The sequence below is a fragment of the Cardiocondyla obscurior genome, linkage group LG22 (genome assembly GCF_019399895.1).
Source record: "Cardiocondyla obscurior isolate alpha-2009 linkage group LG22, Cobs3.1, whole genome shotgun sequence".
In the NCBI taxonomy this organism is placed as follows: Eukaryota; Metazoa; Arthropoda; class Insecta; order Hymenoptera; family Formicidae; genus Cardiocondyla; species Cardiocondyla obscurior.
This window is the reverse complement of record NC_091885.1, coordinates 2,970,395-3,091,044: the sequence shown is the minus strand read 5'-3', so window position 1 is coordinate 3,091,044 and position 120,650 is coordinate 2,970,395. Positions and strand designations below refer to the sequence as shown.

The 120,650-nt window shown below is 43.3% G+C and overlaps 7 protein-coding genes and 1 long non-coding RNA gene across 14 annotated transcripts; 3 read left to right on the top strand and 5 right to left on the bottom strand.

Moving 5' to 3' along the window:
* Window positions 1-5,942: 5,942 nt before the first annotated feature.
* LOC139110925 (uncharacterized) lies at window positions 5,943-14,867 on the bottom strand. The gene is given in 2 exon segments (XM_070670895.1): window positions 5,943-12,581; window positions 12,584-14,867. Coding segments are annotated over 2 exon segments (1,677 nt in total). The 5' UTR covers window positions 13,362-14,867; the 3' UTR covers window positions 5,943-11,682.
* A 4,138-nt stretch (window positions 14,868-19,005) lies between these two features.
* Window positions 19,006-33,879, bottom strand: LOC139110982 (uncharacterized). The gene is made up of 7 exons (XM_070670982.1): window positions 32,510-33,879; window positions 30,338-30,522; window positions 28,872-29,110; window positions 28,294-28,572; window positions 23,035-23,374; window positions 22,176-22,464; window positions 19,006-22,061 (listed from the first exon to the last, which is right to left on the bottom strand). Exons 1-7 carry the CDS (start codon window positions 32,705-32,707, stop codon window positions 21,840-21,842), a joined length of 1,752 nt encoding a protein of 583 aa, XP_070527083.1. The 5' UTR covers window positions 32,708-33,879; the 3' UTR covers window positions 19,006-21,839.
* A 3,920-nt stretch (window positions 33,880-37,799) lies between these two features.
* Window positions 37,800-44,770, top strand: LOC139111107 (uncharacterized). Its single transcript, XM_070671219.1, has 10 exons — window positions 37,800-38,076; window positions 40,286-40,601; window positions 40,765-40,942; window positions 41,017-41,761; window positions 41,826-42,082; window positions 42,459-42,640; window positions 42,878-43,103; window positions 43,193-43,352; window positions 43,610-43,844; window positions 44,083-44,770. The coding sequence occupies exons 1-10, from the start codon at window positions 37,950-37,952 to the stop codon at window positions 44,363-44,365; spliced, it is 2,709 nt and encodes a 902-aa protein (XP_070527320.1). The 5' UTR covers window positions 37,800-37,949; the 3' UTR covers window positions 44,366-44,770.
* On the bottom strand, window positions 44,469-47,039 carry LOC139111106 (MTRF1L release factor glutamine methyltransferase-like). Its single transcript, XM_070671218.1, has 5 exons — window positions 46,630-47,039; window positions 46,119-46,207; window positions 45,807-46,026; window positions 45,385-45,638; window positions 44,469-45,295 (listed from the first exon to the last, which is right to left on the bottom strand). Exons 1-5 carry the CDS (start codon window positions 46,876-46,878, stop codon window positions 45,052-45,054), a joined length of 1,056 nt encoding a protein of 351 aa, XP_070527319.1. The 5' UTR covers window positions 46,879-47,039; the 3' UTR covers window positions 44,469-45,051.
* Window positions 47,040-47,258: 219 nt separating this feature from the next.
* Window positions 47,259-49,012, bottom strand: Hemk1 (HemK methyltransferase 1). The gene is made up of 5 exons (XM_070671217.1): window positions 48,500-49,012; window positions 48,327-48,415; window positions 48,012-48,225; window positions 47,636-47,889; window positions 47,259-47,551 (listed from the first exon to the last, which is right to left on the bottom strand). Exons 1-5 carry the CDS (start codon window positions 48,758-48,760, stop codon window positions 47,308-47,310), a joined length of 1,062 nt encoding a protein of 353 aa, XP_070527318.1. The 5' UTR covers window positions 48,761-49,012; the 3' UTR covers window positions 47,259-47,307.
* Window positions 49,013-49,144: 132 nt separating this feature from the next.
* Window positions 49,145-93,360, top strand: LOC139111104 (unconventional myosin-XVIIIa). 5 transcript variants are annotated; one of them, XM_070671212.1, is made up of 27 exons: window positions 49,145-49,771; window positions 51,816-52,502; window positions 53,304-53,960; window positions 54,108-54,575; window positions 57,605-57,739; window positions 68,076-68,264; window positions 68,402-68,578; window positions 68,824-69,024; window positions 69,144-69,296; window positions 69,388-69,968; window positions 70,195-70,377; window positions 70,516-70,778; window positions 70,873-71,035; window positions 71,147-71,321; window positions 71,823-71,981; window positions 72,089-72,304; window positions 85,829-85,957; window positions 86,334-86,477; window positions 86,581-86,670; window positions 88,873-89,232; window positions 89,299-89,453; window positions 90,032-90,155; window positions 90,292-90,746; window positions 90,853-91,165; window positions 91,325-91,588; window positions 91,751-92,088; window positions 92,207-93,360. In XM_070671212.1, the coding sequence occupies exons 2-27, from the start codon at window positions 52,368-52,370 to the stop codon at window positions 92,211-92,213; spliced, it is 6,234 nt and encodes a 2,077-aa protein (XP_070527313.1). In that variant the 5' UTR covers window positions 49,145-49,771; window positions 51,816-52,367; the 3' UTR covers window positions 92,214-93,360. The 5 variants fall into 5 exon arrangements, with proteins under 5 accessions (XP_070527313.1, XP_070527312.1, XP_070527314.1 ...); XM_070671211.1 differs by having other exon boundaries at window positions 49,145-50,050; XM_070671213.1 differs by lacking the exons at window positions 49,145-49,771; window positions 51,816-52,502; window positions 53,304-53,960; window positions 54,108-54,575; window positions 57,605-57,739 and adding an exon at window positions 62,304-66,452.
* A 5,004-nt stretch (window positions 93,361-98,364) lies between these two features.
* LOC139110928 (facilitated trehalose transporter Tret1) lies at window positions 98,365-104,894 on the top strand. Of its 3 annotated transcripts, none has more exons than XM_070670898.1 (3): window positions 98,365-101,523; window positions 102,366-102,498; window positions 102,601-104,894. In XM_070670898.1, the coding sequence occupies exons 1-3, from the start codon at window positions 101,431-101,433 to the stop codon at window positions 104,025-104,027; spliced, it is 1,653 nt and encodes a 550-aa protein (XP_070526999.1). In that variant the 5' UTR covers window positions 98,365-101,430; the 3' UTR covers window positions 104,028-104,894. The 3 variants fall into 3 exon arrangements, with proteins under 3 accessions (XP_070526999.1, XP_070527000.1, XP_070527002.1); XM_070670899.1 differs by having other exon boundaries at window positions 98,367-100,666; XM_070670901.1 differs by having other exon boundaries at window positions 98,369-99,828.
* A 1,876-nt stretch (window positions 104,895-106,770) lies between these two features.
* On the bottom strand, window positions 106,771-109,541 carry LOC139110944 (uncharacterized). The gene is made up of 3 exons (XR_011547121.1): window positions 108,386-109,541; window positions 107,280-108,302; window positions 106,771-107,089 (listed from the first exon to the last, which is right to left on the bottom strand). It is a non-coding gene; the product is annotated as an uncharacterized lncRNA (long non-coding RNA).
* Between the last annotated feature and the right edge of the window lie 11,109 nt (window positions 109,542-120,650).

Sequence of the window (120,650 nt, the reverse complement as noted above, 5' to 3'; positions counted from 1 at the left end):
TATAATTACGATTCAGTCGAACGGCAATCGGTGGTATTTCGAACAAAAAGATCGGAGGCTGCGTTACGATAATTAGGAATCGCGCGGGGTGATTAACGCGGGGTGCTTTCAGCGGCGGGCGCGCAGGTCTGCGAGAAAACGGAAGTTTTCTCTCCGCGGTCTACTCGTCGCGAATAATCCCCCGGACATTTAATTTTTCCTCTGTACGGCACAAAATGCGTAATGCCGTTCATTACGTCGCGTGAGATCGCGAGAGGACTGCCTCCTTGCTCATCGCCTGAAGCCGGGCTCTGAATAATCACCACCGGTGAGCTTCGGTGACCCAGTTTCGGCTCGCACGCCATCGTAATCATCGCAGCAGCGCGAATCTATTTGATTGGCGTTGTTAACAGCCCGCGACTGCCCGCCGAGCTAAAGATATATATATAAAAAAAAAAAAAAAATTATACCGCGAGCGTTGCATGGACTCGTCCAAAAATTTTATATTCGCCAGCAATCGCTTTGGTCCCCGCATCCTCCGGCGAGATGCGTCCGTCCGCTCGTCTCGAGAGCGGCTCCTTGTTTTCATAACTGTCGATGCGACGCGTTTCGAGCAACGGTATTAAGGTCGGCGAACAGATTACGTGTCGGCGCGTCGTAGACGATAGCTGGTCAATATACGCGCTCGACTTCCCGTCGTTCGACTCGCAATTACCAGATTCACGGCTCGTTTCCCGCCGGCATTTTCTTTAATAGCCATACGATCGAACCGGCCGATAATCACATGCGCGAGACACACATTTCGGTGCACGGTCGCCTCGATCGCCGCGCGAATAATTTTCTTAGCGGTTTTATAAAGACCACGTTCGTCGCTCGCAGGAATTTTAGAAACTCAATAATTATCGAACACGGTTGGAAACTTCATTTACTCGAGAAACCCGTGCACATAACGGTTATTTATCGACGAAAAGTATCGACGATTAAATTCTAATAAAGAGCGAGGGCTATAATCGCGCCACGAGGCCCAAAATAGTTAATTAAAATTCGTTTATTCAAAGAAAATCTGTCGCGCAGCGCGCTATTCATAACGTTCAAAGTTACGGCCACCTTTTTTTTTCTTTTCTGTAATAAATTTCGCTTGACGTCGATAAAGCTCTGTCCGAACTTACCTGGCTCCTTGTACGTGCACCGCCGGGTGTGTCCCAAGATATGAAGCTCGGTCATTCGGCGTCGCCACCCCTGGCGCGGTTTCGATCGTCTTATCAACTCGCACTGTCATATCACCCCGAGATACGGAGATCCGTCGCGAGAAATCGGCGAGGTCGAGGGATAAATCACTTGCGGGACCACGCGCAACCGCGACGAGCCTCGCACGCGATCGCCCGGCGATTCATCTTCCTCGGCTGAGTTTCGGCGAAGGATCCTCCTCCTTGCGGCCGCCGACCTTGGCCGCGCGGCGAGTCGATTCGGATGACCGTCGACGTGAAACTGCCGGGGATGTTCCGCAGGAGAGGCACGAGTTCCTCTAGCTAGTGAGTCGGCGCCTCCGCACCGCGGAACGAACCGTGAGGAGAGGGCTGAAGATCGGCGGAGAGAGAAAGAAAGGAAGAGGGAACGATAGCGAAAAAGAGAGGCGAGATGCCTTCTCCCGATGCGCTCTCGGCCGTCGCGAGCATCGGCTACTCTCTCGCTGGACGTCCGGAAATCTCGCTCTAATGATACCGCGCTGATAAACTCGGCACGCCCACGATATTGTACTCTTGCCGCGTAAGACGCTTTCTTCCCTCGCATTCGCATCCGCTATTATCCGAAGAGGCGAGGCTTCACGGAGAAATTTCTGCCCGCCGCCGTATCAAAGTGTCGTGATTCATCTGATTGTTCCCCTCTCGCCTCGTTTATTTCGGAGTAATTAATGATATCAGTTAACAAAAGCTGTTATAATACTATCAGTTGATTACGCATTGATCGAAATTGCGATCTTGATATTTCCATATCTTATTCGCGTTTACGTGTACAAACAACCGATTTTCAAGCACTCTCCGCGTACATACAAGTTTTCTCGTATTATTATCTTTTCAAGATAAGTAGTCAGCCAACTCGCGCGTATTATGTTACATATCGCGCGCGTGTGCCCGAGCTGACCGATATATCCGACTGGTTTCGAGCCGGGTTAGGTCGAACGATGCCAAGAGGGACCGGTAAGGCGAGGAGCGAACAGCGAGAGAGAATTTCGCCGCGCGCGGACGGAAGAGAAAAGGATGATACCCGCGAAGACTGCGGTCGCCGAGGCAACCGGGTGGACCGTATGGCGTCGTTTTCCCTCGCCGTCTTCCCTCGTCGTCTTCCCTCGTCGTCCCGATCCTCTGATCATCGCCGACATTGGATTGGAAGCCGACGCGCGCTCGCGGTAAACGTCGTAACCGGTAACGGTACCGCGCCTCGGCGGTGTTCACCGGATGGTGGTACCAATGTAAGAGTACTGTTATTCCAACTATGCGGGCTCCCCTCGCACCATCTCCGTCTATTCCACGTCAGCCTTCTGCGTCGCCGTCTCGCTTTTTCATACAATTCCGCGACACGTCCGGCTTAGTATTACCGTTCACGTCCATCGATCCGGTTTCCTTCCTTTTCGCGGCGATAAATTTGCATCGAGATAACCGAACAGAGAGAAGATAACGGGCAGCCGAGGGGGAATTACAATTCTAGGGGTATTCATTCCGGCCTAAAATTTCTTTTCTTTCGTTTTTTAAACATTTTTTTAATTTACGTTACACTTTCGAAATAACGCCGCGGTCGTGTCATAACGGTATTGAAATGCCGAAATGTTATTATGAAAACGGTAAGCTCGCTGGCGACCGCGTGCTCCCGCGGTGGAGGATTGTAATCGTCGCAATCGTGCCGGGATAAAGTGACCGTGTCGCGCCGTGTGCGACGATAATTTCAGTCGCGGTTTACTTTCGTTTGCATATCCCACCGCTGTCGCAACGCTCGTGGATGAGCACATTGCTGGCATTAGCGCACGGCTAATGACGGGAAAGTCGAATTTTAAACATGCGCATTTAGGGCCGGGGTATTACCCATTTCTTTTTCTATTTACCCGCGCTACGAAATTGCAGGCTGAAGGCTATTTCCGCGATGATAATCACGCTTTTTAATGCGAGGTATATTGTTTCTGCGCTACGTATCCATCATCGCGCTGGAAGCCTCTGTTTAATGAGTTAATTGTACAAATATCATTAGCGAAACATTAACAACACTTCATTAATTGAAAATTGAATTGTTAATGTTACACGTCACGTTGGAATTATCAATCGTGATAGAACTATTTAATTTCGTTATATTTAACAATTTATATAATTTATCTAAAACGCAAAGTTGCCTTCCGGAAAAGTAACGCGCCAAATAAATTGCTCGGTGCCACGGTGTGGCTCGTTCGATGAAGACCCGTTATAGATAAAGTTAGCGTAATAACCGTTGGTTTTATGCATCGCGTGATTATGGCCCGAGTCTCCTAGGTATCGTTCGGCCAGCGGCAGGTGGTACGTAGCCTCTCGTAGCCGCAGAAGCGCCTCGCATTAGCGGGAGTAGCGCAGCGACTGCCAATTTCTTGCGAAGGCAATCCCGCATCTGTTATGTTCATCCTTTGAAAATCATCGCGAGCGCCACATCTAAGCCGGATACCTCCGATTAGGCGGCACGTTGCCGTACAGTGTCCGCTATTTCGCCGGGTCCAGTTCATCAAGCCGTCCATTCGTTCCGTATCTGCCTGTCGACGGCGCTTCATTCCGCGTTACGAATACGTGTATGCATGTCGTAAACTGGCACGCGGAATTGATTAAAGATTAAACGTTCGGCGAGAATCGTTAGAGCTGAGAGACGGCTTTGATTTATGAATCGTTTTAAAGACCGAATTATCAGCGGCTTATAATATTTACGATCGGTAACGTTTAAAAATTCGGATTTTTTAAAGCGAGTATCGGTGAGTTAGATAATTATTGTCGCGATATCGCAATGTTCTTTTTAGCGTTTAAATTTGTAATTTAGCGGAAGCGTCCGTGATTGCGCGAGCACGTAAAATCGCTTAGAGGGATTCACCCCAGGCGGAAGTATAGACGACTGTCGATTTGTCGCGCAGCCGCAGGCTTCGCAGCTGTTATCTCGTACCTTCTCAGCACGGAGTTCCGTGTTTAAATGCCGTTTCTCTATTAGCTAATTGCGGAACTTGCCATAAATCACAATTACAGGTTACCACTTTTATAATACACCGAAATTGCATTTGAAAAACATTCGCAAACAGGATACAGGCTCTCTTCGTTTGTTGTTAGAAATTAGGTGAGAACACACATGCTTCGAAAGCGTTAACTTATAAAGCATTGTTTCAAAAAAAAAAGAAAAAAAAAAAAATTTGTATGCGTAATTAAAAATAATCCACACACAAATTGGAATAATTAATAAAAATTACAACCGCGAAAGATAAAACGAAGACGGTGAATTTTGACAAGGTAAAATATATAACTTTCTAGATAATACACTTTACTAATCTATTGTTAAATTTTCCTTTTACGTTGATTTTCGTAAAATTCGATAGCAATGATCATGTCCGACAGATAGCCGGTTGCTATCAATCGTGCTCGCGGTACCACTCGTTAAAATTTCCTAATTAATATACCGTCTCTAAGTGGTATAACCGACGACATCTACCGGTCGACGTAATAAGATATACCTCTTCGTAGAAAGTAAATTAGGTCTCGAGCTGCTCGAACGTAGTCTCCAGACTTTTTTTTTTTTTTTTCTTCCCGAGAACACGGCTGGTATATTATTTTCATTGACCGTGTCATCAACGTACAATCGCCCTCGACGATCGACGGTAACCTGTATTCTTTTTTATCCGGCTACCCACCCTGAATTCCCTGTACTTACTTCGAATCCATCCCACCAGCAACACACCGACTTCACCCGCGCTCCTCTTACTCCAGATTCACGGCCAGAGTCACCGTGACGTGCGCGATGCAATTACACAGTCTGCTTCCTTCGAAAAGGAACGTTCAATGGACTCCATTGTCCTCGTCCAGGACAAGGAGAAATCATGAAAATTACGCGAAAATAACAAGCTGAATAGACACCGGATGAATTTTAAGTGAACGTAATAGAAAACGTTATAAGTTTCACTGTCGATTTTATTATTTATTTTTATTTATTAATTTTTTTTTCTTTTTTTTTTTAATAGCGAACTCTGCAGAATTATTTTTATTTACTCGAGATAGATTATTACGTTCGTTAAAACATTTCCTACGTCATTATATAAAATAAAAAAAATATAAAAAAAAATTAAAAAACCGAACGAGAGATATTACACGGCAGATGGTATTAGACATGACCGTTGTTGCAATTGATGTGCATATGCAAGTATCACGCCGGCTGCTTTGCGCGGTTAAACGATCGCCCGTTATACATATTGCCATCCGCACCGTTAGGAATTAATTTAACGCGAGACATTAGAGTGCAATAATCGTTCGACGGGGGTTGGACGAATCGCGCCGATTCGCGGCTCTCGGCGGATTATTAAAAACTAATTTCGTCTTTGACCCGATTTCTTTATGCCCGTACGCCCGTACGGAGCGCACGCGGCTAACTGTAAATCGCAGAGCCACCATCTAACTGTAATTCGAGCTTTTAGCTCGCGCGACTGACTACGTTACGTTATTGAAGGAATTCGAGAGCGTTAAGGTCGACGTCGCTTATCGGCGATCCATGAAGGCCATCGGGCGTGCCGCTCGATATTAAAATTTATATTACATATAAAATGAATGCCGAATTGCGAAACTACGGCGGTAAAGGAATGAGACGCTGCATTACTCGTCGCCAGCGCACTTTTCCATTTTGAAACTCGCATTACAAAGTGTAGTAATTTTTTTTTTTTTTTTGAAAAAGAAACGGAATGCACAAGCATCTCGACCAAGGGATTTATTAATTGTCACTTTATTAATTTCGCGATCTTTAGTTAATAATATTTATTTGCTGCGTGTATACGTTATATTCACATCGTTTATCTATTTATGATATTAACCTACGTGCGTACGTGCACGCGGAAGTTCAATCGGCGTCGCACTTTCGTCACGAAGGAAAAGCCCGCGGTTTGCGTAACGTCGCTTATTTTCTCTCCGGCGGAAGATAATTCCATCCTCATTTCTCGCCGTTTGCTGCGTTCCGCGTGTACGTACTGTATGTTATCTAAATATACATAAATATATATATATATATATATATATATATATATATTTATATTAATATGAAATTGTAAACGTAATGAGTCTTCTTTCGCATTCTCGAATGGCACATTCCTATCAGTGCTCGTCTCGGACGCGAGTGTTAACAATTAATGACCGCGTCTTACGCTCAACGCAATCATCTCTAAATAAACTCACGCGTCTGATCGCACGCACATACACGCATACACACACGCGCGCGCGCATGCATTCACATCAATTACATGGTATTATTGATTGTTACATTAAAGAAGGCGACCTGTGCCTTACCGCACGAAAGCAGCTACACGCAGGTTTCTCATTTCACTGCGGAAAGCTGCAAGGTCGTGCAGTAATGCGCCGGCATCCGGATGCCATTAGCGCATTCCTCCGAATGCATTTCGTCCCCTTCATCTTGCGCCGCTCTTCCGGCGGTTGTTTGCGTACTCGTTCGCCGGCTGCCAACTGGCGGAAGGGCGACAAGAGAGAAAAAAGAGGAGCGAGGCACTGGACACGCGTTTGTACCGCTATGCGTTGTCCTCTTATTACGCAATCGACTGGTAACGACTTATTGGTCACGCGCGCACTGTTTAAACCCTAAAAGACGATAAAATAAGATATAAAATAACGCGATTGCGAGCAACATCGTAGATAAACGGGTGGAAAGAACGGAAAAGAACGACGAAACGAATCGTTGGTTTTTTTTTTTTTTTTCTTCTTGCGGTTCGCCGCTGATGACGCGTCCATTTCTCATTCTGTCGTATTGATGACTCCCGCCGTGATTGCCGCGAGGCTCGCGAAATTAGCCGCTCGGTTACCGCAGCGGCGAAACGCAGATGAGCTTTAATATTATCCATTACGCGGATAGTACGTTCGTTACGTCGAGTTAATATATTTGGCGTACTAACGCATCCGGAGATGGAGAAATCAAATGGAAGACGGCGAATGATTTTTTTTTTTTTCCGAATGCGCGGAGCGATTAAATCGACGTGGAAGTTTACAGTTACAACGTCGGGGCTCTATAACTGTACACCGCTCGTCGCGTTTATGCTACAGGGCCGATTACGCTTCTATAATTACCGAGTTATAATCGCAAATTGTAAATCGCTAGCCGCGCCGTCTCGCGCGACATTTCATTATCCTACGTACGTGTAATACAATGGCTGCGCATCTCGGCGTGAAAACGCTGGAATAAACGAGCCTGGAAATCATTGGTGTACATCCAGCTCGAGAGAGAACGTTTGAAAGTATCAAGTATCTCCCCGTCTTATTTATCATCTTGTAGAAAAGAAGAAAAATTACACGATCTCTTCGGCATTCCCTACCCTTCGGCAATTGCAACAATAATTACGTTTCCTGTAACATCGAATGAAAGAGAAGGGAATCTGAAGAAGTATATATATATATTTTTTTTTTTTCCCGTTCTTATTTTCTCCTTTTTACAAGGTAAAACTTTTCATTTCGTGTCGAACATATTGTTCAACATTCTTTCACCGATACCGACATCGCGAGAGGAGAGGGTTTTTTTTCTTTTTCTTTTCCTTTTTTTTTCGGGAAATTCGTTATAGTCTAATAAATCGGCAATTTTTCTCTCGTACACATAAAGCATTTAGAGCGCAGACTTTCCTCGAGAATTCTTGAGACTTTACGTCCAGCTTTCGACTCGGTCGGAAGTAATGAGCTTCACTCAAAAAGCCCTTTTATTAAGAGAAGAGAAAGAACGCGCTCCACTTAAGCTACCGATCAAGGTAATTTGCATTCCGCCTGTTGTTTGTTGCAATTCTGAAACTAGAATATCGCGTACGACGGTTGGCGGTTAACCCTGAAAATTACACGGGAGAACGGAATGCGCCCGGCGTCGGCAAGGTTCGCGTGCACAGAGCATATAATGCACCGTAAGTGAAATAACGCGTCTCGCGTCCGAGCTACCGTGATGTTCGGGCATCGAAACCCGTCGCTTAAAACGTATCGGGCGAAACAGCCCGCGCCCCATCAGGCCATTTTGCCCAAGTGCAACACACTCCGGGGCGAAGTGTCCCCCGCGAAACGCCTCCAAATTCCAAACGCGAGTTAGAGTTCTGTTATGAGCACTGATTAGAATCAAGGGCACCCTCCGACGTGCCGGCGCGATTTAATGGCATGCTCGTTTAATTAACTTTGACTGGCTTATTTGATAAATACACACGCACATAGATATATCTCCCGTATTCGTACACAGTATATACTCGCACACGCACTTTCGTGGTCGACTCATAAATATTTTACACTCACTTTCTACTCCAGTAACGCTGCAACAGTAGCAGCAATATAACAATCTTCGTCGTAGTCGACGCATATATATATATATTTTTTTTTCTTCTTCTTCTTTCTTTTTTCTTCTGCCAGACATCGCGCGAAATTTCGTGCCTGAGAAAAAACGCAGTGCGAAAGAAAGAAGAGACAATTACGCGATCGCATTGTAACCTTGGCGTGAAAACAGCGTGGTAGCGATAAGTCGGTGACTATTAAAATGCGCATCCTACGTACGTACGATCGGTATGACCGATAATAAATAATCAATGGCGTAAAATTTCTTTTTTTTTTCTGTGCATTTGCATCTAATTTCTTTCTTTCTTTTCTTTTCTTTTTTTTTTTTTAATCAGATAATCGACTTCAGAGAGAATTTAATATAGTGATATTTATGTATCTTTGAATATGTATATTGACGATTGGACTTGCGGCTGAATCTCTTTCGTCGGAAAGATCTTAGGAAGAGATCACTTCAGAGAAAAAGATTCTACCTGTCGTTTCCTGATTTGCATAATACTTCCGCCGCGAACAAGTTACGCGGTGACGCATTAACGATGCCTACGTGTCGCCACGACTTTCTGCTCGAAGACACGCGTCGATTAAGCGGCGATATCGCCTTCTATAAACACGTCGCTGCTTATAATTCCGAGTTTATACATTGAGAATCGCTTTGCATATTATTTTCCCCGCGTGAATATTAATTTAGAACGAGAAAAAAGAAAGAAAAAAAAAACACGGCGATTATGTAACGCTCGTGTTGTAAGTTAATATACATAAGATTGTATTTATTTATTAACTTTTTTTTTTAATTATTTTGCGAAATCTCATGAATAATATTGAAGATACCTTTCAGAGAGTAATACTTTTTAAATGAAATCCGTCGAAGATTTGTTGAAAATGTCGAATAAATTTTTATTTTATTTTATTTCTTTTTTTTTTCCTGTTTGCGTATTCGTCATCGATCCTTTCGCGCGTAACACCTATCATTATAATACCGCCCGGAGAAATTCGTAGCGAAAGCCGAAGCTTTTTCTTTTATTGCTCATAATTGAGACGCGCCGATCGAAAGAGAAACGCACCTGTGCGGTATTTGAATGCTATGTCCCGGTTACGTAATGAGAAGTAATTGTTCTTACGTAGTTTCCCTAATCGCCGAATACTAAATACGTGCATGAATCATTTAGCCTCGCGGCATATTTTTACCGCGAGTGACATTCGAGACCGAAGCAAATTGAACCGCGGCGAGGAAAGAGATAACTTCGGGCGGGCTTTCGCGAATTCGCAGGCGACACATTTCGATCGCTTACGTAACCGCGCCGCAATGAAACAAGGCGAAAGTGTTAATTATAACGATCGAGCAATTAAAGTCTCCGACGCGATCGTTACCAACCGCTGACGTGCACGCGAAGGCATCTCGAAGCGTTAAGTATTTTTCATCGATAAAGGACACTGGCGTCATTATCATTTATAAGGAATTAACATCTTTTTTTTTTTTTTTTTTAATACGCAACGCATAATCACTCTCGCGTTTCTAAAAACATTCTCGCTGAATAATTTTCTTCAGCTATGCGATTAACTTTTTTTTTCTCTCGATAATAAAATGTAACTCTTATTCAACGACGCGATAATAAACGTCCGATATGTTCGCGCGCGACTTTTGGAGATCTTTCGAATGTAATACATCGGAAAAAAAAAAGAGCATGCGTTTCGACATCGAACGAGATCACAATTCTCTTCGCGTTCGAGCTTACGACACCGGTGCTAATGTGCTACGATAAAACTTCAACAAGCGCGTGGCCGCAAAACGTCACAACCAAGGACGCTTTTCTCGACCGAAGCAACGTACGCGACTCGCGTATTTTTCTCGCAAACAGCAAATATCGAGGGTCTCTGACCAGACTTCTTTTTTTTATCTGCGATTTACGCAACGCGTATCGTCTTGCCTCTTTCAACGGGGTTATATAAATAGCACAGATGTTACGTGCAGTTAATTAATTCCCAACCATGTCTCATTAACATACTTCGAAAAGAAAGGTATTCAGAGTCGATTGAAGTTCTGGTATTTTAAAATCGCACGTTATCTAGGCGTTCGAGAAAATAATCTTTCAACTTCTTTTCACAGAGGAAGAAGAAGAAAAAAAAAAAAAAACGTATATAGCACAGTTTCTTTTTCTCTCCTCTTTGCTTCACGCCAAATGAGCTTCAGATAGCAGAACTGTGTCCTCTTCATAAACCGGTAATAATTACTCTCTAATTAGTTCGTTCTGCGACATAAAGGTCGTTGCGTTTCTTGACAATGACGTTAATATGTTTGTCATGTATATCTATAATATTTCGTTAACTCTTTTTTTTTTTCCCTTTTCTTTTATTTTTTTTTTCTTTTTCTTTATATTAAACGCCTAATCGAGTGAGATAATTTTAGAGAATTCGATAGATAATTATGTTCAATCTAAGAATCTACTTGCTTTTAATATAAATACGAGTATCGACGATAATTAAGGTAATTTAAAATACGTCTGCCGCTGTATATTATACCGTTAGGCAAAACTTGCTATAGAGAATCGGAATTGCAACGTTTTGCAATGCAGCCTTTTTCCACGTGACATGACGACGGAACATGAAATCGCTCGTAACTGTAGCGCCGATGTCACGCTTGGAGAACCAAGCTGCAAGAAGATGTTTGTTAACCCAGACAAAGTCGCTATTGCATCAACGCGATCGACCGGAAAAAGTAAGATTCATTTTGAACAATCGCCTAGTAACATCGCCAAAGAAGAAACGATTTCGCCAAGAAATTTTTACGATCGAACGATAAATACTAATTGTCCGTTACAACTCGGTCGTTATTGACAGTCGGATTAACGCTCGAAATATGCCATACTTCTGTTAGCAATCTAATCTAGTGAGGGATATTAGGAAATAATTAATAGCCGACTAAATCTATAATCAAGATATTTCGTAAACGGCTGAAGAAAATGAATATATAATATATATATATATTCAATTTAACTAAAACTGCTTCGCTCTTTAAGGCATTTAAGGTATTTCCTTACAAAAATAGAAAGAAAAAAAAAGAAAAAAAAAAAAATTAGAAAAATTTTTGTATCGCCTAAAAACTTCGGACAGCATGACACTACGAGAAACTTTTTTTTTTTTCACGAGGAAGCTTCTAACGGGGTCTCGGCCTGGGCAATGGTTGTATCGGCTGCTGGTGATGATGATATCCTCCTCTCGAATTCACCGCCTGTGTCCGTTCTGGTCCATCGTTGAGATTCAATCCGGCAACCAGTTGAGCGATCTCGCGATCTTTTTTCTCCTCCTTTGGCAGCGCGTTACCGTTCTGCGCGCTGAAGCCCAAGGAGGCCAAACTGCCGTGGCTCCTGCTGCGATGTTCCGCCCGAATGCTGTAAGAAAAGGCTCTCTCGTTTAGATGACCTTTCCGCCGATATATGCCGGTACCGAAGCGGGACTCGTTTTCCGGACTGTCTGCCTGCCGGGCGACTTCCGGCGCGGTGAGGTCCGCGTGTGACGCGGCTAATCTTCTCGACGTGCCCAAGGTTGAATTATCTATCTCCGGGTGTCGTCTGCCTCTGTTCCCGGCGGTGCCGTACGCGGCTGGATAAATAGCCGTCGCCGGCGCCGCGGTCGGCGGTACCACCGGCAAAGGAGCGTAAACCGGGACTATCGGTGCCGCCGCCGGAATCGGCCTTAAACGCGGATGATGATGACTCTTTCGCGGCAAGGTGGCGGCTGGGACCAAAAGCACTGGCGCCGGTCTAGCTAAGGTACCGGCGACGGATCGGCTGCTGGGTGGCAGCGGGTGAGGATGATAGTGCTGCTGCCGGATGGGATGGCCCAGAGTATGATGTCCGTGACCATTGGCGTATACGCCTTGATGCAACTGATGGTGAAGAAGCTGTTGCTGCTGCTGCTGTAAGGCTTCCTCGTGCAACGAACGAGTCTTCATTTTCTTGAGTTTCTTATTAGCCTTCCGCCGTGCGGAAGAAGATTCCTCCAGCAACAATGGCTGGGCGGGAGGTGGCGGCGGCGGCGGGGGCGGCGGGGGGCAACCAACTGACGCGGCCTGGATCCCTTCGTGCTTCGTAGGGTGCCTTGTTCCTGATAAAGTCCGTCGACCTCGTCACGACCCCTGGCCCAAACCTTGTGATTTTCGTCGCCGTTATACAGACTGAGATCGTCGGTCGAAGCCGTGTCCAAACGGGTCGGTTGGGGGCTATCGAGAGTGGTGCTCGAGCCACCCAGAGTATGGTACAAGCTGTTATTCGACTGATGACCCGCCGTGACCCCGTTTGTCGTTGCCGACGATGGCTCCAAGCCTTTCGCATAGCTGCTGTCGGCATAAGCGTGGAAGCAACACCTTACCAGGGCGTTGGCCGCCATATCCCGTTTGCAAATAAACGCGTGACACTCGAGAACCTTGATGCCGGTCGTTCTTCGTAGCACCGCGGCGAACAGCGGTGGGTGATTCGCGCTGGGCGTCCGCGCGAACGGCGAGTCCAGCGGCAGGAAGCGCGTGCTGGACATATCGCCGTTTCCGCCTTTAACGTGTCTAACCGCGGCGCAATAATGAAGCGCCTCGATCGGGAAGAACCGCGTGATCTTCTTGCGATGCTCGTCGACATTCTCCAGAAGCAAACCGTTGCTCCAAACGCTTAGCCAGGAGTCGATTCCGCGCGCGCCCAACGCACCCTGCTCGGGATAGAGTTCTCTCAAAGGTTCTTGCACGCCCAGAAGTCCCTCTTTACTCGCGTGAGGTACCGAGCTACCCAAATAAAGTACTCTGCAGCGACAATAAGGCGTTGCCGTATCTTGATTAACGCCCCTCATTTTGTTTTGATTTAGCTCGACTAATTTATCGATTAAAAAAAAAAAAATAAAATAAAATAAAAAAAAAAATAAATAAAAAAAAATATTTAATCGACTAAAATTTTATGACACAATTTAGAAATTGCAAGTGCACGTGGTTAAATATTCAGTCATTGATATTCACTGAATTACGATTTTAATTGACTGATAAATTACCTGATTATCTTTAAATTTAAAAAAAAAATAAAAAATAAAAATAAAAAGTATATACGAGTCAGTCACACATTGTCGTACAAAGATAACACTTAAAAGTGACCCAGAACTGCTTTAAATGGAGAGATAGTTCGACGATTTCAACGCGTGGTGCGTAAGCTCCCACGATCGAGCGTCGATCGTTCGCGATCGACGGGGTACGACACTCGGGGGGGACGTGATAATCGTGAGCGTTATTAGCGAATCGTTTCCCATGCGATGTGGAGTTGCGGATGTGACTCAGAATCTCATTGAGCGATTACGCCGCGACTCCGCCCGGTAGCACTCGCGGGTTCGGTTACGCAGTCGCTGCTTTCCAAAGGCAAGGCGGGCGAGAGCAACGTGTACACAGGATGGCGCGTACACGTCGTCGCGGGCGCGCGTTGCAAAATACGTGCGCGCAGAAACGGCGAGAGGAACTCGGCAGATATTTCGCAGCAGCTGTAGCCGCTCGCTCGAGATCGCGTCAGGCCATTATGGCCGCCTTCTTGCGAATCCCCCTCCGTCGGCGTATCGGGCTCCGTTTTGCCCCCTGTCTCTCTCTCTTTCTCTTTTTTCCCTTCGCCGTCTCCTTTTCTCTCGGTCGTTTTCTTTCCCTTCGTACCTCTTCTCACTATCGCGGCCCCTTCCCGTGCTCCGTCTCCGTCGCTTCCTTTCAGTTCTCTCTAAGCTTCTCTATCCCCTTCTCCGTAACCAGACCTGGGGGCCCTCGCTGGTATGCGGCGCAATGGCGTAGCCGTCGTCGTGTCGTCCCTCTAACTAACGCACCTCCACGTGTAGTTGCTGTCACATGTATATATGCACACTGGGCACACGGTACACTCGCGGCCGCTGCAGATACCCTCGCGGAACGACAAGTGGAGAAAACTGCTCGGTCAATACCCGCCGGCGAAGACTCTAACGACTATTCCTGCGATGATGCTCGTGGAATCCAGAGGCGCGGCCGCAGGCGTCGGCCGCGCGGATCACTGTACCAGCACCGGTGGGCCTCATTGGGCCTCACGCGCGACGAGATGATGAAAATGGCGGATGTTGCTCCTGTTCGAATCGCCAGCTCGATGCCACCGAGCGAAAGGCGGCCAGCGGGCTCGGCGATGAGCGGCAAAAGGGTACCACGGTCCCTCGAGATCGTCACCGACACATCGGCGCTGCGAAAAAGTCCCGCTCTCGTGCCGTTCTGCGCCCTCACATGCACACCAGCCACGTCACACGCACACGCGCGCACGGACGGTCTCGGAGCGGAGCGGAGCGGCGTAAACCAGCCAGCTACGAGAACGTTCGTCTTCGGACTGAGAACCGAGAACCGGTGGAAGGCGTGAGACTTCGTGACTGAGGTCCCACTCCGCTTCACTACCAGACGCTCTCCCACTTTGCCTCTTTGCGCTTTTCATCGTCGGGTCACTCCCTGGACTCCGATCCCTGTCGCCGTATCTACCTCCTTCGGGTGGCGAACGCGCCGCCGTTCATAGAACGGCGGGAGCTACGCCGAGGGAAATGGACATTCCTCCGTCTTGATTTTATGTGGAAACGTTAATGGCGCTTCCCTTTCCTGCAAATGACGCAACGCGCTGCTTCGCTATTAATACTAGTTGGCACCTTGGCTCGCGATGTGACATTTTAACACGCAGGAATCTCGCACGCATCAGAATGCTTCTCCCCGAGAGAGCTGGGCTCTTGAACGCTGCCGATTTTAAGATATGTCAGACGATGCTAATTTACAGTTCAAGATGTCGACGCGGAAAATATATCGTAATAATGCGAGGTGTAAATCTGCATTTTGCATTTTGAATGCCGTATTTTATATCGAAAGTAATAATTTTACGGTACACATATTTTCTGTGGTTATTTATCGTTCGCTGAGCGATACACCCGGTGCTTGCCTGCCTGCTCAGGCATATTGCCCTTTATAGGTCAGAGATTGCACAGGTACTGCGAAGAAAAGACTCCTCCCCTCCCTCCCCCCCGCCGCGCGTTTTTCACACAGAAACTTGTCGGTGCCTGAGAAACGAACAATTGTCTTTTGACAAAAAGTAGGAGATTCGTGGTCTCTAGGTCGTTCTTCATATCGACGAAGCAGAACATGATCACGAAGGTGAAATCGCAAATTTGTTACGTAATAGGTAACGCGAACTGAGACACACTCGCCAGATTGAACGAATAAACACGCCCGAACATCCCGTAAACGGATTTAGTTTCACAACCAGTATCTATACGTTTGTATAATAAAAGATAATTTTTCTATTTCTTTTATTAAAAATTGCAATTATTTTTTTTTATTCACTATTTTAATATACTAAGTATATTTGTAATTAAATTAAAACACAGAGGTGAAAGTAATTTTTACGCACGGTAATTAAAGCTGAACGATTAATTATTAAGCAACGGTATATCTCTCTCGTCGCGGGAGAATTAAATAATTCTTTAACTCGATGCGCGTCATTCTTTTTTCGCAGATTTTTCGGATCGCAGCTAGTTTTGTCTCGGTGTGTGAATGGCAGCCTTTTTCCGCATATTTTTCTCCTCGGTTCCGTCGCGCGGAAATGAAATGCCGTCAATGCATTTTCCATGCAATTAAACCGCGAGCCGTGCGCGACAGGAAGACGAGAAAATCCGGTAGCGGGTTCGCGTCGCGAGCGTGAAATCGCGGGGACGCGGAATCAGGGTCGCGTGACCGGGACCCTGACCGTGGCCCAATGTCGGCGTTTTTCAGTGGGAATTCTCCTCGAATCCTTTCGCACAGCTGACATATTTAGTGGCAAGACGAATGTCAGAGTCATTTCCGTTCGACATGAAACGTACGAATTAGCCTGAGTACTGTTGCATGTAACTGTATCACAATTTTATGACGATAAAGACGCGGACTTGAGATCCAATTAAGAGTTCCTACTTTGCGCGTCTCAAGATTTACTTTTGAGAGGTCAGGAGGTCCCGCGCCGCGAGGTTCGAATTTAAAATCGAAAGATCATAGTTTAATTCGACCACGTTGTAATAACGAGGCGAGTGAGGATGCGTTGCGCGACGTATTAAAATTATTTCTTTATTCTTTTAGGTTTGTAGAATGTAAATGTACGTTTTATAATTCATTTATAGGCCTATTCACTTATTTTATCTCAAAACGGGATCTTCTTCGGCGTGATTACGAGCTTTTTTTTCGCGACGATTACCGTATCTCACAGTCGGACGAAGATGCGTTTTATTGCGAAGGCCAGCAACACAATATCTGTCATAATTCTTGGAAAATAGGTAGATACTTTCGAAATGGCCCGGAGTTAGGCTCATCATTATGCAAATTAATTGTTTCTTTATTGGAGAATCTCCGAAATGCTGACCTTCGATGCGTCTCGTATCCCGAAGGTGAGCACGATCGGTGAATATAGTTCTAAATTTGCGAGCCGCACAAAAATCGCGATGCTTTTCTTTAAATAAAAAAAAAAAAATTAAAAAAATAATTATAATAAAACTATTCTTAGCGAGTCCAAAACTTTTCGACGAATTTTAACAAGTTCGATACATTGAAAAGCGTTTGTTTCAAACGTGAATAAAAAGAAAAAGAGGAAATAAAAAAAATTGATCGTCCAGTGGGTCAGTGGGACGTCGTCACGTTAATTACAAAGACTCCAAAAGCCGCGTACAGTGCAATCACCTCTTGTCCAAGAATCCTCTCCAATCCCCTCTTTTACTCGTGACTGGTTCACTTATCGATGCTATCTTTCTTTTTTTCTTCCGCGATTATATTAGAAATAACCCAAATAAAATTATAAGAAAAATAATAGAACATTATAAAAATTGTTGTACTTAAGGTTTTTGTGTTATTATTTCTATGAGCAAAGAATTATTTTATTTAATTAAATTCTTTTTTTTTTTTTGCTCTTTTATAATGAAGATTCTTTAAAGTGAACAGGTATCGGGTAGCAAGTAGCAGCATTTTACTTTAAAATTAAGATAATTCGGTGCGGTTTACCAATGAGAAAGCATACCCTTGTATCAGTGAGTGTAATAGCTTTCTAACAGACAGGCAAACGAACAATTCGAAAGTTCTATGCAAATAGAAGCGATAGTCGAAGTCTCGTTGCAAGGACTTCTAAAGATCTGTGAAATGTGCAAGTTTGTCGACCCGGCATGAATATCCGTCGGTGCCATTTTTGTCGAGGCGCGGTACTTTCTTTCACATGCGACGGGTAATTGTTTTCCGCGTGCCTGAAACTTCCACGATGCGTAAATGACGGCGTTGGCGCGCGCGATTAGACCACGAGAAAGTTCGGTGAAACGTTAAGAAAAAGATGATTGTGCGTTGTAAGACCGCCTCAAAGACAATAATTAGTCATTATAATTTATTGCAAAAAAAAAAGAAAAAACTTCAAATATTTCTATTAAAAATGCATTTATGTCGGAAACGATCTACGTAAATATTTTAAAAAGAAAAATGAAAGATTTATAATTTATGATTATTAATTACTAATTTCAAGGAAAAGGGGAAAGAAAAAAAAAAATCTGAAATTATCTTTTCCTTAGAAAACAGATAATAATACGTAATATCTACGCATATCTTATATGAACCTAACAGATATTGAGAACTAAGTCGCATTGTCTTTCACAGTAAATTAGTTGCCAATTGCGAAGAACGCTATGATAATAGACTACGATTCGTTCTTTCCCTGCCATCCATGAACAGTTGTGTTTTAAGTATTCTTATGTCTATCAATCTCGTGCGCTCAATTGCGTTCATTCGTGCTGTCCAGTTGGCGATAGCGTGACTGGGCATCGAAGTCTCCGAGTTGAGTTAAATAACGGGAGACATAAACGTTAGAGGTATTTGCCGTTCGAGCATCGCGGCTGTAATAGCTAATGATAGCTCACTTTTACTGATTAAAATGGCAATTGAATTTGAATGTCGCAAATGTCCCGTGTCGTAAGTTACGTCTTATTATAGACGACATAATTCGGCAAAAATGTCAAATAATCAAAACTATAAAAAAAAAAAAGAATGTTAACGTTCAGCGTTATCCGCACGTTTCAATTAATAATGCAACTTCATTAAATACAGTTGTGAACGAAGAAAAACTTTTTTTTCTTTTTTTTTTTTAATTATTCCGACATAAACGTCGGAAGCAACATCACTTCCGAGTCTTCCGACACGTACATGGGTATTCGCATTCGCTTTTCCGTCACGTATTCCTGTGCCTTTAGAAAGACACGAGGTCATCATAGTTGATTAATTTATCACGATGACAATATCGTCGCGAAAGTTAAATGATTTCACGTATTTGACGTACATTAAAACACTCATTTAGTCTGTAATTATGTTCACCTGTTATTTATAAATTTATTTTTTTTAATTTAATAAATTTACGTTCAAAAAAAATTTTTTTAGTGATATTTAATTAAAAATATTCCACATTTGGCAATAATATTAATTATATTTATGATAATTTAGTTGTATAGAGACGTTAAGGCGTTTTGTAATTTTTTTTTTTTTTCGCGGCATGTGTGTGAATAAATGGTACGACGAAATCATGATGTAGTTCAGAGTGCGCAATACAACGTCTGGCATTTAACCAGGAACTATCGCGTGCGCGCGAGTATAAAAGCCCTGAGGCCCGTGAGACCCCTATAACAGGTCACTGCCATCGAGAGAAGCGAGCAGGTTTAAGACGTTGAATCCCTTTACAGAAGAAGGGAAGCCTGTTTATTCGTGCTGCATTTCACACGCACATACTGACACGCACCATGTGAATTGTACATATGTGAGTCGAGCAGCCTCGCGAAGAAATAGCGCTCTCGTTGCGCGAAATCATTAAAAAAAAAAAAAAGAAAAAAAAAAAAAAAAGAAAAAAATATACGAGGCAAGTAATCGATTTGCACAGTTTTTTTTTTAATTCTTTTGACATTGAAAATGTCGTCAAAGATATATGACGAAAGATCGCGTCGGACTTTTGTATTCAAAGGATGCGAAAACGATGCCCCGTGTCTCTGGGAATTTGAGCGCGGCGAGCGCGGCAGCGCAACGGTAATCGAATTTCTGAATTACATTAGGCGGCGTGCGAATTACGTTATGAGAGAGCGACACGACCATTCCGCTCGGTACCGTTCTTAATAACGGTCATCCGGTATAACGCTCTGCTCGAGAATGGAGCAATGTTCCGCGCGATTGCGGGTCTCATCAGCGGGGGGAAAAAAAAGCGGAGACAGTGACAATTCCACGCGTCCTATAATCTCGGCCTTACCTTTGCGAAATTACAGCCGGGATATTACTGAGATTATGGTTTACGAAAGCTCCTCATAAATCGTTTTTTTTTTTTCGAAGCGGAGTCGCGCGCGCTTCCACTTATGCAAATTAAATGCAGAACGAGCGAGAGAGGGGGTGTGAGTGAAAACGAGACGTATGAATAAATCGTGGATATTGATATATGCCCAATGAATTATTATGTCTTAAGGCGAGGAGACTTTCACGAAATTATAATATATTACACTTAGGCGCTTGTTGTACTTTCCTGATCGCGTAAACCGCGATATAGATCAATTTTTGTACGGAATTATTTCGCATTGCGTTTAAGCAATTTCTCCTCTTAATGCGAAAGCTGATATACGGGGTCTCCAGCTGATAATATATTATTAGTATATTTTTTTCTTTATCTATAACATGTGTATATTGCACCACGTATCGAGAAAGATATTATTTAATTTTTATTTATTTTATAAAATAATATTTCGCAATTATCAAAGCTGTAAAGTTAAAGCTAAATGTATCTGAATTATTTTATTAGACAGGTAACATTTAACTGTTGAAATCAAAATCAGCATTCCGCAAATTTCTAATTAGAGTCTCGGCGTATCAGCATCTTCCACGTGTGCTTTTCGTATCGCTGTTACACGTGTAGAACCCATTGCACTCGGAGCATTGGGTTCGGCGAAATGTAACATAGCCCCAGAGGCGACGTCTTCCTGGAAATCGGAGAGATCACATACGTTGCGCCACTCTCGTGCTCGATTTTCATCTCTGTATTACGTATGTGAATACGAAATAAATAAGTGCATGCGAGTGTCGCTGCAAAAAATTCTCTGAATTCATTTTATTACAGCAGAATATCTCTTTTTACGTAACAGTTGATGTTACTGGGATATGATCGCGAAACGAACGAAGATTCACGGTGTGTTATACACGCTACCTTCTAGAAATCCCATTATGCAACGAGAAATTGGGATGTATTATCTTAATTCAGGATAGAAACTTACCATTATGTAATACGTTTAATGAGAGAAATATTTACTTAATTATTATTTTTCTTTTTTTTCTTTTTGTGCACAAGGCACAAAATATTTCGTAATTCGTAATAAATATCTTATTCAACAAGTAAATATGTCTTTACGATAAAGACGGATTTATTGGCGACTTTTTGTTGTTAAAGGAGATATTCTTTTTTACGTAATAACTAGCTTTATCGATAAATATGTTTGGACATTTTTATATAATTAATTTTCGAGCATGATCGATGCCCCGATGTGTTAATTTTCGGTGCATCGAAGGTGGAAATAAGTAATACAAAAGATTTTTGTTACAATTATTATTGGTACTGTTATTATCAGTATTATGATGTTGTTACTGTTATTATTATATTGTTAGTGTTTGCATCTGACGCATAACAATATGGTACGAACACGGGATCGTATTAGAATTCGTTCCTTTAATCGGGACCATTCTATCAACGAAATCCTAGATTCGTACTCGATAACAACGATACACGAAAATTAATTTATCAAAAATGTAATACATACACAAGCTACTTTAACTCTCGTTACATACATATACAATCTCCAATCGGCGTTGACTGTTCAGTGGCACGATACATGAGCAAGTCGTCGACGTCTGCAACGTCGTTTAAATTTAACACTAACAGTTTTATATAAATTCCGTCATTAAATTGTTTATTAAATAAATGACTTATATGTTATACGTATAATTAAAGTTACCGATAAAATCGTTAATATTTTGAAGAATAATTGAAGAATAATATTGATATTTATTAACGTTCCTTATTAACGTCCTAGACTTAAAAAAAAAAAGAAAAAAAAATTTATATCGCAATTCTCGATCTCGTTTTTCCTTTCTCATCTTATTGCAAAGGCGGGATAAAGGCCAATAGCCATGAACACACTGAACGGTCAAGGCTTAGTGCATGAATAATAACGATAGCGCGATATGTCGGTTAATTCATTAAATAATTCACCAATTAAAATGATTCTAGGGCATCAATAAGGATGGAGTGCGGCTAGACCCAATCTCGGCGGCTCGGCGTAGCTGTGACGGTATCTACCGGACGTCGGTATCATCTCCAAAGGCGGTCTGGCACTTTCGCGATCGAGTCCAGGATATCTTTCGTGCTCCGACAACTCCTGGTAAGTCGAACCTCTCGTCCGCAATTTGTCGCGTAGCTCTCGCGAATGCTGCGCGCGTTCCCGAAATTCTCGCATCTGTTTTATGAAGAGATATTTTAGAATCTTTGAATTACGTTAGAATTTTAGAATTAGGTTTAGAGTAAGCCTAGCGTTAAATAATCGATTACAAATCGCGAAGACAGAACTTACGTCTCTCTGATCGACGAGATTCCTCTGATCTCTGAACTCTCTACCGACCGATGAATTATCGTAGAAGCTCCTCGGCCGCGGTCTCGAAGCTTCCGGCTCAGGTGGACGCTCGGTCGCATAATGATGAGTCCTGGGTCGCGGTCTACTCTTGTAAGACATAATATTTTCGCGATCGAGCACATCTGGCTGACTCCGTCTGATTCCATGCTCGTGCGAGGACATAGAGTTCAAACTCGCCGGATATTGCCGACTAGATCGGTCCTCGTGAACTTGTCTCGCCGACTGGACTCTGTTAAAATAAATTCTTATGATTTTATTAGTTAACAAAAAATAATAAATTCTACCGCCAATCGATAGTTACTATCAAAATTGTTCTGAAGTTTTATTTAAAATATTAAAAATTATTAGAAATGTGGTTATGCTGAATACCGATGTTGACTGCAATTTCTAACATTCCTCAACGCATAGAGATATATATCTGTATCTTCATAAATCTCTCTTGCAAGAACACGGTTCAATCGGTGAAAATGTTTGTCGAAACCCGTTCGAGCATGGAAAGCTGGACAAGACCGTATATGTGCAAAACGAAAAGCGTGACAGCGATCGATGTCGCGCTCAGATCTCTGAACTGATACTCTCGACATTACATTCTGACTTTTACTTACGATCGAATTGCGCGTTTCACAAACTAGAATACCCATTCGCGTTGAATAAACGTGGCGTACAATTTTTTAAAAATAATCTAATTTTTTAACTAAATTTTATTTCATTAATAAATTTTATTCTTTATTTAATTAAAAAAAAAAAAAATAAATAAAAAAATAAAAAAAAAATAAAAAAATTATATCTTAAAGCGTACCGGTGTACAGGATGATGTTCGATATCTCTTTGCCTGGAGAGAATAGGCCTGGCGATGGCCTCCCTCTCCATCGCCCTAAACATTTCCTTGGCATCTTGAAACCTTTCTCTGGGGCTGGTCACCTCGTTGGGATTGACCCTGGGCTGATATTGAGGACTCGGTGATCGCTGTCTAAATTCCGCCGCGCGTCGATTCCTGTTGCAGCCCGGCGAGACTCCCCTGCTCACTTGACTGGGCAGCCTCTCGGGGCTTCGCGGTAGCCGCGGCAACGTCAGACTCGCAGCTGTCTCCACTTCGGGTAGATAATCGTTATCCTCGTTCGGCACACCCCAATCGTCGTCTACAAAGGATCGTTACATAGATTAAAACTACCGCTATAATTTACCTCCTTACACGGAACGTGTCTCTCTCGCGCCAAAAAATTCCTCGCAACTGTGTGCTAATTATAACAAGCTCGAACCGTAGCGACGTGCAGAGATACGGTTTAATATCTCAAACAATAAACGTCCTCATAATTTCAGTCCGTGAAAAATCAGCCTGTGATCATTTCCGCGAGATCTAGCATCTCGGTGAGGTCGAGGAAGGTTCAAAGAATGGTAGCGGGTTAAAGAGACGCAAAGAGAGAGAAGGCGGGAGCACCGATGAGACACGAGGAGGTTGAGAGGTGCCTCGGGCTGTGGGCCGAGAATGCGGAACTTTATTCCGTACGTACAACGGCCTCCCACGAGGTCGACTCGTGCACGAATTTATGCGCTGTTGGCCGTCGTCGTCGTCGTCGTCGTCGTCGTCAAGACAACGTCTCATCATCATCATCATCAGCATAACTGTCATTACCCGTTGCCGTAAACAACGACGACACGCAGCGGCGCTCTCGGGTCCCCGCCTTCTCTCAACCGCGCGTGGAAACGCGCCTCTTCGCAGAAGGACTCTTTTGCGCAACGATACGCAGTAAAAGACCGAGGTGGAGTGCTGTTACCGTATTAGGTAAGAATCGGAGGGTGAAATTCCGTTCCGAGTGCTCTCCCGGACGGTCTAACAACGACGGGCCGCGGCGGCACGGTAACGTTGGCGCATAGAAAAGAATTCGCGGCCGCGCGTGTCGCTCCTTTGTCCGTCGCGCGGAGTAATATCGGCTTTGACGGCGGGCAATTTTGATTCATCGTAATATCGGCGACTTTCGAAACGGTATACGCACCTAACGGTATATAACGAGACGTGTTAAAAATTCGCCCGCACAATAAGACGTCGACGAGAGGGTAATTGATTAGCATCGCCGCGAAGCGATAAGCCGACGTCTAATCTCCGGCTCGGATCTGAGCGGTAGAATAGTTTCGCGGTGCGAAATGCGGCGCTACGTCACGCGAGACGCGATGCAGAGGCTGCAGTCGTGACTATACGACGTGCAGAAGGCGGTTTAAGTGTGCCATGTCGCTTTAAAACCGCAAGGATTTCTGGTAGGAGCAAACGAGGCGCCGTTCACACGGTGGGACGACAGCGGGAGAAAAAAAAAAAAGAAAGACAGAAAAAAATCGCGCGATCAGATGTTGATCATCGCGGTCCAGCATCTGTCGCGTCCTCTCTAATCATGCGAAACGCAAACGTGACGGAAGGAGAATGCATATCCGCGTGTCGCATCACTCGATTATCCCGTCGCGAAATAAATCAATATTTTCGAGTTAATTTACTCAATGTTAAATCAACAAATAGCGTTCTTCTCTCTCGCGAAATTCGCGCAGCGTCACGTTACTTCCGTGAATATTAACTTCTATAGAATTTTTTTTTTTTTTTTTTTAATCTCCGGTCGGTGCTCCTAAAATTCGAATTAGGACGCGTCTGTTATTTCGACGAGTTGGAAGGTAAGGAGATCTCGTTCGCATTAAACGAATGGATCTTCACAAGCGGCCGGTGTAACTTCAACGTCCGTGCGGTAGCTTCGAAATTGAACGCCTGGCTCGAACCTGCCCGGCGTAGCTCCCCATCTAGGGAGGTTCACCAGTGCGTTTCGTCGAATAACGTAAACAATATTCTCCTTTCCACTTTACTATCCGTGCTCTGTCACGGCGGCTGACCCGGCTTAACGCACGCCGGACGTGCTCGGGAAGAAAACGCTCGCCGTAAAACTTGGCGGGTCAGTTACGAAGCCTGGGGACACGATCGGAGAGGAGAAGAGAATTTGAAATTAGAAAAATCACACGTAATTCGAGTTGAATCATCCCGCGCGAGCGATTTCAAGCTCCATTGTTTTGGTATCGCTTGCTAATTACTCGTCATAATGTGGGAATCAGCGGTTGTTAACGGTACATAATTACGTAGGACATTTAATTTTTCTTTTTTTTTTTCCTATTCACCCGGTCTATTAAAACCGCTCTTGCGCAAAGTCCATCAATATCGGCGATCAAAGGGGGGGTTTATTATTTTTTCTTTTTTTTTTTCCTCTCACGGGCGAACGTAGCCCTGGAGCCAGCCGAGATATATACGCCCGTCGTGGTACCTGCCGCTGACACGACGACGTCCTAACGGTATTCCTCTTCCACTGTAACAGGTGCTCAATACAATCTCTCTCGCGTAGCGAGAGCTTAACGCCGAGGCCGAGCGTATCTGCCGGTGCATACTGTGCGACGGGGTATAGGACTCGTCGCTTTTTTATTTTTTTATTTTTTTTCCTTTTTTTTCCCTCTCGCCGTCCTTCTCATCTTGAAATTTATTCAGCGACGTTATATGGGTCAGTCGTCCGTTAAAAACACGTTTCCTCGCGAGTTCGGCACGCCCCAGAGGACAGGCGCGATATGCCTTGATAGTACGAAGCGTCGCGTGCATCTCGGGTATAAGCACCGCTGCAATATCGGAACTTGGCTTTGTGCAAAGGATAAAGCAGATAGAATGGGCTCTCGTACGGCGCGCGCGACTTTGACTCGAGTACCAATAAAGAAGCATTTATGCTAAACATCAACCGTTATTCTTCTCTCTGTCGCGTTCCCATTCTCAAGATATTCTCGAGAGTTACACTCTCCCCCTTTTCCCTCCGTCTCTCGGAGAGAGACATTGCGGACGAAATAAATTTCTCTTAATCGAATCGTGAGTATTTAGCGGCCCTTTCCTCACCGGTCGCCGGTCGGTAGTCGGATCCCGTCGGTCTGCGGTCGGGCCCGTTTATCTTCAAAGATTTAACCGCAGAAAATTTCGGTCGCGCGGGTCGTTAAGCGGCTTACGAGATTCACCGTGAAGAGAAAACGCCATTGGTTCGCGAAGCGTAATTCTCTCCCCTGCCAACTTTCCCGAATTCGATGAATTTTCATCGAGCCTAGATCGGCCTTTTTTTTTTTTCTCTCTCTTTTTATAATGAAATTTAACGTGCGAACTCGCAATATTTTTTTCCCCTCACCGAAGCGCGACGCGTTATAGAAGTGCCCTGAATGCAAGTTTTTTCGGCTGCGTTTCGATCGCGCCCGGTGAAAGTGGATGGCTTTTTATTGTTAGAATGATGGCAAAACCAGGCCGAACCCGATTCCGCATTCAGTCCCAGAGGTCTCGATGGACGGAACAGCCGGAAAAAGGAGAGAGGAAAACGCGGACGTGCCTTCGGAGACGAGAAACGATTTTCGTAACTATTGGCAAACTGGGTTACGAGGTCGCACACACGGTTCGCCACTGCCCAGTTTTCTACGAGAGCCGATAAGATTTGAGCCGGCACGCACGGGGCATATGTCCAGCGAGTAGAAAGCGCCGAAATTTTTGTCGTTGCCAGCCGAGTACGAGTACGAATCTCCGATCGTGGATATCATTTCCGCTTTCATGCGCATGAGACGTGTGGCTCGCGAGAGAATGGGAGAGAGAGCGAGAAAATAGCATTGAAATAAAAAAGAAAAGAAAAAAAAAAGGGGGGGGAAAGAGATAAAGAAATTCAATCGGCTGAATTATCTTTTTTGTAATTCCACGACGACTGACGGCGACAAACGCAGTCCTATTTCATCCGATTTTCGTCAGCGAGGTTTTTCGAGATCAATCATTTCATTTTCTACGTTTATTGCCGCGCGTAAAGGTGATTTCGTCGATCTCGGTGATTCTCCTCGCTTTGAGAAAAATGATTATTGGGTGCGCGATCATTTCCTGAGACGGGTCGCGAAAAGAAGAAGCGAAGACTTTCACTTTCGTACGGCGCCCAGCATCGGGGCTTGCGTCGTCCGTTTAACCGGCGTAATGATGCGTCCACTCAACGGCACCGAGATTATTCTAAAAACTTTCCATTTTGCAATTAGCCGCAAATTACGCAACGATGCAGTTCCCTTCCCTGCCCCTCCTCCCCCCCGCGCCTTTTTTTTCCCTTTTGCCCGCACGCCCGCCAAACGGCGGAGTTTACATAACTTTTAATCTTCCTCTCCCGCGATCGCGATCTCACGATCGTGTCGTCGACTTTCATTATTTTACGACGCAGTTTACAGATCTTAGAATATAAATAAATCCAATAAGTTGTACAACTTTCGTGATCGCAGTTATCGCTGCCGCGTTTGAGGCTGCGATAAATTTAATTGCCGGAGTTGACACGGTATAAATTTCTCATTAAGTATGCCAAATAAGAAGGTAATTGCGTTGAAATAGCTGCTCCGAGGTAAACTCCGTGTGTTTACGTCCTGAAAACCTATTTTCGCGACCGTGCAACGTACCCACGCAACGATACTCTCGGAGGTATTGGCCAATGATGCGGAATTTTCTAGGAACTGGGCGAGCGTAATATTCACGGCAAGTTTCACACTCGCTGGATGCAATTGTCACGCTCGCGGGCAATTTTACGCACGCTCCCTCGGCGCAGGCTTTCTTGACTGAAATGGGATGTTGCATCGTAACTTGACGCAACGGCCGAGTCGCGAAAATACCTCTCAGACATCGCGTTGCAACGACCTACTTGCTAACTAATTTCATACATGTGCTTCTTCATATCAGTACAAGCTTTAATTTGTCGGAAAAGTGCGCTGGTCGTAAATTGTCAAATAAAAATGAGAAAAATATACGAAATGGAAGGTCTGCGGAATATTAAATTAATCTGCTTATAATATCGAACATTTACGTTGTGAAATAGAAAGTTACTAAGCCGCCGAGGAGAAAATAATTTCAAAAATCTGGAAGATGAATTATTTACAACGGATAAAAAAAAAATATACATATAAAAAAGAATAAAATAAAATTAATGTTTCGAAAATCCGAGAGAACTCGTTCTCCAATTGATTCATCTCCCAGATCTTTGTTACGACGATAATCACTCACCGGAAGAGGAATCTCTGGACGGTCTGGACGGTCTCTGGCCGAGGGGATGATGCGTTTGATAAGGCGGTGGCGTTGCCGCGCTATCGGATCCTATGCCGCTGCTGGCCGCGCTTCTCGTGCCACCTCTATCAACGGCCGTGCTACCACCCACGATGGTCTGGTTCAGGCAACGTCTGAACTCGATGCCGGCCAAGTTACCGCGGTGCCTGTGCACGGTATCGTAGTCGCGCGGCGGTAATAATATCGGGCCGACGTCATTGTCGCCGGAATTGCCTCTGCCTGAAAACGATTATCTGCTTCGTACCGACGTTACCTTGACACGCATGCCGCGGCGGAACATTCGTTCTTTAGCGCGCGGCCGATATCGGTTGACTGCGAAAGCAGCGTTTCATATAAATGGTAATGAGAGAAACGAACGAAACTCTCGGGCAGCCCGAAAAAAAAAAAAAAATTACATTGAGTTATATCCTTACGTTTTTAATCGTTCGCTTATTTATTTTTCGAAATGCCTCTCTGCCTCCCGACGTAGGCATGGGATTTTCTACAAAATCGTCAAGCGACGACTCGTTGATATTCACCTAATTTCGCCCGCAACTCGGCGGCCAAAGATTCGTAAATGGTCGTGGTTTGGACCGGATCGTGTCTGAGCTCACCGCTACCTTCGGACGATTCGGACTCTCTGGTACTTCGGCCGTCGCTGCCTAGATTGCTGCGAATTCTGCCTTCGCTCGCCGTGACCCTGGCCAAATTATCGGTGTGTGACGCTAGCGCTTTCAGCTGGCCACCTAACAGTTCGGCAGTCTCGACCGAGTCGCACCTGGAATCGCGAAAAAAGCAAGGCGAAAGATAAAACGAAGCTCCACCGTTCGGGTGACCGGAGAAGAAACGGGAGACAGATGTAATCTTATCCCGCTGGCTCTACAGCGATACTCCGGAGTTGTAATTTGCCCGTCTTCCTTTATGTAACGTCGCACGCAAATGCTATACCGAGTGTCTTCAAACGATCGAGACGAAAGAAAAAGGATCACGTAGAGACGCGGCGCAAAACTTTCATGCAAGATAAGTGTGAGATTTAACTGATCTGTTTATAAAAAGTACACGAAAGAAAAAAAAAAAAGAAAAATGCGCATCTTATTACGTGTAGATGTAAGTTCGCGATAGGTGCAATCGCCGTTCCCGGTGGGAAAAAAGATCGGCTACTTTTTCTCATCTAGGTCGTCGGTTATATAAAGTACACAATACGTACATACATGGCGAGATATATAGGTAATATCTTATCCGAGCTTCTCTATAGAGTAAAATGTTCTTTAACGGGACTTTCATTGAGCATACCAAAGAGATCGCGCGCCATCGCGCGTTAACTTCGATCGAACAATCGGCATCGATTCTCATGGAATGACATTTATGGTTCTGTTACTGTCCCCGTCGCGCGCGAGATAGAACACGGCCGATAACCACCTTTGAACGCCGAACAATTACTTTAGAACGCGCGCTAATTATCACACCGCTGCGAAGGAGATCGTTGAACTAATAGCCCTGATAATTTGCAATTTAATGGCAAGGTTGCTCCGAATGCTTCCACTCGTTCGCGACTTCGCGGCGGCGACGCGACCCGAGCTACGTGCGAACGCCGGTGGATTATGAAAATCATTAACGATCCGTTAGAATTACGAAAGTCGTTAATTAAAGAACGGAACGCGGCTCGTTACGAGCGAGATTAAAGCGATGAACCGACTGGCCTCTGTTCAGCCGCGAATTCCCTGGACTTGATGGATATAAACCGCGGTGGTATCTCAAGTTCCCATATTGCGCCTGCATTTCTAATAAAATCCGCGTTTGCACTCGTGTAAAAATTTGCATTTCTGTTCTAATTAACGAATGAGTGACTCGAGTCTACGTCTAACCGACTAATATTTTAATGTATTTAAAAGAAAGAAAGAAAAAAAAAAATTAAAGCTTTCACAGATTAGTCTATAAATTAAAACTTGATTACTGTCACGTTAATTAAACCTTTGCCGACTGATATAATAAATGGCGTAGTAACCTGTACGCGTGCACGTGCACGGGATTGTTCGTCGCTGGATTCGGCAGGAGCAGAGTCGCGGCCACGACGTCCTCACGCTGCACGGCTGCCAGTACCGCGTGGCCTGGCACTAGGTGTTTCACTGCCGACCTCGTCGAACCGCCAGGGTGAACAGTTTGTATAATCTTCAGACCTTTGTTGCTCACCTACCGAACACAAAATCCATGCATGCCACGTGGCTAATTCCCAAGTCCGCTCGCGCGGCAATTTTTTTTTTTTTTTTTTTTTTTTTTCTTCTTCTCCCGCGAATCACGACACTTTGTTCCGCATGACGGTCGTAGTTTAAATGGATAATTAACGACGCAGATATAGTTAACGACGAGGAAAAGGAATATATCCCGGAGTGAAACTTCGGTTCTTTGAGTTTCCGACACGATGACAGAGCTTCTCGCATAAATTAGTGATCGGTTCTTAAGTAGCTCCTCGCATCGTACAACTTCTAGCTCTCTCCCAATCGCCTTGTTCCTCATCGCGCGTCCCGCGCAAACGTTCGTCCTTGTACTTAAAGTGAATCACGCGAGAGTAGATATGCGAGGAGGCGTGTGCCGCGTAATTCTCTCCCCCGTACAATGTGTTCCACATCGCGAAAGCACTTAATTACCGCGCTGTCGATCATCGCGACGATTCCGATTGCTGAAACGCTCGCGAGACCGGTTATGGATATCCACCACCCACGGATACCTCGTAGACTTTCCCTGCGCATCGCTACGCTGACAATTAAACAGCTTGCACAACGATTAGATCTCGTTTCGTAACGCGTTTTTCTTTATCTCCAAAACGTACGCACGTGCGTGCCTCGTGCGTCGGGCGAATTAAAAAAAAAATCTTACATCGCATAAAAAAATTTATACAAATGTTATATAAATGTATAATTAATCATGTTAATTAAAAAAAAATTCTTTTAACTCTAATTGCGCACGGAGCGAAACAATTACCTAAAAAACTTCGCGATAACGTGCGTACGCAGCTGGAGATAAAATTTGATCGGTTATTCAACCACCTAAAGAACCGATTCCGTAACTTTTAACGACAGTTTCGCCGTCGTTATCGCGGCGTTTCAAAATTATATCTGCACGATGTGAACGCATAAATTTTCTATCGCGCCACCGTTCGCGGGCAATAATCTCCTTTTGATTTGGCGCGTCTGGTGAACCTTAATGCGGCGTGGAATAAGGAGTTCGTTTACAAAGAAAAAAAAAAAAAAAACCCCCCGGTTGCCTCCGTTTCTGACCGTTAATACGAGCGGCTAAATCATGTTTCGCGCCGTGCAGATTCGAAAACCGCGGAGCGAGATTTATTGCATCACGTATCGGCGGTAAACGCGATTTCTAAACGAGCAAGCGTATCCTTCTACAGACGCCACTTGATATTCGCCGTGGAAGCACATGGCCACGCGTCCACGTTTAACGGTCGCGGAACAGTTTTGGCGCTCGTACGTTTAATTTCTCTTTTCCCCATCGAAGTAGCGTATATTAGCGTTGCACTCGTTTCTCGTAAGATTCGGGTCAGTGAATTTATTATTACATTTACCCGTGCCGGCGAGCGCGTAACGTTACAAATACATAATATCAAAGTCGGCTTTAGGAAACGGACGCGTGTTGTAACATACGAGGAACAACGCGCGGTTCGTTTTCGCGGCAACCGGGAGATCTTTCGACACAAACCATCGAATTCGTGCTGCGCGGATGACTTCGTTTCTTCTCCGCGTTGACGCGTAATGCGAGATCGCGTCCCAACGGGGTTATTGCATCTCACCTCAGCTGTTCGCCGAAAATTCCCACGTTCCTGAAGTTGCGCCAAAGCGTCGTCAAACCGCGTCGGAACTCGTTCGTTCCGCCGCGAACGACGGGGAAAAGCCCATCGCGCAAACTTGCGGCTCGCGGGATAAAGTCATAAATTTCGCTCGATTTCGCGCCTGTCGGGGATTGCTTTTGCTGTCGCGCGTACGAGCACGTGGAACAAGAAAAAAAAAAAAAAAAAAATCAGAAAGGGTGAAAGGTAAAACGATAAGTATGTTAACGTGAGCCCCGGCCGGTTAAGCGCGCGGATCGTCGCCGGCCGATTCGTTTCCGCGGCGATATTTTCGGTGCTTGCCGCGCCGCCGAAACCGGATTTCAGAATGGTACCGCTCACCTGCAGTGTGACCTTGAAAGGTTCCTGAAGTCGTTCCCGCTCCAGCAGGTAAGCTATGGCACCGGGCATCGCGTCCACCCCCTTGGCCTCTCTCGCGCCGAGGTACCAGACATAATAGAAGCTCTTCTTGACATCCTTGCTACCTCTCAGGCGCAGGGCCATCACTCGCTGTTCGCGGAAATAAACGGATTTCATCATTTTGTCCTCCACGGCTCGGGGAGACTCGTTATTCAGGAAACGGATTGATACGGTGAACGCGCTGGATAGTGGACAGGCCCGTTATTATGGGCGTATTCGACACTTAATCGACTCGTCGGATGACTGCTGTCGATTTACTTGATTTGAAAGAAAAGCGCCGCAAGATCGCATATCTTGAATTTCGCCGGCGATTTCTCTGATTCATTATTAAAACTTTAACTCGTGTCCCTTTTTTTTTTTTTTTTTTTTTAATTAAATATAAATAAATTACACACCGCTGAAATAAGTCAAAAGACGCGCGGTCAATAAATTCTTCGACACCAAGTGGACTCCACCGGTTCGTCCTTGACGGTCGCGATGAGCAATCTTTTAATATTGCTTTGGAAAGTTCCGATAATAGAATTGAGAATCACGGGCTGGGATGTCGTAATATGACGATGAAACGAATAAATCTTGTATGATGGATAACGAGGATGAATCCTTGCGACGGACATTAGCGTACCTTCGGAAGTGCTCGCCGCGAAAATTGTGAATATAATCTCGCGATCGCGTGGTACGTAAACGAACACTATTTCCCGCATAATTTTTCTTTAATTATACGCCACGGCCTTTCCGATCGACGGAAAAACGTCAATTTTCCACGAGCCGGGGCTTTTACCTGCCGGCCGCGCGCGAGGAGCGAGCCTGTCGGTTCATCCACTTCCTCAATTACTTTCACGCTTAAACCCGTTTCCACGTTATCCATCTCGCGGCGAATCGTTTCCCGCTGATCCTCGACGACGACGATAATTTATAACGAAAATACTTTGCAAGATGAAAGTGTTGCCGATGGACGAGATCGACGAAGATGGGGCCCGTTGAAGAAGACTCGCGCGCTCCGAACGTGAAATTCCTCTCGACGTGTATCGACGCTCCGCTACGTCGTTGCCGTGATTTTACGCAAAATATTTTACGCCGCGACGAGAATATCTTAAGCCGCGACGAGTCGTATTCGTCTCTTTCTTCGTTTTGATCCTTAAATGAACATTCCACGGCTACTTAAGCGTGCGTCGCACGTCTATTGATGTACCCGCGTGCGCCGAATTTTAAATACTTTGATTGTACCGCCGCATGAATGGGTGCATTGCCTCACGAAACTATCGAGGGTTTAATAACTTGGCGAACACGCGCGTTGATAAAAACAATAAAAAATAATTAGTAAATAAAAATGTAATTAATTTCGCTATTCGCTCGATTTAAATTATATATGAAAAGGAAAGACAGAAGTGGAAGTAGGATCGTTAAAAAAAAAAAAGTTTAGAGTACTCTTATCGGAATACCAAGCTCGGTGGTTCCACACCGAAGAACTTCTGTCCCTACGGCGGAGTGGTATGTACTCAGGGCCCTATGCTAACACACTACCGTAGGTCGCCACTTGCCTGTGTATATGTCGGAGGTCTTCGCCTCGCGTTTCGCAGCTATCCGAAGGTAAATTCCGCGAAATCCGCGTGCGATCGATCGGGTCCTGCGTAACGAGACACAGGCGCGTCCCGCCACTCGTCGCATGCACACGACCGTAGGCGCACGAACGCGATATGCACACCTGTAACTCGCGGCCTCGTCTGACAGCTGCGGGAACCTAACCACTTTTCCACGGGGCACGGGGCCGTAAGGCCGCTCCGTTCTGCCGAGTGACGCTCGCCGATCTGAACGGCGGGAACGGAACGGAACAGAACTGGGGGGGAAAAACCAGCGGCGAGCTGGCCCCCTCGCGAAGAAGCGAAATCGGCCTTCTTCGAGGCCCCTCGGCTTGGCTCGCCGACCTGTTGCGGGCCCCCTGATCGCGGTCGCGCCGAAACTCATTTCGGGGATTATCGGTACGTTAAAATTTCGCGGAGGATAACGGAGAAATTTCACGTGCGAGCGAAAAAGAAAGAAAAAGAAAAAAAAAAAAAGGGGGAAAGCTGTAGAACGACGAAGAGAAGAAACGATCATCAGAGATTTGGCCGCGGGGACTTTACGCCCGGCCCTATGGCGACCTCTCACGCTCGCTCCGAAGGTCTCTGACGTCTTCTGATCTTCTCTGCCCTTTCTCTCGTCTCTCCTATCCCCTCGCTCTCTCTATCTGACCGCCACACCTTCCTCGAAGATCGGCCTGGGATCGGCCGCGACGGTAAAGCGCTCCGCTCTCGGAAAGAGAAAGAGAGAGGCCAGCGACTTCTAGCCAGGCGCTGCCGGACAGATTCCGTCCTGAATTCGTGTCTCGGGCACCCCTCGCCTGTCTTCGTAGAAAGAAAGAGAGAGGAACGGGTCTTATCCCCTTTCCCCTCTCGGCATCGTCATTCTTATCTCTCTTTCTTGCGCCTCGTCCAACCGCGTCTCCCTCTCTTCGTCTCGCGGGTTATCTACCTGTTCGCGTCCACCTTTTATACCGTCCGTGTTCCTTCCTTCTACCTGCCTCTTTTTAGACTTTTATCGCCCTGATCGAACGCAGGGCTAAAGGGCCAGCTTTGTAGACGAAAATAGAAAAAAAAAAGTAATATTCATTTTTCTTTTTAAACTCACTTCTCCCAGCCAGATATAATATTCTAACAGTTTCGTCTTTCGGGATCTCTCTTCTCGCCGTCGTTTTACCGCCGAAAATTTGCGCAGAGAAGAAAAGGAGAAGAAAAAAAAAAAAAGGAGGAAGGAATGGAACCTTTCGACCGCGAGACGCTTCTCCTTTCTTTCCGTCCGCATATAGACATTACAAACTCGTTTCATCAGGCGTCAGGCGTTTCAAAATGCGCGGCCGGTGATCGATGACTTTAAGTGGATTATAGTTGCCTCATATCGACGGCAATAACGACCGACGCAGGACAATCGGCGGACGGGTTCGCTCAGATTAACAACGATATTTATTGCGCAATCGTTTAATTGCAGCCTTAATCGGCCCGGTGAGTCAGTAATGTTCAAGGTTTCGATCCAACGATTTAACAAATATTTGCGGCGTCGAATCACGGTGTAAATATTCCCTCGTTATTCGATCGCGCGCGGCATTTCCTTTTTTAGCAAATCATACATAATTCATAAACGGCGTAAACTCCCATACCTATCTTTCCCCGTAACGATCATTTGTAGAATATACTTTCCCGTCGCAATCTCTCTTACACTCACGTGGACGGACCCCACGTGCACTTAACGTCATCGAGAAGATTTGCGTAAGTGTCGGAATTCGTCCGATTGAAGCGCTCATTACGATCCGGAAGATCCGAGAGATTCTTAAGGGAACGAAGAGTCGTGTAAAAAAAAAGGAAAAAAAAAAGAACCTATTCGGCGGATCTCGCGAGAAAATAAGAAACGATTGTAAAACGGGTTTGTTCTCTTGGAACAGGAAGCTTGTTATTTTACAGCGGTGTATGCATCACGAGGGAAGGTTCAATCTAATCAAAGTAACGGCTCGTAGCGATTGCCGTGCTATGAACCTTCTCGTGGAAACGCGTTTACATAACTTAACATATGCGCGAGGTGTCTGGGCGGTCTCTAATCGCGAACGAAGATACGGAAAGACCGGAAAGGGACTTCGGGTGAAGTGCGGCTGAAATCAAACTCATTGAGAAAGTGCACGCGGTCGATAATGGAACTAGCGCGTGGCTCGTGCGAAGCAGCTGCCGGCAAATTGCGGAGCTTTTCTTACAAGTGAGAAAGTCTCGATATTTAAAACCTGGCGAAATTAATAATTAAATCGTCTCCGAATTGATTTGAATAGGGCTGCGCTTTTTAGTCTACGGTGCTCGTGCCGCCTGCGGGAAAGTAAAATCGCCGCTGTCCCGCGTTTGAGACGAAGAGGAATGGCGTAAGATTAAATTTTTGTCGCAATATGTATTTGAAAGATTAAAGACACTTGTGAGAACAGCGGAAATAATATACCGTTGCCAAACAATAAAATTACCTCGTACGAATGCCGGCGTCGTTCCGTCAGTATTTGCGTGCGGAGCGGAACGCAATTTTTTAATCTCGACTCGAGCAGTTTTGTTACCACGAATCAGGACTTAAGAATTTTATGTTAAACTTCTGTGTCAATAAAATATAGATATTTTATATATATTTAATACGCATGCAAAGTGTAGTAACAGAAACGCAAATTGTTCGTCATCGACTTAAGTTAGCTAGACGTAAGAAGGATTTCTAAGGGACATTAAGATTTACTCGCAGCCCTGACATTTCGCCGATCGCATGAGGTCATGCGATTTAATTTGCATTATTCCTGTTAGTACACCTTGATAGTTCCTGATTTTCACTTTCTCTCTGCATAGCACTCCTCAAATAACTTGTACACGTGAACTTCCGCAGTTTGCGTTTATAATAAGACGCGCAGCACCAATCGTTGATTGCGAGAACATTGAAACTTCGAATAAATAATGAAAAAGAAAAAAAAGAAAAGAAAAAAAAGGGGAGAAAATTGATATTATAGAAAAATGTACATTTTAGAAAACTGTAACATGTAAAAATTACTTTCTTGAGTTGAAAGTGTAATATTACATAATGTTAAAAATAATTATTATTATGTATAAATCATAATTTTGTAGATATTTAGTAGGCTGATTGCTGTAAACTACACGTTAGCTCAAGTAATATAAAACCGTGTAACTTCGACAGTTGAGTAATAGATTGCAGCACCGTGTAGTAACTTTATGAAAGTCCAAGAAATGTAATTTTAATTTAATACCGTGTTGCAATACAGAATTACTCTAGAATGACTCTTACAACAATGCCAATTTTATTATTCCAGGTTATCGAAAGTAAAGGTACATTTCGTTATGAATTTTTAACATTAGTATTATCAACACCAAATCCACGAATCAAAAAAAAAAAAAAACAAATTGAATTACGATCGAAATTTGTGCAAAGTATAACGAATAAAAATATTATTTATTACAAGCGATACGTCGTTAGTAAATCGATACACGTAGCGACGGCAGGTAAAAAGGGATTGCAAGCGAATTGCATTGAAGTATGAATGCAGAATTTCACGAAGAGTGTGTACAAGAATTACGTATAAAATTAAACAATCAGCAGAAAGAAAAAAAAATAAAGTAAAAATAATCAGAATAAAATTGTCAAAGACTTTTTTTTTTCTTTGATAATCTCATTCACTTGTCATTAATACACCTGTCGTTCTTTCACCCACGCAACCTGTGCGCAGGCTCTACTCGCTATCACCCAACCGTGAGAAACACCCCGTAGTATCGCCGAATCAGTATAGCGGAAAGCGCTTAACGCGATGCTACTATGCAGTATATTGCGTGGAGTGCTATCCGCGTCTTTCGGCACCGTCGTGCAGATTACGATCTTCTTGCTGCAGAACTCCAACATATCGAGGGTGCTCGCGTCCATGCCACCAGGTGCCGGTTAGTGAGATACATATTTAGAATTAATTCACGACAGAGAAATTTACATATAAAAAGTAGTGACAAAAACAGACCGATTCACACCGTCCAAGGCCTGCTTTCGAACACTCTGTTCTGCATTAAAGTTAGCTTTAAAAATCGCGCTTGCTTAATTTACTTTTAATTCAACCAAACGCCTTCGCGCTTACTCCTACTCTGCGATCTCTCCCTCGAAGTGTCAGAAGCTCTTTGGAATTATTTATTATGAGGAATTTATACTTATTCAATTTCGCGGCATTTAGATTTCCCATCAGGGCTGCTTGTAACGCGCTGAAATTATTACGAAAACGAGCCTGCGTTCCCGCGCGAGTTGGATTTATCCTCCCTAGTGCTGCTGCCCGGAATTAAATTTTACGCAAGTGGCGTGTGCGAGTCGGCCAGCGGTAGACCGCGTATAAACCGTAGGTTCCACGTGCTCGATCGATTCGAAACGTTCTTTCACATCGTAATACACGTGCACGTGAAAACACAAGCGGTGCGCTAGGTGTCCCGTGATCTCATTTCCGCGCGGAGTATAATTCTTCCATGACCTTGTGGTGAATGGGGCCTTGCCGGTTCGCGTTACTCGAAATTAAACTAGTTTGACTGGACGCCAGTCTAGAAGACAGCTTAAGTAATTCAGTGCTTTTATGCAGGTGTGCGCCAAGCAATCGATACTTTTATCAACATGCTCATATACTATACGTACGCGTATATGCTACTGCCTTTGTAATTATAGTAAAACATTAATATCTGCTTCGTAAATTCGATCACAATTAATAAATATATATTTTTAATTATATTTATGAAATATTTATAAAATGTGCAAAGTGTAATAAATGAACCTTTCTTAAAGCAAATTGTATCGGAAACAGACGTTAGGATACCATGTGCTACCGTGAAACCGTTAATGTAATATTCTCGTTCATTTACGGGAATGCGAACGGAAAATGCGATGGAATGAGCAGTGCGGCGTACGGGGATTAATAGCGATCAATTCGCTTCATTCTCACCATAGGAACTCCGTTTTCTATTGATTTAACACTACCATCACGTACTAAAAATACTTAAGGCATGCCGCGTGACTATGAGCCCTGCAAATATATATATATATATAAAATGATTGAATGAAGTTCCGCAACGACAGGAAAAGAATATGTATATTAATGCAGCACGTGCTGCATTCAGATACGAGGGCTATTGGGATCTTTCAATTATAGAGAATGTTGATAGGTTCGGAGACGAGAATGAATTACTACTCATTCGTAAATGCACGAAGTTGCGAAACTGCGAACGATCGGATATGTGGAACTTGAACAATATTTCCGTACCGGAAAGCCAAGCGAAGCGTGAAACCAGGTCGTCGTAACAATGTGAAAAAAAAAAAAAAAAAATTTCGCGAGGAGAATTGATCACGAACGCGTTCCACGTAGTGTCATAATTGATGATTTGCATGATGCCCAGTTGCAAATAATTTACAATCATCTAATCAGGCCAGCGCGCAGACAATTTGTCGCTTCCGAAAATTGTACTTTAGCAAAAATGCAAACCTGCTCGTCGATTTAAATTCTTCTCCCACAATTGCGGCCTGCGATCGCAATAGAAGCGTCGTAATATATTTTTCAGATCTAGAGTGCATTACCCTCGAATCGTCAGAGTTCTCAGAGTGACGTAATAATAAATAAAACACTAGAGATTATGATTTTGATTCGTAGTACCGAGAAAAATAATTTCGCTCACGAACGTGAATGAATTGTGCAACTTTTATAATCTGCAATCACGTGATCGCGTGATAAGGATCTCTATCTTAGCCCTTCCGTCTTTATTGTCGCATCTGTTATTATATCGGCTCATCCTTAGCGGTGTCGTGACATCGCGGATAAGTCGCATGACGGCCGGTCGTTGGCCTCATCGTCGGAGTATCTCATGGTAGCGTTTCCGCGTACAAACGCCCGTGTTTTCTCGGCCCTCTTTGTTTAACATGAGCTTTCATCGATAGAACACGATACCCTTACGTTTTACAACTCACGGAAATTATTAATATTCCATTCTAATCGTAGAGGATTAAAAATACTTTGCTGAAGACAGAAATTGCGGCGTAATAATGAATATTATATTATGTGAACAAAAGTCGTCTCTCGTCGCGTTTCACGTAACACAAGCCAAGAAATCGATTTCCGTTAATGTGCAGAAGACGAAATTATCGTGATCGAACATTTGCCGGGGCGGCGGGTGCACCTACAGGATTTCTTTTGGACCGGCCTGGAAGACGCGCCGCCATGGATGGATCCCAATCAGGGTTTAACTTTTTACGAGACAAAAACGATCGTTCACACTGTCACAGTTTATACCCCAACCGACGAAAAGGGCCCGTCAGATCCTATATCCCCACGTTATCCGGATACTTACAATCCAGACTGCATCACGTGCATAGAACCGACGCCTAGATTGGACGACGACGTCGATCAGAGCATCGGAGTTCTTATCGGCGACGATCCTGGCCCGAGGTATATTAGCAATTATAAAATAACGTTTTATTTCTCATTTTATACACATTTTTAAATTTTAAATTAAATTATTGAAAAAAAACCATACTTTGAATATTAATTAAGAATTAGAAAATTAAAAAATTTAAACGCGTAACAAAGAACGCTAAATTCGTGTTGATAGATACTGGTTACTAACAGTTCTACGACCAGGAGAAGTCGTACCACCCAAAGTCGAGCTGCGTTTGGCTCGTTTGTATCGAACCGCGTTTTCCAGACAGCAGCAACGGCACCTCGGCTTGCTGTCAATGGATCCGCGATCCCGAAGGGATGCACTGTTACGCGGCTTTATTAACCGAAAGGTAAAAAAAAAAAAAAAAAAAAAATACGTTGAATGCAAATTTCTTTTACGTCGTCGTTCTTTTTAATTTTTCAGAACGCGCAAGATCATCTTGGAGCCTTTCGAGTGAAAATTCCGCGAAAGAAAATTATCGCAAATACAACCACAATAGGTGAATCGTCCGAATTAACGATTGGTACCGTCGGAAGTACTTCCACTCAGAAGGAAACGGAAACGAGCACGCCGAGTTTAATAGACGATAAATTCCTTTCGAACGTCACGCAAGTAAAATCTATGAAAATGATCGAAATTCCGAGGCCGAAAAAAATGTTGCTGCCGATATTGGACGTCGACGCGACGAACGATTACGAGAAGCCTGCGAAGGATGACTTCGCTCTAAAGAAGATTATCAGAACGTTAAAAGGAGAAACGAAGTCGTTACCGATGCAGAACGACGAGTCTGTAACCGACGATCCGGAGCGTTTTAATCCCGAGGCAACTAATATCAATCAACAATTCCCACCAGAAGTGACGTCAATGCCTGCGTCTGACTCGAATTTGAGTACCGAGAAGGTCTCTAGAAATCGATCTACCGATAAAGAGAACGCCGGTGCGAATACACGCTCGAGATTGCGTTTAGCGGACGGTTCGATTCCGGGGGTGGTGAAAGTTCGAATGCAGAATACGAGCGTTATCGAGGGTGGCGCTATGAGATTGATATATTCGGTTCACCTCGACGGCAAACCCGTTCCCGCCGAAACGGCCGCGAGAGATATGTCGCTTCTCTCGCCCCAGGAAGTTGCTCTGGAGCTCGGGGCGCCGGTGATTATTCAAAGCGAACGTACGTAATTATATCGCGAATTATTTCGTGACATCGTGATAAAAGATTAATTAATTTTGTTTAGCTTATCTGAAGGAAAGCAGACCTCTAGCGCTGTCGAGGAGGAGAGACGCGTGGCTGCTGATCGGCGCTGCTGGCGCGGGTGTCGTTTTACTAATTTTTGTTCTCACCGGCTTGGTCTTCGCCGCCAAACGAAAAAGGGCGCACAGCGCGGCTGTTGCGCCGCCTAACAGAAGTATTCTTAAAAAAGAACGTGAATATACAGCCACAACGTCCGGGCTCGATAACACCGCCTTCTCAACGTCGGAAACCGAAATCAGGGTGCGCAATGCGATTTTACTTCGTAGTCGTAATAAAAAAAAAAAGAAAAAAAAATTTAATTATTAACGCGAGTCGCCGTTATTTATAAGAAATATCTCTTAGAAAATGTTTTATAATTTTCTACTCATTTCCTTTGCTCGATAAAATATTTACGGGGCACCATGGGGAAATATAAGCTCGACCCATTGAAAACCATTACGGCACGCGAACGATCAACGTAACGACGTTGCAAATTACGAGGGGGAGACAATTCGGTTCCACGATGCCAAGACAATATCGATTCTAACACAATTTTACCCCCCCACTTCATCGAGGAAATTGTTACTCTTCGTATTGCATATCACCGTTTCTTATACGACCCACCCTTCGTTCGCAGACTGACGGTACCAGTCAGCGGCAGACTCCGCGGACTTTATCCCGAACTCCGATAACCCCCGACACGCCCGACAGTCTGGAATTAGGCATTCATGAAGTCTCCACCGACGACGACGAAGAACCGAAAAAAAGCCGCGGTACAGTCCCCTGGCGTAATCAAGAACACGCAGTTAAGAAATCAAGGTGATTAACATAATTCCTGACAATCGCACAAAAACAACTCGCCATTAATAATTCTAAATTGCACAACAATCGTATTAAAACAAATTATAATAATACATAAATATAATTGATAATAATATTAATCTGAAAATATTAAATGCAACTTATAATTAATAATTTAAATATTTAAGCTAAACGAAATATGTAAAATGTAAAGCTAATATGAAATATATAAAATATGTGACTTGAATATTTTAGAGTATCTCATGGAAGAATGACGAGAGCGGACGCAATGGATCGAGCTGGATCACCCGATTCATTATCCGATCACGTGGAGACGTTAGAGTCTTTGGAGAACGGTTATGTAAAGCATAAGGAAGAATCCACTGCCTCTCCGCGATCTTATTTATCAATGCCGTCGTGCAAGCAGTTCCCTAGCATGCGCAGCGTAGAACCGCTGTCAAGAGTGTTGGAGCCCGTCATGGTAATCTTTGAAAAATTAGCTAGATCGCGCCGACTGGTATAAATCTTCGGTCACCGTTCGATTTGCGCTAACGATCGAATTTACTCTAGGTCCGACACTTGGACATTGACTCTCCAGAATTAGTGCGCCACGACAGAGACGACAACAACGACGACACATTTCTCGCGAGAACGTCGAGCGCCTCGAAGGATCCTGGAGCCGTAGGGCCGATTGTTTGGAATCTTAGCAAGCAGATATTTTCTACAGAAGGTAGTCATATGACTTTTTCCACGTTTGTATTTAATATTAATATATATTATTTAATGCTTTATCGGCGAACGTTTTCTTCGGCATCGATTACGAACGAATAAGTGGCACGTAGACACACGGGAATTATTTAAATCTGAAAATACGACGAAAGGAAATAAAAATGTTGTGTGGGCTCATTCGCTCGCAATCGATTGTCGCGTAACGTGAAAATATTCGTGTCTTCACACAATCTCTCGAAAGACTCGACTACTTTAAAGGTAACGGTACATCCGAAACGGATGTCGATGGAATGTACCGTCTACCATCCGGACCCGTGGGCCGCGCCAGGAGGCGACTCCACGAGTTGCTCGAGGACTCCTTCAGTCTCTTCGGAAGTAGAGACGTTAAGATCAAAGAACCGCAACGGCCGCCGCAGCCGCCGATCACCGTCTCATGCGCAACGGACACACTCGCGGTTCTTTCGGAAACCAAAAATAAATCCGTCTACGCAAGGTAACAAGGTTTCAGTTATTAAAATTAAAGTCGTCGCATGAAACACGCGTATTTTTCTATTTCTTCGAATTATTAAGAAATAAGCCTACCCTTAAATGTAGTTTTTTTTTTCTTTTTTTATATAAACAGATTTACGATAAATTGCCGCGATTTAGTTCATTATAAATTTATATTTTGTGAATTAAATAAATTATGATTATTAAATTAAACAAGGGGACAATTATATATAATTATACAGCCCAGTAGCAACGCCAACGATGGAAATGAAAGCGCGACCCCGTACGTCGCTACCGCGTAGAGGTACGGACGAGGACATTCCAGAAACTGGTCAAACCGAATCAATTCATTCTCGCGGACCGTGGGGCTCGAGGCCGCTCAGCGCGGGCCCGTTCCACAGGCCGAACTTACCGGAAGTGGACACGAGGCGTATACTAGCTGATGCTAGGTTGCCACCGGAAGATCCCGCGGTACCTTTAATCGCGTCGATAAAAAAAGAACTTGAAAAATTCTCGCCCCAGTAGAAACTCGGTAACAAATATAATAGAACATGCAATATTTAGCCCCAATACTCGCGAAGTGATATATTAATCTTAAGTCGATAAACGATGTAAATATTCAATCTAATACCTTTTTCCACAAAATTTTATAATTCGACATCGAAGTTTTCCATTACACGAACCTATATACATCAAAACGGAATATTTTACACATATCATAAAAGTTTATACGAATACATAAACATTGAAATAAAAAATAAAAAGTAAATCGTGTCAGTTTGTTAAAGAACTAAAATGTGTCAGCGAATTAAATTTAATAATTTCAGTCACTGTATATATCATTGTATTAAAGATAAAAAGAGTTTGTAAATTAAATACAGTACAATCATGAATAGTTTGATTGATTAAAGTTTAAAAAAAAAAAAAAAACATTAATATAAACCGTGACTGAGCGAAATTCATCCAACTATTTTAATTATTAAAAAAAAAGCCCATGTAGCGAGACAATTATTACTGGCTAATAACGAGCTAGAAAAGTTAGATATCTAAACGTTTTTCTCGCTCGTTATATGCATAATAAAAAAGAAAAAAATATTTAATAGATGTAACACTGCCCCTAGATATAATAGTTCAAAATTTAATTAAAAATTGGTTGCATTTATTACCATATTTATGTAATATTATGTAATATATAAAATAAAATTAATTCCTTACTCAACTTTCATAAGTTCGATAGTGTAACCGTCTACACAAAAGTCTCTGTACGTATCCATAAATTTAAGCTTTAAATCGGGATTCTTTTTCGTAAAAGATTCTATCAATTCGGGATGACTATTGTGTACTTCCATAAATAGATAACCACCGGTTTTTAATACTTTGGAAGCGTATCTTATGACCGGCGTAATCACCTTCAGTCCATCGTCACCGCCATCGAACGCCATGAAATCATTATGCCTGTGTAATAAATACGATAGTAATTATTTATGTAATTAGTATTTTAGAGATTAAATTTTATAGTAGCCACGATCATTGCGTATTATTACAATCTTATCTCTGGCAGCAATTTCGGATGTATCGATCTTGGCACGTATGGCGGATTACTGACTACGAAATCAAACAGCTTTGTGTTCAAATTTACATCAACAGTATCGTTCCAATTATTTGAAACCTCGACTGTTGAATCCGGCTTTAAAGTTGCATTAATTATTTTAACTCGGTCTCTTAAATTGAGTTTGTTGCGATTTATTACTGTTAAATCACAAGCGTTCGGATTCGCATCAAACGCAATGCACTTCAGCTAAAAAAAAAAAGAATATACATTATTTTATTTATCTCTCCACGTTTTATTTTAATTTAATTATTTATTTATTTAGTTTAATTTTATTAGCCGCTTGATTATTTGAGTAATCAAAGATTTGCTTCTAGCAAAATATTAAATAGCCCTATTAAATTATCATTTACATACTTTTTTACAACCGTGAGCGATAGCCAATGTTATGCAGCCCGAGCCAGAACCGATTTCTAGCATTTCGTAACTGTCGGCTTGAGACGTCAACTGCGAAAGTCTTTTTAACACGTTGCTCACAAATACTTCAGTCTCTTGCCAGGGAACAAAAATTGGTGGTACAAGTTTCAATGTAATGTCGTGGAAAGGCCATTCACCAAGAAGGTATTGAAGTGGCATCCTGAAGGATTTGATATTTATAATAAACGAGCATGAAGAGCATTTTGATCTAGTACATTTAAATTACCAAACCTTCATTTAAATATTTATTACCTAGATAATACGCATTTACACAACGACTCCAGTCTTTCAATCTGATTCGTATCGAGAGAAGTACTTTTAATATTCAAGACATCATTTATCTAAAAATAAAAAGAAAGGATTAAACTATTATTCTTACTAAATAACTTTTAAATTGACAATTTAATTCATTTAAGCTTCATAAACAGATTAAATAATTAAAACAATTTGATATTTAAAAAACCCATTTCGCATTTTACATATTCAAAAATTGTATTTTTCTTTTTTTTTAATTTAATTAAGTACGCATCAACAAGAAATGAATACGTAACATATGCACGCAGTACATCATACGTAATTTGAAACGATAAGAAAAAATTATCAGTGTAAAAGAGATACAAATTAACATGCTATGCTTCTGATAAGGACGTGACGCATACACAATAAAAATTTTTATGTTTAATATGAGCAAGTTGCAAAAAGTAGATAAATTTTTTTTTTCTTAATGTCTGATGTAGCAGTTTAACCAAATATTTTTAAATACCTTTTTGGTCCCTGTAACGTGTGCTACTATATGTTTTATCTTGTCCATCGGCTTCGGTATGCCTTCGCTCTCAAATCGGCCACCCCATTGATCGATAATATTACCGATCGTCTGTGCATTTGTGACAAATAAACGAGCTGAATGCGCCAGCGTGATCACATTATAATTATTATTCGTCAAACATTGTAGGTAGCCAAATACAGACGATTTACTGCAAGTATTTGTTTTCAAAATGTTACGGCACCACATGATGCTTTGTTAAACGTTGAATACAAACTGTAAATTCTTCTACTTTGTCTATCTTCTTATACCTCTTTTGTCTTATGTAATAAGTAAAATACATATCTTCAACAAAGGTCAACATAATCGGAGTAAAATAGCCGAGTCACCAATTTTTATCAGTTAACATTTAATCACGCAATTATGACGAAATAAAAAATTTAATCGCATAATTAAAAAGAAATTAAAAAATGTAAAATGTTCAATATACGACGCACAATATTCGTCATATGTCTTAAGTTCAAATAAATAACGATTGACATATTTATCAAATTGTATATGACTCTTTTTTTCAATTATAATTTACCACCCATAGTTTTTAGAAGCAGCATGCTGTTTAAAGCACCCTGTCCATATGTATTAATTTTATTAAAAAAATTATTTTACAAAATAAATTTTTTAAATGACTTTCATTACTTCCACGAAACGATCGTTATTGCAAAAATCTTTGTACGTGTGTTCATGACGAAGCTTAAAATCGGGATATTTATTTGTAAAAAATTGCACGTATTCCGGATGAGTAGGATCGACTTCCACAAAGAGATATCCGCCGGGTTTTAATGCTTTGGCAGCGTATTTTAAAAGAGGCTTGATCACCTTCAATCCATCGTCACCGCCATCCAACGCTCTGAGATCCTCATAACTGCGTAATATATTTATTATCAATTACTTACGTCTATATATTTGTAATTATATAAAATTCGCAGTAATATTTTGTTTACGTTACATTCTTATCTCTGGCTGCAACTCCGGTATCTTTTTCGTTGGCACGTATGGCGGATTACTAATTACAAAATCGAACAGCTTCGAGTCCAAGTCCGCGTTATCGGGACTATTAAAATTTTCCGAAACCTCGATACTCGCATCGGGCTTTAAAGTCGCGTGGAGCACCGTGACTTGCTTCGTCAACTCCAACTTCTCTCGATTTATCATCGTTAAATCGCAAGCATGTGGACTCGAATCGATAGCCGTGCACTTTATCTAAAAAAAAATATTACTCATTTTCTTTTTTTATTTTTCATGCTTATTATTTTATTACTTCCGCTAAGATTTGCCTTCGGTTTCTAAGATACGAAATAGTGTGATAAAATTTCCTCGCGTACCTTTTTACAAGAATGAGCGAGAGCCAGTGATATCGCACCCGAGCCGCAACCAATTTCTAAAATCTCGCAACTATCAGCCTGAGAAGAGCCAAGTCTTTTCAATACAAAGTCTACCAGGATTTCGGTCTCCGGCCGAGGAATAAAAATCGGTGGTACGAGCTTCACGGTAATGTCTCGAAAATCCCATTCGCCGATGATATACTGAACTGGCATTCTGCAAGGACTTGGCGTTCATAAGCGGGCGCGGAGAGCTTCGTTGCACTCCGACACATGGATCTCTACGGTCCATTTAAGCCGTATTCAAGGAGCTCTTACCTAGACAAGCGACATTCGCACAGGGACTCCAATTTTTCTATTTGACTCGCATCGAGAGGATCATTTCTAACATTCAATATATCTATTATCTGCAAATAATAATAAAATAAATCGATAACTGCCGACTCTCTAAATATTGCCAATAAATGTAGATAACGTTACGTTGTCGATACCTTCTTGGTCCCTATAATATGCGCCACTATATGCTCTATCGACTCGACAGGCTCCGGTATGCCTTCGCTCTCAAATCGGCGACTCCAATGTTCGATAACGTCGCCGATTGTGCACTCGCGTGCACTCGAAACGAATAAACGTCGTGCTGGACGCTTCAACGTGACACTGTTAAGGCTATTATACCTCGAGCATTGGAGGCAGGAGAATATTGCTTGCTTGTTGCTGATAACGTGTGTTCTCAAGACGTTGCGGCACCACATGATGCTTCATTTAGGCTTACCGCGAAACGCAGACGCAAAATGCAGATTTATTTAGTTACTGATTGACTCGGTACGTCGTGCCGTCAGCTGATAGATCGTACAACTTGCCGGAAATTATACATGTATGTTAATTCATTCTCTGTGTGCGTATAGAAGCTGGTGCCCGCTAGCGGGACGAAAGTTACTCAAACGTTTATCAACGATGAGCCAACGAGAATATTATTACAGAAAAAAAAAAAAGAAAAAAAATCTTAAAAAAATATCGAAGGAACGTGCTCCAAATTTAGAGTCAATAAAAATAATGTAATTAATTTTTTTTTTCTCCGCGTAAATGTATTTCTATAAAACGATATTATTAGAGATGTAAAAAATAGTCGCGGTACTTTATATTTCTGTACTTCTTAGCTATCAAATTATTTTCTCACGTAAATTATATATAATTATATCTTTAAATCCTTAGTCGGATCATTATTTATTCTTTAAATATCGTTAAATCCTGACACGCTAGAAACCGACCGATGGTGAAATCGCTCTCTTTCCCCGCGGCAACTCAGAAAGCGTGCGGCCAAGAGAGAAGTCAAAGACCCGAACTTTAGAAGATGCCGCTGAAGCGGTGCTCCGCCGGTGGATCGAAAGGCCCGTAAGCCGCGTACGCATGCGTCGACGTTGGAGTAGCTATCTGGAAAAGAAGGGTGCTGGCTAACAGACCGTTGTCTGGCCAAAGGCGCTGGCAGTCGCCACCGGCCCCGCTCTCAATTCATGACTGCCATGACAGTCCGCCTCCGTGTCGCAGCGAGCGCGAGATCGAGTCGTAGTAACGCCGTTTAAAGAGCGCCCTGTTGAACCCATACCCCTCTTCCCCTCCGACCGATGCACGTACTCGCGCCGCAGCGCGTTGCACCGCGAAGAGGTCGACCGAGAACCGACCTCGGCTGTGCCGTCACGGTGCCTGTGCCGCAGCTAGCCATCTCTCGCGCCGACCACCGAGTCACCCAGGCGCGGCCTTCCCAGGTGCGTTGATTCGCCGACCGAAGGTGCCGTGGAACCGCGCGCGTCCGTCCTGTGCGTACATATACTTAGCACGCGTCGCGCTGGCTCGTGCGAATGGCGGGTGTGCGGTAAGCGGGGTGCCGTTGATGTCACGCGTGTCCCGTGTCGACTCCGCGGTCGGCTGTCAGTTTTGGAGCACGAGGAACGCCCGTGCTGGATAACGCGTCAGCCAGCGTACAACAGGCAGCCACGCTCTCGGCCTAGGTTCGATCGACCGACGCGGCTCGTCGAAACTTATAGGTAGGGGCGCCGATCGGAGCTGAAGCCTCCAGTGCCTGCGAAAGACCGAGAGCACCTTCGCGCGCTCGTAGCGAAATGTAAAGCACACAGCCACGCTGGTACGCGGGCATCGATCGCACCGGAGCGAAGAGAGGCTACGAGCGAAAAGGTCGCGTGCTTCGTAAGATTCGCCGGGTACTCCGCGTAGCCTTTTAGCCAAAGGTCTCCCGATGCGGCGTTATTAAGTCGCCTGAACTTTGAACGATCGTCAATTACAGCGAAGCCGTAAAAATTCTTCAACCGTGACTCGTTAGGAAAGTCCAACTCTTTTTCTTCTCTCCGCAAAATCTTAATTATCCGCATTAATAAAGCCCGCGGACACGCTTTGCGGCGCCCACCCGGTCTACGTGCACGCGAATCGGGGCATCGATCGCTCTCGGGATTTTCGGAGCGGCTCGCCAAAGGCGGCACCGCGTGCTCCAAAAAATTCGCCGGCTCCGAACGTGTGCCGGGCAATCGATCGGCACGTACGTAGATTCGCCGGCGCCGGGATACCCCGGGTTCGTCCTTGAAAAGCGAGCTACGCCGAGTGATAAGAAGGATACGGTAGAAAGCGAGCGTGTTCGTTTGCGAACAATACTATGAACGTCTCGTACGCGAGAACAGATATGTCAAGTAGATTTTTTTTTTTTTTTTTTTTTAATTTTCTTTTTTTATTGCAGATACGTCGCTCGCACATTTCCAAGCGACAGTTCGATGATGTAAGATCAACGTTTGCGTAATGTACTTCCGCATTGCCCCGGTTACATTTAAATTATCTCCCCCACCCGACCGGCGTATGCGCGAAGAACCGCACGGCAGCGTGCAATTAAATCTCTCGAGTGTGTGGTTTCATTAGCGGCGGCTAATTGTCGCCTTTCTAATTTTTCTACACCGCGGGACGAAGCTACGACTTCTTAATTGTCTTCGGCGGGTCCATGTAAATGAGCGGATAACGAAGGTGCGAATAATCGTACGACGCAACTTACGCGTCTCTCGGTGTTGGGCGCAAAAAGTAATTGCAGCCTCCTCTAATTGAATCCCCGGATCAAACGACCCGATCGTTCGCTCGTCAGCTCCCATTTTCACGCAATAAAGAACGCGCGTGTCGATAATCGTCGAGGTAATCGACTCGATAATGTACGGGGGGGGGAGGGGGCCTTGGCACTTTCTTCATTTCTGCTGAGTACGCGGCGGCCGTCACGCGATATGACGAGTGCGCGAAGGGAACGCGTTTCGCGCGAGCTCGGTGAATCCCGACGAAGAAAGAGAACGAAGAAAGACCCATTCGCGGCGAGCCGGCCGTACGCGTGCACCGAACAACGGTCGCGTTATCTGAGTTTCTTTTGCCGGAACCGTCGCCGCATTTCCGCATACCTACTCGACGATCTCGAGCTCCGCACGTCGAAGGAAGAATTCCACGTCGGCGAGGAAACGTTTTCGGTTCACGCCCTCGCGTACGCGTGCACCCTCGCGCGTACCGCATCCGGGGTGGCCTCCACCCTTCCGAGTCTGACGCCCCGGTCGCCGAAGGGGAGAAGATCAACCATCAAGGGGGGAAGGGAGGGTGACTCCGGAAATGTGACCCCGCAAATTCTCTCGCTTCATCACGCGCGACACGTGCTCCGATCTCGTAGCCGGCAAAATCGATTCCCGGCCCCATTTGTCAACCTTCGTCTGCGTCTAATCCGTCGGCGGCGCACTTGCAGCGAGATTACGACTAACTTTCGTCGGATGAATTTTCCAGGGTACGATCCGGAGGGCAAATCGATGAACGCGGGGCCGCTACCAGCCGACAAGGTGCACCGGTGCGCTGGGCGGCGAGCCGGGGCATTGGGATCTTCCCCGAACAAACGACACGGCCTGCTTCGGAAAGGATTGCGGCAGGCAGCCGCTCTTCGTATCGCCGCGAGTGCCGAGGAGCATCGCGGCGGCGGTGACGAGACGATGCGCGCGACTCGGTGCGTTACGCACGGCCAATAGCGCCGAGCAACGCGGCAAAATTCTCGCCGGTTATTTTGACAAACGGTGCTGCGTGATCACGGTGATATGTAACGACGCGTAATTCACACATATCAAGAAGTGTCTCGGCATTCAAGTGTACGCGTGTAGCTCGACGCGAGCCGGTGTGCTGAGAGTAGCTTGAGATTATCAGTACATATTTCTATATATGCTACAAGGTGCAAAGAGTAAAGACTGTCCGCGATTGCGAGGCATTAAGCCAATCGAGCAATCGAGAAACGAGATATCGTATGCTATCTCTTTCTCGCGTTCTTCGGACGTTTAGCGAGTAAAGAAAATGTTTAACTTTATGAAGAAGGCCGCGGAGAAGGACGACAAGGAGAAGCGGAAGCGCGAAAAGAAGGAGCGGAAGGATGTTAAAAAGCGCGATCGTAGCAGCATGTCCGCGGAGGAGCTCCTGCGATTAGACGAAGTAAGTAAATGAATATTGCAGATATTTGAAATATAAAAACATAACCCTCGCGTCGCCATGGTTTGTCTCGTTTTTTCTTTTTTTTTCTTTTTTTTCTGTAAATCGGAGAATCACGACCACAAAAATTGCAAATTATTCAACTAAATTTACATATTTTAATTTATCTTAATTGCGAACTCTGTTAATTTAATTAATTTTTTCATATTAAGGTCGTGGCAATGTGCCTTTTGATTATCGTATCTTTCGATGACGAGGTGGGTGTACATACAGCGATACTGTTTGACGATTTACGAGGTGCACAAAGTTCCCGATATCTATCTTGTTCGGACACTTTTTATCGACATAAACAAAGCTGTCGATATCGGAAGGCGATAACGTTCCCCAGTGGCTTTCTTTAAACTGATATTATTAATAAACTACAACACATAAAAAATTCACGTACATTAACGATGACTATACTAAAACAACTTAATCGATCGTAACATGCAGATAGAAAGCGCAGGAAACCGATAAGATTTCGTTTTGGAAAGCTTCGCCTCTGCGGATTCAGTATCGCCGCAAATCGGATATAGTTTGACGCAAATATTAAGTATGCCGATCGCTTACTTGCGTTGCATTACCGGAGAGTAAGAATTGCAAATATATCGCGCACGAAGAGATGGAGAACGCGTCGCATCGTTCGCAGAATAAAAAAACGTTCTTCAAAAAATTAGCGGGCTACTGTATGGTACAGTTCTTCGATGCGGCCAAGCTGAACGGATTTCTCGAAAAGCCTTGTCATTCTAATACGCTCTGTTGCAGGTTCGTAGATCATTGAAAATCCCCGGTCGTCGGAAGGAGAAGGAAAAATTACCGAGCGGCATCACCGCGGACTACAGCGCGTCGTTTTTCGCGCATCTGGACCGCGATCTTCTGGACGCCGCGCAGAACGCGGCACCAGGTTCGACGATAAGCGCCGGTGCCAGCAGTTGGACGACCAGAACTCCCGACAGTTTGATGCAGAGTGACTCGTCCGAGGCGTCTCTCACATCTCTGACAACGACCACGACCACGTCGTCGACGACGACGAGTTTCGCCGGCATTCAGTCCGGTGGCAAATGCTTGCCTCCGTTACCTCCGAAGCCGCCTAAGCGAGGCATTCTCAAAGGACCGCGATTGACGGTAAACAGTTGCACCGTGAGCGTTCTCTCGGAGGAGAACGTGTTGCCGAACGGCAACGAAACAAGTTACCAAGAGGCCAGCAATCTGCTGGTGAGGAATACTCTTCAGAACGAAGTGATCACCTATCAAAACGTGCCGACGCATTTGAACAGCGTTTTGAACAAGGACGACTGCAGCGAGGAGGAGACGCTGTGTCAAACCACGTGGAATCTCTCGATGCAACAGCAGACAATTCAGCAGCAATACCAGCAACAGCAGCACCATCATCATCATCAAATTGACTCCAAACTGCTTCAGGTTAGATAACGTTCCGCTTTCTCTTTCGCACATTGGCTCTGGCGAAACCCGATTATTACGATCTTTTCCGAAACGTGTAACGAGATGTCGAGTGATAAATGTGAACTCTCTAAATGCCCTTTTTTTTTTTTTTTTAATTATATTTAGGTCGTTACCAGCGCCAGTCCGTCCGCGGACTCGTTGACGGACACGACAAATTCGAGTTTCGCGACGCCGCCGTTTAGTTTGTCGCCCGTTGGCGAATCTCAAGGTTTCTCGAGGTGGCGATCGTCCGTCTCCTTCGAGGAACAGGGGATTGAACTGCAGCTTCCGGAGCTCGTGCCACTCGAGTTACCCGAGCCCAGGGAGCTCACCATTCAAAGGCAACCACCACCGCGAAACGACTTCGGATTTTCGCTCCGTCGCGCTGTGATCGTTGAGCGAGCGACGAACGGCGTCACGCAGATGAGACCGGTAATTTTCGCCGAACCTGGCGCCCTGGTGCAACACAACAATGACACGGGTCTATTGCCCGGTGACAGATTGATCGAGGTCAATGGGATCAACGTGGATGACAAGTCGCGCGAGGAGATCATCGATCTCATCAAAAGCTCCGCCAACAGCGTCACCGTGAAGGTAACTCTCATATTAATAGTCCGTGAAAAAAAAAAAAAAAAATGAAAAAACTTGCAATTCTTAACTCTTTAAATAATTTTAAAACGCCACTAAAAATTACAATTTTTTTCGGTGTCTGAAAATTACTTTTATAAAATATTTTTTATCTATTACTATTATCACTCGTGTTAAATTTAAGATTATTATCTGATACTTTGGTAAATCGACGACCAAATGATGAGAATATTCGGGCAGTTAGAGCGTACTTTGGACATTACGTAAGCGGCAATACGCTATATTTCGTACTTTTTTCTTCTAGAAATTATACCGGTCGTGTACCCCTGGCTGTTCGGCGAACCTTTCTCTTGCCGAACGCGGGGCAAGTTTATTAACATAAATCGGATGGTATTTACCAGAAAGTAGTCGCTAATAATCTAACCCACGTGCGGCGTAAGAATACTTTTGTACAACAGTCTTATATTCAATTATCAGGTTTCATGATTAGCTTATCGTCCGCGTTAATCACTTACGTTTCATTATCAAGTTCTATACAGCTGACCTTCGGATCTTTTTAAATATATTATTCAAAGAACAAATACGAGAATATTGTTCGGTATTATACGGGGAAATCCGTATTGAACGTGGTGAAAGGCATTTAGGAATCCTTAGGTTCTTCGGAGGTCATAGAAAGGGGTCGATCGAGTGTTGCTCCGTAAACCTTTGATATACTGCGGCAGCGAAATGCATTGTCTTCTAGTCAATAAAGCGGTAAATGCCATGCGACGTGTTAAAAATTTAATTTCGATTTTAAATAAAATCTAAAAATCGCTAAAAAAAAGCACTTAGAAATTTTTCATTAACGATAAAAAAAAATTAACGAGAGCAATATCTAATTATATGACGCTCGTTAGGAATGGTAGATGAAAAAACTGACGTTACTTTCATTGATATTAAACCATTCACCGTCAATGCCGTTATTGCGACGAGGAACAAACGGCCAATCGCGAACGCGCAAAAGGTGCGGGCGAACGTTTGGCAGGATAAATGATTGCGGTACGGTCGGTTCATTGCCACTGCTGGCAACGAATATAGCGGGATCGTGAGTCACGGTCCCCGCTAATAAAACTGTACACGAGACATGAGGAGGGACTGTCGTGTGAAAATAGCAGGGCTCTTACCGAGAATCCGATCTTCTTCTATCGTGCACCGACGTGCAAATCGACCACCGCGAGACGCTGCGAATCTCATAAAGAAGGGACCAACTTCGCGAGCCCGAGAATCCGCAGAACGGGGATGTAAAAGTAAAGAAAAAAAAAAAAAAAAAAAAAAATAGAAGGGTGGGAGACGCAGATGCCCAAGCGTGCTTGACCTTGCCCTGCAGCCTCGGAATGCTAAAAATGCCGGCGCGTTCCCGCGGCCAGAAAACGAAATGTGTAATTCCGTCCGTTGTGTATCGTTCTCCCTTTCACCGCTTCCTCACGCGCGCGAAATGTAATCTCCCCGGGGTAGATTGTACGGGTAAAATCTGGGGGATTTCGCGCGTCAGAAAACATTCGTGAATCGAATGAAATGGCAAGGCCTCTTCGCGGTACCGCGATTTCCTGTAAGCGCGTTCTTTTGAAGAGCGATGACGAAACGTTTCTCGGAGAAAATGGGAAAATAGCTACCGGTGCCGCGTATAGAGAAGCTCGCAATATTTCTAGTCCCGTACGTACGTATGATCGAGCTGGGCCTGTCTAAAAATATTAAGACCGAAGCACGTTGCAGGGCGAGCTTTCCAGAATCAAAACGTGTAAATATCCGGAAATACCGGGCACGTCGGAGGATGAGAGGAAGAGAAAGGAAATGAGCATTAGACCGGCGGAGACGCGCAGGGGGAAGAAACCGGATGTAATTCACTCACAAATCGAGTGTATTATACTCTCTATATACAAGGTGTACCGGAATTCGTATGCCTCCTGCTGGAGGATTCCTGCCTCAAGGATCTCGGAATCGCGGCATTTCTTTTTCCCTATCCCGAACTTTAACGATGCGCGGCAGATATCTTACTTTTTTTTTTTTTTTTTTTTTTTAAACAAGTTACATCTCTCAGAGTTGAAAATATCGCGTGCAGCCGTCCCGGAGTATCAGAGCGTGAAGATACCTGCTTTAATTCGCAATTCTCATTTATCATCGCGGTAACTTCGCGAAGCTGAATGGCCGACGATGCGACCGGGAAAACGCTGACGGGAAAGGCCTGCATCTACCGGGTGTTGTCGCTAGTCCCGGGGCACCCAGCACGGCGAGGGACCTCATCCTTTGCCTCGGTGTATTTTGCGGCATGGCAGTCGTATCGGCAGAAGAAGGAACGTGACGTGATTTGCATACCTATGTATAGGTAACGCGCCAACAGGCCCCTCACGGTCAGCATCCTGCTTCCTGTTCTCTGTGTGCTACACGAGGAGACTCGGGGCCCGCGCGTGTAAGCTCTGTGCGTATGCACGTTTGCCCCGTTATACGTCCGATAGACAAAGTGTGCGTATCGAGCACGCAGACACGTCGATAACAGGCGGAGCCGTCCGTAACGGTGATTAATCGAGATTAGACGAACGGCGGAGGGGCTAACATGTGCTTTATACGCGTCCAATGCTACTTCTGCAAAGTTACCGTCCCGTTTTCAGCATTCCGACGTAAACTAATGGGAAAAAAAAAAATTCCGAAGATCCGACGAGTCTCCAATTCCGATGTATTAATAGCGATAATGAATAATTTTATTATATTTTAATCAAAATGAATTTAAATCGTACTACTTCTGAATAATCTCCTCTGCCGTTTCAAACAAATTTCAAAAAAAAAGAAACTTAATCTACTATCACGTGGAAAATTTCCATCCACGTTCTATCTCTCCCGGTGGCAGCGAACGTCTGTCGCTTCACTTATCGCGTGGACGTACATGACGTGGCTATTCATAAACCGACATAAATGAATTTTACCGCAATCGCCGGCACGCTCAAGGGCGTGCTCGCGTGATACGCGCGCATTACAATTTTAACGTGTTGATTTCGTTGCAGGTGCAGCCGGTCGCCGAGCTGTCGGAATTATCGAGACGCGGCAGTTGTGACGGACGTCAAGTAGAATTGGCACCTGCGAATATCCGCGGCGGCACGCTTCGCCGATCCGGCAGTTTGCGGTTTCATCAAAATACAGTAAGCCTATCGCCGTTTCCCGTCGACTTAGCGCTTGCAGCTTAAAGTTATAGAGCCAAGTCCGCCTGGCGCCGTGCGAAACGAGTAAGCGAAGCATTTAAAATCATTCTCAGACTATCCACCGAACGAGATTTGCATCGCGAGGAAACGGAACCACTGGACGTTCCTTTAACACCCTGGCAATGCACATCGCAGTATTATAATTTTAATTTTTATAATTTCTATGACGAGGTCGCGTATGAAAAAAAAAAAAAAAAAAGAAAGAGGCCGGTGACTAAAGGGAGCGTAAGTGATGAGATAAAGCGCAATTGACTTAACGAAGGGCACGCGGAGGAATAAAAGGACGGCACAAAGGAGGCAGAAAATTGCAACGGAATGCGACGCAGGGCTGCAGCCCGCCGTGGCAGCGAGGAAAGAGGAAGACAATGACGAAGAGACGCTCACTTTCCACCCACATTCCCTAGAGCGGCGCAGTGGCATAGCAATCGCATAACGGTACATCTCCACTGGCTGCCTCGTACCATAATACTCGGTTTCCGCCGAACTTCAAACTGTAATCTAAACTACGGGCACGACCCGTTACGAGAAAATGCAGCCTCTTCGCGGCGACTTGGCCGGGCCATTTCGCGGAGACATCGGGTGTTACCGATTAAAGGCTCAGGGAATAAAAAAGGAAGAAAAAAAAAAATTTTATATAAACGCAAGGAATTATTTCCAAAGCGGAAGGTTAACGGCTGAAATAAATTTCTCGGACGCTGCAAAGAGCCGACGCTTGCAGTCGCTGTAAACGAGACGATAGTCGCAGATTAGAGGAGAAAAATGTTGGAGATACGTAGCCGCATCCTGGACCGAAATCGACGCTAACATCGTTAACAGAAACGAACGCGTGCCACATTATTCCCGCGTATATTGAACGTCCCCTTTTATTCCGTGGCTTCATCGGTAGTCGGAGCTTGCGGGCTTTCGAGCGGCCTTCATTAAATTAAACTGTCACGCGGCGGAACGGCGCATTCCTGGCTCGTTATCGCAACGAGAGAAACGCCGTTGCGAAGGTGCGCGCCGAAGAATGAGCGGTATTGCATCCGCATTTCTGAATTCGTCGATGAACGCTAAAGCGTGGATTGCATTAAGCGTAAATGCATTCATTTTCGCGCGACGCTCGTGCAGGGATCGATGCGGGGTGGTCTAACAGGATTTACGTCCGAGCGTTATTATTAAAAGCCCCCGGCGATAGTTTGACGCGACGATGATATTACGTTTTCGCGTCGTCTCGAAGTAGAATGTGAAGAAACAACACGTCCACCAGGTGTGTAGATATACCACCCGTAAATCTTACGGTAAACGTAAAACGGTTTACTTCGACTTCGCAATTTAATTAGCATCTTCGTCGACTCGGTTGCTCGGATCCCTCCTTATCGCTCGCGAGGTTCAAAATCAGACAAGCGGTGTCGCTTAACCGACAAGTTTATACAAAACGTAATTGCGAAGTAATGCAATTGTCTCGAGAATGAAATGAACACGATCGTCGTGCACACGAGCGTCACGCCGCTCGCTGCGCAGTTTGTACGCACGTCGGACGCGAGCAGCGACGTGTCGTAATTGGCAATTAGCTCTAACAAAGTGCGACTTAAGCCGGTGTAAAATGCACAATGACACCGGCACGAAGATGTTTACTGGCGGTCGATAAGGCCGACGATGTGGTGGCATAGCAAAGAACGTGCTGCCGACGTACCGTTGTGGAGAACGCGACATGTGACCGGCAACGATACGTTTCCTACTTTCCATAAGTACTTTCATTAAAATTTTATTGCGCGTACGACGAATAAAAATTCTGATCTGTTTATTCAAATATAAAAAAAAATTCACATAACCATATTAAAAAAAGAAAAAAAAAAATTATTTTCCGAGAAAAATTCATCACGCGTGTCACATTAAATTACGAAAAAAAATTAAACGAAGATGTTTCGAGGAAAATTTTTTATTCAAAAAATAAAAGACAATAATTAAGAATAGATTCGTCTTGTGTATCGATACTTCGATATCGCGTGGTTCGATTTTCATTGAGACGAACGAACGAACAATTCCCGTGAATGGATGTTAGGTACTCGAAAGGTGTCGACGCCGGCGGGAAAAAATCGCAGACCGGTAATCTCGCGATCTTATTAATCAAAGAGCCGGCGAACGCCGATAAACGCGGATTTGTGACGAGGGGGAAAAAAAAAGATAAATAAAAGTAAAAATTGCGAAGTCGGTGGTTGCTTGGGGTGGTGCACGATTTTCAACGTCATCGTGTAACTCTCCGCTCTCTCACGGTGCGACGTGACTTGCTCGCTCGCTCGCTCGACGTATCGGCGTACGTAAATGTCAAATTACGTAATTAGAATTGCACGTTACGCGCTACGTAGTGAGTAATTACGCCGTTACCGGCGCGGAGCTATTATTACGCCCGCGAGGAAGGCGCTGGGTATACGCGGCGATAACATCGCCGATCGCCGGGAATCCCCGCCGCGCTGCTCCGGTCGCACGTCGCGATATGTAGGCCAATAATCGTATATCCGCCGAAGAGAAGGCGAGCGAGGTTTCCTTTTCTATCCGGAAAATCCGCGCGGCCCGTTAAACCCGCCGGAGTCATTAACCCCTTCGGCTCGTTAACAACGCACGTTGAAAACGCTCGCGAGGAATTTCCCGGCGGAAAGCGAACGATAACACGTGCCACCGGCAGCGATGCTCCTATGGTTGCAGCCTCGCAATGATGTCAGCTTATATTGCCTATAAATATCGGGCATTCGGAAAAAAAAAGAAAAAGAAAAAAAAAAAAGCGGGTTGCCCACGCGAGCGGAGGGCTGCGCGAGTTTAACGGCCCCGCGTTGCAACGCGTCTATGTTCTCGCGAGCTATCGGCCGGCACGCCACGTCGGTGAAGCTCGCGTTAAACTTGGGCAGTAAAGTATAAATAAAACGCCGTTTTTAACCTTCGGTTTAACGTCGAATAAACGTCGGACACGATTCAGCGGGGTCCGATTTTTAATCGGAGAAATAACTACGAGGCGCGCTGTCGAATTTAATGAATTTCGAGAGGCGAAAAACACGTTATCAGTTTAACTCGTAAAATCCAAATGAGAATTCGCGCGAAGCGGAGGCTTAAAAATCTTCCCATCGGCCGTCCGCGCTATTTCGCAAAAATGAATAGGCCGCGCGAGAGCGGCTGCGAATAAATTTGCATGCGGTTGCGATCGGTGAGCAAGAGGCGAAGTCGGTCGCTACATTCGCGGCGCGGCCACGACGTGCGTAATTTGTATTTTATGCACGTAATCACGGTGGCTTGGAAGTCCACGTACGTGCATACGCACGCGTGCACCCGCCCTCTTATCTGCCCACGTCGATGCGAGAGATAGCGTTAACGCGTTTGTACCCCGGCCGTCGTCAGCGGCTCGTAGCGAGAGGCATCTCGATTGCGACAGGCGAGAGATGCCGCGTGCATTACGCTCACCGGATCAGAGCCGATCCCTTGGCGCCTCCCCGTTTAACGCCGCGCACTTCCCGATCCTTTTCGCTTCACCAAAAAGTTAATTTCAAAGTCGCGACGTTGGCCATTAACGTGATCCGTTTTTATTTCCTTCAACGAAATGATCTTGAGTTTAATTTAACAACGCGCGTTTGGAGACTGATGAATAACGCCGTCGGAAAGTGGAGCAGACCTACGGAACGAATAGACGCGACAGTTGTATGTATGGATTCTATGCATGCTTGTTTCAAATCGGATCAAGATGGTTTAGACGCGTGCGTGAAAGCAACGTATGTCGCTCGCACTGCACGTTGATATAAACTTCGGATTCGCGTCTGCTATGGTCGTACCAGTCAATCCAGTCTGTCTGTCAATCCGTGAGTCATCGAACGCTACTTTTATGCTTTCAGATAAAAAAAAGGACGTTCAATTTTTATTTAAATTTTATTTTAAAAAATTTCCTCGTCGCGGATCTGGCTCTCTTTGCACGCTTGAATAAAACAATACACATTTCGATCGACAAAGGGTTCTTTTTTTTTTTTTTTTTTTTTTTTTTCTTTGGACTTCCTACACGAATTTTTAAATTTTTGCGATTTTTTTTCTTCCCCCTTTTTCTTTTCTTTTCCATCGAAATAAATACCTTTCTTAAATCCGCCATTTACAACTTCATTGGCCGCAACCACGCCTACATCAATCGCTACAACGCACAAGGTCGTCGGTTTAGCAATTCGCGCAGCGTGAGCGACTAAAGGACTCGTTTTCCATTTCACTTCTTTTTTCTCCTACTCTCGAGAAACCTGGTGCGGCCTCAAACGACCTTCCCCCGTGGATTCTATCGGTATTTTCGATAGTCTCTTATCGAGACTTGCGCCACATTTATTCGTGTAATTTTTAACTAAAGATCACGAACGAGGCTGCTTATTGCCGCGTTCACCTTTGCAAAGCTTCACATAAAAATGACGACAGGTTCGTTTAATTTCTAAATTAATTATTATTTCTTTTTTTCTTTCTTTCTATTTTTTTTTTCTTTTTTTTTTTAAACGCCAAGTACGATGGGACAGTGACCGCGCCGTCACGTTGGAAGGTAACGGTTATCGAAGTCCAATTATTCGTTAAACGCGGAGCGTCAAGTCAGGTTTTGCCTTGTTTGTCGCATACGTTATGCACTCGCGCGGTCGCACCGAGGGATCACCGGCTGTTTCGACCTACACTTTAATTCCAGTTGTTCCACCTATCTCCGGCGTCGTTCCGCTCTCCGGTAAGCGCGGCGCAAAAAGGCACACAGCGCGAGTCGTTGCACGGAACAATGTAACCATGAAGCCTGGTCGCGCACATCGCGCACCGTGAGAAACGTTTGGATCAGAAGCTACTACTGCCAGGAAATTTCTAAGCTATGCAGAAGCCTCGCGCTAACGACCCTCAAACGGCGAATAGAAACCCTCGACCGCGATAGAAAATAAAAAAAAATAAAATAAGATAAAACGCAATTTCAATATTAATGATTGATAAATGAAGATGATAATTGTGACGCGTGACATTCATACCAGACATGCGTACGTCATCGTTCCGCGTGCTGCTAATCTCAGCTTCTTCGGTTACATTTATCTAGGAACGGTTTATCTAAGCTAGCGAACTGCTTCGCTGTAGTTTTCCCCCCTCTAATTTTTTTTTTGTTTTATTAATTTTTATTTTTCATTGTTATCGGCGTATCGTTTAACAAAATTGCGCCGAGTCGGCACGAGCAATGATCTCGAAACTCGTCGAGTCTGCTCTTCCTTTTAAGAGATCTTAGCCTTAGGGGTGAGCGCTGCGTATGTAAATTCTTTTTTTTTTTTTACCTGCTTCTAACTCGCCGATCCGCCGCGTCCCACGCGAACAAAATGTAACGGAGAAATTGTCGTGTGGCAATACACCCACGTTACGATCGATTCACGACGTTCCTCGTCTCGGTGTTGAATACACGGCGCGTTGTCGAACAATGACAACGGTGCGTCATCGATCTGGCATAATTTTAAATCTAGAATAGAGCGTTTAGAGAACTAATTGCCTTTTTTTCCTTAGAGCCAGTCGAGCGCGACACGTCCTCGAATGGCATTATTTTACTCTACAAACGATCTATTAATACGAGAGAATTTAAGAAGCCGGAAGATCAGAGGAATTGTCTTATCAATTATCCAAACAATTAATACGCCGTCAACGCTTTGTTCAGCTAAATAGAATATTTCTGACAGCGCGAAAGTGAATCACCGCGTGACGAAAAATGATACGGCTGCAGCTTCTCGCGAGCAACACGGGCCACGACCGTGATATTCGAACCGCAAAAAGCTCAACATCGCCCGTTATATCACGCCTTCCTGTACAAACGCAAGTTTGTGGGCAATGCCCGCCCGCCCGTCGGGTAATTCGACTTTCGGCTCGGCGCAATCTCGCGGGTTACGAGTTTCTTAAAATAGCAGCTCCGTGTACCCTCGAACCTTCTCTCGAGTGCGCTTCTCTGATCTCGGTAGCACGTGCTGGTGGCGCGAGGAAGCGACGGTTCGTCGAGCGCGCCGCACGTGACCAATCCGCAAACGTTTTCCTCGGGCTTGAAAGATTTTCTTATCGTCGCCGCCGTAATCACGCGGAAAGTAAAAAAAGCGTCGCGAGGACGATGATTTTATCAGATAGCTGCGGGACGTTGGAGACTTGAATTGATAAATCCTTCCGAGGGCTATTTGAGCGGAACGTGACGTTGAATGACGGAAAAAATAAAGCGCAAAACGCAGAGCGGGAAACGATGGGAAGGTAAACTTGTTGCACAATTTCGCGCGAAGAGGCGAGATCGGACCGAGAGTCACTTAAATAATACATTTCCCGTGCCTGCCAGAACTCCCTTCTGGGGAAAGCTATATATAAACACTTCTATACCGCTCCCGGCATTTTCTCCGCCTCTCACTCGAAGCTTTCGAAAGCGCGCGAGGAGCTTTCGGCTGTGAACGCCGGCTACATATATTTGAAAGCGAACGATCGAGTCGAGGATTTCTCAGAAGCGATTCTTGGTTGCGTGTTACGCTTCCGTAGGCCTCGGAGAGGAAGTTTGCTATTTAATTTCAGGCAATAAATGCATCTATATCATTAACTTCAGACTAGATTTATATCTTCACGAGATATAGATCGAACAGATATTAAAGAATTAAAAATATTTTATGCTAATCAGCGAGTTATGCGTTTAATTTAATTCTTTTTTTTTTTAATAATAATTGAAACGTTTTACGCATCGCTACATTGAGAGAAAAAAAAAAAAAAAAAAAATACTGGATTCTGGATTGCCGAGTCATCTCGGCCGGATCTTCGAATTCGCGTTAATCGCATCTCGATCCGCATTCGCCGCGGAATCGGATCAACCTACTAGCCGACTCTGTTTGTCATCCGTGCAAATCGTGGAGGAAGGACGTTGAAGTAACCGAAGCCGAGTATACGGTTGGCCGATAGGCCGAACAGAGAGGGAACGTTCGAGCGACGGAAGCGAGAGACGAGGACGGAGAAACGTGGAGAACGAGCGGGAGAACTACGTTTCGTGATGGAGAGAAAGAACTCCCGGGCGGCTCTCGTGGGCACACGCCTCTCTCGTTCTCCACGGTTCTCCTCAACGAGAGGACCTGTCTCTGTCTCGGAGCACAAGCGTTGCTTCAGTCGACACTCGGGAGACCCCCGTGATGCTCCTTGCGATCGAGTCCTACCCTTGTGACCGTCGCCGTCGTCTCGAGTCATGATAAGACCTCCCGGAGAAAGCCGCGTCTCAATTATCGCGGACGCGAGCCGTTTCCCGAAACGCTTCGAAGCCGAAAAAAAAAATATGCCGGGGAACTGATCCTCGCGACGACGTCTCTCGCGTTTAAGAATTAATACGTTTCAACCGAGTCTCGATGGCGACAATCGGCGATACTGTTCGAGGATCGCTTACGAAGATGTGTGAATCGCGAGTGGAGATCGAGTGACCGGTGCTTCCGATTGCCGTAAACTTGAGCGGAATATGGAAAGCTATTAAGAAAATAACGAGTTACTTACGACAAGCGGATATAACGATCGAGACAGGATATACGTAACGTGCGGCCAGGTATCATGATTGTCAAACGAAACTCACGCTAGAGGTCTGACGTTATCGTGCTAAATGATGAAGAAACTTTTCGGCTTTCAATGGCTAATGAAGAATTACGTGTAAATTATCGAGCAAATATAAAGGCCCGCAGACGTGAGAAGTGCCCCGTCGAGATTAGTGATAATTGCGTTGCGAAAGCGACGGCGTGAGATTACGTAGATTCTGTAAAAGAAGACCAGAGAGAAGATGCCGCGCAGCAGGGACGAGATCGACAACATGTCGCTTGACGCGCATCATCTTCTTCACAGATCTTGCAGAGGCAAGGCTCACGCCAGTGGGATAGCCAAGCAAAATAATCGGCAAGGTCCACCCTCGCAAAAAATTTCGAAATCATCGGCGCAGGACTTCACGAAGCAGCACGATTTGCCGGGCAATGGCGTTGCCCTCGACAGGAAGCACAGCAGAAATAGCACGAGCTCGTGGGAGTGCAGCGACAGCGACAGCATGCACTCGTCCGAGATGGGGCAGAACAGCTGTCCGGAAAATCGGCTGATTAACACGAGTCGCGGCCTCGAACGAACGTCGAGCGTCAGATCCAATGGCAAAGAGAAGATCAAAGGGAGCAATCTTTGCTCGCCGTCACCGCGAGCCGCTAAAACCTTCAGAAAGGAGTGCTGGGCGGATACTTTGCGCGTAGGATGCGTGAACGATCGAATTAAAAGGATGGAGAAGGGTTGGGATGACAGCAACGTTATTAGAAAGCCAAAGGAGCGCAAGTGGCATAGGATTACAGCGGAAATAGAGCAAAGGGCACCGAGCGCAAACAATGGGCTCCGAGTATTCGACTTCAAGAACACCTGGGGGAATAATTCCAAGAAAATATCGAAACGGAATCGCTTAGGGCAGAGATGCGCGAAACCGATTCAGGACATTATCGAGTGGGAGAAGTTGTTTGAATTGGCCCTCGCCAGGAAGATACGACGGAAAATACGAAAGAACAGTAAAGTGGAGTCGAATATAATGACAAATGTAAAGAGTGGACAGGAGAATAATCGCGCCAAGGATGAAGAAGAGTGCATGAAGCATCTCGAGGTCCTTCTGGAAAATAGAGTGACACCGCAAACGGACGAGGTATGTTTCGCGAAAGAAATAAAAATCTTAACCAGACTTTGATAATTAAAAAAAAATAAAAAAAAAATAAAAAAAATAAAAATAAAAAAATAAAAATTAAAAAATAAAAATAAAAAAATATAAAAATTTTTTTTTAATTAATAATAATAAAAGTAAAAATATAAAAAATGGTTAATTTTTCTACTACCGATTTGTGCGAGGAGTCACATTATTTTCCACCAAACTGTTAATTTCGACTAAACGAATTGACATGTTCTGTGTAATTTTATGATTAGAGCGTAAAGTCTCATCTTTAACGTAATACGCGCCTACGAAGAATCCAGAAAATTTCTGGCAAATTGTCATGAGCGTGAGAGCGCGCGAGGAGCGTTTAAAGGGCAAGCTCGTAATATTCAAACAATTCCCTCGTTTAAGCCTTTGAAGAACCGGTGTTTGCCGCGTACTTGTAAAACAATGGCACGTTGTGCGCTACCAATGAGCCCCGAGACCCGATACATAGTAATGTATGTACCAGGAAACTTACTGTCTGTCTTCCATACCTGGTAGAGCCATACGAGTCACCATTCTGCTCGATGCGGAAATCGATATATGCGTGAACTCGCAGCTGCACCGGCAACGGTGATTCACGGGGTCTGAGGAGAGCCGCGGGATATGTTTAACTTTCATTCGTGTAAATGTAACGATATACGCTAACGAGCCGTCGATATAATTATATAAATCCAATTAATGTCACGGGATTATAAATAATAACGGAATACGCGTTCGGTAAAAATTGCCCGATATCGGCGATAAAGTTGTTTGTATCTTATCGCGGGCGTCTCTTTGGTGTACTATATGTAGTAACGATTTAACGAAGCTTATTTCCTCTATGCCTTTGAGATAATAGTTATTCTCGAAGAGGGATAGAAGGACACGTGAAATGAGGGAAGATAGAAATAGAAAGGATCGAGCGAATGCCATTTGGATGTTAATGAGCAGTCGCGGTTAATGGTACGCATGCCCGTTCATCTGTAGTCGTAATACGGCGCGCAGCCACGCAATAAGACGTTTCATAACGATTCACCGCGACTGATCGCCGCCGGTAGCGAGATCGTCGAGGACGTCGCCGATTCAACTTAATCGTGTAGGTGTGAGCTGTCCTCGCTAGGCCGTTCTTAGTAAACCGCCAGCGGGGAAACTTCGATAAAGCTTAAGACTACACGGTCGATCATTCCGCGTCGTAGAAAAAGAAAGAAAAGAAAAAAAAAAAAAAGGGCGAAGAGCTCGCGTGACTGCAAAAGCGACGACGTTCGAAGAACGTGGACAATTCAATTAGCACGTGTGTGTGTGTGTGTGTGTGTAACTTAATCTTTATCTGAATAAAATACTCTCGAGAATTCACGAGCTGTATATTTGACAGCTCTCAATTACACTTGAGAACATTTATTTGTTAAATCATGTTAAAAAAAAATGTTAAGAAAAAATTTTTTTTGAATTTTTTATACCGTTCGAAAACGAGCTCTTTATGTTTGAATATTTTAGAATCACTATCAATTCTAAGAAATGTCACCCTTTTTTTTTTTAAGCATTATGAATAATTCGTGTATAATGATGTGCTTGTTTCTAATAAATAATATTTTACAGGCGCGATCGGAAGAGCATTTGGCGCAAGAGCAAGCGTGGCTTACTTCCGAGAGGGTTTGGTTATTACATCGCGGAGGTTTTACCCCGGCCACGAGATGCGGTTCAGCCGATCCCGACACGGGAAAACTGAGAATCCGACTGGCCACCTCCGGAGAGGAACTCCTCGTAGACGAGGAAGACGTAGAGAAGGTATTATAATTACTTCCTGCAATTAAGCTCTTTAACTACCCGCTTGAGCACGTTTATCGAGCAAATCAAACTACTAAACGATTCGATCTTTGTATCCAATACGTCATTATAATTTATCGTTGTTTGCATCTGTTTAGGCCAATCCACCTCAGTTCGATAAAGCCGAGGAACTCTCTCAGCTGCGATTTCTGAATGAATCATCCGTTCTCCACACGCTGCGGCAACGTTACGCCAGTAACTTGATACACACGTACGCCGGAGACAGTATGATCGTTATCAATCCGGTCGCGCCATTGGCAATTTATTCCGAAAAGGCAAGGCCGCTTTCACTTAAAATTTACTTAAATTTACATCGCGGTTTCCCTCCCCCTCCCCCTCCCCCCTTCCTCCCGCCGATGTGACAAATCGGCTTAAACTTTTATATGAAGCTGTAATATTATTTCGTAGGCTTGTATTTTAACAAGGAATTCAACCAGCGTCTCATCGATCTCCGTTTCAATAAATATCTGCGTTATGCTTTCGCGTTTAAGATTCTTATCTAAAATTAAAATTCTTTTAGGTCGCGCACATGTTCCGAGGTTGCAAAAGCGAGGACATGCCGCCGCATATTTATGCCGTAGCGCAGTCGGCGTACAGAGGAATGCTGGCGACACGCAGGGACCACTCTCTGGTTTTCCTCGGGCGTAGCGGAGCGGGGAAGACCACGAACTTCAAACACGCCCTTCATTATCTTGTACTAGCCGCCGGTACAGTTAACAAGGCGAGTGCGCTTTTACTTCGGTTTGCTGGCAAATGCGATAACTAAATACACGCTTCGCGCGCGTCATTAGATTCGGATGTTAGTTAATTATATTAATTTCTTTGGGTAATTTTTTGCAGATATTGACGATCGAGAAGCTGAATGCTCTGTTCACTGTTCTCGAGGCTTTCGGAAATAGTAGAACGCATATGAACTCGAACGCGACGCGCTTCACGCAGCTATTCAGCCTCGACTTCGATCAGTCCGGTCAAATCGCGTCGGCCTCTCTACAAGTAAGAATACATTTCTGCGACATGTTTTTTTCTGTTACGTTTCCGAATAAATGTAATTTTACTTTATTTAATTTTTATTTTTTTTTATAAGGTACTACTTCTGGAGAAGTCAAGGATAGGCCGAAGAGCGAATGGTGATCCGACGTTTCACGCAGTTTATCGTTTACTGGCAGGCGCGGAGGGCGCGTTGAGGAAAGAGTTGCATCTTACAAATCTAGTCGCCGAAAACAATCCCTTCGTCACTCCCTTGCAAAAGCATGAGGACAAACAACGGGCTATGGTCGAGTTTAATCGTATCGTCGCCGCTCTCAGGATACTCGGCATCTCCGAGGCTGACGAGAAAGTCATTTGGCTGGTGCTCGCTGGCATTTATCATTTGAGCTGTGCCGGCGCCGTGAAAGCCGGCACGAGTTCGCAGAGCAGGTGGCAGTTCGGAAGGGTCGAATGCGCGGAAAAGGCCGCCAATCTACTCGGCACGACGGTGGAAGAATTGAGTCGAATAGTGTTCTCCACGAACGGAGGGGGTGCCGGTACACCGAGCACCCCGAGACCGGGTCTAAGGACACCCAGCCCGACAGATGGCAAAGACGTAACGGGGCTCGACGCGCTGGAGGGACTTCTAGTTGGACTCTATTCGGAGGTTTTCCACTGCGTCGCGGCTCTCATTAACAGGTAAATAAATCGCCAAATTTTGCTCGTTAAATATATTTTTTTGAAATAATTTAAAAAAGCAAACTGCAATGATTTTTGAGAAATATATCTTTTTAACAATTTAAGTCTTATCGATCACGTCAGTCGTAAGAATTAATTTTTATAAAATTATTGAACTGCCGGTATTATTATTCCTAGTCGATATCTTGTTCGTAATACTATCGTCAATTTTTTTTTCCTTTTTTAGATCTATATCATCCGCTGTGCATACAGTTTCATCTCTACTGCTATGTGATTCGCCAGGCTTTCAAAATCCTGCCTCGTGCGGCCGACAAACCGGCGCTACTTTCGAGGATCTTTGTCATAATTATTTGCAAGAACGTTTGCAATTATTGTTTCATCATACTACGTTGGTGGCCCCGAAAGATAGGTACGAAATGCAAATCAAATTTCCTTTCTTTTAATCATTTCTAAAAAGACCGGAAGTAGTCGATATTATTCACATCTATATATTTATATAACCGTATAAACGTCGAATCCATTTAATTCGTAAAAAAAATTCTATCAGATACGTTCAGGAAGGCATCGACGTAGATTACGAGGACGATTACGACGAGGAAGGCATTGGATCGCCCCAAGGTCTGGTTTCTCTTCTGGATCGCGGAAGCTCGCAGAGCGCGACGATGTTGCGAACTAGTCAAAGCGATCTTAGCGGCGGCAGGCAAATGGAACGGAAGGGATTACTGTGGCTGCTGGACGAGGAAACCGTATGTCCTGGAGGCAGCGACGAAACCTTCCTAGATCGATTATTTTCTCACTACGGAGATCGAGGTAAATTTTTTTTTTCCCGATATCGATCTTATATTGATTACAAATTTTTTGTAAAAGAAAAAAAAAATGTATACGAGATGTATTTTCGTTACAGATCACCAAATGCTTCTACGAAAAGCGCCGGGCAACAATCAATTCGTTTTACAACATCTACTAGGAACGAATCCTGTACTTTACACCGCGACTGGTTGGCTTAAAGCCACGCGCGAAAATCCTGTCGCCAAGAGTGCCATTACGATACTTCAGGAAAGCACGAGGTAACGTTTGTACCTTCTTTCATTTAAATTTTTTAATAATAATTTAAAAAAAAATGTATGTAAATTATTATTATACTTTATATTATATTTAAATGTTTTTTAAATTTCTAGAGAACATGTCAGCATGTTGTTTGTAAGTGCTCGGGGTGCTGGAGTTTCCGGTTCTTTATGCAGTTCTATGCCGGGGCTCGAAGGCTCGCAATCGTTGAGGCGAGCCTCGAGCATACGAAGGACGTTTACGGCCGTAAAACGAAAGAATGTTTGTCTGCAAGTTAAATTCACTGTAGTGAGTATTAAATCGTCTTTTTCGCGACGAGTTGAATAGCGCTTTAAATTCTCGCCACCTTGTTGGCGATATATTATATATATCGAAAGTTCCCGCGTCGCTCTTAAAATGATTTCCACCGCCGATAATTAATCCGTTCCTTTACCACCATTTGCGATTGGCCGATGCGGATGTCAAAGATCAAACAATTATCGCGTGTTCCATAAAGCATTATTATCGCAAGGCCGCACGGGTGTCGTGCAAAGCTAGCTTAAAGCGAATTGACCTTCGCCCCGAGCAAAACGCGAGAGATACTCGTTGAAAATGCTCGGTGAAATCTACATTACGACGTTCGGATATTACCTCGCGCTGTTTCTGATTTTTCTTCTCTTCTCATTTTATCGAGTAGGGACAGTGCAACGATTCTTTATTTATCTCGCTTTGTTCATACGTATTCTCTTACACGATACATAAAAAAAAAATAAAATAAAATAAAATAATACGAGCAATAATTGTTTCCAGGATGGCCTCGTTGAAACATTGCGGAGAACTCGCGTCAAGTTTGTGCACTGCCTTCTGCCTCAACACAACGCCGGTTGTACGGACAATAAGAGCCTCCTAGCCGTGAAATCAAATCAGAACGAGGACGGCGTCATTAATGTGCCTCTTTTGCGATCTCAGGTAAAGTTAAATTAAAGTTAAATTAATTTTGTATTAATTATATAATTTTCTTTTTTCTTTTTCTTTAAGCTCTAACGTCGAGTTTATGTTCTAATATACTTGTACAGATTCGCGGGAGCCAAATAATCGACGCTGTCCGCTTACACAAGGTTGGATTCCCGAAGCATATGGCTTTAGGTGAATTCAGACGTCGATTCGGATTACTGTCAAGCGACGTGAATACACGACCCGGCAGTCCCGTAACCGACGAACGTCGCGCCGTGGAGGACATGCTGCTGACCGTCGACGTCGATCCCGCGTCTTACCGAGTCGGCCAGAGCCAGGTGAGTTCGGAAGAATTTCGTCGAGAGAATACGCGTTAACTTCCGCCGCAACCGTAGAAAGTAGACGCTTGTTCAAAAACCGCGGAAGCTATCGTTAATTTAATGAAATCTACATCGTGGTATCGAACGGCGGTAAGAAAGTTCGCCCGGGAAACCTTCCGGGGAAAAAAAAAGTGCGGTGCATAAAATGCGAGGCAAGTTATTCAATACGAAAAAGAACGATGGCACGGAATTACGGAATGAGGTCGCGCGGAGACTAATAAATAATTTATCAAACTCTTATGTCAGCTGATGAAGAGGAGTGGTACGTCAGCGAGCTATGCATATGGCACTGGAGGGTTGTTAGAAAGGCACGGAGTGATCGCGCCGCGCGATCTCATCGTATTATTATTCACGAAATCGTGACATCTCGCACGCCGCGTGCGTACGGCTCTTTTTCCGAGGTCGCGGGAGTGTACCCGCTTTCTAATAGCTTTACGACCCGAGAAGCTTATAAACATTTTTCTTTTTTTTTTCTTTTTCTTTTTACAACGCGCCAAGCGCAAATGGTCGTAGATTTTTCTTGACCGGTGAAGAAGCGACGTGTCGTTTTACGACGCGACACGCGCAGAAGAGCGCTTTCGTCTCGCAGCTCGAGACGTGTCAACGCACTTTCGCTGGCCGGCCAGCAAGTCGCTGATGGAATTCAGAAGGGAAAATGACGGCCGTCTACAGGCGTTGTGCAAATCATCCCGGCCCCGACACTTCCGCGGGACAATAATCGTTCTCGTCACGAAGACGATCGAGCGTCGCCACTCGCGGGAGCTACATCGGCATCCGTTCTCTGCGGAATGACTAAACGTTCAGGATCTGGAGTTCGTTCGGGACAGATTTGCGCTGGGAATATCATTCTTTTAAAATAATTTCGATTTAGAAAGCGCAAAATTAATGACCCGAGTTTGAATAAAAACTAATAATTATATTTTATGCTTATCATATCATTGGGAAAGTAGATGATAATTAGAAAATTATGTCGCAAAACCGTTTATATCCACGCGCGCGCGGAAAGTGAAGAGCCCGAACCCGCGACGCGTTTACGAGCGACGTCTGATTTAATCGCAATATAATGTTCTTAACGAGCAATTAGTTCTCTAGAAAGTAGAGAACGAGATCCAGATCCGTCTCGTAATGCACGGCCCGTTTCCGCGCGTCTGCGAACGCGCGCCTTATCAGAGGGACATCGAGCACCTACGCGCGATAAGCCGAGCCAATTAACGGTTGGATGCCGCCGCCTCGCAGCCGCGTTTTCTTCTCAGGGGCCGCAAGAAAAGCACGAGGAAGTTACGTCTGGCTTGTTCGCAATTAACCGCAGGGTGGGTAGAAATAAGGAATCTGACCCCCGCGAGCCAAGGGCTCCCGCGAAATACGCCGAGGTGGAGCGATGAAGAACGCGGTTCGTGCGATGCAACATTTCCGCTTCCCGACAAAGGGAAAATAGTGTCGTGTGAAATACGGCAGCGTCATCCGCCTCGACGTGAAATATACATGCTTCAACATTTAACTCTATTATAAATTGATAGTCTCGTCGTTTATCGAAAAAATATTCAAATTAATTGAATTAATTTCGAAAAACTGCAAATGGCTCTAAAGTAACAAATCTAAACGCGACGTAATTAACGTTAAAAAAAAAATGATGAAAAATTACAATTTACTTACAACTTTTCAAAAATTAAAATTAAATTAAAAAAAAAAAAATTAATTTTGTACGAATATATTAGTGAAATCGAATTCGTTTAAGAAACACGTCTTGAGATAATACGTGAATATATTATCGCAAACTCTGCCGCTGACGTCAGATTCAATTTCCTACTCCTCCGCATTAGAACACCGATCGTGGGTGGCGGGATAAATTCCGCGATCTCGATCTGGCTCCTTGCCGGGATTGTCGTGCGAACCTGACCTAGACGCGCAAGCTTGTTAGATAACTAATCGCGTTTCTCCATCGGTGTACATCACAATTAGTACTCTACCGCCACTAAGATCCCTTAGCACTACTAAGTGTGAATTAACTGTCGGTTAAAATGCGCCGTAGAGTAGCGTGAGACTTGTATACATTATTACGGCATTCTTATATACGGCACACTATTTTCTTTTTTTTTTCTTTTTTCTCTCTCTCGTTCCATCTGCCGCCTTTTCGGAAATAGCTTCGTTTCGTTCTCATTTAAATTAACTAAGCCTGTTTTCATTTGTAATCTAACACGTGTTCTATTTATGCGTTTCAATCGACTGATCCGTTTGTAATTCAATTACTTTTTGCTAATTTATATCACGTAGTAATGCGATCGTTATGGCGTGTACGCGCATAAGGATCATTAATTGTACGGTACTTGCTCGGAAGAATCGATATTCTAATGAAGTTGAGGCACGCTCGCGCCGTTTCCACTTGGCGCCTCGCGGAATTACTTGGCATGCCGATCGCTCGGGACGCGAGACGCGTAGTAATCGTAGGCACGCCGGCGTTCGCCAACGGTTGCACTTCCGCCGTGGAAACTTCGGCGCCGAAATATTTTGGTAACCGTGACGTACATTTAAATGAACGATTGACATGAATAACGCCGTGCCCGAAAATACTTTGACGACTGTCATAAACCCATAACTCGATTATTTCTCCAGAAAGCTCGACGAAAACACGCCTAGAAGTATAATTTTGTTTTAACTTGAAAAAAGCGTCGGAACACGTAGGGATGAGTTATTAAAAAAAAATTTTTAAAAAAAGGAAGAATTAAGGACGCGTTTAGAGACGGAAAACATAGTTCATCGTGATTGCAAGGCTGTCATGACCGACGGCGGGAAATTACAGCCTCGGCGAGAAGGAAAATAAGATATATTACGAACTAGATATACCGGGAAAGGATCGCGACTTGATGCAACAACGCTGCGTCGAGCATATTAATTCGCGGACTCGCCAGTCGAGACCACCGGGTCTTCGTCTTCGCGAAAAGGGACCGGCTGCTACGCGATGCGGTAGAGAGAGACTATCGAGACGGAAGCGAAACGATCGTTTCCTCCGGCGAGATGTGTAACTCCCGGGAAAGACGTGGAAAAACCTTGTTCTCCCGGTCGTTCTGGTTTCATTATTTTTTTTTTCTCTCTCTCTCTTCTCGCGTGGCGATAATGCCGCGAGCCGGCCAGACGATTGCGCCGGAGCTACGACGGGAAATGAAGGCGACGGTCGCGAGGAAAAGACGGTAGACACCCTCTAGAATGACGGAAGATTCATTTGACGGTCGCGCAATTTACACCTGACGATTATAACGTTCCAGGAAACGGCACCTCCGCGCGAACGTCGTTATGAAACGTATAAAGTAAACACGTGTAATTTAATCCCCGCGTCGTATTATTTTAGATACTAACAACTTCCGCGCGAACTTTCCGAGAGGCGGGATTTTGTTTTCATCAATTAGGCCGCTCCTTTCCAAGAAGCTCTCGTAAGGTCCTCCGATTACGCGCGAGTCTCGCGCAGGTGCATTCAGGTGGGAAGAAATGAAAGCCCGAGCGAGAAGTAAGGAGGCTGATATTCGCGATGCAAAACGGCAAACGGATTGGCGGACATGGCGAAACCAGTAAGGACCAGTACAGCAATTTGTATGTGGGCCACGAGAAAGTTACAGACGCGCTTTTTTTCCCCTCTTTCGGGAGTACTCGCCGTCGAACAATCATACAATAAATTTTACTGTCGTTTCCTTTTTTATAAAATGTAAAGCGCGCGCATTTAAAGAATTTAAAAAAAAAACACAACGAAAGTAACAACCGGGATTTCTGTGCGGTCCTAAGGCCGATAGAATTCTGGAAACGCGCTTTTCCCGCCTGCTTAGAATTTATATAATAATCGCGACGTGAGCGTCGTAAAAGTGAGGAGGCCGCGCGTGTTGCAACTCGCTGAGCATCGGATATTATAGAATTTATAGATCAACAAGTAGACGCGGCGACTCGCCCGGCGCCGATGTGCAACTCGGCATGACGTCGATAGTTCGCAGCTGTTTCGATTAAGCTTCTGCGGAATCAGGAAGTGCCGGTAAATGCGCCGTACGCATCCAGACGAAATGACGCGATGACTTTCCATTTGGTTTACAAAACGTAGGCCGAGACGGGAGAAATAGTGGCGCGCGCAAGAGCTTTATTATGAAAGATGAAGATGACTTCGGCGAGCATCGCCGATATTTAATTCGCATCTCTTTCGGCATGCGGCGTGACCGTGAATTTTGCATCACGCGGAGATATCTAATGTACCTTCAAATAAGCTTTCAAGCGGACTTATTTGTAATCATTAACGTCCGAGCATTGAACGCGTCCTTTGAAAAACGATTGCACTTCGGAGCTACCCGTTTCTTTAAAGCAGGCAGATTTCGTAGCAGGGACTAAGGTGAAGCGAGGCATCGGGCAAGGCCAAGGTAAAGGTAAAAGGTATAGGAGGAGTACGGGGAAACGCGAGGCTGGAAGAGAAACGATGCGCGGCGAGCCGCGCAAAAGTCAACGAACCCAAATCGGCGTGTGCGCGATAATGCACGTAATCCACGGACGGATTTCCTTCGTAAATTTCGACAGGCGCGGTCGACGCTACGTTTTTAGTCGCGAGGATATTTCAATGGGATAAAAATATGTACGATCCGTTCTCGGAATAGTGCACGGACGATAAATAGTTGATTTCCTTTAAACGGGCGCGTAATCTGAAAATTAATACACGATCTTTGGTATCGCCTCGCGTTTACAATGTACATCCCGGGTTGAATTTTATTGAATCGGGGATCTATATTTCTCGTAAGCCTGAGAATAATGGTCGTTTTTATGTAACATGTGCACGGATATATGTCATAGGGAGCCTCCGTCTCTCCCTGGGCTACTGCCGCGTGCAGTTTATCACAGACAGAGGTAAATGACCGCTGCATTACTTATGCGCGCATCGAGTTGTCCGCGAATAAACGAAGTTAACGGTTGATCGTCTCGTACGAGATGCACGCGAGACTCAGTTTTAGGTTTCACTCGGTGCCCGCTTCTGCGCGACGCCCGTCACGCTGTGTGCTCGACATTTTTAAAACGATATCGCGAGTCATTGTTATGGCACATTCCCCTATTAAACAGCATTCACACGCCAATAATGATATAATATAAAACGCACGGAACAAAGAAAACGAGGGGGGAAAAAAAAAGACTTCCAACACAATACTGTCTGCGACACGACGATTTGAACTCTCTCGCGGTAATAACTTTTAAATTTATTCGACATATTACGCGGTGAAAACGTGTCACGCGCGAGGATCTCGTTCCGAAATAAATTTCATTTCCCAAGTGAGTTTTTTTTTTTTTTTGTAACAACAGACGTTTATTAACAAAATAGGAGCAAAAGATTCCCGGTCCCCCGCGGAATCGGAAAGTCGGCGAGTCTCGGTGTAAACAAATTCGAGACGCCGACGTGTACGGAAAAAGAAATCTCGGCCGACATTGTTCTCTCGAAGGAAGTGGTACATTCGGATCGCGTGCCAAGTGCATTTGCCAGTATAGTCGCTTAAATCCATGCGCGTAATTTGCATAAAGCCTGCTTCTCGACGAGGTGAATCGCCGCGCCGCAAGCTACGGGCATTGCAAAGTGAAAGCCGCAAAGCTCCGCCAGCGAGAAGCTGGGTCTCGCGTATCACATAAAGCTAGAGAAATGCACAAACGAGCAGACAACTTCGTTTACGATTCTTTCCCGTAAAAATCCTGCACGAACCTAACAGGCGAAGAAGTACTGTTACCCCATTGCTGACCTAACAAATATTATCTTAATTAACCTTTCGCAAAATTTCTCAGCGCGAGAGAAGTTGAATTCCATCTCGCGAGCTTTCCCTTTTTCATTCCTCTTATATTTCGCTCGATGTAAATCCTTCCTCCCGATTCAGATCGCCGATAAACGTGACACCTTCGCAACTCGTTATCAGTTGGTCTCAGATAATAATGCAAAATCTATGTATAAATTAATACAGCACGTTTATGGCCTAATTATTAGGTCAGTGGGTTTTGAAAATTAAATTAGATACCGAACTTAATATAACTTTCCGATGGTTTTTATCGAAAATAATTTTTTTTACCTAATAGAGACGAATGTACTTCTCTACTTTCTACGAGATAACTATCGGCTAAGAAAATCACATCACATGATGAAATCGGACGTGCGAGCATAATACACGAAACGAGTTATTTTTTACTTTCTTCTTTACTCTCTATGCTTCGGGCGAAATTGCTCGCGGTGCAATTTACAAGCCGTCCTTACTTCACGCCTGCGAACGAGCGTAAGGACCAGGGCGTTACCGTCGCGAAATAAACCCTGATCGAGAAATCCGTCGAAGAACAAGAAGAACCGAGTAACTATCGCGATCGGAAATTTATTATCAAGCGCAAATCAATGTCCCATCAAACAAACGCATAGAAACGTCCGATAGCTCAGGAAGTTCGCGATTTCGTAACGCGGCCAGAGCTCTTTTCTCTTCTTATGTGGCTCCCTTCTCTCGTCGTCTCGTCTCTCCTTTCTCCCGTTCGTCAGTAGGCCAGCGAACATTCTCGCCGGCCGCTTTCCAACGCGTGTCGATCTGCTTCGAATTTCTTCGCCATCCCCGCGAAGATCTATCGATCCGACGGACGAAAGGACGGCGGGGATGGAGGGATTTTTTTTTTCCACGTCTCCGAGGCGAACGGCCCCGCGTCCCCGTTTCCGCGATACGCTCGAAAACAAAAAAATTCGCGGGGTCGGCCGCGAGCCAGGCGCGCGCGAGTCAGCGAAAAGGCGGCTTTCTGAATTTCTCGGCACGAGCCTCGTAAATTCTCACTTATGCACCGCGCGCGACCTGCGCCTTGCTCTCTTCAGCGAATTATTATTTCACCTGAATCTCTATTCGCGAAAGCTAGCGCGGACGTTTTCGTCGCGCGATTTCGTCGAGGAGGCGGACCGAGTCGGCAAAAAGCGGCCGAGCAAAATGGGAATCGGCGAGTGCCTTATTCGGGTAGATAAGAAAAGAGGAGAGAGGAGGCCCGCCGATCCAGACCGGTCCAGGGGGCCATTAGGCACCGCTCCGGTGCTTCATTCAAGGTTCACCTGTCACGAAACACGAAATCTCCAATCCCTTTCCCTTGCACTTTCGAATCCGTGAAATTTTCTCCGATACCCGGTGTCTCTCATGCATATTCAAACGCGTCGCGCGCTTACGCGATGATTGTAATAACAATACGGCGGACTCCCAAGTCGAAAGTCGAAACGTCGCGGCGTAATCGGTGGGCGCTAGAGGTGGGAGTGATTATTATTCATTATTTGCGTAATCGATTTTGATGAATCGAGTCACTCTCCTTCCGACACGGATAATAATAATCCCGAGATTTATGTACGAACCCGCGATGCGAACGGTGTCGTTGCCGAGCGACGGGGGATAAGAAACGCGTTCGAATGCGCAAGATTTATGCATGTGTTAGCGACACATCACCTGCATGGTGGGGACGAAGTGGAGGGACGTGCACCTGATGCGGAATGAGCTTTCCGACGATGCGACGACTGTACGACCACTTCTGCACCTCCTCAGTTCGTGGTTGATCTCGGCCGAGATCGAGACGTCAGTCGACGGCCATCCTTTGGCCTTGACATTACACAGCGAGCCCGAACGAAAGGGTCGCTCTCGTTCGCTCGAAAATCGCGATCCAGAATTGTTCGCGGAGTTCGCGGCGTACGCGTTTCCGAGTGCGAGTACATACACGATCCCGCTCAAACGTTTCTCGACAGTGTAAAAATGTAGCCTGAGATAAATAAGTACTTAAAAAAAAAATAAAAAGCGACGAGTTGCGCGATTCGCGATTTTAAATCATTAAAAAAAAATTTTGTTAATAAGCTACAAATATTCGTAAATTTTTTTTTCAACTATTGAGTACCGGACTCGTACCGCCGAGTCGTTGAACTTTCGGCGTCGGAAATAATAAGGAAATAAAGTTACCGAATCCACTCAAAATTAATTGCAACTTTTATACCCTTTATTCTTTTAATCACTTCTCAGGAAAACGGTACTTTAGAAGGACTCTTCTTTATATCTGAATACAAAACGGCTCATTATAATCCCGGTAAAAATTCACGAGGCGCGACGCTGCGGAGGACGTTCGTTTCGCGAACTTTGTAAGCAAAGTCTGCGGCCGAAGGGGAGAAGAGAAAGAGAAAGAGAGGAAAAAGAGAGAAAGTCGTCGATTTCTTAATTAACCCGCGAGAGAAAGAGAGAGAGAGAAAGTCTATAGCCACCGGTACTTGTTAGCTTCGATAACGGTAAACGTCATCGGCTTGGAAGTAAAGCACCGAATCGCTTGAGTGCTTTCTCATTGCCGAACGGCGGACGGACGCCGGTATTACGATCCTGTACGATCATTACAAGAAAGTAGTCGAATTGACCCGCGCGGAGATCGATGATCTTCACTTTGCGGTTTTGGCCTTTCCTTTAATCAAACGTAACTGCTTTAAGTGAACGTTTCGACCTGCCAGTATTTTTCACGGCTTGATAACATTTACTCGATCTTCCAAACTTTAATTGACCTCCGCAATATAGTTCGTTAATTGTTTAAAATTTTATTTATTAATTACTTTTTCTCCCTCAAGAAATTTCTCATTAAACTGTTTTCGAGCATGAGAAATATTATAAAAATTAGAAATAATAAATAAAAAATTTAAAAAAAACTTCTCTAAGCATCGGATAAATTATTGTCTTCTTTCTGTGTTAATGTAATACTGAATTAATGCCGGCTTATCATTCTCACATCTGGTCAACGGCTACAATTGAATCGTTGCTTTTATTCGTCTGCATCGCTAATCAGTGAACCCCGTTCTGAATGGGCTTTTTATCTGCATACAAAGCGGGCGTGTTTCGATTTGAAAGATGAAAGAGAGACACGAGGCCACGGTCGGCGTAATTTATTTTGCATATAATACGGTTCTCTAACCGAAGTAACAGATCTGAAAGAATTCTCAGTATGTCATTTCCATATTTACTGATTAGCTTACTTGTGTAACGGTTACTTTATCCCGACACGAAGAATATCGTCTGGCACGAAATTAATGAACAACGCCTTACGACCGCGAAGAGAGCTGCTTTTGAAATTTTAGCGCGCGAGATGTTCAAAGACACTCGTTCAACAGATGTTTCGTCTCAAAACGAACAGGCCGGCGCGTCACAATGCAATTAATGCGGCGAGAATTGCCAAACGTACTTTACACAATATCCCTGTTGCGCGTATAATTAACCAGGTTACAGCATATTTAACGCGCGGACGTTTCTACATTTATTTCTGCATTATTTTAATCTGATCTATTTGCCGCGCCATGAGGCGCCGTAATCCGCTAGTTTTATCAGATAAAGAAAATTAAGTTCGAAACGGAGCGCCTAAGAAACTTCAAGCCGCAAATCAAAACAATCCTTTGATTAAACAACGTAATTATCTCGCAACGGAAAAAACAAAGCAGTAAAGTACAAGCTTCCACGGGACATTACTAAAAATCTAGTTTCAGTGAAACTTCGCTATTTAATATATGTATGTCTCGTTATCTTTTATCTTCAGAAGTGCGTAATGCACTTTGAAACCTGTCCTCCACTTCTGTAATCTCGATACCGTTTATTTTGGAAATCTCTATACAACGAAACGTTAAGAGAATCCTCCGTTGCTCTCGCGTCTTCCGGTCCATCTCGCGCGCCGTGGAATTTATCGAAACGAAAGAGAAACAAGAAAAAAGAAAAGAAAAAAAAAAAAAAAAAAACGCGGTGCATCCCTTCAATGAAAATGATAAGCTGGTAAACTCGGACATTAACCGGCTGTATCTTCCTGCCAGTTGAGAGTTGCAGGCCGATGCGAGCAACCGGCTTCAAGATTATCTGCTCCTTTTCCTCTTGCAATCTCTTGAGATCCTCTTCCCTTTATTTCCCTCACTCCTTTATCCCTACCTACTACATCGTCTGGCGTTCTCTCTTTCGCTTCCTCACTTCTGCTCTCGCAGACGGGTGCGTGTACACTTTTACGCGGCTCTTTTACGGCATTTAGTCGCGGCTCGTTCTGCGCGCGGCAGAGGAGAGAAAAAGTCCTCCGACGACCATTCATCCCGCAACGTCAGCAAGTGCGAGAATTATCGCGGTCTCGTTGATATTAGTGATCAAGTGGCGCGATCTCGAATCGTCGACAAGTGCGAAGAAACTATCTGGCATTGACGACAAGCCAGAAGCTTCCGAATATTCCGCTCCCCCTTTCGCGTGTGATTAAATATACCATTTGTTACAGAGGCCTTAGACTGTCTTATAATTAAATTCAATGTCTCGACGAACCTATGAGTATCGAGCCGCGCAATGTTCGTACAAGTACGAATGTAACAGAATAATGAGCTGCCTCGTATCGTGCGAAAAGACTGCAAAGAACACGGTTTAAAACGGTGACATAATATAATAAAGGTGAAAATAATAAACAGCGTTGCTCGTTTGTAATACAGGCGAAAGGTGATTTTTCTTTTTACGAACGGACTGTTAAGTAGTTTTTTAAATAATTAAAAATTTATAAACCTGTTTTTCGTCATATTAAAATTTAATTTTTTTTAACTTTTGTTTTTTTTACTTATTATCTTGTACAATATTTAATTAAATCAAAGAAAATATGACCGAGTTGAAAGTGATGGACACACAAAAAAAAATCGATTCGAAATTAATGAATGGATATATTGAAGTATTTTGTCCCCGCGACCAGTAACGATTTGGTCACTCTCTTTTATCGACATTTTTTTAAACTTAGGTCTTCATCATGCTCGATAACGTATCTAAATGCACGGTCGGCGGCAGTGGCTCGCCTTTAGTTAAAGCCAAAAGTAGCCCGAACGTATCACGAGCGTCACATCCGTCAGTAAAAAAGCCGAGCTCATCGAATCGAACGACGAATTCCACAATTGTTCCAATTAAATCATCTGGAAGATCGCCGATAACCTCGAGAATATCCATCAAAATGAGCAACGATACGATTGCCTCGCCGCGTCATTGTTCTAATAATTCGGATTCCACGAAGCCCCGACTAACTTCGCCTTCGAAGCCCGCAAAACGGTATCCGAACGACGCCCGACCGGATGTGACAAAAACTGTCTCGTCTCCTGCACGCAGTAAGGACAAGAGGAAGGTTTGCAAGTCGGTCAGCTCGTCTCCCTCGTGCACGATATTAGAAGACAGAGCGTTACTGAAAAAGGGCCTCACTTATACGCCCGACAAGATGCCGGCGAAGCCTGAAGCGTTGCTACGAAAAGGTACCCTGGATCGTTCGGTCAGCTTGAATTCCGTCACCGCGGACAATCAAACGAATTCCGCGGCTTCCCCGCGCTGGACTCCGATGCCGTTGGAAAGAAAATCGGCGGACAAGGGGAAAAGGGAGCTGCCGCGAAAAAATCTAGCCATGAGCAGGTCCACTAGCCTTTGGAACGTTCAGTCGCCGAAAATGGATTATAATCAATGCAGGAAGTCTTACGGTGCGCCCGCGAGATTAAACTCGGTCTTCAGGCCGAGCAAGATACCGCTTCCGGCGGCACGATCCACCGGTCTCGGACGATCTCTCGCCGATCTATCGCAAGTAGATCGCGTCGAAGAGCCAGCTGGCCAGATGGTTAGCTTCGAGCTTGATCTCGATGCCGCGTCGAACGAGCGTATCTACGAAAATTGCCGAGAGACTCTCGATCGCACTTTGAAACTGAGCACCTCGAGGATCTCGACGTCGACGAGTAATCTGGAGGAGAGAGCCGCGCGATTAATGGCACAGCTCGAAGACGACTTGAAACCTAAGGAAACGATCGTATCTATCGACGTCGTGGATGTCGCTCCTCCTCGTAGAACGGAAGTTGTCTACGAGATACGAGAGACTCTACGCGACAGCGAGGCTATCATTACAGAAGGATACGATAAGATAAACGAAGAAAGCTCGAGAATAGACGATGAATCGAAAAGGCAAGAGCCGACGGTGGATAATTTTAAAGATGATAATACAAAATCGGAAGATTTGAAAAAGGAATGCGTTACAAAAGATACGTCTGTTCGAATCAAAAGCTACGAGATGTCGCAGGAATTCACCGAGAAGCCGAGGAAAAGCAAAGAGACGTCGATTCAGGAATTGCGACGTAATTGGGAGAAACAAAGCAAAGGCAATCAAAATTTTGATATAAAAACGATCTACGGTACGAATTCCGGGAAAACTGTCGGCCTGTCGAAGGTGGTTAGAAACGAGGTCGACGACGCGCAAGAGACGAAGAGGATCGGTAAGAGGGCTAACGACATCGAGCATCTAGTGAATTTCTTCAATTGCAAGAACGCTGAAGCCTCCAAGGAGTCGCCGCGGGAAGCACTAATCAAGCCAAAATCCGCGGACGTTCCCGTCATCGAAAAATCTACCGCGAAGAAGAACGTGCTGAAGAGCACAAACGAATATTGCGGGTACACATCGGACGGAAACAGTTCGGAAGACAGCGGCCACATAAGCAACGAGAACGAGGTGGAATGGAAGGAATCTATCGAGAATCAAAGCCAGAAGGACGCCAACAATTTCAAGGAACAATATTTCGACAGAATTGATCGAGATAGCGACGTAAAGCTTTTCGAATCTACGATCGTTCGCAGACTGGCCGAGCCAGAAAAGAAGAACTCCGCCGTTAACCGAGGAAATAATTTGACATCCTGCGAGGATAACAGCATTAACTGCTGTCAAATAGATGACAAGTGCTCCGAAAATGGACGACAGGTCCGTCTTAAACGATTACACCGCAGTCGTTAATTTTAAATATTAATAGCGCTCGCTTAAGTAGAAGATTGATTAGATAATTAGGACGCGTTAAGTGTTGCGCGTGTCGAGTCATCGTTCATCATTTGTATTGAAAAAAGAATCGGTTTTGAATTAACAATATAATAATAATAACGCTAAGACATTTGACGTAAGATATCATTAAAATTAAATAATCCTTTTAAAATAATTATTTTTATTTTAATTTAATTTCAGACTTAAAAAAAAAATATATATATATATATATATTATACGTCATCTCTATATTTCTGAATAATTATTAGTCTCTCGAAATATTACCGCCAGTTATTTAATTACGTTCAACAATACGTGACGTATATATAAAACTGAAAGTGACTTTGTCAACGTAACTTTTATTATAACCACTATATTAGTTGCATGATATCTTATGTAAAAGTCATATCCTCTCTAATGCAATTGCGATATCACGGTTTACGATGAATCTTTACGCTCCAGAAGTTATATGTGTTCATTCTGTATTACCATACGGGATGAAAGCAGCTGAAAACTGTGCCATGCATATTTTAATATTTACCACCACGTGAACTTCAGCTTACGCGGTTTTTCCCATCCGTATATATACGAGCAAGCGAAACGTGCATTTAATTAAATGCGGAATTAACGGCGGAATGTTAACCGGCGAATAAATGAATAAATCGACAAAACGTCTACTTTTGTTCGCAGATATTCTTCAGATCGGGCGCCCTCGAACGGCTGGAAGCTCACAGAGACGAAAAACTCACGGGCCACATCATACTGCTACAAGCGAGATGCAGAGGCTACTTAGCGCGGCGTAAACTCAACACTTTGAAAGTAGGTCGCTTACTCCCTTTCCGAATTGAAGTACGACCGTGTTGATGGAATTTCGGAAGAAAGTTTTTACGCGCACACAAGTAACTGCAATACAAACCGACACTTTCCCTTGTTTTGCTCGATTAATACAGAAATTACAGTTCCTGCGTAAAATATGCAATCTCATTCGTGCTAATGGCTTCTAAATCTACGAGGGGTTCGCGGTCACGTTTACAGAGATCTCCAAGACGTTTTTTTTTTTTTTTTTTTTTGTTTAATCTAGCAAATAACGAAAGAAAGATAGAGCGCCACTTAGGCTTTCTTAATAATAATTTATGGCGCTTCAGCCCGGTATAATGACAATCCGGATCGAATTGTAAATTAAATTCTCTTACAGCTGCAAGATCTCGCAGTGCGATGCATCCAAAGGAACGTGAGGAAACTAATGTCCGTGCGGGAATGGCCTTGGTGGAGATTGTATGTGAAAGTCGCGCCCTTGTTGAACGTCCATCGGACCGAAGATCAACTAAAGGCGCGAACGGTAAGAGAGAAAAATATTTTCCACGCAATACGTACGTTCTTTATACGACTGATTTTAAATACAGGCATTTTTCCCCCCCCCTTTTTTTTTTAAATTTCAATAGGAAGAGCTCGAACTTCTCAGGGCAAAAGTGGAACGCTTGGAACAGGAACGCAATCATCTAAAGCACGACAACGATAAACTGGAGGCGAAGGTAAGTTAATGCGGCGAAGCTGTCCGACATGGATGTTCATTTTTAATTGCGCAATATATGTTTTCTTCGTGACGATTAAAATGCCTCAAGTAGCTTAAACGTCCGTTATTTGAACCGGGCACCGTCTTGCAAATTGCGCGTCTGTGTTCCACCGTCTACCACAACGATTTTGCGTGTGACCACATGATGAAGTTAATAGAGGCAATCTCGAAGGATGCATTAAACTCAAACTGCCCGATTAGGCATTCGCGGCACGCACGCCGTGCAATTGGGTTAAGCGTGCCAGACAGCTCGTGTCGAGCATGAGCAACTATTATCGCGACTCGACCACTAGACTACGTTGCGCATTACCATTCTAATTCGTGGTAATTCATAAAAACGCTGGAAATCAAGATATCTTCGTGAGAAAAGAAAAAAGAAAGAAAAAATAATAATTACGCGAGAAAATATAATTTCGCGCCTTCCAACCGTTAAACAAATGAATGAATCAAGTAACGCCGCTGTTTATTAATTGCCGGTAATTAGTAAACCGGCGATAAACCTCGCGTTATTAATCTTTCTTCCGCACGCCTCAAGTAATTTATGACACGTCAGAACGTTTACTTCCTGCCTTTGCGCATTTGTTCCACTTTCATAAATATAGAACGATAGTTCCTAAATTTTGTATCAAAACGCCGGTTCTATGTTCCTCTCTTTCCCGATATTTTTCTCACGAAATCTACAAGAATCTGGCCAACGGCCAAAATCGTCTCGCACGTTTCATTTGCGTCTTCGTCTACCTTGCCGGATCTCTCTTTCTTACCGCCTTTCCCTGAGAATAACTCGGAGGTGACCGCCTCCTCCACTGGGCACCTCCGGTGACGAATTGGCCCAGGAAGAGGCAGTTGCACCGCGACTCCTTACCGACACGGGCCTATTCGTCGTCGCTTAGCGTTACGCAACTCGCCGTAGTAATGAAGACGATCTTCTCAAAATATTTCGATCGTTAAGTTCGGCAAAACGCGTAAAAAAAAAATAAAAAAAAAACTAATTAAAAATGCGGCGATGGCATCGGCTTCAAGAGTTCAGTCAATTCATTTCTTACTCCTACGACTAAATTAATCACAACGAATTAATATTCCGAAATTAATTTTCACATCTCCGTGTCAACGTATTCGTCAAGATGCCCTCTGTGCCTACGAGATATCCGGATACACCTCCCCCATCTTATAACCATCGACATCTGAGCGCATTATCCACCAGCTCCGACGAATCGTTCGAAAGAAACGATTCGATCAGCAATGGCCTACCGAGTTTGTCTACGACGAGTCTCGCGAAGAGACCACCCTTGCCGCCGCATTGTAACCACCAAAAGAGACCGTCTTCCAGCAAAGGATACGTTATCAACAACGCGAGTCATAGAATACGAAGTCCTTCCCCGTGCAGCGTCTCCTCCGCGAGCGTTTCCTGCCGTGCAAAATCCCTGTCCACCGGAATAAGATCGCCGTCCGTTCTCTCCTCGCGAAGTCAATCGTCTCGGTTAAACTCGCCAACTTTCTCGACACCGCCGCGACGAATCTACCCTCGCGAGAGCACGCGCTCGCCGCCGCTAGAAGATGTTCTCGTCAAGGAACAAGCGCCGGTCGTCTTCGACGCGAGTCTAAACTTCGTCCTGGGCTGCGACCGGCAGAGAGTGAAACAATCCTTCCGACCGACCGCGTCCCACCTAGATTCCTCCACCGCCTCGTCGTACCTCTCGTCGAAAATCTCGCAGTTTTTGAAACGCACCGATCACATAATGGACGAGTGGCGTAGCCTCGGCCACAAGGATGAAATAAACGACGACGCGATAAGTATGACGCGCGCGCGAGATAAACCTTACGGCATGATCGGAAGAAGTCAGAGCGCGACAAATATTATGATACGCGGCTATCAGTATTACAGCAGATCGAACAGCGTAGCGCGTAGCCCTTCGAGGCGCTCCTTATCTCGCGCTTCGGAGGACCGTACTTCGGATGGAATGCAGGAGGTAATGTAACTACTAAACTGGAAACCTTGATAAAACTGAGATCTGCATAATCTCGTCTTCGGCTTTAGAAATATCTACCTCTAAAAGACTCAAAGTGAACAAAGTAGGAGGGACAAGTAATGCCGATCTGTGGCTTTCCTACACCGTATCGTATGCGATTTCTTTACGCGACGTGCGTTTTTTTTCTATTCCAGCTGAGCGAGATGACCGCGGATTTCGCGGAGGAGCATTCTACTTCGACACTAGCGGCGGAAAGGATCGATGCCGAGACTTCGGAACGGCTGCGGCTTGAACGTGAATTGCAAGATGTAACCGAAGCTAATAAAAGTCTTCAGCAGACGACCGAACGGTTGGAGATGGAATTGCTTTACGCGAGAGCTGCCGATTTGAACGGGGTCGCTTCCGATGGCGAGGAGGGCGAGGACGGGGGTGTTTATAGGCAACGGTACGAACACGCGATCCGCGAACTCGAATTCACCAAGAGGAAAATGGCGCAGCAGCACGAGGACGATTTAGAACAATTGGTCGGATTGAAAAAGCAATTAGAAAAAAAGGTAAGTCAAAAGTAACGTCAATTATCGCGACGGATATTTTTACCGCCGTCTCATTTTACCGAACAGTTGGCCGACGCTTACGAGGAAGTGGAGGAGCAACGGCAAGTCGTCGGGCAGTGGAAGCGACGAGTTCAGAAATTAAACGGCGAGATGCACGATCTTAGATTGCTGTTGGAGGAACAGACCGCGAGGAACAACCTCCTCGAGAAGAAGCAGCGCAAGTAAGTCCCGCGGTTACGCCAATAAGTTAACAGAATTACAAGACTTTGCGCGAATCGCGCGCTCTGTCACGCTTCGAGATATACTTGCGCGTTTAATCTACGGCTAATGGCCGGCCGAGTCCGTGTCGAATGGCAGCTCGCTCTATTCTCATTTCATTCGTGGCAACAAGTGTCCCTGGCAATTCGCCAGGCCGGTGACGCCACCGAATGTACGCTACCCGGCGCGGTTCGGCTACGCGTCCGGTGTGTGCCTGTAAATCACGATTGACCGTTCGCGAAGATAGCTTCCTGTTAATCTAAATGCAGCACGCGCTCGCTGGCAGTTAAAGCCGATCTCGTTACAACGGTGAGATTGAATTTGTTCCCGAATTCTATTCACTATCGGTTCATTCTCCCGTACGCGTTCGAAAATTAATTCACGTTATAGTCAAAGGTAATATTCTATGCGGATAATTATTAAAATTTTTTATATCTTTTAAACACAAGTATAATTGTATAAAATAAAATAATTATATTAATTTGTGACGTATGTGTTGTTATTATTATTACGTACTTATTATGCTAATAATCACATTTAGGTTCGATTCGGAGACGCAGAATCTAATGAACGACCTCAGGCAAGAAAAAGCACAGCGAGAAAGATTAGCGAGGGAAAAGGAGATCGCGATCGCGGAAAAATTCACAGTGGAACAAAATCTGAGCGTGAGTGTATTTCTTTTTTTTTTTTTTTTTTTTTTTTTTGACACTTCTCATTGTTTCAGCTTAAAAAAAAACTTCAATGCAACATTATATACGTTATATTATATCATAATATATATTTAAATAAATTATTATATAGGACGCGAGATTAGAAATCGAGCTAAAGGAGGAAAGACTTCGCACTTTGACTCAAGAATTGGAAGAACTCACTTTCGGCGGGAAAACGGAGGAAGAAGTTGCGCAATTGAAAAAAGCTAAGCACGAATTAGAGAAACGCGCAAAGGACCAAGAGGAAGAGTTGGACGATCTGGCTGGCCAAGTGCAATTGCTCGAACAAGCGAAGCTTAGGCTGGAGATGAGCATCGAACAGCAACGCAAAGAAATGCGCAAGGAAATGCAACAACGCGACGAAGAGCTGGAAGACGTTCGCGGAAACGCGCACAAGAAAGTTAAAGCTCTCGAATCGCAATTGGAAAATGAACACGAGGAAAGAACAATTCTTTTAAGGGAAAAGCATGAATTAGAACGTCGTTTAGTGGCTTTAGAGGAACAAGATCGAGCCGATCGCGCAGCAGAGGCCGAAACGATGCAAAGGTAATTCCGCAAATTTTATATTTATTTTTATATTTTGCTTCGTATTTTATTAATTAATTTTATTTTATTTTTTTAATTAATTTAATATATGTGTGTTATTAAATAGATTAAAGAGAGACTTGAAGAGAACGAAAGCATTACTCAGGGACGCGCAAACAATGCTTGAAAGATCGAAGGGCGATTCAACGGGTAAAGCCGCTTTGCGTCAATTAAAAAATCAATTGGAAGACGCGGAGTGCGCTCGAGCAGTAGCGATTAAAGCAAAACAGGCGTTGGAGCAGGAACTAAATGAAACGCAAGCAACTCTAGAGGAAGCTATGCGACAGCGTTCCGAGGCGGAGGAACGAGCCAACGCGGCTAATCGCGAACGTTCAGAGCTCCTGTCTCAGTTAGAGGAAAACGAGGAAGAGCTTGCCGAGGTATATTATTTCATTCTTCGTCATTGAAAATAATTGATTAATTAATTTTCTCACATAATACGGGAAACTTATGGCACAGTAATTATATATACAACTTTTTTTTCAAAGAACAATAATTTATTTTAATAATTAATTTTTAATAAATTTCTCTTTTTAAAGGTCTTAAAGAAATATCGAGCTGCAGTACAACAAGTTTCCGCGGAACAAGGACAATTGCAAGAGGCACAAGTGCAAATTGCCGCACTCGAGGCGGAAAAATCATCGCTGAAAGACCAACTGGCAGAGTTAACACAACGATTAGAATCAGTGGAGCAACTTGGCGACCCAACGGCAAACAGTCTTGCCACGAGACGTTTAGAATTTCGTGCTAAGGAACTCGAAAGTAAACTTGAATTGGAACAGACCACGAGAGCACGTTTAGAGGTACGTTGTAATTTTTTTACCTTTCACGATTCGATTCGAGTAAAATAAAAATTTATTATTACGTCAAATGTTAATTGGAAATTTGTTTCAAATACGTGAGCTTTGAATAAATAAATTGATATTATAAGACGTTAATTATTTGGCTAATTTTTATTTTCGCAGACGCAAATAGCACGGTTAAAGGAAAGTGTCGACAAGTTGCAAACTGAGTCAGCCTTACTTAGAACGAAGGAGCAGACCGCCCAGGATGCGGCAAGAAGATTGCAACGATCGTTGCGCGACGCGCGCGACGAAGCTAGCTCAGCAATATCGCGAGAGCAGGAGGCTCTACGAGCTCGACGTGACATAGAAAAATCTCTGGAAGCTGCGGAGGCTGAGACCAAGGTGGCCAGAGACGACCTCAGACTGGCGCTTCAAAGGATCGACGATTTACAAAGTGCTATTCAAGGAGAACTTGATTTAGACTGCAGCGAGGAAGCTACTAGCGAAAACAGTGATAGGTAATATATTATAATAATAATAAAAAAAAATAAAAATATAATAATCTCAAATGCGTTTCAAGCATATTAACAAATAATTGGATTGCTATAAAAATTTTTTTTAATTTTTTCTTTTCAGTGATTGATCCGAGCCATCATCGGACCTCGAGTCCGATCAAAACGACGAAGGCACGACTGAATCGGGATCAATAAATCAGGTGGACTTTTGCGCATCCGAAGCATCGAATAGAACGTAAACCTACTGCCCACATAGAACGTACGAACGTAAAAGTAGATATCACAGTCTAAAGAGACGAAAGACTGGGGGGAAAAGAAAAAAAAAAAAAAAATTACGAGGGCCGGTAACAAACTCGCGATTCGCGATGGATTTCAATTTTATGGCTACTTGAACGCCGCTATTGAGAAGAGTTAGCGTTCTTTCTTCATTGTTATAGAGAATAAAGTCATTTCGAAGGTGAATTGAACTCGCACGGAGGAGCAAGCGGTTGACGAAATCAAATTTACGGAGTAACGGCCGTCAAGCTAACTAATTGCACGGCAACTATCTACGAGCGATGATAAACTTTTTAGGTGCTAACTATGTATAATTCCCTGAAAACCTCGATGTCGTGGCTATAAACGATGTGCACGCCGCGTCGTGCGTCCGCGGTGCTATTATCTTATCCGTTTTATTATTTTATTTCTTTTTTTTTTCTCTCTCTCTTTTTGTAACGTCGATGACAACGACGACCCTTTCCAGTCTTCCACAGAAATTCGAGCCATTTTTTCGCCAACGCGAAATGTGAATGTTGAGAATTGCTCGCACTACGCTATCGAACAAAATCAAACGCAACATTTTTGATACAAGTAAACAGAAAAAAAAAAAATTTTTCACGTTTCTCATTAGAAAAAGTACAAGAAGAAATTTTGCTACGAGATTTTCGAAGTGATTATTCCCGGTTTTGATACCGACGATGCAATAATTAAACTTTAAGCATTCGTACTTTTGTTCGACAGCGCACGTATGTCGCGCATATATATTTTCTCACGCGATAATTAGCTCGAGAACGATCTTCTACGTAGGAAAGGACAAATTGCGCTTTTTAACCTCGCGATTCACTGCCTTCTGGCTCGATTGTGTTTCATATCTATGTAAAAAGGAATAGAAGTAAAGGAAAAGCGCGAGGGGAGGACGAGAGATGCGTGCCACGACTCGATTATGGGGCTTTGGTTTCGTGTAAGGATTGTCGTGTAACTTATTGCTTTGTAAAATGCAGATCTCCTATTTAATTACACGAGAGTGTTTCTTTGCCGTACCGTATTTCCTTCGTAACTCCTCGTCCCTAAAGTTTGATCGGCAAAGCGGCGGACAAAAAGTTCGCGGGAAGAAGTCAAAGAGGAGAGGAAACAGAGATGAGAGACGAGATAGCCAGCGCGAGTTGGTTATCAAATTAACCATTACACATAAACTGAGCCGCGCATACACGCGATCACTTCCTCGTCCTCTTCGACTCTCTTCTTTGAACCATCAGACATTGATTTCCCGCGGGATAGCCTTGCTCGCCAAAGTTCCGAAGTAAAGTTAAGCTCTTTTCCTTCTGTTCACCGCACTCCATTCCCTCTCAGCTCGCCCCATCGCACTCTGTTTCTTCATCACTTCAACTCTCTCTCAGTTAGATGAATAAAGTGAAGGACGGCAATTAAATTGCGACTAAGTTGCTGTCGCTTCCATGACAACAACGAGAGCAAGAGAGGATGGATGTGCATTTAGACTGCGAAATCATTCTCTCGAGGTAAGTGCTTATAAGCCTATTAACCGGCGAAAATAATTAGAGTATAATGGCGTGGCGTCGTGAGTAAATTTGCATAAAGCGTAATTACTTAAAAAAAAAAAAACTTGATAATTCCACTGCATATATATTTTTTTTCTTTTTTTTTTACTTGCATTAAATTGCAGTGATTGTAAAAACTTTTGTAAAAAATTTATCTAATCAAATAACATGACCTTTAATGAAAAGTTATCATTGATTCGAAAAATTGGCGATAAGCAAAGGCAGGCTCGCATATTTCAGTCTTCTTGCATCATCGAGAAGTTTGTTTAAAAAATAGTTGGCGACATTAAATAATTGTGACTGTACGCGAAATAAATTTTAAATGGATAAATCCATAATAATAAAGTACTTGAGATGAATTGGATCGATTTGGCATGCGCTAATTTGTTGTCACGTGTTGTGCAGTTAATTTATATCTGTTCATTCACTAAATCGCATTGTAATCATTGATCAACGCTTAATCCACTATGCAGAAAGCATAAGCTGCACGCGTTTGTGAGCATTTGATTATAACGTTTAACAGTTTAGTCTAGCGTCTATCAATTCTGATCATAAATCAGTAAATTATTATTACGTTATCGTTGATTAAAAGCTTACAAAATTAACTAATTTGCTCGATCGAAACCAGCCCCGAAATGTAAAACTTAATGCTTCTACATTAACATGAAACCAGACTTCATTGTAATCACGTTTCATTAATTGTTAATTAATACTTCGTTATCAAAATTTTAAAGTTTCTTACAATTAATATTTGCATCGTTAATTATGTGAGCCTTGTGCGTATTATAAAGAATAGTAATTTGAGAAGATGTACAACTGAGAAAATATTTGCGCAATATTTTTATAAATAGATTTTTATTCGGCGCCGTTAAAGAAAAACCAGCACTCGGCAATTTAAGTTCTTTTTCTTCTTTCTTATTTTTTTCCTTGTAATCACCAATATCGTCAATAAGTGCTTCACACGCCAATGGATTTTTATAAAGCTTTATCAACAATTCGTTTCAATTTATCGATTTAATTACATAATGGACCAAATAAAGCAGACGAAATAAAGTGCTAAAAATAGACTGTTAAAATATCTACCTGCATTACAGTTTGTATCATAAAAGGTAGCGAATGGGACAATTAGAAATGGAATTTTAATATAAGAGATGTATGTGCCAGAGAGAGCTGGCATTTATTAAGTCCCGCCAGGCAATTCGCGAAAATTTACAAGAACGTACATCATGAAGAATGCACGTTGACTTTATTGCGAGAATGAGGCTCCCCCACTTTTTCGCCTGACGTTCAAAATTTTTAGAAAAATTCACCCGAGCGGGAACTTCGTTATGCGGCTTATGAAAAGGTGGATAATACCATTTTAAAATATTCATTATTCTAAGTAAATTATGTTTTTTAAATAACGAACCGGCAATTTCCCAACATTGTATACGGTATCCATAATTTTAATCCTATACTCCCAGCGAGCGCAACAATTATGATTCGCGTGACACAATGTCGATACGAATCGGGGGATTACAGGCGAAGCGTGTCTTATGTACGGCAAGCGTGTTACATACGCGTTACATAGCGCCTCATGAATTTTTCATCGCGTACATGCAGCCGTCTACAGGCCCGTGAAACGTCGAAAGTCATTGCTCTTGTCGAGAGATCAATAAGAGGGTGAAAAATCGCGCGTCTCAAAAAGATTAATGTCTTATATAATCCCGCGACGGCGCTGATTTATTTCGCATAATACGACGTACGGCGGACTCGTTACGGCGGGCAAAGTCCCCGCAAAATCGAAACGCGAGTCACCTGAAACCCGTGCGGAAGTTAAATTCATACCAATGCGAATTTAATCAAATCGGCTTCTGTACATTTACAAAGCGGCACCGTAAATCTACCGGCTGGGATTCTTCCCCGGATAACATACTTTTTTTCGATAAAATCTTATCGGCAAAAGTCTGTCGACTGTCGCGCGTCATGCTAAATGCTTAATGAACGTATCCCTTCCTTTACTTCTAATAATAACTTTTATCGTTTAATGTGGAAACAAATTTTTTAGCGGGTGCCTGGCTGCTCCGGATGGATAAATGGATTTATCAGTGAAACTGAGATACAAAAAAAATGAAAAAAAAAAAAGTAAAGGAAAGCGGGGGATTAAAAAGTCGATATTTCATCGAATTCGTTATATAAGCTTTGGGTGTCATTCTATATCTCGACATAGTTTGTTATATACTCTTGATACGCGAAACAATACACAAAAGTTTGTGCGATGATTCGCGAACTATGTGCGAAATGAATAAAAATAATATCCCGGTAAGTTACGCAGTCTTTCGGTCCTTTTTCGTATAAAATATATTATATTGTTGCAATCAAATAAAAACCGTCGTACGCAGTGAAGGATCGTTTCATAGATTTTCCTACAAATTTCTTTTTTTTTTTTTTTTATTAATATACATCCCGAAGAGAGAAAGAATATAATAGATTTTAATTATATTATCCACCGAAAAATTGTTACTATGCTGCACTTTGTTAAATTTTGCTGGGGAATAACGAACTCAGGGTATAACGTTAACGAACCGACCGGCAAATAAACGCGTGTTCTTTAGCTCGAAAGCCAGAGGAAAAAGTCAAAAGAGGTAGATCGATATTTTCGCCGAGCTCGTCTCTCGCCGTGCAAATAGCGTGCGCGCCACTTTAAATTTTAATCGCTCCGAGCAGCATGCATCTCCGCGCACGTTCGCCGTTACAAAGGTGACATAATAAGCGCGCAAGAGCACGTGGACTCCGGATCCCGGGGGCGGAAAGGGGGAGGGGGGGAGGAGGAAAGGTGGAATGCCGATAAACTGAGGATTACTTTAATTAACTTTACGCTCGCGACGTAACGACGCGGAGCCCAGAGCCGGCCTAACGACGCTTAAATCCGAGCAAAGCGCGATTCTTTGCCAGTACGCGCCAATTGCGCAACGTTCTGTAAGATCGAAAGCACTCGCTCCGCGTAGTCGACGTAGCAACCAGTTGTTGAACAGCAATGCCTGGGATAATGACAATTTACGTGATTATAAAGGACACAGAGTGAAGCAATTTGTCGCGAAATGCATTAAGTCGGTAAAGAGACTTGTCGTTACTTTATTTGAGAAAGTGGAATAAATTTGTCTAATTCCTGTATAAATTTCTCTTTCTCTTTTCCTTCTTTCGAGACTTAAAAAATAATTACGATATTATCTAAATTGAATTCTATCGTCACACGTGTTGAATAGAAAATCAAATCCGTTTGCAAATCGACAAAACTTTTGACGCAGCTGTTATTGTCAAGTTATCCTTATCTCATTGATAATAATGAAATTGCTTTAAATCGACTAAAAATTCTACTTCGAAAGCAGTTACAAGATGAAAAGCGATTTTCAGTAAGTAGGAAGATAGCGTTTACAAATATGCTTTCATGACGGTTTTATGCGAGTAATATAAAAGATTTGTTTCGCGACGGATCAAGCGTGAAACGCAACGATAATAACGATGTGATGATATCATTCAACGCATGAAACTTTTTAGATTATTAGAAATTATATAAATATGGACTGTATAGCATTTAAATATTAATAGTCTGTTAAATAATTTTACATTGTACAACTTTACGTAAATCTAAAATAATTCTTACATCGGCCAATTGAAACCAAAGCTTACATAGAAATTAATCATGGAGCAACGGCAACGTGACGTTCATCGCTCGTTAATAACATATCAAGCTTGATCCGTCAGTACTCTTGTGATTAATTAACTTGACACACATGTTAAACGACAGTCGGTCTTAGTAATTAAAAGACATAATTAAAAATCATATAAACGGTTTCAGCGAAAAATTGATATTTCTATTAACATTATGCTCCACTGTCGCGTAAAGAAATTTGATTATCGCAGAAATTTCACTGTTTAAATAAGTGAAAATAATGTTACGGAGTCAATTAAACGTGTTAACTTGTCAGAATAAATTAAATCTCTAAGTAAATTTGCCTTGCATATAGAAATAGCGAAGCAATCGAAATCTCGTCGCGTATGCATATTCGTAATAATTTTTAATTAACGAGCTATTGCGTCATTCTGTAAACATTTTGCATAAGTTCACCTTCTAACTACAGCAGCGGATCAAAGATTGCTAATGTGTCACGTCGGAATAAATTCACCGAATCATTCTAGGAACTTCTGCAAAGCCACAGCTTTGAAACGTCAGATTATCCTAGGTCATGCGTTCCCTATTCTAGAGAAGAGAATCGAAACTATCCGATCTGAAACGCAATCAGCTTAACTCCGAAACGCAATAAATCCCTTTGACGCATCGCATGCTTGTTGTTCCCGTTATTGAATCGCCGAAAGCGCACGATTAAGACCTTGATCGATTCCCTTTTTCGCCGCTAGAAGCGAAAAGGTTGACGTAAAAGGGTACCCTTAGGGCCTGCCTTTGCTTATCCAATAAAAAAAAAAAAAAAAAAAAAGAAAGAGAGAGAGAGAAAGAGAGCAAAGATAAAATTTCTATTGCCCGCGTTTCTTTCATTTCCTTTCCACGGTAATAGATTTCGACGACGCCAGACGCGCGAGACTCGAGTAAATTCGTCGTCGTTTGTGGGGACCGATTGACTTGGTTCAACTCGATGTTTGACATTTTCTCTCGTCGCGACAATTAACAATTACATCGTCGGTCGGCGCAGTTTGTTTGAGGATGCACGCATATCGCAGATACGCGCGACACGAGATAAACTGTGAGAGAACCTTCCCGAGTTTACACGAGTGAAAATATCAGGGGCCCACCCCGCTAAGATAATGAAGAACGTGCGTGAGATAAGAACGCAAAAGAGGAATGTTAGAACGCGCTCTCCTCTCCATGGATCGTGAACTGTATTCAGAATGCGGGAACGACGAGCGGCCGCCTATTGCTCGTTAACAATCAGTGAAAGAAGACGTGTGTCTCAAAGATTCCATGGATCATCGGTTGTAATTCCTAAGCGTGGTGGTACTAATTAATAATTAACGGTCGGATTAAGGCCGTTTGGACGCGAGGGTGAGTGGTCTGTGTCGCGATTCAGGAGCTGATTATGAAGTAACAGATGTATTAGATTGATCGAACCGCATCGATAAGACCTGGGCTAACTCGATCAGACCCCCGGCTTCGAGTTCAGAAGTTACCAGCGTTTAGCTTGTTAGTCGCTAAATAAGCGCGAAACAGTGAGGGAACGGTCACCTGAGTTGATTAATTAGTGACGGCTGATAATTAGTCGCTTAACGGCAACCTTGCGAAAATTTCGATAAGGCGGTATCGCAAAACTGATACGAATGTAAGGACGAAAGGATAAAGTAACAACAATTGCTGAAATTATTTCTAACTGCTGGTCGAAGTAAAGTGTTTCGTACGATCGCGGCAAGCACGCAAATAACAATAATTATTGATTTTAATTTACTTCATCGATTATGCACTTTAGAATAAATTAAGAAAAAATTTTTATAAAACAAAATACGAGCTACTGTGAAATTGTGAAATAATATTCCCCGATATTTTTCATCTCCGTCGATATATTTAAAAATTTCGATTTAATTGAAATATTTCTAAAAAAAAATTCAAAAAAAAAGGAAAGAGAGAGAGAGAGATATTCAATGACTTTATAAATAAATATTTACGATATTTTAAAAAGTTACGACCAAGTGTTTGGATAACTCAAAACTTGCCAATGCGAGTCGGACAAAAAGAGATGTACACGACCGAGTGACATTGAGCCGCGTGTGTTTTAATCGTGTTTTAAAAGTATCGCTAGCCGACTGACCTAAAATTAAAGGTATTCGATAAAGCTCGGCGAAACTACTTGTTGGATTCGCCGTTGAAAGCAGAAGCTTCGGAATAGCCGGAAGAAATAGGGCAGCTGTTCCATTCTCGTCTCACATGGCTACGAATACGAATGTAAGTGACACAGTTCCGTCGTAGCTGCATTGCGCTGCTTTCTCTTATTCTCGTGTAAACGAACAAAATCGAACACGGTAACGCACGTTACCGCGTAACATAATACTTGAATAATTTATTAACATATATTATTAATCGCACGCGTAACTATACCTACTTGTAACGAATTAATAAAATAATTCATGATATTTTAATAAGTAATGTGGTTTTATACTATTGTTGATTTGCTTTAAGTCAATTATTATTGTTAATATTAATCACGCATTTTTATTTATTCGCGGAATTCGTTTGTCATTCGTTGCATAAATTGATAGTGGTCGTGACAACTGCGCTCATTAATTACTACTTCGCTATTAGTTTCCGACAATGATCATAAAGATAATTTCACGTGTTAATTACGACTTGGAATCAATTTTTTTTTTTTTTTTTTCTTTCACGATCGGAACGACTTTGGTGAGAATCATCAACCGATGGCCTCCACCATCTTGATGATTATAAATATCACAGTTGGTAGAAGTAGGGATCGTGAACGTGAAACGTTCGCGGAGAATAATGTAAAAAAAGAGGGGAAAAAGCAGATGCAAAGAAAAGGAGACGAGCGATCATGTACTTACGCGAGCGTGAAAGCGGACGCCAAGTGTCGGCGCGTGCGCGTTTTCCCGACGTATCCGGTTGCACGTACCAAGAACGTGGTCGAAATATCAACAAAATCGCGGAAGTGGTCATCTCTGAGAAGAGACGCTAGTTAACGCGCGGCACATGTTTTCATAATTAGACCTGCACTTGCATTTCGATGACCGGAGCGGAGGTGATAATGGTAGACGCGACGAACCCGCTGGTGAGTATCGATTTATTTTCTTAGAGAGCCCCGCGTCACCTTTATCGCGATTTTTGAGATATATTTCACGGCCAGATAAACATCCCTTTTTAATTGAGGTTATACATAGGCGAGTGCACGAACGTATCCACGCACGCACGCACGAAATGCATGCAACGGAAATAGTATAGTTTCGCTTTCACGGACTCGTGCACGCGTGCATGCGTAAGAGCGAAGGTGATAAGCAAATGTTGTTATCTACGACCGAAGTTTTTTTACGGAATTTTCCAGTTGTTTTGTTTTTTCGATTTTTTTTTTTTTAATATAAAAAGTTATCGTAATTTTTTAACGTGTAATATTGTGAAATACGATTCTTCTGCAAAATCGTCCGTAAAAAATTTGCTTGCCGAAAATTAATTGTTAACAAAATATAATATTTCCAATAAAAGAAAGAAGAGTAAAAAAAAAAAGAAAGAAAGAAAGAAAGAAATTAAAAATTCATGAATTATAAAATTTAGATCCTGAGCGTCTCGCAAAGTCGCGATGTATAAATATGATAAGACTGATCGATCATACCGCGTTTAACGACAGAGTACTTAATAAGAAACGCAGCAACGCTGAAGGATGCGACGGGGCATTGACCGTCATAGCGTTATGTAACGCCATGCCTTGCGTTCCATTTTGCTGCATGGATGCACGCACCGTGTAACACGTCCGCGGCATGCTTTCGAAAATAAGTTTCGGCGAAAAATCGACAGGGCACCGTCGATTTCGTGGGGACAGATATGAGTGTACCGTTCGTTTTCGCTTTCAAACGCGTGGTGAGCAGGTGCGTGCGTGGTCTCCGAAACGTCGTGAAAAGGTGCGCGAGTACGTCGGTAAGTACCACGAGACGAACGCTAAGATACATTTACCGTCGTGCACGCTTATCGGAGTCAATGTTCTCGCGTGCGCCGGGAGCTATCGCGATAAGTTGGCGTAGTTGCCTTTGATGAGATCCAGCTAGGTTATGTCGTGAGCGAGCACGCGATCGCGAAGAGACGTAACGTGCTTTAAAAATAGCAGTACGCATGTGCAGGTGATCGTCGGCCTTATCTTGGCGCCACGCTCGATCGTAGAACGATAAACGTCGATTACACGGGACTAACCGTAGTTGGTGAACGTTATCTTATATAACATTTCTTAATAGTAAAACTGTTAAACTTTTCTCTAAACTATAATTCCATGTTGTTGGAAAAATCAGAGGTAATTTAATTGCACGCTGATAGCTCGCGAAGATTATAGAACCGCGGAATTTCGGGATCCTTTAGAAGAATGTGGTTTTCATTTGATTTCTTACGTGCTACATTAATCATTATCACCTGTTGCTTCGTACTTCAGAAAATACTTTTGCATTCTGTCACGCTCAAGAAGATGTACGCATGAGAATTCGTCGAATGCGCCGTCGAATCGACAATGACGTTCAAGCGTTTCGTAGAAACATTTTATAAATCGCAACTCGGTAATAAAAAAAAAAAGAAAAAAAAAGAAAAAAGTAGCTATTAATTTTTAATCGATAAAATTTTGTGTTTAGAAAAAAAAATAAAATAAAATCGAAAAGAGAAAGAAATCGAAAATAATCATATTTTTTTTAGCTCGTGCAATATAAAAGCGGTCGTGTTGCAGCGGAGAAAGCAGTTAATTCTTTGAAAAAGAAATCAATACGGAATTTTTATCGCAGATTGGCGTGCTAAAAGAAGCGAGACCAAAGGAGATCGTGACGCAAGTCTCGTCTTCCCAGGACAAGCGTTGCGACGGGCAAACGACGAAGCGCACACAGACACAGTGGCGGCAATGGCTAGCATGTATATCAGGTTTGCGTCATATTTCACGAGATATCGCGCCTCTTAAAGGTGACATGAAAATCAATTGTTCAATCAACCGCCATTAATCTTTCATCAATCTCAATTTTGCAGCGACTCTATCGATGGTGGCGGTCGGCACCGTTTACGGATGGACCACCACGTCGCTCTCGCGGCTTACATCTGGCGCCAGCGATGTTCCGGTGAAGATAACCGATGACGAAGGCTCGTGGATAGTGTCGCTAACCGTGATCGGTTCTATGATCGGCCCGTTTCTCGGCGCCAGCCTAGCCGATCGATACGGACGCAAGAGATGTCTACTGCTAGCTAGCGGTTTTTTTATCGTCGGCTGGATAATCGTATTCTTCGCTGAGACCGTCGTTGCTCTCTACATATCTAGAGTGATTCTCGGCGTCGGCGTAGGCATATCGTATACGACTAATCCGATGTACGTGTCGGAGGTCGCCGATGTCGAAATCAGAGGCGCTCTCGGCACATTGATCGCGGTGAATGTATTCACTGGTTCTTTGTTAACGTGCAGTATCGGCCCGTGGGTACCATATCACTTTCTAACGGGTGTACTTATCGCGATACCTATATTATTCGTGGCGTGCTTCTTCTGGTTCCCCGAGACCCCGGCCTTTCTCGCGGCCAGAGGCCGTAACGCGGAAGCTACGAGATCTTTAGCGTTCTTCAAAGGTATTCGCGATCGCGACGAGGCAAGGAGAGAACTAGAGTATACTTTACGTAACGTTTTTATCGAAGACGTTCGCGATAACATCCCGGTGACCGGTCCTGGGGCACGGACGGAGCCAGTTAAGCGCAGCTGGATGGCTAAACTGAAGCTTATGTTGTTACCGAGCAACACCCGAGCTCTCGGCATTATACTTGGCCTAATCGCGACGCAGCAACTTAGTGGAAACTTTAGTACTATACAATATCTCGAAGTGCTCTTCAAGAAAGCGGCAATCGGTATCGACTCTAACGTGGCTACGATACTCGTGCTAACGGTCGGTCTCATCTCCTGCGGATTATCAACTGCAACCGTCGAAGGCGCCGGTAGACGACCTCTGCTCATCGCCTCTACCCTGGGCTCTTCCGTTACTCTAGCGGTTCTAGCGATCTATCTTACTCTGGACGAAAGAGGCGTCGACGTATCGGCGGCGAATCTTCTACCGGTGATCGATGTAATTGTCTTTCAAGTGATCTTTCAAATCGGAATAGGCACTCTACCTAACGCGCTAATCGGCGAATTGTTCCCTACCGAAGTGAAAGCGTTCGCCGGAGCGGTGTCTACGGTTTTCGACGGCATCCTCGGCTTCGCGGTATCTAAACTGTATCAGGTGATCGGAGATTCGCTGGGCACGGACACCGTTTACTACTTCTTCGCGGCATCGTGTTTATTATCGTTCGTGATGGTGACGTTCACCGTACCCGAAACCAAAGGCCGGACCTTCCGCGAAATTCAGGAACTTCTCGGAGGCAGCGACAAGAAGACGGAAACCGCCGAGCGCTCGCAAGATCAAAGTGGCACGGTGTGACAAAAAGTAACTTGTCGCACTTCTCGTCGGACACGGTGTGAACTCATTTACGAGAAGGCGCTGAACATTCTTTTCGAAGTAACAAACTTTGAAACGGCAATTACTTATTCTCTACTGTACATATATAAAATATATATTTCTTGTACGCTTCTTAATGAAAAACCGGACGCGAAGAAAAAAAAATTGCCTTTGCCTCGCAGTTCGCGTTTACCGCGATTTTTCTCGTACTCGTCGTCGGGAAATAAAGTGGATTTTATTAATATCATCCCGTACGATAGTTTCGTTCACATTTTTCTAGATGTGAATATACTTCGCTAGTATTCCCAAGATTACGACCGTCACGAAATTCAACATTTATTTATTAAAACTCTGTTAGGGAAAACTGTCTTTATAGCTTTTCTCTTTTTTTCACGCCGGACACGTTAGGTAGATCGGATATTTAACAGGACGTCAGACTTCAGACTTTCTCGCGCATGAAAGATAAAATATTTAAGTGAGGAAAAACTGTGTGAGAGGGAAATGAAAATAAAAAGGACTGGCAAGTAAAAATTTCCAGTAAACACGCCGCGTCTCTTATACGGGGAGCGTAAAAATCATAGGCGACGGTTAAACATTGAGATGAAGAGAAAGAGGAAGAGACAATTGAAAAATCGCGGAATTGTTCCGCGGTGAAGCACAAAAAAAAAAAAAGAAGAAAGTGCAGTGGAAATACCCTCCCGAGTTTCGTTATTGTTAAGAGAGTAGCTGTAACCTTTTTCATAATCGCTGACGACACATGTATATTTTTACATGTTTTATGAACTCTTTTATATTAAATATTATATCTTGCTAAATGTAATTCCTTATAAATATACGTAACTTTTGATATTTGTGTCATGTTCTTTCAAGCAATACTATCAGCGGTACAGATGTATTTGCGCCATTACAATAATATTATAATTGAGAGAAGAATACGAGCTTGTGGTTATAGAAATCGTAAACGTGATGCTGCAATCTTCGCACGACTCTTTTTCTCAGGTAAGTTTTCTCAAACCGTAAAAATATCAGTTTATGGAACGTTCCGTATATGGGAAATTCGCACACAACTAGTTTCTCGTGCGACAGCGAAAGGTAAAATATAAAAACATCGTTTTTTTTTTTTTCTTTCAATCAGAAATGTAGACTAAAGCAAAAATTGACAACTATCACATTTCAATCGTGTTTTTTTGCACAAACAAAAATATAAAAAAAACACGTTCTCTTTGCACGTCAAATTAAAAATGAATATTTTGTTGCAAATTTAATAGGAAACATTTTGTTTACAGAAAACACAGATATTTCTATTGCAAAACCGGATTCTTACACGTAAAAAATGTAAAAGTCGACAAAGGATTAAAAGGAAAATTAAAACGTAGGAAAAGTGATTTGGTACATCAAAATAAAATAAATAACACAATCAATGACCGGATGGCAATAATTAAAAAAAACAAAAAACCTTTATAGCAAGTAATGTCTATTTACAAAAAAATATTTTTACAAATCGATTTTTATAAATAATAATTACAAATTTCAAATGCGCCATACATAGAGTATACATATGTCAGCAAATTTTCCGCCAAATTGTTGATTATAAATTATTAAAAAAATGCGCTAAAAAAAATTTTGTCAAATTTTATTCCCACCCAAATTGTTAATTAAAATTCAATGTTTAAAAGACTGTTTTAAATTAAACCGAATATTAATTCCTATCTCGCATTGCTGACTGGATTTCTCGTTTGATCACTCCTTACAACGAGAGTGAATGTCAGCTTAGTTTATTACTATTTTGTAAATTTTTATTTTACGTTTGAGCTAAATTTTTATTATTAAAATTTAATTTATTATACGTATTGTAAACGAATTTTTTACGAAATGCTGAAAAATCGAAAACATCAACTGCGACGCAAGTAAACGAGAAAGACGAAAGAATACGTCCTTCTATTCTCAAGCTAATTACAAGCAGCTACGTTTCAAAACTACGCTACTGCTACTACAAAGCTACAAACTTACAAGATGTAATTTATTTTTTAATTCTACAACGATCAATTAATATATCTCAATACATACAATAGACAATATACTTTCTTGTAAATTTGTCGCCTTGTTAAAAAAAAATCGACTTACATTCGATGCGATGCGGGCAGAGTTCAGCTACGAAGACCAAGGAAGAGCGATGATATTCTGTAACATAAATATAAAACTTACATGAAAAATATGCATAAATAAGTAATAATGGATTTTTAATTTAATTTTTATACTCAATTTTTATTTATTACTTCAAAAAATTAACTACTTTCCAGAAAAAGTCAAACAAAAATAAATTTCTTTTTAATTTTTAATCATTTTCTTTGTACAATTATTTCTTGAATTATTATTGGAGTGATCAATTGATTCAAATAAATAGAAAAAAATTATTATTTTAATTCAAATGAGATTAAATATTTACCCCAACGTTGCTCTGCCGATGCCCGAAGTCCATCCTGGACCTGGTCCTCCTCTCAGCACTCAGTCAGTTCGTCATCATGCACCTCATCTCCAGGTCACATCATCCACAGGTCACTCGCGACACTCGCGAATACGCGCGCGAATTGTTATACTATTCGCGCGAAACTGGCGGCTCTCCCGTTTAAAAAGTTTTAATAATTTTCGGACGCCCGAATACTTTAGCGATATTCGCGACGAACCCCGACCGTGGTTCGTTTATTCGATCGGCGACGAGCTGTAAGAAAATGTATGATATGGTTTTACCATTCATTGAGATTATTAGTTCTTTTTTTTTACATATTTATATTACAATATCACATATATTGGGTTTGAAAAAATATTACTAATTATACTGTTAATATTTCTAATCTAATCTACAAGCGTTACGCGAAGTACGCGGTAGTCGCGGAACACCCGAATTACGCGGAATACCGAATTTTTACGCGATTTTCCTAATATCCCGGTTTATGTGGTTTTTTTTTTTATTGAAGTTAGTAAAAAAAAAGTCATGCGACCTACTATTTGATGCGCCGCAGCGGAGGTTATACCTAAAGATGATCCTGCAACAAAAAAATATAAAATTCAATTGTAGAGATGCTATATAAATTAGTTTCTACTAAAAAAAAAAAATCACAAAAGATTTAATGCGTCTTTAATTAATTTATCAATAAAATAATTAAAAATAAAAGTTTCTGTCATTGAAAAATAACAAAACTATTAATATTGTGTAAAAAAAGAAGTGATAATTACCTCTGGGTTGCTCCGCCGGTGCAGGATACCCATCCTGGGCCTCCTCCTCCTCTCAGGATGTTCATCAGGTAAGGGTTCTCTTCCGACAAACGTAACCCAGTCCTCCTTCAGATTTTTGCCTGAAAAAGAAAAAAAAATTTATTTCATTAATATCTTCACAATATTAAATACAAAAATGGTATACAAAGTGTTCAAGGTAACTACATTTATTCTTTATTAAGTATCATATAGTTAAGTATTATATTCGTATCATATAATATGAGAATCATTAAATACAAGTGTTATGTTACGCGTACATGAATAACCTTGCGTTCGGTCTCCGGCAGGTTGGTCGGTCGACGAGGAATCTCAGCGCAAACACGTGAACGTGCCGTGTATACATGTAGCTTCTCACGCAAGCATTGCGGGTGACCGCTGTTCGTTCCATGCCTCTTACGCAGCAATAGAGCACGTTGTGTAAAAGAATCGTGGCCTTGAATATGCTCGAAGTACTCCCAACACACTTCTTCCGAGCTACTCCTATGCAGATCAATGGAAAATTTTCGGTAAGACGAAGGTCACTGCTGTGATACATAGTCACGTACGTATAAGAACGAAACTTACTTTACGAGGGAATGAGGCGATCGTGGGTACTCTCCGTGTATGGAGGATTGATGGGAGAAGGCATCTTGGGCGTCGAATTAAATCTGTCCATCGTAATTACGCGTATTTCAGCGAGCACGTGCGGAGCGTGGCGTAGTGCGTGTGAGCTTCTCGAACGTTGGGACCGAATGGAAGGGGAAGGCTCCTGCGCTCGCTCGCGCGCAGGCCACTGCCGCCCGCACCCCTCCTAACCCGCACCCACCGACCGATGGACCGACGAGGAATCCCAGCGCAATCACGTGAACATGCCGTGTATACATGTAGCCTCTCACGCAAGCATTGCGGGTGACCGCTGTTTGTTTCTTGCCCCTTACGCAGCAATAGAGCACGTTGTATAAAAGAACCGTGGCCCTGAATATATTCGTAGCACTCCCAACACACCTACGTTAATCGACGGAAATTTTTGATTAGACAAAGGGCACGACTATGATACGCAATCACGTACGTACAAGGACGGAACTTACTTTACGAGGGAAAGAGGCGATCGTGGGTGCTCTTCGTGTACGGAGGATTGATGAGAGAAGGCATCTTGGATGTTAAAGTATGTCTGTCCACCGTAATTACGCGTATTTCGGCGAGCACGTGCGGAGCGTGGGGTAGTGCGTGTGAGCTGCTCGAACGTTGGGACGGAATGGAAGGGGAAGGCTCCTGCGCTCGCTGCCTCTGCCGCCCGCGCCCCTCTTCCTCACCTACCCTACGCTATTTAATTTAGCGTGTTAGACGATTAAACAATAAATTGTACGGCGAATATAATATTGAATATTAATTTAAATATATTACAAAGAATATCATGACTAATGTACAACTGTATATTTCGTCTGAAAGAATTAAAAGTATTTAAAATGGCACATGAGATATATAAATTTGTGGTTTTTTCTTTCTTTTTATTAAAATTGTCACAATAAATCAGTCTTTTAATTTTTAACGTATAATAGAAAAAGAATAAATCTCGCGCTTGGTAAACGAGTTCTGTAATATCTATACCTGGCGGGAAACACTACCCTGCCTCTTAATTCTGAAACTTTATTTCCTCTCTTCTGCATGAATAAAGCCACACAAACGACGTAACTGAAGACAGACATTTCAATTTATTTTACTATATTACGCGCTAGTACCGATTATTATTTCGAGGTCGCAATATGCGCCGTCCATTTATTCATTACAGAGAAAATTAAAAAAAAAATTATATTATAAAAGTAATTATATAAGCGAGGAATTGGTAAAAAAGTATCATACGTACAATTAACCTACATGTCGGAACAAGGGCAGCGAGCTGTATATTTACTCGGCAAGAGAAAGTAAAGCTCAGCAAATGAAGGTAATCATTTCTCTTGTTCTCCGAGATGAAAAGCAATGACAAAAGAAATCATAAACGTAGCGAGGAGATACGGAATCATTTGGCAGATAACAGGGAATCCTCGCGTACACTTTCCGTATCGCTAGCAATGACCGTATCGAATAACGCAATTGTTGCAACGCTAGTGCTCTCACGGAGATGGCACGGCGTGCAGCGAATGGTTTCATCTTAAAATGGTCCGTATCTAGATCGATCCAACGTGCTGTCGGAATGGCGTATTATTAGATTTCAATTTCTGCAATATTTCTCGGAGGGATCGACCAAATAAGTTCGCGATCTGCAGTTAAATGACTACGAAGTCAAAGGGTCGAAGAACGTGGGAAAAAAAAAAAAAAAAAAAAGAAAAATCGCCGAGTAGAATTCCGAGAGCTCCGAGGATTTTTAATTTATCGAAAGTCGCGTATCTTGTACTTCCGGTTCGAGTATCACGGCGCCGCGATTCCTTTTTACGTTCGCGAAGACTTATGGCTTTCCTTTCTAAATGCTTGGCCGCGTGAAAATGCAGGTTTTCGGCGCATGAAAGATCGCGGGCGCGTATCAAAGGCTGTTCTCAAGAAACAATGTTGCTCGAGGAAACAATGAAGAACTCGGAGGAACTTAGTTTGAAACGGCATTTTCCGGTACTTTCGTCGACTTCGGAACGATTTACGCGCTCAATCGCGAGTTGTGGCTGCAAGGAATTAAAGTGAATTAAATACCATGACCCGGACACAGTTGAAACTTGAAAACGCCTCCGGGTACGATTCGCGCGGGGCGACCGATTTTTTTTCCACTCCCGCTGTTACCCCGATCTCTTTTTGCTGAACCGCTTTGTTCGACCCGTCGAAATGGCGAGCCCGGTGGAGAATTGCAGTTTTATTCTGCAGCCGGTGTCGCGCAACGATGGCGGCGATCGCCAAACGAAGAGAATACGGCGACACGCTGCGAACGAGCATGTAAAACGATCGGGATTTTCTCCGCACGAAGCAGATGTAACCTACAACGGCACGGTCTACGCTGTTTTTCGAATTTATGCCCGTCGATTTTTTCCGTAAACAATACCATGCGCGGTTGAATATCCGGCAGAACTATGAAATATGTATGATATTACTGTGAAGGAAAAAAAAAAAATATAAATGCGTGAGTGCGCAATGGGATTAGAGATATGCGAGCGTGAAAATAACTCAAGTTACCATCGCCAATCAACAATGCGATAGCTTTATCCGTTATATTTGACTTCTTTTTTTTTTTTTATTTTATTTCCGACTGTATTAAAAATAATTAAATATAAAAATTCAGATGTATTTAATAAATGAATTATTTTTCCAACGGTTACACGCCGTTATAAAATTTATAATAACTTTTTAAAAAATAAAATTTGAATAAACGAATATAGCTTAGTCGTGTAATAATAACCCTCAATCGTTTCTAATCCACATTATAGAGATTGGTGCCGCCGAAATATCCCTTCTATAAACTGCTTTCAGACGTGGTTTATTCCTCAGAGTAATCTAAAAATTCCAGACGCCAGTTATTGCGACGCCATATGACGCGTAAACTAAGTTTCATAAAAGTAAATTGCGGATATTTTCCGTTCTGGTCGACTAATTCCACTGTCGAGAGCCTCACGTAATTCGATTTATCTCCACTCGAGGTATCGATGCGTTATCAAATTGAAAAAATAAAAATAAAACTACGCTGTCGGAATCACGCGATTACTTCGTATCCGCGCTTGATTCAGGTAAAGTTCATTGTCCTGCCTCGCTGTCTCGTTTCTTTTAATACGCAAGCTACAAAAAAAGTAAATAAAAAGAAGAGCAGTAGACGCTCGCAAAAGCACTTTTTTTTTTTTTTCTTCTGAACCGCATTACAGAACCTAGCCCTTCGCGACAACATTTGCTCTCTTCTCATTATTTTCTCTTCGTTGAACAACGACGTAAATCTTTCTTTACCGGAACGCGGTTCTCTCGCGCTTTCTTCTTTTGTGGTATTCAATAAGCTCGTGAGCTTGTTACGAGACATCGCATTAAGAACTCGCGGCGTAAACACGTACGCCCAAAGAAACGCGAATTAAATTATCGTTTGGAAACAAAAAGAGGTAAAATATGTGGGAACATAGCCAGAAGGAAATATTATATAAAAGAAATGTCATAAATATCGAGCTCTGCTTCTTGCTAAAGGATATGTCGGAAACATGCAGCCACGGATATTGACGCAGCACGCAGGGCTGCAGGAAATGGAAAGGTATGTGCCCAAGTAAATAGTCACGTGGATATAATACGGGTTCTCGACGATTTTCACAAATAGCTACATGTGCTTGTGCCAAACTTTATACCTTCGTTGCGAGCGGCTCGATATATCAAAATTACCGATTTGCCATGTCGACGTCCCCGTCGTATCTGAATTTAAAAGCCTACGTAGGAGCCGCCGAAGGCACGACTATATTACACGTTTTCCTCTTTTAAGACGATTAATGACGAATCGAGAACTTTTAATGAAGTGCAACTTGTAGTTAGAGAAACGACACCGGGGTGTGCGAATAAAAGAAATGGCTTTTAATAAAACAAAATTCGATAAACTCGACAAATCACGTCGAGCGAAATAATTAAATTTGATTCGATCGAAATGCATTTCGTCCCTAATGACTTATCGGATTGTTCGCTAGTTTCTTACATCATTTGTAACTGTATAAAGTCCTTCGTTCTTTCTATCCCGTCTCTTTAAACCGTTAGTGCCCCTTTCCGTTCAAGTTCTCCCTTATTGCCACTCAGACTGAAGGTACGTATCAGCTGATTTTATCAACCAACGTTTACCGCGATCCTTAGGATCCGCGCGGGAAAAACGAAAGCCGATATCACATCGATAACAGAATATGTCGCCGCGAACAAATGTCCCGTTGGCCAAACAACGCCCCGAGTTTCTGTCTGGCCGACCGTAATTTCCGGCATACCCTTCTCTCGTCGTTTTCCTGTCTATCTTTGACAGCACCGTAACATTTATATTTTCACCGTCTCGACGGCGAAACGTGACTTGGATTCATTACAAACGATACTCGCGATATGACAGTGTTCGAGCCGACGTTGTACCCAGCGACTTTGCTACAATAATTTAATAAAACCTTTTTCTTTTATCCTCTACTTTCTTTTGAAACTTAAAACTGCTTTTAAAAAATTTCTAAGTACAAGAGAGAACGATTTTAAAAATTATTTACTAAAATATTAGTAATGGTATTTGTTCATTTAAATTAATAAAAAAATATTGCGCTCGATTGTTCACAAAGAATTCGGCCCTTTCTTTTAAACTTTCCATTATTTCTTCGTTAACCTCGCCCTTTGCCAATAAATTTTTGTAATGACCTCCCGTTATGCGAGCTGTAATATCGATACAACTTCATATCGAAGCAATATCGGCTTTTAGATTCCCGTCTACCTACAGCTAGAAGACACGCTCGTTTCCCGACACGCGAAGCAATTCGAGTAGCGTCTTTATGAGAAGCGTCGGGATGCATATTGGCGCGATATTGTAAGAAATTTGGATCGAAAAAGAGCTGCATCGATAACATAAAATAGTTTACGATTAGATCAAGACGAGGTATCCCGAACTCGAGACTTACTCGGCAAATAAAAAATATATAACGGTTACATAATATAAAAGTAACACGTTATATTACACATATTACTATTTACAGACTGAATAACTGTTTCAGACAGACAGTGATCCCTTTCGCAAGAAGGGACAAGATTTCGTCTTTAGATTTTCTTCAAACACAACTAATAGAATTTTCGGCTCTTCCCATAAAGACTTGAAGATTCTCATTGTGACAACGTTCTAAAAGTAAAAGGCTATCTTCGTCGAAATCAGAATCAAATGATAAAGCTCAATTTTGTTAAATCGCTTTGGTCGAGCGGAAGCCTGCGTTATATAAAAAAAAAAAAAAAATGTTTCACCTACGTCATTATCCCGCACGCGTGGAAATGATTCTTTTTCACAAAGTGCTCGCGGACTTTGCGTCAACCTTCAGAATCACTTTGTAACAGGCAGCCTTGTTATTTTCCTTTCCGCAAAGCTGCAACCGTTACAGTACAGTTTCCCCGTGTACTCGGGCGCAACGGGAAAGACAGAAGACACGAGACAAGACAAACGCGCGAGAGAGGAAGCCTCCTGAAAAGTTTCTACCGCGCCCGTGCGCGCATTCACCGCTCCGCAAATATCAAATGATCACCGTTATATCATTCCCGCTCGCCCTCCCTCCCTCCCACCCCTCCCCCCTTTTCTCGTTTTGCGCGCTTTCCAGGATCGATATTATCTCCGCCATTACCCTACCGTCTTGTTCACGTAGTTATCTTTCGTCGCTTAATTGCAAAGACTGGATGGGAAGTGCGACAAAGAGGACTTTCACCATGGAACCGTCGCGGCGAAGTTCCTCTCGAATGTAAATGTAAATGCAGTCATCGACATTTGCGCGATGGAAATCGTGACAAATTAAAGCGAGCGGGCACCGACTAACTGAATATTCCCTTTCGGTCTGTATCACAGACAGAATCGCGATTCAGAGAAGGATACGACGGATCGGAAACGTGCTCGCTTGATCCGAACTAGCCGTACAAACTCACTTCGCTTTAACCGAATTGTAACTAAATACGAGCGTGTTGCAGAGAGTCCTCACGGCACCAAATCGTAATTATCGTTACGTGAAAACCATATCATGTTTGTTAATACGGCGTAAAGCCGTACCCGGTCGTTCGGCGCGCTTCGGAAAATTCGGAATGCGAGATATTTGCCGCGCGGGGAAAACGCGTGCAGTCTGTAATATTTAGAATCCGCGGTGTAAAAGGGTACGGGCGAGTGCCCTAACTTCGCTCCCGCGTAACCTGATTATGTCACCTCGAATAATTTTGCCGCCCTCCGCGTGTCCGAGCTCTCACGTGTCTGATAAAGCGCGATAAACCCTGAAAACGGAGCAGTCTGACTATATTCTTGCCGCCTTCACTGCCGCCTTACCGCCAGCCATGAATCACTCGCTTTTACTTTCGGTATAACTTACAAACTCGCACGACGCGCGTAGGATTACGCTAATGGCCTGGATTGCATTAATTTAACGATAAACCCATTCTTTTGTGAATAATGTGGCGCGGAAAATATATCATTTATTTTGTATCTGACGTTATGGCGCATTATTAAAATATTGGCAGATTAATATTTTAATATTTTGTCCGTTGATTACTTCGTACATTTCGACAAAGTAAATATTTCAATTTCTTTTTTTTTTTTTTTTTGTTTTTCTTTTTACGGAAAAATCGATCGACTGGTTTTTACTTCAGTATAACCGTATTGCGCGCAAGTATCGATAGTACCATTATGGAAATCCCCTTACACGTAAATGTGCGTGCTCGCTTCAGTTGAGATAACTGTTTTAACGGCAATGTAGGGATACATGTATTGTAGAATAATGTAGATAACAGATTGGTAAAAGCGATACGCGAATTCAATCGTCGATTCTGTCCCATGTAAATTTATTGGATTACTACGTGATATACACCGCATATGAACGTGATTATGAGCCGAGCGAACGAGCTGGTAAAATTGCAGTTTGCACGATATCTTCGATTTTCCGTGCGCGCGGCGAGATTGTAACTCCGGTCTTGGCGAATAACATTTTGAAAATAGAAGCATAGCGGTTAGAAAGATGTAAACGAGAAGGCGAGTAACGAAGTAAGCTGCGGAAGGTAGAAACGAGAGAAGCAGACTCTTTCCGTAATAAGTGCCTTGCCCCCGAGCTGATGCGTCGGGGATGAGGTTGAAATGGAGAGAAACTTCCAGGACGTTCGCGCGGGTGAACCGTCTATAGGAAGGAAGGAAGGTGAAATAGACTGTTAATTACCGTGCGGGAACTTGGTCTCGATTTCTCGGACAACTCATTAATCTTAATTAGCACTGACGAATCTTTGAATGCCCGCGCACGTCGCTGCGTTCTACACGACACGTCCGTCTTAGGTATTATGACCGTTAAACGCATAAAACGATTGACGGAAGAACAGGGAGACGATATAGCTTTCGTAACTATACCGTAATCTATTCAGCATCTAATTAACTTAAAACTACGTTATCTTAAAGAAAAAAAAAAAAAAGAAAAGAAAAGAAAGGAGAAAAAGATATTTAAATGGAGTTTAAATTAGATCAAAATTAGATAAAGAATATAACTGGAATAATTTTTAATTTTTTCAATTAATAAATAATCTCTAGTAATTAGGACTAATATAATCTCCAACTAACATCCATCAGCGTCTTGGTATCTATAGGAAAGGTCTCGTTAGTATCGTCCGTCGTCTTTGTATCGCGCGTAACTCACGAGTCGATATTCCACGGCCCAGGAATTTCGGAATTTCGTGATCTAGCGCGAGCCTGCATATTTCATTGCGGCTTTACACAACGTATCGATAAAATATGAACCTACTGAACATCCCTATATATACCGAGGAAGAATGACGATCAATATTTTGCAGAGATAAACAAACATAATGGCGAAAGAGGAGAAATAATGTATAAAATATCTAATCCTGCCTCGGCTTCGGTGCTCTGGAAGGGATGAGGGGGGGAAGGAGGAGGAGGGTGGGAATCGTTAGCGGGAGTGAACAAGCCACGTACCGCGATATTAGGTATTTATGGGAGTATACACGGACCCCGAAAGCACGTAATTTCACCATCTAGAAATATGTCCCTTTTCCCTTGAAATAGAATGTGCGATCTCACAAAGGGAACGTAAAAAAGATCTCCGCTGCATCATTAATGCCCGTAAAAAATTCTCCGGTTTTATCCGCGATTCTATTTTTCGTTTATTAAATAAATTTCATTACTGCGCTTAACGTATAGGTACGGTTCATCATACATTTACTCGTAAAATTACACGAGCGGGCATATTCGACCCATTTCCAGATTAAATGAATGGGGCAACAGAACTGATATGTCACATTGGATGCATTCAACAGGGACAGCAGTTGAGTGGCAATTGGATGTGGTGATTGATATATACCTCTGGATTTCCACTGAATCAGGTTCGATTGTTACGCGGGTGCTATTCAATTTTTTTTTCCCCCCCCCCTGCTAAATGCAGCCATTCTTGCGAAGATTGATTTACGTCCTTGTGGATAAATTATTATTTCTCATTCTACCGGCAACGCCTACCCGATTTTAATAGCGTCTTGACAATTTAATGAAATTAACCTCCGAAAGGCAGACGCGGCGTTGCAATTAATAAATATTAACGCATATATTAATTATCTGCAATATGCTTTTGTATCGTCGTTATCGTCGTCATTAACGAAATAAACGAGCCACGATCAGGATTCATCGCGAATACGGCACAAATAGCCGGGCGCCCGAAAATTATTGTATGAATTAAAAAAGGGAGTGCCGTTAGCATCGCGCGAATAATTTTTATTAACAATACGCCCGCGTATCCTCGAGTGTCGCGAGTGACTAACAAACGTTTGGATAAATGTCTTTTATTATTATCTAAATGCATTAACTTTTGCGACCGTTCCTATTTTCCGAACAGTGCATTAGTTACATTTTAATGAATATCGTTGCACCTTATCTACCGAGAAATAGCTCGTACTTCCAACGAATGTACACGTCCAAGAAACGAGGATAATGCGCGAAGTGCGACTGAAAACGGGGTGATTTCTCGAAAACTGCTTTCTGCATCGTTGGACTCGGCGTATTTCGTGTAACCGGTTGTTTAATTAAATGATAAAGGGAAATAGAGTAATACAATACGCGGGCAAGTAAGGCTGGAAAACGAAGGAAATAACGGGACGCGAAAAGTCGACTGCTCTCTCGGTCGGCGCCGATTTCTATGCGAAAGATTCAACTCTTCTTCCTTCCGGAGATTTCTTTTTCTCCTTTTTTTTCACCACGAGCCAACGTTCCCCTGAGCACTGACCTCGTTGCGAAGCAGAAAGACCACCGTCCTGCGTACGTCGTTATCTGTACTTTGCTATATACAAGAAGGCATAACCACTTTAACGAGTTCCGTGCCGTTCTCGCAGAAATTCTATGCAAAAAGTCCAAGCGAACCGTCGACATAATAGCAGATTACACGAGTGAAATAGCCCGAGATCCTTTTGATCACCTTGAAAATTTTAACGTTTCATCTCCGATCCGTATCGCTTAATATGAATTAATCGCCTAGTAATACGTAACGTACATATAAATTTGTCGATACTTTTCGCCACATTTAGCATTATTATTACATTACGGAAATATATAATAATGCTCATTGTAATCTTCATTAGCATTACGCACATTAAATTTTTGTTTGTAAAATTAATGCAGTGGTGCGAATACACTGACTTTATTTTTTTCAATGCCGTTCTTTTCATATATTTTGCAATTAACAAGGCATTAATATCCGGGAAAATAATAGAAGATGTTTGAAGATGATTTATACACGGACGTACCGATTTATCTCTGGTCTCGTTTATGCGTATTAAATAATAATTTATCGCCGCGACAGCATATTGTGCTCGTAGTTAATTCAATCTGTCAGCGTATACGTCGGATAAGATTAAAAGGCTGGTAAGCCATGTGACAGAAAGCCACACAAAGCTTATGTACACTTTATAAATTTAATTTAAAAAAGTCTCATATCCATCACATAATTTTCACATCTCTCTCGTATTAAAAATGCAAATATCCTTTTTCCGAGTGATTATAATTGTAATAATAGCTGATCACGTAAGAAAATAACGAAAGCACAGGTAATTGTCGAAAGAAAGTACATAAGTGCAAAAAGTAAAGAACCGAACTTTTTTTTACCGAAACTATCAAGTGCAGCGTCTCGAGAGCGTTGTTACGTGTCGCATAGCTCGTTAATGGGACAGAAAAATTTTTAAGTGCTCAGTGTCTTTTGCAAAATCCGCGCAATATTCGACTCGGGCACGCCAGCCCCCAACAAGATAGTCGCGTAAGCACTATTTAACATTATGACATGAATAAAATATACAATTGTGGCTCATTTTACACAAAGTTTAAAATTACATAATATCGCGTATCACGTAGAACCCGTGCATTTACGTATAATAGCTTTTGTGTTTAAAAAAAAAAAAGAAGAAAAAAAAAAAACAACTCTAATTCAAAATGCAATACGAAGGAATATTTAATATCAGGGTTTATTTGTTAAAAATAATATATTTAACATTTCTTTCACGGCGCGACTAAGTCTTTCATCTCGAAGCCAATTCGTTCCGTTGCAGATGGGGAATCGGGGAATTGATCGCCCGTGTTATTCGCTCAAACGTGAACAGGCACGCGTGCAGTGAATAACGCGTTAAAATGTATTTTCATCTTTATGGCATGCGCGCGGAATAAATATAAGTAGGAGACGTCGTGGATAATATCGGTTGCGCGAGTGGGCGAGACCGGGCATAAATGTAAGTAAGTCTCATAGAAAATATCTTGGGCAAGACGTCTCGCGGCGAAAATTTATTTCCGCAGCACTCGCCGTTGTCGCGCTCACGGTTATAGCCGTAGTTGCGATAATGCGTATTCATTATTGCACCGCCGTGCCAGCGCCGGCGCGTAAGAATTCGATATCCGGAGATTCGCTCGAGAGGGGGAGGGAGAAGAAGTAGGGAAATCCCCGACAGTGATAGAAATCGTCCTGCTGATACCGTCTCGCGGCGCGAATCGCGGTGAGTTATTTGCAGGAAGCCGTTCGAGCGGACGGAGAATAAAGGGCGAGAGAGGGTTAGACGGAGAGCGACGGAAATTACAATAGACGTATACAGGTGGAGAAAGGAAAGGGGGAGGGGTGGTAGGAGGAAGTGGATGAGGAGGTCGTGGATGGCTGTTCAGCCATCGGCGGGGTCGAGGAGAGTGGATAACCGCGGAAGCGGAAATCGTTATTAGCCTAGAAGCGCCGGGATTTGGATATCAAAGGCCGCGGCCGCGGTCGGTTTATGCACGGTATCGGGCGTCATCAGATACAAAGAGCACCGCGAATGTACCTGCGCTACTGCCCGCGCTACTTGCTGCAAGTGTGGGACATTAGGCATCGGCGGAACAACGTTTTGGATAACATTTTTTTAATTATTTAAATACCGACGATTTTTCGTTTCATACGCGTTCATCGTAAATGGAACGTAGAATCCGTCGTGGGGTTTTTAGAAACGCTTAATTGGACACGTAACCGCACAAAGGTCCATTTAATAGTGTCGCGCGATTTAATTCAATATACTTTTTATTGCAGAATTATCTTTAGTGATAACCTACCGTTGCTGCGCATCAGCTGATAGGTCGCATGACATTTTTTTTTTTTTTTTGGAATCCGATTTTGCCGATACAGAACTGATATGGACCGGTGACAGAACGAATATGTGTAAATGGACCTTTATTCGAAATATTAATTTGCCAATAGGTGATAATTGCTGAGCTATTTGCGCTCGCTCGTATATCATTTGCAGTAAAAAGAAAATCATTAATAAATTAAAGTAGCTCGGTTAACCAATACCCACAACAATAGGCTAATTAATAATTCTGCTGATGCACTCGATAGTAATACGCCTCGATTTATGATTAGCTTACGAATTAAAGTAATTTAATTATTTTTCTGACAATTAACGTCGCACTGTAGGAGGTTTAACTGTTTTGTTCTCGCTAATGTATGCCTATCTAATAACGGATTTCGCATGTCGTGTTCTATTAACAACCCTTATGCCGCCCCGATTGTTTCTGAACGTTGTTATCAAACGTTGCAGCTGACCGTCATAGCGAAAACACTGCATTTTGGTGGAAGATAGGGAGAGAAAGAGGGACCGGCGTGGAATGAGAGCGAGAGAGATTAATTGTTGTATTGTGTCGCGTATTGTGTACCGCGTAGATGCGCCGTAACGATTGGCATTATATACAGTAATACGAATTATCCCAGTCTCGCCGAGTCGAGTTAGTTATGAAATCATATCTAAACTAAATTGTATTCAGAAACTCTTTGCACGCAGTGCGGACGGCAAATTAATTATTCACCACAGTGTATGCGACATGCGCGCATAGCGCGGTCGAAAGTTTCGACGGTCGAAAATTATATATTTCATCGTCCGGATTATTTTTGTACTTTCAATTTATACCTTTCTTCGCTGGGGTTTGAAAAAAAATTACTCTTTGCGGCGCAGACGGTAAGTAGACAAAAAGAAAACCGAAGAATGTAACGTATATGTATGTAAATTTCGTGTAACGAGTACTAAGCTTTAAAACTGCCTACAAATAAATAGTTAATTGTGAAAGAAATTTTTTAACTACCTCAACAGAATATTTTAGAGCACCTCTATTTTAATTAAAGTAATAAAACGTTTCTTTTTTTTTTATATATATATATATAAAAATGTCAAAATTGCAAA

What these genes read in the sequence shown, in the direction of transcription:
- Hemk1 (XM_070671217.1), bottom strand. Translation starts at nt 48,760, where the DNA reads ATGTGGTGCCGCAACGTCTTGAGAACACACGTTATCAGCAACAAGCAA. An exon ending in ATATTATAGGGACCAAGAAG is followed by an intron (nt 48,416 to 48,499) that starts GTATCGACAACG and finishes TATTATTTGCAG; the next exon opens with ATAATAGATATATTGAATGT. An exon ending in TTGCAGCCAGAGATAAGAAT is followed by an intron (nt 47,552 to 47,635) that starts GTAACGTAAACA and finishes TATATTACGCAG; the next exon opens with TTATGAGGATCTCAGAGCGT.
- LOC139110928 (XM_070670898.1), top strand. Translation starts at nt 101,431, where the DNA reads ATGAGTGTACCGTTCGTTTTCGCTTTCAAACGCGTGGTGAGCAGGTGC. An exon ending in AAAGGTGCGCGAGTACGTCG is followed by an intron (nt 101,524 to 102,365) that starts GTAAGTACCACG and finishes TTTTTATCGCAG; the next exon opens with ATTGGCGTGCTAAAAGAAGC. An exon ending in ATGGCTAGCATGTATATCAG is followed by an intron (nt 102,499 to 102,600) that starts GTTTGCGTCATA and finishes TCAATTTTGCAG; the next exon opens with CGACTCTATCGATGGTGGCG.
- LOC139111107 (XM_070671219.1), top strand. Translation starts at nt 37,950, where the DNA reads ATGCTACTATGCAGTATATTGCGTGGAGTGCTATCCGCGTCTTTCGGC. An exon ending in GGCGACGATCCTGGCCCGAG is followed by an intron (nt 40,602 to 40,764) that starts GTATATTAGCAA and finishes TCGTGTTGATAG; the next exon opens with ATACTGGTTACTAACAGTTC. An exon ending in CACGCAGTTAAGAAATCAAG is followed by an intron (nt 42,641 to 42,877) that starts GTGATTAACATA and finishes TGAATATTTTAG; the next exon opens with AGTATCTCATGGAAGAATGA.
- LOC139110982 (XM_070670982.1), bottom strand. Translation starts at nt 32,707, where the DNA reads ATGATGAAATCCGTTTATTTCCGCGAACAGCGAGTGATGGCCCTGCGC. An exon ending in GAACATCATCCTGTACACCG is followed by an intron (nt 22,465 to 23,034) that starts GTACGCTTTAAG and finishes TTATTTTAACAG; the next exon opens with AGTCCAGTCGGCGAGACAAG. An exon ending in ATCTCGTCGATCAGAGAGAC is followed by an intron (nt 22,062 to 22,175) that starts GTAAGTTCTGTC and finishes TTCATAAAACAG; the next exon opens with ATGCGAGAATTTCGGGAACG.
- LOC139111104 (XM_070671212.1), top strand. Translation starts at nt 52,368, where the DNA reads ATGTTTAACTTTATGAAGAAGGCCGCGGAGAAGGACGACAAGGAGAAG. An exon ending in TGGCAATTTATTCCGAAAAG is followed by an intron (nt 68,579 to 68,823) that starts GCAAGGCCGCTT and finishes AAATTCTTTTAG; the next exon opens with GTCGCGCACATGTTCCGAGG. An exon ending in CTCGAGAAGAAGCAGCGCAA is followed by an intron (nt 89,454 to 90,031) that starts GTAAGTCCCGCG and finishes AATCACATTTAG; the next exon opens with GTTCGATTCGGAGACGCAGA.
- LOC139111106 (XM_070671218.1), bottom strand. Translation starts at nt 46,878, where the DNA reads ATGTGGTGCCGTAACATTTTGAAAACAAATACTTGCAGTAAATCGTCT. An exon ending in TGTAAATGCGTATTATCTAG is followed by an intron (nt 46,027 to 46,118) that starts GTAATAAATATT and finishes CAAATCCTTCAG; the next exon opens with GATGCCACTTCAATACCTTC. An exon ending in TTGCTGCCAGAGATAAGATT is followed by an intron (nt 45,296 to 45,384) that starts GTAATAATACGC and finishes TTTATTACACAG; the next exon opens with GCATAATGATTTCATGGCGT.